Source organism: Mytilus edulis, chromosome 9 (assembly GCF_963676685.1).
Source record: "Mytilus edulis chromosome 9, xbMytEdul2.2, whole genome shotgun sequence".
Lineage (NCBI taxonomy): Eukaryota > Metazoa > Mollusca > Bivalvia > Mytilida > Mytilidae > Mytilus > Mytilus edulis.
The window spans coordinates 20601140-20745318 of record NC_092352.1 but is presented as its reverse complement, the minus strand read 5'-3'; the positions used below and the strand labels follow the sequence as shown (position 1 = coordinate 20745318).

The 144179-nt window shown below is 32.8% G+C and overlaps 11 protein-coding genes across 15 annotated transcripts in view; 6 read left to right on the top strand and 5 right to left on the bottom strand.

Moving 5' to 3' along the window:
• Nucleotides 1–14100, bottom strand: part of LOC139489648 (leucine-rich melanocyte differentiation-associated protein-like) — a 511226-nt gene extending 497126 nt beyond the window's left edge. Inside the window, exon 1 of the mRNA XM_071276281.1 lies at nt 13870–14100. The gene's annotated coding sequence lies outside the window, so the exon portion shown is untranslated. The remainder of the gene's footprint in view (nt 1–13869) is intronic.
• Nucleotides 1–21498, bottom strand: part of LOC139489652 (transducin beta-like protein 3) — a 47985-nt gene extending 26487 nt beyond the window's left edge. The window contains exons 1-12 of the mRNA XM_071276287.1: nt 21402–21498; nt 11011–11062; nt 10107–10202; nt 7835–7882; nt 6195–6272; nt 5345–5493; nt 4076–4246; nt 3664–3739; nt 3343–3439; nt 2434–2636; nt 1304–1504; nt 60–166 (exon numbers count right to left, since the gene is read on the bottom strand). Coding sequence (XP_071132388.1) covers nt 60–166; nt 1304–1504; nt 2434–2636; nt 3343–3439; nt 3664–3739; nt 4076–4246; nt 5345–5493; nt 6195–6272; nt 7835–7882; nt 10107–10202; nt 11011–11062; nt 21402–21421 — 1298 coding nt within the window. The 5' untranslated portion in view covers nt 21422–21498. The remainder of the gene's footprint in view (nt 1–59; nt 167–1303; nt 1505–2433; nt 2637–3342; nt 3440–3663; nt 3740–4075; nt 4247–5344; nt 5494–6194; nt 6273–7834; nt 7883–10106; nt 10203–11010; nt 11063–21401) is intronic.
• Nucleotides 21490–32662, top strand: LOC139489633 (dentin sialophosphoprotein-like). Its single transcript, XM_071276257.1, has 3 exons — nt 21490–21603; nt 26050–26571; nt 27566–32662. The coding sequence occupies exons 2-3, from the start codon at nt 26064–26066 to the stop codon at nt 29650–29652; spliced, it is 2595 nt and encodes an 864-aa protein (XP_071132358.1). The 5' UTR covers nt 21490–21603; nt 26050–26063; the 3' UTR covers nt 29653–32662.
• A 3895-nt stretch (nt 32663–36557) lies between these two features.
• On the top strand, nt 36558–37400 carry LOC139489856 (melanoma-associated antigen E1-like). The gene has a single exon (XM_071276703.1). It carries the CDS (start codon nt 36558–36560, stop codon nt 37398–37400), a length of 843 nt encoding a protein of 280 aa, XP_071132804.1.
• Nucleotides 37401–42077: 4677 nt separating this feature from the next.
• On the top strand, nt 42078–54182 carry LOC139489623 (ectonucleotide pyrophosphatase/phosphodiesterase family member 5-like). The gene is made up of 3 exons (XM_071276240.1): nt 42078–42357; nt 45442–46172; nt 53716–54182. Exons 1-3 carry the CDS (start codon nt 42141–42143, stop codon nt 54019–54021), a joined length of 1254 nt encoding a protein of 417 aa, XP_071132341.1. The 5' UTR covers nt 42078–42140; the 3' UTR covers nt 54022–54182.
• Nucleotides 54183–62013: 7831 nt separating this feature from the next.
• Nucleotides 62014–70298, top strand: LOC139489626 (ectonucleotide pyrophosphatase/phosphodiesterase family member 5-like). The gene is made up of 3 exons (XM_071276248.1): nt 62014–62380; nt 66890–67620; nt 68656–70298. The coding sequence occupies exons 1-3, from the start codon at nt 62128–62130 to the stop codon at nt 68821–68823; spliced, it is 1152 nt and encodes a 383-aa protein (XP_071132349.1). The 5' UTR covers nt 62014–62127; the 3' UTR covers nt 68824–70298.
• Nucleotides 69516–79042, bottom strand: LOC139489630 (uncharacterized). The gene is made up of 3 exons (XM_071276252.1): nt 78855–79042; nt 70907–71041; nt 69516–69769 (listed from the first exon to the last, which is right to left on the bottom strand). The coding sequence occupies exons 1-3, from the start codon at nt 78972–78974 to the stop codon at nt 69635–69637; spliced, it is 390 nt and encodes a 129-aa protein (XP_071132353.1). The 5' UTR covers nt 78975–79042; the 3' UTR covers nt 69516–69634.
• Nucleotides 79043–88487: 9445 nt separating this feature from the next.
• On the bottom strand, nt 88488–98593 carry LOC139489622 (uncharacterized). 3 transcript variants are annotated; one of them, XM_071276239.1, is made up of 5 exons: nt 98535–98588; nt 96376–96408; nt 94354–95809; nt 92720–92900; nt 88488–92198 (listed from the first exon to the last, which is right to left on the bottom strand). In XM_071276239.1, exons 3-5 carry the CDS (start codon nt 95536–95538, stop codon nt 92068–92070), a joined length of 1497 nt encoding a protein of 498 aa, XP_071132340.1. In that variant the 5' UTR covers nt 95539–95809; nt 96376–96408; nt 98535–98588; the 3' UTR covers nt 88488–92067. The 3 variants fall into 3 exon arrangements, with proteins under 3 accessions (XP_071132340.1, XP_071132339.1, XP_071132338.1); XM_071276238.1 differs by lacking the exon at nt 96376–96408 and having other exon boundaries at nt 98535–98593; XM_071276237.1 differs by lacking the exon at nt 96376–96408 and having other exon boundaries at nt 98493–98582.
• Nucleotides 98573–108213, top strand: LOC139489629 (D-erythrulose reductase-like). The gene is made up of 7 exons (XM_071276251.1): nt 98573–98703; nt 100316–100413; nt 102054–102208; nt 102662–102704; nt 104697–104861; nt 105588–105705; nt 107664–108213. Exons 1-7 carry the CDS (start codon nt 98652–98654, stop codon nt 107765–107767), a joined length of 735 nt encoding a protein of 244 aa, XP_071132352.1. The 5' UTR covers nt 98573–98651; the 3' UTR covers nt 107768–108213.
• Nucleotides 108214–122721: 14508 nt separating this feature from the next.
• LOC139489624 (AP-4 complex accessory subunit Tepsin-like) lies at nt 122722–138089 on the bottom strand. 3 transcript variants are annotated; one of them, XM_071276242.1, is made up of 13 exons: nt 138037–138089; nt 132982–133091; nt 132217–132289; nt 131476–131567; nt 130964–131057; nt 130440–130507; nt 129743–129833; nt 127382–127453; nt 126823–127014; nt 125963–126080; nt 125118–125307; nt 123914–124048; nt 122722–122883 (listed from the first exon to the last, which is right to left on the bottom strand). In XM_071276242.1, exons 2-13 carry the CDS (start codon nt 133006–133008, stop codon nt 122803–122805), a joined length of 1233 nt encoding a protein of 410 aa, XP_071132343.1. In that variant the 5' UTR covers nt 133009–133091; nt 138037–138089; the 3' UTR covers nt 122722–122802. The 3 variants fall into 3 exon arrangements, with proteins under 3 accessions (XP_071132343.1, XP_071132342.1, XP_071132344.1); XM_071276241.1 differs by lacking the exon at nt 138037–138089 and adding an exon at nt 137925–137985; XM_071276243.1 differs by lacking the exon at nt 138037–138089 and adding an exon at nt 137928–137950.
• Nucleotides 138090–141931: 3842 nt separating this feature from the next.
• On the top strand, nt 141932–143006 carry LOC139490271 (cholecystokinin receptor type A-like). Its single transcript, XM_071277119.1, has one exon. It carries the CDS (start codon nt 141932–141934, stop codon nt 142964–142966), a length of 1035 nt encoding a protein of 344 aa, XP_071133220.1. The 3' UTR covers nt 142967–143006.
• Nucleotides 143007–144179: the final 1173 nt, after the last annotated feature.

The window sequence follows — 144179 nt, the reverse complement described above, 5'->3', positions numbered from 1 at the left end:
TTTCTCCTTCTCTAACATGTCTAATGTATGTAACAGTCTTACTCATCTTTTAAACTCACCTAGAAAAGATTATAGACCCTACAGAACTTGTGTGACCTTGACCTTCACCACAACAGTGAACCATCCCTGTTTCTGGGTCAAGGTTCCACATCCTTATGCTGTTATCCTGGAATGATATAATTTAATTTAAAAATATGCAACTGAAAACTTATAATATTGAAATGTCTTCTCAACTTAGACCATATTTAGAAAGTTTTTTTTTTAATGACAATATTTCTGTTTAATGTACATTTAAAGGGGAAACACTAATTTTACAATGGAACAGGATTACTAAAAGACAAAATATTTACAGATGTGTTTTCTATGAAAACTGCTTATATCTGCCAATAAAATATTTATTCAGATGAAAGCATTCAGTTACAACAATATATCTTATAAACCATAACACCTTATAATTTAACATAAGAACAATGATTATATAGAGATTAATACATGGCCTTTTCCATATCAGCCTGGGTATCATCTTGAGACCCCCATATCAGCCCGAGATGGAGTCGAGGTGCTGATATGGGTCGAGGAATGATACCCAGGCTGATATGGAAAAGGCCATGTATTAATCGCTTTATCATATACTTCCGACAATAGTTTTATGTAAATAAACTCATTATAGATACCAGGACTAAATAAGGCAAATAAACAAATGCAATAACTAAAACAGTCAAAAACTTTATAAAGAAGTTAAATTATGAATCAAATATACTATAATTGTCCAACAACAGCATCACTACATCTATGTATGGTAACATTTGCTATAGAGGCATTTTGAAACATTGAAAATTTGGAAGAGTTTTATGATCATTATTACTCCATGTTTGTTGTACTATAAAATGATTCTAAATTGTCAAGGGCATTTGTTAGCAAGTACTAAACTGGGGACAAAAGTTCCCGTAAATTTTGACGTCGTCATAAAAAATATCTGACGTCACAATGGAAAAGTCAACAATCGATACCAGAAACACCGGAAGTAACTTGCACGAAAAGCACTGTTATGGGTTTTTGCACGAGACGCCCCTGATATGGGTTATCAGCCCGGGCTAATATGGGTTATCAGACCGGGTGGGAAATTATGGCTTGTGTACATCCGCTCATTACACATATGCAAAAGCTATCATATCAATGCTAAGTATATGATAAATCTAATTAATTCTATAAAGATCTCTTGATTACATGAAGATAAAACATACTTGTCCTCTTTTTTTAACATTAACACTAACGATTAAAGGTGAGCTAATTAAGTACTTACCTTAGATGCAGTAGCTATCATATTTGTATCTTTGTGGACAGCTACACTCAGTACAATATCTGTATGACCATGTAATATTTGACAACTCCAAGTTTTCACATTGTAAACTTTCAAATTTTCTGAATTTGTGCAAACAACTAGGTGAGAGTCATCTTTACCAATAAACTGCAAATCTAATATCTCATCTGTATAGCCACAAAACTGAAAGGAAAATGGGATATTTGTGTTAAGTTCATCCACAAATTGTCTAGACTCATAACAGTTTAGAGCTAGAAAGGCAAATGATACCAGAGGTACATTCAAACTCCATAGTCCAAAATAAGCTTTAAATAAAAAACTGAAGAAGGCCAATGGCCGAAACGTCTCCAAAAATTGGTTTATTGATACAATTATACAAAAATAAACTGTCAACACCATGATTAAATTCAACATTCTGTTTGTAACATTGTTTGAATCTGTTATTGGATACATAAACATAATAAAGGTAATGGTATTTTAATATTATGAATAGAGGAAGATATTTGTCAATACAAACCAACCATTTTTTTTATCAAGATTTATGAATACTTAGAGCAAAACTGATTAAAGATCTTGTTCTGTTATTTTATTTTATTATATCAGCATTGGGAAAATCTGAGCCTTCAGTACCATTTTTTCATGTAAATAACAAAAGCGTAGTTTGTTCATAAGACATGGACTTCAAACAACATAACAAATTATCATTTGTGAGAAAATATAATATTGATTGAGCTGAACAACAATATAAGTGTATGGTATTCAAGAACCATTCTGTAATTATTTTTATTGAATGCTCTGCAGAGTAGATGAAGAATGTTCACTTATCCAATTGACTATATGATATTTTCTTTTATTCTGTCAGAATGAATAACTGATATAATTTATTCTTTTGCATAAAAGGTCTGTTACATCGTTATATAATAACGGGAAATTCTGTATTTCTTTCTTGTATTTATGGACAATGTGAAATTAAATGAAAATATGGGTTATTATCAAACAACTTTTGTCCACAATTATAAATATTTAAAATTCCTAGTAATATTCCTACTGATATTTGTAATTTGATATTCCCAATTCCTATATACATGGTTTAATGTGTTTATTATATTCACCTGTTTTTGTATTTCAATATTTTCTATATTATACATTGATATAGTATGGTCAGCCACTACAACTGTCAAGTTTTGTTCTGATTCAGTAAACCAGGCTTGTGTTATAGTTTGGCTTCCAGTTTCTGTCTCAGACTTTAATCCAAGTCCCATAAATTTGGAAAATACACATTTTGATTTTTTAACATTCCATATTTTCATAGACCCTGAAAAAAATTATTAATTAAATTAATTAGAGAAAAATTATGGACAAATCAGCATGTTAAAGTGACCAGTTACAGTCAAATACAGTAAATCACTACTATCGGTCAAAATGCTATTTGATGTCCAAATATGAAATACAGACCGACAGGTAGTTGGACAAAAATCAGATGGACTACCCTGTCACTGCACTTTACAGCAATTTCAGAAAAGATGAGGGGGGGGGGGGGGGGTACAATAAAGTATTTCATTTGATGGTTTGTTAGGATTTTTAATTAGTAAGTAAGTAAGATGTATAAATTTATTGAAAGCCATAAAACAAAAAGAAACTATAAACTAGCTCAAACAATCAGCAGTCATCTATTGATAATGGAAGTTTCTGTAAAATCTGATTATTTTTAAATTTAGAATAAGAAATCATGCCAGTAGTTATCCCTGAGCAAAAATAAATCCAAATCTCACATTAGACAATATTGTTAGCAGTTTAGAAGGGGGTCAGACCTTTATAGGGACTCTGGGATCAGGTGTTTTTAAGCTTGGGATTTCGGGATTGATCTTTTCGGGAATTCGAGAATTCTTTTTTCGAGTTTTGGGATGCTGAGATTTAAATTTCTTTAAATTTGGAACTCAGGATTTCATGTTTTTAAGCCCGGGATTTCAGGATCAGGACCCCTCCGACCCCCCCCCCCCCCCCTCAGTTTACTATCTTACCTTTACTTCCAAAAGTAATAACATGATTTCCATCTTCTGTTACATTTAAATTTGGGTATTCTGAATTCTCTGGCAGTAGTACCACTGATTCTACATTCTATAAAATAGTAAAGTATAGTCTCCATATTAATTCAGCTGTATCTAAAAGCGCTTTCAAATACAAGATCTTAAAAAATAAGCATGATATATGTATGAATTGTTTCTGTCGAAAATTGATCGAATTTAAGTGTATTAATATCTAAATAATGCCTGAAAGATATTTTTATCACAAAACACATAAAATAAATGAATTTCTACCATTAGCATGAAAGTAAAAATTACCTCTAAAATAGGAATAGTTTTGATAACTTGTAATTTTTCTACATCCCATACAGCCAGTATATTGTCTCTTCCACCACTGAAAATATATTAAACATGTGTTAGAAATTCTCAGTAATATTAGTTCAATAAACAGGTGTTATCATAATACTTCTATGATGTTCTAGTTTTGGGTTATTTCTTAGATTTTAAAGTATGAATATCAGGATTAAGAAAGACCTTCAAGGATCTAAAGTAACATCATAAACTAAAAATTATAAAGATTTTTCCTTCTAGTATTTGAAAGTCATCACCTTTCAACATATTTCTTTTGTGCTTTTTATGAAAATGCTGTTTTTTTCCCCTACAACTGACCTACTTATATTCAAACATATAGCATTAAAATTTTCTAATAAGACAACAGTGTTGTACATACCTGTATAATGTCTTCCCATCAATAGAGAAACAAAGGGAGGTAACAACACTGAAATGAGCCTCTATTTCAGCTATACAGGTACTTTTCACTAGATCCCAGACCCTTACTTTGTTATCATTGGCTGAAGAAAATAACTGGAGCTTCTCTTGAATTGGATGGAATTCTACAACGCTGTAAACATAATTTAAGATTTACCTGTTGTTGTTAACAAACATAGCTTTTCCACTTGATTTATGTCACAATTAAATTTGTAGTTTGAACATACTAGAGATCAAAATGAATTTATATGTGGGAGTTGCTCACTACGAAATAATTTATAGACTTTTAAAGTCATGCTCAGTGATTCCCTATATAACAACCAAAATTTTTCCCACAAAAGGGGGGGGCCTGGACCCCTGAACCCTTGGATTCCGCCTATGAATCTTTCTGTATTTGCTCACTTTAACTCATGAATAACTAGTTTATAGAAAAAAAAATCTTCAGTCTTTCAATTCCATTCTCTTTTCTTCATCTAAGCTGTATTTTTAGTAGTGTTTTTAAACCTGGTGATATCTTGCTTTGAAAAAAAAAATATAATTTCAGGAATAAAATATGTAGTCAGATGGGATCCATTAGTAGTTTCCATGTGGGAAACTATCAGACTAATCTATTTGATGTCTGAGGGTTTTAGCTGTTCCCCTAGTGGATCGGTAGTTTCTTTCCGAGATCCTTTATCATAGGATTTTCGGCTTTCCTCTACCAGGAATACAGCAGGGCATTTAGCGGTATCGGTTTGGATTCCAAGTATGTCCTCTCCGGTTTCCCGTTCGTTGTCTAGGCATTTGTGCGGCATCCAGGGTGACCTTATCCTTTATTTTGTATATAATGTTTTTCTTATATTATGCAATTTTTTTTATATTTTTGAGGATGAGCGAGTCAGGTGAGTGGGTGTGTTCGTATGCTTTATTACATTATACTTATTGTTTTAGGGAAGGTTAACTTTCTGGTAGTAAGACCCGTCACGGCCAGGCTGGGAAACTGGATAGGCAAATGTTCACATTAAATCTGTATCGATACAGTGTGTTAAATGTCTTCCTTTTTACACCATAACCCATGGTGGTGCTCCTACTAAAGGAGGGAGATACGGAACATACATACATTCCAAAACTTTTCCTAGAACAATAAGTAACATATGGAGGGATTACAGATAATTCTAAAGTATATATGTATCATTGTAGATTACAATGTATGAATGAAATATTACATCCAAAATATTCTATCTATAAATACCTGACAACCCCTTGGTGACCTCTAAGATTATGTGTACAGTATTGTCTTTCTATATCCCATAATTTAATTGATGAATCAGAACTTCCAGTGGCTAATAATGTAGACGTCTTATCAAAAGTCATTGCTGTCACTGCAGAGTTATGTATTGCCTACAAAAAAGCATGTTTTATATAAAAGTTAAAAACTATAATCTCATGCATTTTTTTTTAATAAACCAGCAACTCTTGGATTCTTTAAAAAAAAAAAAGTATTTGTAATTTAGGTCCAATCATAAGCCCGAGAGACCTGCAGTATTCTAGAATTATTATTTATCTTTTAAATCACAAAGAAAAAGGCTTTAAAACAACAACTTGTTGAACCTGCTGGGTTTCCTTTTATAGTACATTTTGTGTAACATGTCTATTCCTAAACACCCTTCATCTCTCAATTCAAAGGCTCTTAGCAAAGATTAATCATCTTAAAACAAATATCTCATATCAATATGAATGCTTTGCAAATATAACATGATATTACTGGAATACATTACCGGTAAAGCCATTTTTAAGAGCAATCTTGGAGCAATGCCACACATATCTTTGAAATTTCATTGTACTTTGTCAAAAAAAAAAAAAAAAAAAAATCTATTAAAATGCTTTCCTAACTTCATAGTTATGATAGTAATTGGTAACAATAAAGCTAAAAAATAATTTGAGCAGGAAATTCAATATATATACCTAAATGTGTTTTATTTGATTAAACAGTGTTTTCTTAATTTGTAAGAAGCACTGTTTTTCTGATTTCTATAAAAACAAGGAGATTTTTGTTTGCACAAACAAGGATTCTGACAAACTAATGAACTTATATATCTTACTTTCCATGTTCTTGTTATAGATTTCTCCTTCCATAACCATTGTCTAAGAACTAAATGTCTTGTAGCAACAATCAAATACTGAAAAAAAGACAAATACAATTTATAGCTCTGATCATATGAATCTAAGTTTCAACTTCACTTAATTCTGTTAAATGTTCTGTGCACAACTGTTCAAAATTTATAGTTCAAGTTATCCAGGAAAGGCCAAAACTTCACTTCAAAACTCTGTATAAATTGATAAGCTAAGATAACCAATACTAAAGATAAGATAAAGATATTTTATTTCCTAATCAAAATATCAAAAATCCTAATCTGATTAAGGATGATTAATTTAACAGTACAACATGTAAATGAGAAATAAAATACAGACACAAATGTATTTTTATTTTTTTTATGAGAAGAGTCAGTTGCCTACATTGTAATTAGACTATTTACCGGATTTGTTATCACATAAGCAACACGACGGATGCCACATGTGGAGCAGGATATGCTTACCCTTCCGGAGCACCTGAGATCACCCCATGTTTTTTGGGGGGTTCGTGTTGTTTATTCTTTAGTTTTCTATGTTGTGTCATGTGTGCTGTTTTTTGTTTGTCTTTTTCATTTTTAGCCATGGCATTGTCAGTTTGTTTTAGATTTGAGTTTGACTGTCCCTTTGGTATCTTTCGTCCCTCTTTTGTATATGTGGAACGAAGGATAACTAACTCTTACTGCCCAAAAATGAAAAAGGAAAAACAATTCAAGTATAATGTGACAACAAGCATTAGCCTTTCAAAAAGGGCTAGTCTACTCTTAGCTGATGAAAATGGAAAGTGCTCTCGCTTTGTATATTAATTTATTTACAAGAATAGCCACATGCATCAATCAACAAATTTTACCACACACGTGAGGTCACACGTTATGAAGTAGTATATATCGTTTAACGTTGTTGTTTACGAAACTCCAGAAGATTCGACTATATATAGATAAAAGTTACCTGTGTACCAATATCATGAATATGCATGATTAATGACCAGGCAAAATCTAATTGCTAAAATAGAGAGGACAAATCCAATACTCTACGGGATTGAAGGACATTTACTAGGTTTGGATTGTCCTAACCAATCAACAAACTTTGATTATTCACGTCTCGTAATATCTTCCAATCAGGTAGCAAGAAAAATTCACGCACTGACTGTCCATCGTTCAATTTTTAATATCGACTCCTCGGAGTTGATAATGAACTGGTGAAGACTATTATAAGTTTTATAAGTTTCAGTTAAACAAATATTTAGTTTCTCAATTTGTAAAATGAGGATAGCAATTCACATAATTAAATTTAGAGTTAAAATAAAGGCATTACTAAGCTTGAAGTACTAAATTACAATTCATCAATATATATATATATAGGAATATGTTCACTGCTTGAATTTTAAATTCTATAAACCAAAAAAATCTGTCGTCATTGATTGTTGTATTTCTAGTTTGTTGGACAAACTTATTTTATGGATATGAAGCCTATCAATCAATTTTCTGTCACATTGAAATCATATGGAAATAAATGTTGAGGTATTTGTGTTTTAAAAAAGAAAATATATTCTGGCTAATGTTCTGAAAACATTGCCCAGTGAATCTCATTTGAAATTTAATAAAATATTTACCTTGTCATCAGGTGTGATACAATAACAGGTGATTTCTTCATCTTCCTCCTAAAACATGAAAACATATAATTTATCTTCCTCCCAAAACATGTAAAATATATAATTTATCTTACTCTGTAAACATGTATAACTGTTAAAAGAGGGGCATAAAAGGGGGGGGATATCTGCACAGAAGAACACGAAATAAAATTGCCATTTTAAGATGAACGAGAAATTAAAAAATTCTTGCATGTTGATCTCTTTACCAATTTCATGAACCAAGGTGAATAAGGAACCTTTTTCACGGCTGCACATAAAAATGGCAAAACACACTGCACGAAATAAACCCTTTACCACCCTCTTAAAATAGAGAAACACAAATGTATGTTACCTCATACCTGTTCAGTCAATGGGCATTTTGATGGGTTATTTTTGTTACTTATTCCTTCAAGTTACATTTAGGGATTTAACCAATGGCCGGCTAAAATTTGAACATTCTTTGAGTCATTGAACGATTAGTTATCAAATTGAAACAGTTGTCATGTTAGAGGTTTTAAGATTTTATGTTTGTTTGGTTATAATTAGTTGGGGTTGTTTTCTTATTCAGTGGGTTTTGATGATGTACTGGGATCAAATGGATAATGATGTAGTCATTCAAGGGACAATACAAAGACAAACTACATTGTTTTGTAAGGGTTTTTTTCTTCATGCTATGACAATAGATCACATTACCTTTTTCCAGATGAGCTAAAAACTGAAGGTAATTTTCATCATAAAAGCTAAAAATTTATTGATGGTTATTGCAGCCTTGTATATGGATGTGCACCTTGCTTTTAGAAGTAAATATAGAGAGACATACATATTCACCTCTTTTCCTTGCTAGTATTTTTGTTTTAACTGGTCGAAATTAGGAATACCCAAAAATTGAACTAATTTGGGTCAAGCAAAGCTACTCATCACGGTTATATTAATTATGTGCTACAATTAAAAGGCAGGTAAAGGCCAGATAAGGTCAGTTGTACTCTTAATTTGTTGTACATTACAAAAACAAATGTATGTATATTTTTAATGCTATACTCTGTATATTATATGAATTATTATTGTTTGCCTCTTGTTACATTTTATACTGTCTGGGAGAGTAAATAAAATAAATCTTTTAGCACACCGTTTTAACCAGGTAGAAATCAATTTCATTATTTGATTTCTATACACATATAATTTAGACAAATAAGGTCATTAGGAGCTTATGGGGTGACATAAACAGAAACATTCATAAAATAACATTTTATTCTTTTCAGGAATATAACTGACACTTTCACTTCTATTCAAACCAAAAAGGTGTAATGTTTTATAATGGAAATTTTGAACCAACATGTTCTGATATGCCTGTAATTTTCCCTGTGTTTTCGTTCAGAATATATGTGTTTGTATTTTTCATTACGACCAAGATCTCTCCTGTTGTAACATCCAAGAACTAAATATTGTACCAACCTGCTCTAATGTTTCTGTTACTTTCCCAGTTGTAACATCCAAGAACTATATATTGTACCAACCTGCTCTAATGTTTCTGTGACTTTCCCAGTTGTAACATCCAAGAACTATATATTGTACCAACCTGCTCTAATGTTTCTGTGACTTTCCCAGTTGTTACATCCAAGAACTACATATTGTACCAACCTGCTCTAATGTTTCTGTGACTTTCCCAGTTGTAACATCCAAGAACTATATATTGTACCAACCTGCTCTAATGTTTCTGTGACTTTCCCAGTTGTAACATCCAAGAACTATATATTGTACCAACCTGCTCTAATGTTTCTGTGACTTTCCCAGTTGTAACATCCAAGAACTATATATTATACCAACCTGCTCTAATGTTTCTGTTACTTTCCCAGTTGTAACATCCAAGAGCTATTGTACCAACCTGCTCTAATGTTTCTGTTACTTTCCCAGTGGTAACATCCAATAACTATATATTGTACCAACCTGCTCTAATGTTTCTGTGACTTTCCCAGTTGTAACATCCAAGAACTTTATATTGTACCAACCTGCTCTAATGTTTCTGTTACTTTCCCAGTTGTAACATCCAAGAACTATATATTGTACCAACCTGCTCTAATGTTTCTGTTACTTTCCCAGTTGTAACATCCAAGAACTATATATTATACCAACCTGCTCTAATGTTTCTGTTACTTTCCCAGTTGTAACATCCGAGAACTATATATTGTACTAACCTGCTCTAATGTTTCTGTGACTTTCCCAGTTGTTACATCCAATAACTATATATTGTACCAACCTGCTCTAATGTTTCTGTTACTTTCCCAGTTGTTACATCGAGGACATTCACTTTGTTGCCACACCCACAAAATAAAAGTTCTCCATTTTGACTTCTCTGAAGAAAAAAAATATTATCCATTACTAACATATTCATTCTATTACCTTTCGCAAATTCTATCATATCCAGCATTTCTATACGATTTTAAAGGTCTATGGTTCCTACTATTCTAGTAACAAAAAAATATTCAAGGATTTTTCAAAATTATTAATTTATTTTCAAAGAAGACATAGGTGAAGAATCCATAAGATACTTTTGACTTTCAGACAATCTGGATAAGCCTCCCTGTCATTCCTGTACAGATGTTATTGTTTACTGGAAATAATGGGAAGTGTGCTGTAATTGATTACAGTGGTGAGAAGTTTGTAAATACCAGGGCTGAAAATTATGTGAAGTGTGCAATTTCAAAAGGATTACTTAAAATTTTACAACACACTGCTGTCAGGCTGCAGAAATTCAAGGATTTTCATTGATTTTGTAACTCAATGGCATTTCCTGGCAGGACTGACATAAAATAAAATGGGTTTTGAAGATAAGAGTGGGAACCCTTATTTTCATTGAAAATTGCAGATTTATCTGCATGCTTTTTTGTATTACAATAAAAGTTCTTAATATAGCTTTTGAATTATCCTTTTTGAAATGATCTCATAGCTTTTGAACATCTCATTAAATAGGCGTGCTCAATGCTGATTTTAGAAAAAAAAACAGATATGGGGAGTTTTTATTAATACTTTTTTTTGCAATTTCTTTATAAAACAAATTTTGAATCTATTTATATCTATAAAATCATAATACATGTATTAATAACTAGCTGATATTGCTTAAACATTGTTAAAAGGATTAAATTTCATGAGCAAAGTTTTACCTGTATTTTTCCACCCGTATAAAAAGCTTCATGCTTCTGACTCACTGCAAAACTAAAACAGAAAAAGATATATAATTATAAGAGAGTCAACTTTCAAATAGTACATATATACATAGTTGCTTAATATTAACTTCTTTGGCTGACTAAATCGTTAAAAGTATAATCATGATAATAAAATTGACAAAAAATAAGTGAAAAGTTGTCACAACATTGGGAATTTCATAAATTTTTTTAAGCATGCATAAATTACCACATCTGGATTTCTAGATTCTAGATTTTTGCTAAGAAACCATGATGATGAATTATTCACTTGCAAGTGAATAATTCGACCTAAATGAATTCCATATTCATGTGAACTTCAATATAAACCCTTATGCTTAGCTAAAGATGGATTATGCATGATTGATGTGTGTTAGGCTATCAAAAGAAAAAGAATGTCAACATTGAAAGTGAAACAAAGGTAAATTGATTGACTGATTCGACCCACAAAAAATCATTCTTATACAGGTAAAATTGAAAATTAACTGATTTCTTTAACCATGTTAACCTTAAAATTGAAATCAAACAACATAGAAAAAAACATTTGCACGAGGCCAATACATCTATTTATGTTTATGATTTGAATTGTATCCTGTTAACGTGACTATCGGTGAACATGAATTTGACAGCTAGTGTCCTACAGATGTATATCACAAACAAATGGGGGTCCATTTCCCAAATCATCTTTGATATTTTTCCTTTACTCTCAAACAACCTTTTTTGCAAAGTAATTTTATGTTTCATTTGTATTATATCCCATAATTTTGGGAGACGATTCACAACATTATACATAGTAATGTCTGTGCCCAACGGGTTTACGATTTGTCTGACCAAAAAAGAAATTGTACATTTTCTGCTATATGTTCTACTTCTTCTGCTTCTACTTTATAATGACCGCCTTCAACACGTTGAAGTTTACGTCACTTGTACTTCGCATTGCTTTGTGAAGACATATATACAGTGAAATATAACAAATTTGTGATAATAAACAAAAAACAAAAAAAATTTTACATAGTGGTAGTGCATATTTTTAATTTATTATTTTTAAACATGATGAATTTACTGACTGTAGGTGTAGGTGGAGACGGCTACTTTGAAGGACTCTATAGAGTCGCTCATCACAATACTCAGAGTAAGGTTGTTCTAGATTTTAATTGTGCGTGGAAAAAATGATTGTTGTCTTATTTGTGTTCTGCAGGATGGAATTTGGTATGAGAGTGTGTGCATGTTCCTGGACTGTCTGAGCGGTTGAATTAGTCTGTCTGTTTTTGTGATTGCAATGAGATGATATGTGATTTTAAAGAACATGACCAGGCGTGCATCTGTTCTTCTGTGTGTGAGGTCTCTCCATTTTAAATGATCTATCATGTCACTAACGTTTTTCTGTGTTGGTTAGTGACATATCTAGCAGCCCTTCTTTGTACTTTTTCTATTTTGTTAATATCCTCAGTAAAATAAGGATCCCAAACTGAACAGGCATATTCTAGTGATGGTCTGATTAAGGATTTATATAGATATAGGAAGATGTGGTGTGAGTGCCAATGAGACAACTCTTCATCCAAACAACAATCCAAAAAAGCAAACCATTATAGGTCAATGTACGGCCTTCAACATGGAGCCTTGGCTCACACCGAACAACAAGCTGTGTATAAAGGGCCCCAAAATTACTAGTGTAAAACCATTCAAACAGGCCTAGAAAACCAACGGTCTAATCTATATAAAAAATTTTTTTTTTTAAAAATGCCTGTTCCTTTACTGAGGTGGAACTGATGTTAAGATTCCTCATGTTCCTTCGAAGAAAACCTAGTGTGCTGTTTGCTTTATTGCAGATGTTGTTAATGTGACTGTGCCATTTTAAATCTGATTGAATTGTCACACCTAGGTATTTTGCCTTATCAACATGTTCAAGAATGTGGCCATGTAAAGTGTAATTATATATATATGAACAGATTTTTATTTCGGCTGATAGACATGACATTACACTTGTCAGGATGGAAAGTCATTTTCCATGTATTTTCCTAAATGCCTAGTGTGTTGAGGTCTTTTTGAAGGGTTTCACAATCACTGTTTGATTTTATTACCAGATATGCAATGGTGTTGTCTGCAAATAGGCGTATGGTGGAATTTAGCCCAACTGGTATGTAGTTAATGTAAAATAAAAACAGACTTGGGCCCAGAACAGATCCTTGAGGCACTCCAGACTTTACAGGGACATAGCCTGAAGTCTCACCCTCTAGGATAACTGCTTGGGTACAACATGATAAGAAGCCCTGTATCCATGCATTTGTTTTCCCCTGTATCCCATAGTAATTTAATTTGTGTGTTAACAAGTTATGGCTTACTTTATCAAAAGCTTTGAAGAAGTCCATTATAAGTACATCTGTTTGTTTTGAGTTTTCCATATATTTAGTGACATCATCTACAAATTCCAAAAGTTGAGTTTCACAAGATCTGTTTTTTTCGAAAGCCGTGTTGTAGGGGATACAGAATGTTATGTTTGTCTGTGTGTGTCATGATTGCGCTAACTACAACATGTTCCATAATTTTACAACATATGCATGTCAAAGAAATAAGTCTATAAATTAATTCTCTGGATTATATTTGGAATCTTTCTTGTAGATGGGTGAAACATGTGCAGTACGCCAGTCAGTAGGGACTTCGCCAGTGTCCAAGGATTTTTGGTATATAAGGCATAGTATTGGTGAAATTTCATGTGCTAACTCCCTAAGGAGACGTGGCTTAAGTTCGTCTGGTCCACTTGCAGGACTTGCCTTGGATGGATTTCAAATTTAGAAGTAGTTTTGGGGTAACACGAATGACCGAATAACACTGTTATTATCCGAATAATACATGTAATGACCAAATAACACTTCAAATATCAATATTAACACTTTAGAGTGACTTTTAAACGTATATTATTGAATAAAATTATAATAGAAGTGTATTTTATAACCTAAAAATGATTTACAAGTTGCAGGTAAGTTAATATTGATTATTATAAATTTATGGATATCGGTGTGTACTTCCAAGATGGTGACCAAGGAAATCGTATGGAATGAATAAAAGAAAGATTGCATACAATCCCTCAACGTGTTCATCTTAGACCACTAAAGTGGAGCCCATCACGCCACGTCAAGGCAATGAACAATGTGAGGGTGGGCCTTTTTTAAATAATATATGGAATAGTAAACTGTTTAAATTAGTTTTTGTTTTAATTTTAGTAAGTTATTAAAAAGAATATTATCTTTATCATATTATTATATTTCTAATTTAGAAATGGATGTTAACCAAGCCCCTTTAAAACTCTAAAATTACAACTACTAAGATATCCTGCACAAGGCACAGGCTTATCTGTCGTAGTCTGCAAAATTACTTTATTTAGAATTTATTGTAAAAAATTTATAACTACTAAGATATCCTGCACAAGGCACGGGCTTATCTGTCATAGTCCGCGAAAATACTTTATTTAGAATTTATTGTAAAAAAATTATAACTACTAAGATATCCTGCAAAAGGCACAGGCTTATCTGTCTGTCATAGTCCGCGAAAATACTTTATTTAGAATTTATTGTAAAAAAATTATAACTACTATATATATAAGATATCCTGCACAAGGCACGGGCTTATCTGTCTGTCATAGTCCGCGAAAATACTTTATTTAGAATCTGAATAAAGTATCAGGCACGGTGTCTTCCCTTTTTCTCTTATTATGGATCGGACATTGGTCTCCTTATCACCGGCGAGCATCTTGTCAATCTCGTTAATGTGGTGAGTAACTTGTTATATACGTTCAGCGGTCGGTCTTTACAGAGCATATCGGACATCTCGGTCATCACGCTTGCGGGTGTTCTGAAATATTCTTCGCCAGACTTTGAATTTCCGTGAGGTGCTAAGCCTGGAAACTGTCCTAAATATTCGGCAACAGCTACACTTTCCTTTGCGCCTTGTGCTAACCAAGAGGGTTACCGTGCCTTCTTAGTAGCTTTGAGGAAGTGGGTCAGTTGGTTTATTAACAAAGTTAGCAAATGAACTGAAATATTCTCTCAATGACTCCACGTGAAATGTATTTTGTTTAAGAAGAAGAAATGAATGACTAAAATAATCCAAAAGTTCTTACATATTTTTAATCTTAAATTATAATTTGCCAGAAGAAAGCTTTTTCATTATTATAATTATTGGTGTTGGTAATGCAGCCTTGGTATACCAAGACAGTCACAAGCCTGTTTAATGCAGAGTGTCCATACCGTAATATAATTTCATTATCTCTTAATGATTAATTATGTAATGGGCACGTGTCAGTAAACAACAACCGAATTAACAATATAACAGAAGTGTGAGGTAATGATTATTTTGTTTATTGGAACATATTAACTCATTATCACTATTAAATTATATAATTGGTACTGAACATTTCACTATTAAAACTTATTTAATGTATGAAAATAAAGGAAAGCAGCAATAAAAAAAACGTAAATACTAATTTTAGAAGAATATTAATTGAGTTTCCTTTTATTACTTTTATTTCTGATTTTTTAGTAACTTAAATTAAGTAAATTTAATACATTTTAAATGAAATAAGAAATCAAATTAAATTTGAATTGAATATGTGAAAATTCTTAATTACATTTTATTTAATGTTGAGTAAATTGTTATGAAAAGTAATTAGTGATTGGAGTAATTGCATTGCTTTGATGTACTGGTTAAATTTTCAAATCCTTTCTGAAAAACAATTATTAGACAATTCTCTGTATATACAGTAAATTATTTAATACTATATTTTCATAGCGTTATTCTTGGAAGGCATATGCAATCTTTCTTTTATTCATTCCATACGATTTCCTTGGTCGCCATCTTGGAAGTACACACCAATATCCATAAATTTATAATGATCAATATTAACTTACCTGCAACTTGTAAATCATTTTTAGGTTATAAAATACACTTCTATTATAATTTTATTCAATAATATATGTCTAAAGGCACTGGCTACGGTTACATGGAAATGTAACAATAATAAAAATATTATTGTTACATTGGAGACTAATTGCCGGAATGCAAAGTTGGGTAAGGAACCGACTAATTACGAATGTAACAATAATTATTGAGGCTACGGTTACATTGTGTTATTGTTACACGAAAAACAGCAATGAACGCTAGATTTGTTAAACTTAAATCTTCTATATTGTTTTGTTCCTTAATTCATTCATGTCTACTAAATAATACTTGTTATAATACATGTAATAAATAATAAATATTATTATTCCACAAATGGTGTTTAAATAGTTTTAGTTATTAATGGATTTGATGTTCTTAAAGATACTACTTCAAATTAGTAGTGCCAAAGGCGAAAAATATAGTTCAATGGTTTGTTGTTGAAAAAACTAAGAGAAAACTGTTCACTTTTAAGTATTTAACTGCACACCTACTCGTATTACTGTCATTATACTTTGAACAAAAGATGAAGAGATTCCTAATACCAATTTTGTTTGGGTGAAAAATTTAAAACTTGCATGGGATGCGTTTGAAACGAAACTGAAACAATATCAAGACACAAATTTCATACAGCTATACAAACGCACTTACCAAAAATTGATACATCAAAAGCAAAGTTTGCTAACTGTGAACTAACACTCAGGGCTCACACTACTTCAGAATTATAGGGAGAAGTGACTTCTCTTTTTGAAACTGATAGGGAGAAGTGGTGAGATTTGAAAGAGAAGTGCTCATTCGCACGGTGCGATACAATGTTTGGATTTTACAATAGTATAAAGGGCCATATGTAAATAATGTTCTTTTTATATTGTTCAATTCATAACTGAGTAAAAAAATTACAATTAAAGTAACATTTGAAATTAAAAGTTGTTTAAGCTTGTGAGAAACTACCAACTAAATATCTAGCACTAAAAAAAAAAAAAAATTTTTAAAAATGTAAAAAAAAATATATTAATTACAATTTAATTAAAAATTATCTTGTGTATGACATTCAGTGTTTCTCATAAAAAAATATATAAGTTATTAAGCTCGGTCATAATATATTGATATATAGTATAATAGTCTCAGAGTTAAGCAACTTTAATCAATAGTTTGAAACAATCCATAAAAAATAAAAAAAAATATAGGGAATTATATACACCAATCAATAAGATGTAACCAAAAGAATGCGTAATTTTTCCCTTTGGGATCAATATTCTTCTGTCAGCTGATCCATCCGTGCGTCCGTAGCCATTATTGTAAAAGTACGGATTTCGGTCATAACGCAACTAAGAATACATACAACAAGATATATGTGAAACTACAAAAGTGATCCTGTATATAGCGGTGGGGGATGGAATTATTCAAATTATAGTGTAAATATATTCCTACTTGTATGGTGGTGGGTTTTGTTTTACATGCCTTAACGGTGTGGTTGTCCTACAAAGGATGTGAAGATTTGGAAGAAGAAGAAGAAGGTCATAGCTGGTCCGGTTCAGATCCGGAGTTTAGAAATCAGTCAATGGCGGACGAATGCAAGAAAATTTACAAAAAAAAACGATGTTTGACAAGTTTTTTGGAAAGGAACATGACGTTTTTAATGCAATAAATGGATTAAAAATTTACTGGAGGCAACTTTTATCACGCTTAAATGAAGTAACAAACTTATTTTGCCGCCGAAATTGAGGTTGGTGTACGTTTTCGAGTAACAAGCAGCGGAAATGCACGAAGTGATAAAAAGTTGTATTTTTATCAAATAACCTGCTACACACTGTGAAGACAATGCTTTAACCTCTTTTCTAAAGATAATGAATCGTTTATGTCTGAATTTCTTTAATTATCAATAAAAAAATTGATGTTTCATCAACTTGGTAAACATTGAAAATGTCCGATGACGGAAGCGACTGAAAGCGACTATCGTCAAGAACAGGGCGACTTGTTTTCGCTTTTGGGGGTCGGGGAAAGCGAAGTGACGGTCGGGAAGGCGACTTCTTCGCCCAAGTCGCCTGGTAGCGTGAGCCCTGAACACTGTGAACTTCTGTGTACATGTATAACATTGAGAATGGAAATGGGGAATGTGTCAAAGCGACAACAACCCGAACATAGAGCAGACAACAGCCGAAGGTCAGCAATGGGTCTTCAATGTAGCGAGAAACTCCCGCACCCTTCGAAGGCGTCCTTCAGCTGGCCCCATAACAAATTATGTATACTAGTTCAGTGATAATGGACGTCATACTAAACTCCGAATTATACGCAAGAAACTAACATTAAACCAGGTGCTCCGCAGGGCGCAGCTTTATACGACCGCAGAGGTCGAACCCTGAACAGTTGGGGCAAGTATGGACAAAACATTCAAGCATGATACAGCTCTGAATTTGGATTGTGATCAAATTTTTGACATTACATGGTTTTTTTTTACACAAAACAAATGCCAAGATTTTACAAATCAATTAAAGATTTCTTCTTCAAACTTTTTAAATCTAAAATTAAATAGTTGACACAGCATAGGTTTCTGACACAGAATGAATGTGGTCTAATGAACTTAAAAGGTTTTTTTTGCCTTTGAGCAAATCACTATGCTGTTGAATATTAATCCTCTCAAAAAAATGTTTGAAGAAATTTTCTTTTTATTTATGAAATCTGAAATGAGAAAAATTTAACCCCCCCCCCCCCTTTTTTTTCACATCCCCGTTTCCCTTTTTCAAAACTGATATCAATTCAAATTTCTAATGGAGTTTGCAACAATAACTACTCATTTAAATACATCATAAAATATTAAGATGTAAAAAAACTGCTTGTTATCACTGAATGGTAAAGATTATTTAAATTTATCAGTTGGTAGTAAAAAGTGTATATACATTGTATATTGTATATAACAAAGATTTAAGTTGATTCTGGACAAAGAAAGATAACTCCAATTAAAAAAAATTCTTGCTATTGCACAAATAGGATATTTCTTGCTTACTATTCTGGACAAAGAAAGATAACTCTAATTAAAAAAAAATTTGCTATTTCACAATATTGTGCAATTAGATATTTCTTGCCATTGCACAATACTGTGCAATTGAAAAGACTTGCTATTGCACAATACTTAATATAATAATTTTAGATCCTGATTTGGACCAACTTGAAAACTGGGCCCATAATCAAAAATCTAAGTACATGTTTAGATTCAGCATATCAAAGAGGCCCAAGAATTCAATTTTTGTTAAAATCAAACTTAGTTTAATTTTGGACCCTTTGGACTTTAATGTAGAATTTGAAATTTGAAAACAGGACCAAAAATGAAGAATCTACATACACAGTTAGATTTGGCATATCAAAGAACCCCAAGGATTCAATTTTTGATGAAATCAAACAAAGTTTAATTTTGGACCCTTTGGACCTTAATGTAGACCAATTTGAAAACTGGACCAAAAAAACTTCAATAATCAAGAATCTAAGTACATTTTTAGATTCAACATATCAAAGAACCCAACCGATTCATTTTTGTCAAAATCAAACTAAGTTTAATTTTGGACCCTTTGGACCTTAATGTAGACCAATTTGAAAACGGGACCAAAATTTGAGAATCTACATATACAGTTAGATTCGGCATATCAAAGAACCCCAATTATTCAATTTTGATGAAATCAAACAAAGTTTAATTTTGGACCCTTTGGGCCCCTTTTTCCTAAACTGTTGGGACCAAAACTCCCAAAATCAATACCAACCTTCCTTTTATGGTCATAAGCCTTGTGTTTAAATTTCATAGATTTGTATTTACTTATACTAACATTATAGTGCGAAAACCAAGAAAAATGCTTATTTGGGTCCCTTTTTGGCCCCTAATTCCTAATCTGTTGGGTCCTAAACTCCCAAAATAAATACCAACCTTCCTTTTGTGGTCATAAACATTGTGTTTAAATTTCATAGATTTCCATTTACTTAACCTAAGGTTATTGTGCAAAAACCAAGAAAAATGCTTATTTGGGCCCTTTATTGGCCCCTTATTCCTAAACTATTGAAACCAAAACTCCCAAAATCAATCCCAATCTTTCTTTTGTGGTCATAAACCTTGTGTCAAAATTTCATAGATTTCTATTAACTTAAACTAAAGTTATGGTGCGAAAACCAAGAAAATGCTTATTTGGGCCCTTTTTGGCCCCTTATTCCTAAAATGTTGGGACCAAAACTCCCAAAATCAATACCAACCTTCCTTTTATGGTCATAAACCTTGTGTTAAAATTTCATAGATTTCTATTCACTTTTACTAAAGTTAGAGTGCGAAAACTAAAAGTATTCGGACGCCGGACGACGACGACGACGACGACGCAGACGCCAACGTGATAGCAATATACGACGAAAATTTTTTCAAAATTTGCGGTCGTATAAAAATCATACAAGACTAACAAAGGCCATGCCAAGGCTCCTGATTTGAGAAAGGCGCAAAATTGCGGCGGGGTTAAACATGTTTATGAGATCTCAACCCTCCCCTATACCTCTAGCCAGTGTAGAAAAAAACAAACGCACAACACTACGCATAGTAAAACTCAGTTTAAGAGATGTCTGAGTTCGATTTCAGAATCCATGGAGGACATACTATAAAAAAATCAAAAAATGTATGTTATACTTGTATGTATTTTAAACATAAGATGTCTTCAACTTTTATTATTTAGTACATATTACTAGTCCCATCGAACATTGCTGTTTTTCATGTAACAATAACGCAATGTAACCGTAGCCTCAATAATTATTGTTACATTCGTAATTAATCGGTTCCTTGTCCAAACATGCATTCTGGCATTTAGTCCCCAATGTAACAATAATATTTTTATTATTGTTACATTTCCATGTAACCGTAGCCAGTTCCATGTTTAAAAGTCACTCAAATGTGTTAATATTGATATTTGAAGTGTTATTCGGTCATTACATGTGTTATTCGGATAATAACAGTGTTATTAGGTCATTCGAGGTACCGGTAGTTTTGAGATACCTTGGATGGTTATATTTATGTCGGGCATGGTAGGGTTAGCTGTTTTCTGTTGCATGTATTGATTGTTTTCAAATTCAGTAGCAGTGATTTTGTTTGGTTCTGAGAAAACTGATTGAAACTGCCTGTTGAGTGCGTCAGATTTTTGTTTGGTGTCAGTTATAAGTTTCCCATCATGTTCAACAGAAAAATCTAAAAATTTCTGTCTGACCGAATGATTTTTTGTCTGACAGACAAAACAGACAGACAGAGTTTGGGATACACTGAGAATTATTAGAAACAAGTGCCTGTGACTAAAAATCAGGAAAGGCAGGTGCCCTGAAACAGTATTTATATCCTGCTCCACATGTGCCTCCCATCATGTTGCTCATGGTAAGTACAAATTAGGCAATGCTACTGTGATCTTTACCTTGTTTTTAAGGCTGACATATCATTTACCAGTCAATGTTTATGATCCACACGTGTAGGAAATAAACTGAAGGGCGACAACTTTGCTTGAACTGGTTCCCTGTCAAAGTATGGGTGATCAAACCAGATGAAGACTGACGGATGAAAAGCAAAACCTTCCAGCATCTGCTATGAAATAAATATAATCACTATTATTCTACCATGTAAGATCCTCAAATTAATGAAGTTTAAGAATAAGCTTGATAATTTGTCACTGTGAAAACTGATTAAACTCCCTTGCTTGTGTATTTTCGTCTCTTTGTAAAGTTTATGACATTTTCTTTAAATCTGAAGTTTGGGATAATTTATTGCTCTCTTGCTACAACAAATGCGTATCTCACCTTGATTTTTTTTTATTATACATCAGTTTCTTACCTATTATCAGTAAAATTAAATCACATCAAATATTTAATTGGAACATAATATGAGGCAGACATTACCTGTAAATGGGGACGAAGTCTGTATGAATTATTTTTTTGTAACTTAAATATTTGTTTAAAAAAAAAGAAACGAAAATACAGTAACGTTTCCGATTTTGGTTCTGTTGTTAGGGATTTAGTTGTGACGTTATTTAAATTATGACGTCATATGCAATGTAAACAAAGAAACGCTATCATCAGGTAACGTTTTTTCATATCAAGGAATTATTAAAAATGAAATTGGTATTGCGCGTTCCTTCCTATTTTACACTAGACTGATAAATATATATTTTACTCAAAGTTTCATACAAACGAGACCGGAAAAAGGAAGTACATTGTACATTTCTGCGCTGGTCCGGGATTTCAAAACACGACAAAAAAAATTTGAACGATTTTGAGTTCATTAGTACAATGTAAAATTTCGGCTTCCTCCACCATAATAACAGACTTCCCGGTGTCCTGCAGGCTCCCTTGGGCGGTGTTGGGTGGGGATTGTTCTGGTGGTGGGATAATATTGTAAAGGACACATCTCCATTAATCCTTAGGGAGTGTACATGGATCCGCTGTACCCTTGCAGTCAATCAAGGGGTGCATCTTAATTGGCGGAATCTCAGTACATACATACATACAATAATTATGACATTGCACAATCCTAGGATTAAGTCACTTACTGTGTACAACAGTCAACATACTGTAATGGTGGTCACTTTTTACTTATTAATTATTCTTTTTGTTTGGGGAAATTTCTTAATGTTAGTTATAGCTCCGTAACTCTTTCTCCTGAGACGGGCCATGTAATTATTCTTGTGGGGACTTCCTCTTTCTTGCACATTCCTGACATCCGGCCTGGCCAGGCTCGTCGTCCCTAGGAACTATAAGTATGACGTTGCAGGGCAGTCTGTAGCCTAGGATTTGAAATGAGCAGACGCTCATACTTTGGCTTGCAAATATTCAACCTTTATTAAAACAACAAGTGAAGTATCCACCACCATATTTAATTATTTCTAATATGTATTTTATATTCAGCCATATGTCTTTTCAATAAACATCTTGTTTATATTTATGTATTTGCTTAGTTTGTCAAAACTCTGATCTGTATAGGGTAAATCCCTCTGGGTTGGATATACCTCTTAAAAATGACTTTTTGAAGTTTTCATAAGATCTTAACATGAAAATGTGACAAGAAGATCTGTGCCTATCAGGATTCTGTGTTAAGTTCTTGAGATAAAAAAAGGCTGATTCTTATTTTAAAATTTTGCAAGCCAGAAAATTTGGTACATATGTCATGTATGTTTTGACCTCACAAAACTTATAAAAATTAAAAGTGTTTTACAAAAAATTACCTGTATTTACATGTAAGTTAATTTTTCGTGAAGGTAACATGGAGATATATAATTAAATATTACAAATTTACCTACATGTTAAAGTTCATTCAGTTACAAGTAAATACTTCTATCATGTCTATGTCTATGTTATTTGGTCTCTGGTTGAGATGTCTCTAAGGCAATCATATCGCTACCACATCTTCTTATTTTCATATGAATTGTATAAGTATTATGTTAATTACAAAATATACAATGTACTAATTGAAATTGCACTGGAATACAAATTTGCAGATATATTATTATATTATTATGCACAAGCCAAAAATATTCTTATAGAGGAATTTAATTTAACTTATTTCTAATGGAAAAATTGAAATAGAAATCTGCATTCAGTAATATGTAAATATATAAATATATCACCCATGGGTCACAATGGAAACAAAACGGCTCATTAGAAAAAGAGATAGACTTTATAAAAAATCAAAAAAATCTGGGAATGCATCACTTGCTAAAAAATACAAAGAGGTTAAACACCAGGTGCAGAAAAGTATACGAAAATCATACTGGGAATACATTGAAAGCATCATATTACCACCACAAGATGAAACAAATTTTGGCACTATGAAAAGATTTTGGACCTACATTAAAGTTTGATTAAACATAAAAAAAACCTGATTATAGTGGAATTACTGAAATTAAACAAGATGGCAAACTCCTAACTGATCCACTACAAAAAGCTGTGGCACTTAACGCACAATTCCAGTCTGTATTCACACCAGCATCTAATATTTCCAATACAGAATTTGCCAAACAGTGTAACATGCCACAGAATACTCCTTTTCCACCCATATCAAAATTAATAATAAAAAAAGAAGGTATACAAAAACTTTTACATAATTTAAATCCGAACAAAGCAACAGGACCAGATGAAATTAAACCAAGATTTTTAAAAGAACTTTCACATGAAATTGCACCCATACTTACCATTATCTTTGAGAAGTCAATTAAAACAGGTGTTGTTCCAGATGACTGGAAAACTGCCCATGTCTCTCCTGTATACAAAAAAGGCCAAAAATATAACCCTGAAAACTACCGTCCTATATCACTCCCATGTATTTGTTGCAAACTTTTAGAACACATCGTAGTTAAACACATCATGAAACATGCAGATAATCACAACATTTTATATCCCCTACAGCATGGATTTCGCAGAGGTTGATCCTGCGAAACACAACTACTAGAATTTATAGACGATGTCTCACTTAACATGGAAAACGGTAAACAAACAGATATTTTGGTCATGGATTTTTCTAAAGCATTCAATAAAGTTTCACATTCTTTTCTAACTAATAAGCTTCATCACGGGATACAGGGGGGAATTAAATTACTGGATACAAAATTTTTCTTAGCAATCGCAAACAGGCGTTCTAGAGGGGAAAAAATCTGAGTATGTTGCAGTTGAGTCAGGGGTTCTACAGGGGTCAGTTCTTGGACCAAGTCTCTTCTTGTACTATATTAATGACATTCCAACTGGTTTAACATCTACAGTACGTTCATTTGCAGATGACACAATAGTTTATTTGGCAATAAAATCAAATTCCGATGCATCAACATTAAAAAAAGATCTTGACAAACTGGCATCGTGGGAAACTACTTGGAAAATGGCATTCCACCCAGATAAGTGTAATGTAATTTCAGTCACCAGAAATAAAAAAACCAATCACATTTAACTACACATTACACAATTATTCATTAGAACATGTAACAACAGCAAAATATCTGGGGGTCACCATCAGTTCCAACCTTAAATGGGATGTGCATATTAACAACATATGCAAGAAAGCTAATAGCACACTAGGCTTTCTTAGGAGGAACCTGAACATAAGTTCAACATCCATTAGAGAGCAAGCATATAAGTCCCTAGTAAGACCATCACTAGAGTATGCTTGCTCTGTTTGGGATCCATACTTACAACAAGACATAGATAGCATTGAAAAAGTTCAAAGGAGGGCTGCACATTTTGTTACCAACAAAGACAGAAACACCTCAAGCGTTGGTAACATGTTCCAACATCTTGAATGGCGCAGTCTCTCTGACAGAAGAAAAGACTCCAGATTGGTTATGCTTTACAAAATTGAACACGAAAAGATTGCAATTCCTAAAAATAATAAATTAATTCCACAAAAAAGACAAAAAAGACATTCTAATTCGAACAGCTTCCAAATTCCATCCTGCAAAACACAGTACAGAAAAGAATCCTATTTTCCAAGAACTATTACCGATTGGAACAAACTATCAGATAACATTGTAAATTGCACTTCAGTAGACTCTTTCAAATCTTCAATTTCAAAGCATCAATATTAACTCAATTACAACATCTTACTTTATTATAAAAAAAACATTTTTTTTTTTTAATTCTTCGTATTTTTTTAAAATTGTACATTTTTCAATCTATGTCTTGTTGTAAGTTTCCTCCTATGACATAATCTTCAATTTGTTGAAGGCGGTCACTATATGGTTGAATAGAATAGAATATCTAGGAGTCCAAATGAGAGAGGGGAGTCCTGCACACTGATTAAACAGCTCTCTTTTCATTCAAATAAAGCTGAAATATTATACATAGTAAATGTTTTTGTTCTATTGTAGATGAACCATTAAAGATGTCCCAGTATTATTCATAGTAAATGTTGTTGTTCTATTGTAGATGAACCATTAAAGATGTCCCAGTATAATACATGATTTTGTTCTATTTATAGAGGAACCATTAAAGATGTCCCAGTATTATTCATAGTAAATATTGTTGTTCTATTGTAGATGAACCATTAAAGATGTCTCAGTATAATACATGATTTTGTTCTATTTATAGATGAACCATTAAAGATGTCCCAGTATGATACAGAAAAGTTTTGTCAGCCACCTGACCCAGATTTAATATGTTGTATATGTCAGTGTGTCCTTCAGTCTCCTGTGGAGAGCCCCTGTCGTCATGTCTTCTGTAATGTATGTATAACAACGTGGCTGAACAATCATCGTAACTGTCCAACCTGTCGTAGGAGAGTCAAGAAAAGACAACTCAAACCAGTCCTTCCAATAGTACAAAACATGATAAATCGTTTGCTAATGTTCTGTGATTTTAAAGATAATGGTTGTGCAGAAACAGTAATGTTAGAAATTTATGTTAACCATGTTGAGGGTTGTGGATACAGGAAGCTAAAGTGTCGATTTAATCGCTGTGATAAAATGATACTTAAAAAAGACAAAGACCAACATGAGAACCAAGTCTGTGAATTCAGGGAGAAGTTATGTATTGGTCGTTGTGGACTAATGATTCCTGTTTGTGTGTATGACACACATGATTGCTATGAAGAATTACAAAAGTTCAATCGAGGTATGTTTTTAATTTAAAGTTAAATAATATATATATAGTTATAGGTAATATGGAAGATTTTAATGAAAAGAAAGAAATGTAATTAACAATTTATAAACAATGTACCGGTATGTTTGAAGTACACAGGAACACTCAAATAAAAAAAAGTGAAATCTCAGGCTGTATACATTTGTACATATGAAAGTCCTTGAATATGTGAAGATCGCATATCATATGGATTTCTTGGACCTATAAAAAATATATAGCTAAATCAAAAAGATAAAAAGAGAGAGCCAATCATTAGTTCACTTGACAGTTTAGTTTTTGACTATTGCCACAATAACTTCACTGGCAAAGTAAATGTGTATGCACCACTAAATGAGAACAAAAAAAAGTCTTGAAAAATAAAAACTCAAAAGACAATTTTTTAATCTTACCTGCTTACCAATCCACTTAATTTGCAATTGGTCCTCACTAATTTAGGAATCCACAATATTGTATAGTCTCATTTCACTTTTTGAAGATTCTTTATTTATACATGTATACATTTGTACATGTATATGCATAGCTGGGTTGCTGTCTCAATGACAAATACTAAACATAACCTTTAACTTATACAGTGATATGATTACTAAGTCCCTTTGATTGCAGTTGAACTTATTACAAAAAAAATATGCATGCAGTTATTATTTCAATTGCTGTTCAATGGACAGAAATGTGATTTCAAGAAATGCTGAAGACAAATAAAATAATGCTATCAAACATTAAAATCAACTTTTTTTGGCAAAAACCTGTCCCAATCAATTTTTGCAATAATAAAAACATTAGCACACTTTTCTGAATAGATATGAAAATAAGAAGATGTGGTATGATTGCCAATGAGACAACTATCAACCAAAGTTCAAATGAAGTAGATGAGAAAAAAAAAATCCCAAAAGGTGTTAAGGTTAATAACATAGTAAAACAAGAATTTTTTATGTCATTATTGTAAATATTCTTATGCTTAATTTTGCAGAGAAAAGTGAATTAGTAGACAAACTACAGGAAAAAGTTAAAGAACTAAATGCTTTGACACAAAAACTACAGAAAGAAGTTGATAGATTAAAGCAACAGTTAGCTCGTAACAGATGGAATCTTCCAGATGCTTGGGGAACCAGTTGGGATCCCTCTGATAGTGATTACAATGATTCTATGTATAATTACCTGTCAGGAAGTTCTTACAGTGACGATCAAGATAGTCATTTCTCCCAGCCTGATTTAGTACTGACAGCAACTAGTCATCCTACTGCTACAAATACTACTACCACTACAACAACATCATCAAGTGCAGACAATGGAGGATTTAGAGAATATGTTATTTATCCTAGTCGTAGACCGACAACACCTGTCATTCAAGCTCCATGGCCACGTTATGAAACAAGATCATCAAGATATGTGTATGATATACGCTCACCAAGTCCTACCCGTAATCATGGTAATGTTACAGATGCTAATTCAGGTACTGATCAAGCATTAGATTTGAGCCACCACACACACCAAGAACATTTACCAATGGGAGAGGGAATATTCCATCGTTTATCTGCTGGAATTTCAGACACTGCTCCTAGTACAAATATAAATTTAAACAATATCATGGAATACATTCCAACTCCAATCAACAATAACCAAATTAACACAGGAAGTAGCACTGCTACGGATAGTAATACTAGCCTAAATCTTAATGAGGGCGATCATGAGAGCCAAGACGAAAGTCACAATAATGATGATTTAAGTCACCATAGTGATCACACTGTTTACAGTCTCTCTGACAGTGATTCAGATCATACACCAACTCGCTGGTGGAGATCAAGTCGATCAAGCATGTCACATCATTCTGATCATCAGTCAGATATACAGAGGTCTAGCAGGTCTCGTTCACATTCATTTGACTCAAATAGATCTGGATCACATGGTTCGCACAGAAGTAGATCATTGTCATATGACTCAGATGAAAGCCGTTTTTGGTCACGCTATGATTCACACAATAGATCACGATCTGTCCTGTCAGAAAGAAGTGGATCATATGACTTTCACAGAAGGTCAAGGTCTTACAATTATTCAAGAAGTAGGTCAAGATCATTTGATTCATATAGGAGTAGATCAAGATCATATGATAATTTACGTAGACCACATGTAAGAAGGAGGTGGGCATCTTCAAGATCTTCACAGTCAGGTGTACATTACAGAACTTGGTCAAGAAGAAGGTCAATGTCAATAGACAGACTATCAAGAAGTAGATCAATGTCAATAGACATACTATCAAGAAGTAGGTCAAGGTCAATAGACAGAATATCAAGAAGTAGATCAAGATCAAGAAGTAGGTCAAGGTCAATAGAGAGACTATCAAGAAGTAGGTCAAGGTCATTAGATCATATAAGGAGTATATCACATTCAGATGAATCCCTCTCAAGTAGTTCTACATTGCGTTCATATATGAGTAGATCCGGTTCAAGAAGCAGCAGATCCTGTACACCAGATTCTGACAGGAGTGAAACACCTGTAGATGAAACACATGATGATGGGCATATATCAGAATCCAGTCCAACGCATGAAAATGACCATGAAAATCTAAACCAATTAAATGAAAATGAAACAGCTGGAAATTCTAGACATTTAAATATTACAACAGATATTGATAGTACAGAAACAGATAGTGATGCAGGGTACAATTTCAAGAGAAGAAGGTCGAAAAACAGTAACTATAGTGATAGTGGAATAGGGACTGAATCATCTAATACAGATCTATCTAAAAACCAAAATTCTGATACTAGAGACAGTAATTTAAATAATGGTGCAAGTTCTGATGATAGGAAGCGTAAAACTAGTGTTATTGACTGTGATATTGATTCAAAGAAGATGCGTAACCAGGATAATAACAACGGAGAACTATCTGATTCAGATACATCATGGGTGCCTTCAGCTAATGACAGACAGACAGATGACACTATATCAGATGAAGCCAGCAGTGGAAGCAGCTATGAAGTAGAAGTTCCTAAAACTGTATTAGAACTAATTGATGAAGTTGATTCTGAAGGAACAGACGACACTTGGTCTCCTAATTAGAAAGTTTTTACTATTGGTACAAGTTTAGCTTTTATTATATTGATGATTGATGTACGTGTTTGCCTAATAAGAAGGAGTAGGACATTAGAAATGAAATTTTTTTTTTTTTTAAATTATTTTTGAAAAGTTCAGTTATTTACTTAAACAATGTTAAAAATGCACAACATAGCTATTTTACAACCTTTTTGAGTTGGATGTTCATACTTTTTCATCTTATTGCCCCTACTCATTTCTTCTATTGTTTTAGAAGCATAATTAGTTTTGACTTTTTCGTGGTATTAAGTCTACTTTTGTTATTGTAGAGAGATTCTAAATGTGTGTATGATAGATATATCCAACATTTATCACCACATGACTAGATTGTGACATGTAAAGAAGTTCAAAGGGGTAATTTCTTTTGGATACATTTCAATTCAGGAACATTTTTATGAAAATCATTTTAATTGTTATTATAATTCACAGTATCAAGTTAATTCATGTATGTACTTTTAGTTTAAAACAGTTATATTGTGAATGAGCAAGTCACAAATTTAAAAAAATTACTCAAAAATGCAATTTTGATTGATAATTATCTTTTTAAACATGTTAAATATTAAATTGAAAAAATAGAAAAAAAATAAGGAGGCAATCTATATATACTAAAGCTAATTATTTAATGGAAGTCTTTTCATTTCTGTCACTGATGTCCTATTTATAACTTTCTTCAAAATGTCTCTATTAAGACTAAATTCTAGTGCTAAATATTGTTTTGACATGTTAGTCATGTTAGTTAAATTATTGAAAATCTTTTGAATTCATCCAAATAAGAAATTTTAAAAAGTAAGGTCACACAGTCACATATATTACTGTTTTATGCTGTAATGTGGTACCTACTGATTTGGTTTTCAAATAAAGAATAAGAGAGGATCCTTGTATATTGTACTGTGTGCAGTACTTAGTATAAATTATTCATTTACTATTTTTGTTATTTTTTGTTGGATAGTAAAAGAAATTTAAAATTATAAAAAAACACCTTCTAACATGTCTAACTGAATAAAAATCTTAAAAGATAGAATAACAGATTGTGTGACAAGAAAATGCACATGATGCAGTATCTGGTGGTTAGAATACCCATGGAGTATAAGTTGTTCTTGTTCATGTTTGTTTTATATTCTGTAAGTTGAAACCAAACTTTGAAAGTAAAATCTTTTCGCTAGGAAAACTTTATGAATGAATTGATCTTCTTATACGCTTTCAACAAGGGAAATGAAATGGGTTGATATATCGTGTAAAAGTAGCCAAATAACTGTTTTTAATTGTCTTTCCCAGAATTTTTCAGATTTCTTTGACTCATAATAAATAATTCTGTATCCTATATATTTAGAAATGTTTCCGATATGTATCCTTTATATGAGGGTTGTGATTTTTTAAATTTTTCTTCTCAGTTTTATATTTTAGATTATAAAGTAGGATAATATGAAAGCTTTCTTTTATTTATGAGTATTATGAATATCAAGGTCTGGTCATTAAATTTAAGCGTGCTTTGCTTTCAATTTAAATGTATTAAAATTGTGATTTAAAATGCTTTGTCACACTCTTTATTAGATTCTTTAAGTTGTCAGTCAAGATATTAAAAAAATGTTTTAATTAGCATACTTTATGTAGTCAACTTCATGTGTATTCGAGAAATAAGTGGCCAATGAATTTAAATTATATGCTTTCAGTAAAAGTGTCACATTTCAATTTTGCCAATAAAGACATGTTTTTCTTTATCATTTCACTGATAGTAAAAGGTCTCATTCTTGAGAAGTCATAAGCCTCAGGGGCGGATCCAGCCATTTAGAAAAGGAGGGGGGGTCCAACCCCCGGAGTCCTCCACCTGAATATGCTGCTGAAACCTGAGTTCAGTGAAAAACTACCACTGTTGATATGTGAATGTTAAAAAACAGGTTCAAGAAATAAAGCATGTGTTTGTTATTTATCATGTATTATGAAAATTGTTTCTGCAAGGTATAATAGAATAATAAATTAATTTCTTTGAAATGATATTTTTTTACATAAGGTCTATAGATCTGGTTACAATTTTTTTTTATTATTACCGTAGAAGCTACATGTATGTCATATCATAATTTTCGACTGAAGTCAGCCAAATTCTTAGGAATGATATAGGGGTCACTGGGCTAAAGGGTAATATACTGGTAGTTTTATGATTATAAAGATTTTATTATCAGCTCCCTTAAATAAGAATAACATTAATGAAACTGACTGTTACAAAGCCATTACTAAGATAAGGTGTCATTCAATCGACATTCTTTTCTACAATGCAATTTAATTTTAAGTTGTAAAATCAAATTTTAAACCTGCCTTCCCTAAATTTGCACCAGGTCATTTATTGACTGTTAATTGCTTTTCTGTCCATAAATGAAAGACACTGGCAGGGGCGGATCCAGCCATTTTAAAAAGGGGGCTTCCCAACCCAGAACAAAGGGGAGGGGGGTTTAACTATATGTCCACATTCAAATGCATTGATCGTCAAAAAATAGTGGGGTTCTGACCCCTGGACCCCCCTGGATCCGCCACTGACTGGGCATCATTTTATTCTGCCTATTATATATCAAGATCATGATTGAATGGATGAATTAGTTTGCAACAGAATAATATTGATTACCGGGTATGTGGGACATAGTAAATTGCAGCCATTTCATATCATAAAAAAATTCATTGTTCAGCCAGATTACAAACACAAATAGTGGTATATTACCACAGCCAAATAAAATTAATAAAGAAAAATTAACTTAGTATATATAGTTGAAGTTTGAATTTACAAACATTTGCCAAAACTGAAAAAAGGAATTTTAATTTATTGAGGAAAGTTGTAACTGTTAAAAAAGAAGTTTTCCTTTTAAATTTTATTAAACAAAATATGATTTCAAGAACTTTTTCAATTGAATACATTTGAATAATTAGAGTTTATCAATGTAATATATTATTGTTATTATTATTCATTGAAATATTAAAATCATCTTGATTACACTGTATTTTTATGAATTTCTGTTGTAAACCTGCATTACTACTGTGACCTTTAGTTGCTTACATGCCAGTTATTCTGACCCTGTTGGAAATTATCTCCTTATTGTCTTGCATTGAGTCATTGACGGCTTCAAAAAGCTAGACATAGGTATGCTGTGTCTGGCGTTGGCGGCTGATCAAAAATGTATTAGTTTTTGATTAGGTCTCGTTAATGGTGAACCACTATAGGTAGGTTAGTGATATTTGGTTTGCAGTTTTATAAGAATTGGCACATCTCATTTCCATGAAGATTATTTAGCCCCTCCCCCTCAATCATGGTCTATTGACTTTGAAACTTTTGCTTAGTTTACATGTATTAGTTTGTGGTTATGTCAGTTTAAGGGGAATCACCAGTGGTTGTCAATCATTTTTGGTATACTATTGTATAAGCTTTGGCAGATCTCATTTCCTTGGATATTATTTGTCCCTTCCCCATCCCTCAGGGGTACCTTCAGTCATGTTTCATTGAATTTGAATATTTGCATTATCAAAAATAAAAAAGAAGAGTTAATATTTGTGACACCATGATAACCCTGACAGCACCTTAATAGGAAAGAATGGGCCTATCTTTATAGAAAAGAAAGGTCCATCAAGTGCTGAGCCTTTATTTGAAAGAAATTGCCTTTCAAGCACTGTACCTTTATGGGAAAGAATAGGCCTATTTTAAAAGTACTGTACCTTCATTGGAATTAACGAGGCCATCAAGCACTGTACAATTTTTGGAAAGAACGAGCCAATCAATCACTGTACTTTTATAGGAAAAACATGTGACAATCAATAGATACAGGTATTAGAAGATGTGGGATGAGTGCCAATGAGACAACTCTCCATCCACGTCACAATCTATAAAAGTAAACTATTAAGTCATCAAGCACTGTACCTTTTAGGAAAGAATAGGCCCATCAAGCACTGTACTTTTATTGGTATGGATGGTCCAACCAAGCGTCATACATTTGTAGGAAATAATGGGCCCATCAAACACTTTACCTGTATTTGACAAAATTGGCCCATCAAGTACTGTACCTGTTATTTGAAAGAATGGTCCATCAAACACTTTATTTTTATTGGAAAGAATGGGCCCATCTAGCACTGTACCTTTATTTGAAATAATTGGCCCATCAAGCACTGAACCTTTATAGGAAAGAATAGGCCCATCAAGTACTGCACTTTTATTTGAAAGAATTGGCCCATCAAACACTGTACCATGTGAAAGAATAGGCTCTTGAAACACCAAACCTTTATAGGGAAGAATCAAGCATTGTGCCATTATTTAAAAGAAATTGTCCTTCAAGCACTGAATCTTAAAAAAAAGAATGGGCCCATCAAGCACTGTACCTTTATAAGAAAGAATAGGCCAATCAAGCACTGTATCTTTATCGGAAAGAATGGGTACCTTTATTGGAAACAATGGGTCCATCAAGCACTGACCCTTTATTGGAAACAATAGGTCCATCAAGCACTGTATATTTATCGGAAAGAATGGGCCCTTTAATCAGGGTACCTTTATTCGAAACAATGGGTCCATCAAGCACTGTACCTTTATTGGAAAGAATTGGCCCATCAAGCACTGTGCCTTTATAGGAAAGACTCAACTCATCAAGCACTGTGCCTTTATAGGAACGACTGAACTCATCAAGCATTTTATCTTTCATTGGTAAGAATGGACCCATCAAACACTTTACCTGTATTTGACAAAATTGACCCATCAAGTACTGTACCTGTTATTTGAAAGAACGGCCCATCAAGCACTGTGCCTTTATAGGAAAGACTCAACTCATCAAGCACTGTGCCTTTATAGGAACGACTGAACTCATCAAGCATTTTATCTTTCATTGGTAAGAATGGACCCATCAAACACTTTACCTGTATTTGACAAAATTGACCCATCAAGTACTGTACCTGTTATTTGAAAGAACGGGCCATCAAACACTGTATTTTTGTCGAGCCTTCGACTTTAGTCGAAAAAGCGAGACTAAGCGATCCTACATTCCGTCGTCGTCGGCGGCGTCCACAAATATTCACTCTGTGGTTAAAGTTTTTAAAATTTTAATAACTTTCTTAAACTATACTGGATTTCTACCAAGCTTGGAAAGAAGCTTGTTTATGATCATAAGATAGTATCCAGAAGTAAATTTTGTAAAAATAAAATTCCATTTTTTCCGTATTTTACTTATAAATGGACTTAGTTTTTCTGCAGGGAAACATTACATTCACTCTGTGGTTAAAGTTTTTAAAATTTTAATAACTTTCTTAAACTATCCTGAGTTTGTACCAAACTTAGACAGAAGCTTGTTTACGATCATAAGATAGTATCCAGAAGTAAATTTTGTAAAAAAATAAATCCATTTTTTCCGTATTTTACTTTTTAATGGACTTAGTTTTTCTGCGGGGAAACATTACATTCACTCTGTGGTTTAAAGTTTTTAAAATCTTAATAACTATCTTAAACTATCCTTGGTTTGTACCAAACTTGGACAGAAGCTTGTTTATGATCATAAGATAGTATCCAGAAGTAAATTTTGTAAAAAAATAAATCCATTTTTTCCGTATTTTACTTATAAATGGACTTAGATTTTCTTCCAGTTAACATTACATACAGTCTGCAGTTTAAGTTTTTAAAACATTTCTTAGATTCAAAAACTATCCTGGATTTTTACCAAACTTGGACAGAAGGTTATTACAATTAAAAGATAGTATCAAGAGGAATATTTTTATTGATTTTTTTCCTCACTTTTGTTGAGCCTGCGATTTACAGCATAAGTAGGCGAGACACTGGGTTCCGTGGAACCCTTACAAATGTTTAATGGAAGGAATGGGTCCATCAAGCACTGAACCTTTATAAGAAAGAATAGGCCCATCAAGCACTGAACCTTTATTGGAAAGAATAGGTCCATCAAGCACTGAACCTTTATAAGAAAGAATTGGCCCATCAAACACTGAACCTTTATAAAAAAGAATAGGTCCATCAAGCACAGATCCTTTTTTGGAAAGAAATTGTCCTTTAAGCACTGAACCTTTAAAGGAAATGATAGGCCCATTAATCACTGTACCTTTATAGGAAAGAATAGGCCCATCAAGCACTGTATCTTAATTTGAAAGAATTGGCCCATCAAGCACTGAACCTTTATAGGAGAGAATAGGCCCATCAAGCACTGAACCTTTATAAGAAAGAATTGGCCCGTCAAACACTGAACCTTTATAAGAAAGAATTGGCCCATCAAGTACTGTACCTATTATTTGAAAGAACGGGCCATCGACCACTGTATTTTTAATGGAAGAAATGGGCCCATGAAGCACTGTACCTTTATTTGAAAGAATTGGCCCATCAATCACTGAACCTTTATAAGAAAGAATAGGCCCATCAAGCTCTGAACCTTTATTGGAAAGAATAGGCCCATCAAGCACTGCACCTTTATAAGAAAGAATTAGCCCATCAAGCACTGAACCTTTATAAGAAAGAATTAGCCCATCAATCACTGAACCTTTATAAGAAAGAATAGGCCCATCAAGCACTGAACCTTTATTGGAAAGAATAGGCCCATCAAACACTGCACCTTTATAAGAAAGAATTAGCCCATCAAGCACTGAACCTTTATAAGAAAGAATAGGTCCATCAAGCACTGATCCTTTATTGGAAAGAAATTGTCCTTCAAGCACTGAACCTTTAAAGGAAATGATAGGCCTATCAATCACTGTACCTTTATAGGAAATGATAGGCCCATCCAGCACTGTATCTTAATTGGAAAAATGGGCCCATCAAGTACTGTACCTTTATTGGAAAATATCGGCCCATCAAGTACTGTACCTTTATTGGAAAGAATGGGCCCATCAAGTACTGTACCTTAGTTGTAAAAAAAATGGACCTATCAAGTACTGTAGCTTTATTGGAAAATATCGGCCCATCAAGTATTGAACATTTATTGGAAAGAATGGACCCTTCAAGTACTGAACCTTTATTGGAAAGAATGGACCCATCAAGCACTGTGCCTTTTTTGGAAAGAATGGGCCCATCAAGCACTGTACCTTTATTGGAAAGAATGAGCCCATCAAGTACTGAACCTTTATTGGAAAGAATGGGCCCATCAAGTACTGTACCTTTATTGGAAAGAATGGACCCATCAAGTACAGAACCTTCATTGGAAAGAATGGGCCCATCAAGTACTGTACCTTTATTGGAAAGAATAGGCCCATCAAGTACTGTACCTTTATTGGAAAGAATGGGCCCATCAAGTACTGATCCTTTATTGGAAAGAATGGGTCCATCAAATACTGAAACTTTATTGGAAATAATGGGCCCATCAAGTACTGTACCTTTATTGGAAAGAATGGGCCCATCAAGTACTGTACCTTTATTGGAAAGAATGTGCACACCAAGTACTGTACCTTTATTGGAAAGAATGGGCTCATCAAGTACTGTACCTTTATTGGAAAGAATAGGCCCATCAAATACTGTACCTTTATTGGAAAGAATGGGCCCATTAATCACTGGACCTTTATTGGACAGAATAGGTCCATCAAGTACTGTACCTTTATTGGAAAGAATGGGCCCATCAAAAACTGTACCTTTATTGGATATTTATAATGTGGTGATTTTAAATAAATTTATTGAGGTTTTTGACAATTATCTCAAAAACTTTGAAAGATATGCACAAACTATAATCAGCAAACATTTCGATGGGCTAGTACACGTTACAATTTAGAGGTCAGATGAAGCTCACCTTTGGGTGCGGGATTTTCTTGCTGCTTTTAAGACCAATTGGTGGCTCTCGGCTGAATTCAGCTCTTTGGTCGGACTGTTGTCACCGACTCATTCCGATTTCCACTCTCAATTCTATTTGAAAAGAAATGAAAACATCAGATGACTCTCATATAGTCTACAATAGAGAAATATCCCTTTAATTGCTATTTTGACTATTTTTTGCATAAATAGATAGGCAAACACGCATTTGCATGATCATTTTTGTTGACAATGTTTAGAAAACAATAGCTTATTAATTATTATGTCACTGAAACTATCAGGAGTTATTATTGGCAATTTTTGAAAACTTTTCCTGTTTTTAGTTCACCTGGCCCAAAGGGCCAAGTGAGCTTTTCTCATCACTTGGCGTCCGTCGTCCGTCGTCTGTCGTCTGTCGTCTGTCGTCCGTCGTCCGTCGTCCGTCGTCCGTCGTCCGTAAACTTTTACAAAGATCTTCTCCTCTGAAACTAGTGGGCCAAATATAACCAAACTTAGCCACAATCATCCTTGGGGTATCTAGTTTAAAAAATGTGTCCGACGATCTGGCCATCCAACCAAGATGGCCTCCATGGCTAAAAATAGAACATAGGGGGTAAAATGTAGATTTTGGCTTATATCTCTGAAACCAAAGCATTTAGAGCAAATCTGACTGGGTTAAATTGTTTATTAGGTCAAGATCTATCTGCCCTGAAATTTTCAACAAATCAGACAACCCGTTGTTGGGTTGCTGCCCCCGAATTAATAATTTTAAGAAAATTTTGCAGTATTTGGTTATTATCTTAAATTTTATAAAAGATAGAGATAAACTGTAAACAGCAATGATGTTTAGCAAAGTAAGATCTACAAATAAGTCATGATGATCAAAATTGTCAGTTGACCCATTAAGGAGTTATTGCCCTTTGTAGTCTATTTTTAACCATTTTTCTAAAATTTTAGTAATCTTTTTAAAAAATCTTAGTCTCTGAAACTACTTAGACAAATTTAACCAAACTTGGCAACCATCATCTTAAGGATATGCAGTTTCAATAATAAACCCAATGACCTCGTCCACGAACCAAGATGGCTGACATGGCTAAAAATAGTACATAAGGGTAAAATGCAATTTTTGGCTAATATCTCTGAATTCAAAGCATTTAGAGCAAATCTCAATCATTTAAATATGTTCATTAAGTCAAGATCTAACTGCCCTGCAATTTTTTGAAAAATCAGGCAACCCGTTGTTGGGTTCCTGCCCCTGAATTGGTAATTTTAAGAAAATTTTGCAGTTTTTGGTAATTATCTTCAATATTTTCTTAGATAAAGATAAACTGTATACAACAAATATTTATAGCAAAGTAAGATCTACAAATAAGTCAACTTGACCAAAACAGTACCGAGCCAAGTTCATTATAGATAGAAAAAATTGTAAACAGCAAGAATGTTCAGTAAAGTAAGATTGACAAACACATCATCATCCCCAATTTGGAAACATGATTTTCTCATGAATTCTATTCTCATCTATTATGTATGTCCTTTTTTAGTATGATCATAGACCAAGGTGAGCGATACAGGCTCTTTAGAGCCTCTAGTTTGTTCTTCTAGTATCTTTAAAACTTTCTAAGATAGACAGAAACTGTAGCCATGAAAATAGATGAACAATATCAAGATCTACATAATAACTAATATATTGCCCTTAAATGACGATTTCCACCATCAGTCATGGCCTAGACTACTGGCACAATTTCTTGCAAAGTTTACAAAATACGAGGGGGTGTTTAACGACCTTGATTACCTATGAAGGTCTCGCACGGTCTGAATAGTTAACACGTTAAAGTAGATAAGGTTACTTTAAGATAAAGCACTAATGGTAAGTCAATGACATTTGGTATTCAGTTGTATTACCATTAGTACATATCATGATATCTACTTGTAGATTATACAACCCTGTCCTCTTAGTATTGATGCATTAGCTTCGGAACTTTTACATACCGGTAGTTTACATGTTTGTGATTCTGTCAGTTTAGGGGGACCCCACCTTTGATGTCATTATATTTGGTGTATCTGCATTGACTTCTCATTTCAGAGAGATTATTTAAATTTAGAATAATTTGCATGGTTTCATTTTAAAATATTGCAATTTAACCGATTGCATTTTACTATCAAAATTACATACATACGAGGCAAATGTCTATGTCAACAGTTAATTGGCTAAATTAAATTCTCTTGGTTTTTGCATTAAATCTCGTGTACTGTCATAGATAGGAAATAGTGGTAAACAGCATCATGATAACCTCTACAGGTAAAGTGTCCTGGAAGGGCAAACAGTTCCTGCTCCACTAGGAGATTACTTCATGTTGGTCATTACATACTAAAATATTGTTATATCGATGTACGAACAAACTAAAAAATAATTGGAATGGGCTTCACTCGTCTTTTAGACGTCGTCACTCGTCATCTAGAAATTGACAATGAGGGTCGGTTGAAAACAAAGCTTTACGACAATTGAGATGATTTTAGCTTTCCGATTGTGAACTTTCCATTTCTAAGTAGCAACATTCCAGCAGCACCTGCAACGGGGTACATATCTCCCAATTGATACAATATTCCCGTGCTTGCATTTCCTATCATGATTTTTTTGATAGAGGGTTGCTGCTCACAAGGAAGCTATTAAACCAAGAGTTCCAAATGGTGAAGTTGAAATCATCCCTTCATTAATTTTACGGACGCCATCACCAGTTGGTTGACCGTTATGGAATAACCGTTTCACAAATGATATCGGATATGTTCCTTACGTCGTAACTACAATCCCTTTCCCTTTCATGAATGTGACCTACCGAGTTGGACTATTTACCGGATTTGTTATCACATAAGCAACACGACGGGTGACACATGCGGAGCAGGATCTGCTTACTCTTCCGGAGCACCTGAGATCAACCCTAGTTTTTGGTGGGGTTCGTGTTGCTTATTCTTTAGTTTTCTATGTTGTGTCATGTGTTCTATTGTTTGTCTGTTTGTCTTCTTTTATTTTTAGCCAGGCGTTGTCAGTTTATTTTCGACATATGAGTTTGACTGTCCCTTTGGTATCTTTCGTCCCTCTTTTAGACACACGCACAAACACAAATAATAAAATATAGTAAAATATGATAAAAGACACAAACTACTGACCAAAGGGTACTAGCAGTTGGTAGTTAAAAGCCAATTACAACCTTTAAATTACCCACTCGGATATCAACAGTACAAGTGTATCAGACTGTTTCTGTTGTAAAGACAGAGGAAAGCATGGCTTTGTGCATGCCAAAACATAAGTATCACCAGTAGGTATAACCATCAGTGTGTATAACTGTAAAGCAATACATATTTTGTGTTGCTTTAATTATCATAATCAATTTTATAGTACCGTTTATTCAAAGGATCAAGAACGTCATCGTCGTAGAAGTTTTAGATTTATTTTCCTATTTCGGTGTGGCATCAGCTACGAAGATATCATAAGCTTTAATAACAGTGATTTATGCCAGCTATTTCATTGTAATAATTATCTCTGTGTCTATATGGATTTTACAGAATTTTACAATCTTATCTTATTTAAGGCTTCCGATTGAAAGGTACAGACAGCTTAACTTCTATGACACATATTTGTTCTTTTGAAAGAATTAGGTAAAGAAATTTGTGGTAACCGGAAATACCCGACTTAACATTTGTTTCCGTCTCTAGCTGTACTGAATAAGAACCATATAGGAATCTAAACTTTAAACTTAGATTTACTGTATGACTTCTAATGTAACTGGTGTGTACTTAAAAATCAAAATCTGCTGGTTATTTTTATGCCCCACCTACGATAGTAGAGGGGCATTATGTTTTCTGGTCTGTGCCTCCGTTCGTCCGTCCGTTCGTTCGTTCGTTCGTTCGTCCGTTCGTCCGTTCGTTCGTTTGTCCGTCCGTGAGTCCGTTCACTCCACTTCAGGTTAAAGTTTTTGGTCAAGGTAGTTTTTGATGAAGCTGAAGTCCAATCAACTTGAAACTTAGTACACTTGTTGCTTATGATATGATCTTTCTAATTTTAAAGCCAAATTAGACTTTTGACCCCAATTTCACGGTCCACTGAACATGGAAAATGAAAGTGGGAGTTTCAGGTTAAAGTTTTTGGTCAAGGTAGTTTTTGATGAAGTTGAAGACCAAACAACTTGAAACTTAGTACACATGTTTCCTATATGGTATGATCTTTCTAATTTTAATGCCAAATTAGATTTTTTACCCAATTTCACGGTCCATTGAACATGGAAAATGATAGGCGAGTGGGGCATCCGTGTACTTAGGACACATTCTTGTTATAAATAATATGCTCGGATGTTATCAAACAAGGAAGGTATAAAGTTTAAGTCATTAAACAAACTAGATAACATGACAAACCAAAACTCAGATTATGTAATTTGCTTTCAGTGCATTTTATATTTTTTCTTTAGTTATTTTTGTCGGTTATCAATTCATGTTATCAGTTTTCTGAATTAAAAAGAAATTGCATTTTTTATTAGGAAAATAAATGTTTAATCAGCTTAAAGTCGTTACCAGGCACTAGAAATATTAAGACCGATAAGGTGCATCACATTTTGACTAATTAGGTTACTATGATTTGTACATCTTATCCTTCCTGTATCTATCAAACAGTTCAATCTAAATTTAGTTTATCTGTATATGTAATGATTGAACAATTAAGGTTGAAACAAAGATGGACGGACGTGTATTTGTAGTCTTCACATTCATGTTTGTTAGTGTTTATAGTAATCAAGTGTTGTTAGTATCTATGGATGGCTTTAGATGGGACTATTTGACGAAAGTTTCCACACCAAACTTTGATCGCCTTGCGCAAAATGGGACTAAAGCCAGTTACATTAACAACACCTTTATAACGAAGACATTCCCCTGCCATTATACTATTGTCACTGGTAAGTAGTATTGAGAAAAACCTTTGCTTTCGACAGGGTTATATAAGAAATATTAAGTGTAGAGTGTAATGACATATTGCTTATAAATTTGCATGTTATTTTATTACAAGTTTTAATAGGAAATTGAAAAAAAAATCTATCTTTTTTTTTAATATACTGATTTCGAAACAAATATTGGTAATTCAAATGTATAAGAAATAAAAGAATGTTAAAAAAAACCTATGTCCTGAGCCAAAAAAAATGTAGGTCGGGTCTGGTTTGTGGTCAAGATTGAGGTAGTCATCTTATTGTTATTTATTTTTAACTAAGCCTAGAGTCCTATAAAACTTCAAATTAAAAATAAGGTTAAATGTGTTTGAAAGTACTACTAAACAAATGAACGTGAACTTACATGTAAAAGTAAATTCTTTTAGAATATCAAAATCTTCATAAGTGTAAGCGATTGCATTATTGTGTGACCGTACACTAATTCGACGATATCTTCCGGTATGCAGTGATCTTAACTACAAAACCTTTCGTTAGAATTTCGACCACCACACAAAGCAAGGAAAACACAGACGGGAAAACAGAGTTGAAAGAATGTAAACACACATGCACTAGCTGGAAAGAAAACAGTAAAGAACAAATTCAATAACCAAATCATATAACAATTGTTTAAGGGAACTTTTAATGAAAAAAATTGGAATGCATGGAAAATTAAAAAAATATAAATCATAGTTCTCCGACTTAATTCACTTATTTTTGCGTGCTCTGTGTTGATTGTTTATTAATGTCAAGACTCGGTTAACTTCGTCAGCAAACTCGAAAGTTAAGTAGCCTGCGATAGATTCGAAATTATTGTAAAAAAGATAAAAAAAAAAAAAAAAAACCTGCATGCAGTACTTATTTTTATGTAGATGCATGCATTGTAACAGTTATGAATTCAAGAATCTCGTTTCAAATTCAAATTTATTCTAAATGTGCCCTTTCTGTCATTATAGAATTTGACACGATCATTCACACTTTCATATCATTCAACCATTCCAATTCCGCTTAAGCACAACACATTAGAACTTGTAATATAAATAGGTCCAATTCGTGAATAAAGAGAGATAACTCTTAAGTTTTATAAATTCTTACAAACCTTTTAATTCTTACCAAATAGATATAATCATTATAATTCAGTACATTAATGCTGTTTTCTTTAAGCAAAATTAAGCTTCAAATATTCACGCATTAAAGATAGAAAGATGTTGTCTTCATTACGCATTATTCATATAAACGACCTACTTGTACTTATATACTTTATATTAAGGAATTGATTTGAGATAACATAGTTTTTCTCCAATGGTTATATATTGGACATTGAAGCAAAACAAGTACCTTGTCCTGTACTTGGTTTAGATCATAGAACTACGAAAGTCTTTCACATCTTGGTGATGGCTATGATTTTCCAAAAGAGTAGTATCTCTTCTCACGTCTTCAAGTTTCTTCCCTAAGAAATTGATTACTTTCTTCCGAATTTAGAGAGCATTGTTCGATTAAATTTATGTTTTATGTTTTATTTCTATTTTTTTTCCGAACTGGAATGTAGACTTAAATTTAAAGTAATTGTATAATTTGCCTTTGTTATTAGGTGAAGAATCTTTTATACTTTACCAGAATTTTAGAAGATCATCTTTTAGTCGTTTTTTCATCAGTACTTAGGTTTCATAAGATTTTTGTTACGTTTAATTTTTTGTTGAATAATTTATTATAAGGGAACCATGAGTTGTCTTGCGATCCCCATTCAAATACTCATTAAATGCAACATTTGATAAGTCATTCGGTGAGTGTTCTTGTATTAACCAGTGCAAGGACATATAAGGGAACCAGGAGTGGTCTCTGCGATCCCCATTCATATATTCATTATAGGCAACATGTTTTTAAGTCATTTAGTGAGTGTTCTTGTATCAACCACTGCAAGGACACATGTGTTATGTCCAAGTTCTGAGACAATTCATATATTAAAGCTATGCACACAAGTCATGTTGTACTATAGATAGGTTCAATTCGTGAATAAAGAGAGATAACTCCAAAGTTTTATAATTTCTTACATTTTATTTTGTTCCAAGTAGATATCATTATAATTCAGTACATTTATGCTGTTTTCTTTCACATTTATATACACCATGTTTCCAGTCTTTGAGAATTTCATTCATTAAGTGAAATATTTTCCATTTTTTTTCGTTATAATTATTACCCCCCAATTTTAACACCCATATAGTAACATAGGTTTTATAGTAACGTCAAATATATGAAGAAAAGTACAAACCGATTGTAATGATTTTAGATCTCTGGAGCAATCTTTTAGTCCCTTTTCATAAACATCTTTCCTGGATTCATATGATTGCAATGCCTATGAAGGACAAAACATTAAATAACACTGAACGTCGAGAAAAGTGCAGAAAATCACAACCTTTTAGAATGAATGCGAATATAAGTCGTATCATTTCTAACAAGCCTTTTCAATACGTAATAAACAATAACAAAAAGGCTTGGTTGCAAATGGGATTCAAATCATACTTCCAGAACATATTCTTAAATTTGTGATAAAATTCAGAAAAATGATGGATGAACATATCAATTTTATCAAAAGATGAATTATGATTTCAAATATGTGCATATAAAACCGCATAAGAAACATTTACTGCATAACAGATATCGTTTGAACTATTCAGATTTACTTTACCGAGACCTTTATTTCCGCATATATTGAAGGAAGTATTTTGTCGGTAGTTGAAGATATAGTCGTACCGATATTCATTCTCTTGTCTTATAGTCTATATTAAATCTAAGCTTGTTTCTGTCGTAGTTGATGTGATTCATAAGCGTTTCTCGGGTTTTTTTTATAGATAAGATCGTTAGTTTTCCCGTTAGATGGTTTTACTGTTCGGTGTGAGCCAATGCTTCGTGTTGAATACCGTACGTTGACCTATAATTGTTTACTTTTACAAATTATGACTTGGATGAAGAGTTGTCTCATTGACACTCTTACCACATCTTCCTATATCCATTTGCACCCTTTCTTGTGATTGATAAAAAATATTTATGGTTGAATTGTAGGTCTATATGAAGAAAGCCATGGCATTATTGGGAATAAAATGTATGATCCAGTATTCAACAGCACTTTTAACATGCAAAATTACGAAACGAGATGGTGGAATGGTGGAGAACCTATATGGGTAACTGCTCGTAGACAAAACCTGAAAAGTGCTACGTATTTCTGGCCAGGAAGTGAAGCCGAAATCAGGGGTTACAGGCCAAACATCTGGAAACATTATAACCAATCAGTGCCTTTCAAAAATCGTATTGATACGGTGATAACATGGTTGACAGATGAACACATAGATCTTGTAAATCTGTATTTCCATGAACCAGACGCCACTGGACATGCCTTTGGTCCAGATTCGCCTCAGATTATTGAAAAAGTTCAAGCTATGGATAAGATTTTAGGATATCTTTTGGATAAATTTGACTCGCATAATCTCACGAACAAGGTGAATTTGATATTGACCAGCGATCATGGAATGACAACTATAGATACTGCTAACAAAGTAGTTGACATTACAGATCATGTGAATATGAGCAAAATACAGTTTCCTGTGGATAACGGACCAATCATGCAGATCCAACCTTCTTTGGGACTGATAGATGATGTTGTCCAGAGTCTCCAGAACGTTTCACATATTTCAGTTTTCAAGAAGGAAGATATACCCGATCACTGGCACTACAGAAACAATAGACGCATCATGCCAGTATTTCTGCTTGCCGATGAAGGCTGGTCTATTACAACAGTAAGTGAAACTATTTTGTTTTATGAAACCCGGATTTATTTGCTCTTAATCGATTTATGACTTTTGAACAGCGGTATAATACTGTTGCCTTTATTTATGAGCTATACGTGATAGTTAAAATGCAATTCAAAGTTAATATCCGAAAAAAGAGTAGTTGTGCCTGTACTGCATCCTGGGCCACTCGTTTATGCACTAATACCAATTGAGAATACACTGTATGTAGTTAGCAGATAGATGTTCTGTCAAGAAAAGTTGAAGATCGATCACATATCTATCAATCAATTGCTAACGAATGAAACTTGTTCAATTTTGGCAAATGATCTGCAATTGACATCATCAAGATGCTTAATTCTTTATTGACAACATATTTGCTACGGCTTTTTTTCAACAAACAATCGGCACTCTCATGGGAAACAGCTGTGCTTCTCTTCTTGCCGACTTGTATTTTTTATTCATATGAGACTTACTTCACACAGAATTTTCTTAAGAAGCAAAGAAAATAGCAATATCCTTTAACTTCACTTTCTGCTATAAGGATGATGACCTCTCAGTATATAATTCAAAGTTTGGTGACTTACAATAAAGGATACACAGTCTATGGAAGAAGCGTATCGATAAAAACTTTTCTTAAATCACATAGCGATATTGTCTAATATCAATTGTAAATATGCAGACATTCCATGTGGAAAATGTTGTTTTCGGCAACGAAAAATTAAGAAAATACTAATTTTAAAACTTATTGTTCAAATATAAACAACAATTGAGTCTAAATATACATGCAGAAGTTAGTTAGAAGCTTACGTTTATGTCAGTGTAAAATTTGAAGTGCTGTGTTTTTCTTATATACATAAATAAACAATGCGGAGTTCAGTATTTTTTTTAATTTTACTTCTTAGTAGTATTGTATGTAAATAAGCAGTTTTAAGACCATTGCTTAAATTCAAATTGTTTTTGGTATTATCTTACAAATTTCTCAATTGGTTTTGGAAGCAAATCTAATCAAATAAGAGTTTAATAAACAATGCCGTAATCAAATAATCAAATAGCTAAGTATCAAAATGATTGACCTGTACTTTTGAATCTTCTTTTTTTTTTTTTTTTTTTTTAAATTAGACCGTTGGTTTTCCTGTTTGAATGGTATAACACTAGCAATGTTCTTGTTCCTATATAGCGTGGTGTTCGCTGTGAGCCAAGGCTCCGTGTTTAAGGACTTACTTTGATCTATAATGGTTTACTTTAAACAAATTATTACTTTGATGGAAAGTTGTCTCATTCGAACTCATGCACCATCTTCTTAAATCTATAAATCTTAAAATTTCCCCTTATAAATAACTGCTTTCCAGTCCTCCAATTGAACAATCTAAATTTATGAATATAGAAAAGATATATAGATATAGGAAGATGTGGTGTGAGTGCCAATGAGACAACTCTCCATCCAAATAACAAATTAAAAAAAAGTAAACCATGATTATAGGTCAATGTACGGCCTTCAACACGGAGCCTTGGCTCACACCGAACAAGCTATAAAGGGCCCCAAAATTACTAGTGTAAAACCATTCATACGGGTCAAGCAACATTTTCGGAATGATAAGTTCATGTAAGCGTTAATTGTGTTACAGTTACGAAATTTTAGTGATGTTGATCCTAAAACGTTGAACTGGTCATGATCTAAGTTTGTGAATTATGTTTGCAGTTTTCTTGACATGCATTGTGAAGTGTCAACGTATTAATTCTATATTAGAAAACTAAAGCAGTTATATTAGAAAAGTATCGCATTCATAAATTTTTGATATTAAAAAAATCATCGCTATGATATAAGACAAATATAGCATTGATATTTTAAAATATAGCAGTATCGTTGACTTATAGGTGATTTTGACGTGGCAAACAGTTGAATTCATCTCAATTGCATTCCACTGAATTTGCTACATGATATTTATAGAATGTGTACATCTACAAATGATAAATCGTGCATTTATTTTTCATTTATTCAATAATTCAATTTTCTCGTTTAAATACACCTTGCTTGTTATTACATAAAATAACTCATGAAAATTATACACCTGACGTATGTCATGTTAAATGTCACCCTGTTTTAAGAAAAGAGTCATTACTTTATACCGAGAAATCTGCCTTTCTTCGTACAAATGCTAACATTCGTCTGAAATTTCCCACAATGCAACTCGTTGATATAAGACAATATCGCTCGTTGATATAAGAAAAGCTTTTATCGAATCGCTTCTTCCATAGACTGATACAACAGGTACAGGTATGTCTGTCTCATTTCTTATCTTACATTTATTGACAATAGATCAATTGACAATGAGGGTCGGTTGAGAAAAAAACTTTACGACTAAAAAGATGATTTCTGCTTTCTAATTGTAAATTTTCCATTTCTATGTAGCAACACTCCAGCAGTGCCTGCATATGGAGTTTTACCTTGATATAGGATTGCTGCTCACAAAGATGCTATTAATCTAAGAGTTCCAAGTGATGAAGTTAAAATCAACCTCTCGAATATTTTACGGACGCCATCACGAGTTGGTTGACCGTTACGGAATACGTGTTTCACATATACGACGGACATGTTCCAATTTCGTAACCACAATCATATCCTCTCTTAGTGTGTACCAAGTTCTACTCATAACTGAGTTTTTACTAAAATGAGCAAACGTTCAGAAGGATCTGTTTACCCTACTGTAGCACCTGGGTTTTGGCGGGGTTTGCGTTGCTCGGTATTTAGTATTTAGTTATTATTTGTATGGTGTTGTTTGTTCTTTAGTCTTTTACCATGGTGTTGTCATTTAATGACGGCTTATGAGTTTGAATGGCCCTTCGGTATCTTTCACCTCTACTTTGAAAGAAATAGTTATACACAAACCTGCTCATTGCACATGATAATGTCTTAATGTGCTAGGTCATCGTACATTGCTTTATACTAGCTAATTAGCAAACATTTAGATACATACAACTTTCTTAAATGTAGTAGCTCTATGCATTACTCAACGCGATATTGGTTGTTTTTGTTATCAATTCTTCCGTTATTATAGACTTATGTGCTTTTCCTGTTGTGCATTTGAATGTTAGTTTTGTTTGCTTATTTCATAATTACTCGTATCGAGAATAAAAGGGGCGGATTGAGATGAAAGGCACTTGTTTCATAATTTATTTTCTATATACAAGAGGGGCGAAAGATACCAAAGGGACAGTCGTACTCATATGTTGAAAATAAACTGACAACGCAATGGCTAAAAAGAAAAAGACAAACAGACAAATAATAGAACACAGCACACAACATAGAAAACTAAAGACTGAGCAACACGAACCCCACAAAAACTGGGGGTGATCTCAGGTGCTCCGGAAGGGTAAGCAGTTCCTGCTCCACGAGTGACACCCGTCGTGTTGCTCATGCTATTACAAACCCGGTAAATAGTCAAATTCGGTAGGTCATATTCATGAAAAGGGAAGGGGATTTTAGTTACGACATAATGAACATAGCTGATATCTGTGAAACGGTGATTCTTATTATAAATTAAGAAATGTATCTCCCTCATGCAAAGCTCTGATTCGTTTCACGGATTTGGCTATACCTTTTTTGACCTTTTAGATTATAGCTCTTCATCTTTTATATAAGCTTTGGATTTCAAATATTTTGGCCACGAGCATCACTGAAGAGACATGTATTGTCGAAATGCGCATCTGGTGCAAGAAAATTGGTACCGTTAATTTTATTATTCCATAACGTTCAATCAACTCGTGATAGTGTCCGTAATTCACGAAGGGATGATTTCAACTTCACCATTTGGAACTCTTGGTTTAATAGCTTCCTTGTGAGCAGCAACCCTCTATCACGGAAATTATGATAGGACATACAAGCGCAGGAATATCGTATCAATTGGGAGATATATACTTCGCATGCAGGCGCTGCTTGAATGGAAAGTTCACAATTGGGAAGCTGGAATCATCTCTTTTGTCGTAAAGTTTTGTTTTCAACCGACTCTCATTGTCTATTTCTAGATGTAAGTCAAAATATGAGACATACTTAACTGTATCTATAGTATCCTTATCTCTAGTTCGATTGGATAGATTCGTTCAATAGTTATCAAAGGTACCAGGATTATAATTTTATACGCCAGACGCGCGTTTCGTCTACATAAGACTCATCAGTGACGCTCAGATCAAAACAGTTAAAAAGCCAAACAAATTCAATTTTGAAGAGCATTGAGGACCCAAAATTCCAAAAAGTGGTGCCAAATACGGCTAAGGTAATCTACTCCTCGGGTAGGAAAATCCTTAGTTATTCGAAAAATTCAAAAGTTTTGTAAACAGGAAATTTATAAAAATGACCATATAATTGATATTCACCGATATTCTTCTATATAGCGGAACGTAAAGTTAAAGGATGTTGCTAACTTCTTATCTTTCTTCCTAAGAAGTTCCTGTATGAAGCCAGCCTCATAATAACAAAGAAACAAGTCGGCTAGAAGAGAAGCACATTGGAATGCCGACAGTCTGTTGAAAAACACGTCCTCCAAACGTACCAAATATGTTTTCAATCAAGAAATCAAGCATCTACTTCTTTACAAGCAGAACCAAATACAATGAAAGTCCCAACTATGTACTGGCTTCCAAAGTTACACAAAAAACCTTACAAATATAGATTTATTTCATCTTCAAGCCATTGTCCACTACTAAATTGTCTATTCTACTTACTAGTACACTTGGTACAATAAAAAAAACCTGATAATAAATTGTTCAAATAAGGCCTTTGAAAATATTGGAATTAATTACTTTTGGAGTGTCAAAAACTCGTTGGAAGTACTTGATAAATCAATCTAATTAACATTAAATCTCTCACTTGCTCATTTTTTAATGCTTGGTCGCTCCCATGCAGCGACCAAGCATTAAAAAATGAGCGAGTGAGAGATTTGATTTTAATTAGGTTGTTGATAAATTGCATGCATATATTGGTGATTTTGAATCAGTTCAAAGTTTTGATATTTTTTACCCTATATACAACTTTGCCTCATATTCTTATTAAGAAAAAATTCACATCCCTAATTAACTGGGCATTTAAAAATTAAAAAAAGTCAGAATGCGAGTACATATGTTCAAACTCTTTTAGGTCATTTTTTTAGTAGCAATAAACAAAAGAACTATGTCAATTGGACATGCTTTGATACTATATATGCGCTTGAATTTTTACTTGATAACATCTTTGTTCGCTTTGGAGATTCCGTATATCGTCAAGTTATTGGAATTCCAATGGGACTAACTGTGCACTACTTATTGCGGACCTGTTTTTGTATTGTTATGAGTTACAATTTATGACTAAAATTAGTAAAGACCCATCGAAACAACATTTGATACAAAAATTTAACAATACTTTTAGATATTTGGATGATATATTGGCTCTCAATAATGACGACTTCAGTATGTATACTAAAGAAATTTATCCTGTTGAACTTGCTTTAAATAAAGCTAATACTAACAATGACCACTGCCCTTTCCTCGATCTTGATATCTATATCATTAACGGGAATCATAATACAAAAATTTATGATCAAAGAGATGATTTTTCATTTCCTATCGTTAATTATCCATTTTTAGATGGTGACGTTCCCTTGTCACCATCTTATGGTGTTTATATATCTCAACTTGTACGATTCGCTCGTGTATGTAACAACGTATTATAATTTAGCTAGAGAAATTTATGTATTACTGAAAAATTATTACACCAGGGTTTTCGATCACAAACTAGTCAAAACATTTACTTAATTTTATCATCGGTATAAGGAAATAATTCGTAAATATAACTCAACATGCAGACATCTTATACGTTCAGGTATTTCACATCCAATCTTTTATGGTAATATTCTTTACAAAGCACTAAAATGTCAGTATTCACCTCAAAAGCTTACAAAACCTATAAACAGACTTATTAAGAAGGGATATAGTTACGATACTGTTGTCAGGTCATTAAAGATTGCATATTTTGGCTTAAATATTGATTCACTTATAGGGTCTTTGCATCGGAACTAAACACATTTATTTAAAAAAAAAAACCACTTGTTGGCATGACACGGGTTATGTTCTTCTCATATATTTTATGATAGTATGATACTAAACCACTAATGGGAGGGATTGTGCCTGATATTCATATGATGAAGACATAATCTTTCAATCAGTTTAATTGAGGTCTGGAGCTGGCATGTCAGTTAACTGCTAGTAGTCTGTTGTTATTTATGTCTTATTGTCATTTTATTTATTTTCTTTTGTTACATCTTCTGACATCGGACTCGGACTTCTCTTGAACTGAATTTTAATGTGCGTATTGTTATGCGTTTACTTTTCTACATTGGATAGAGGTATAGGGGGAGGGTTGAGATCTCATAAACATGTTTAACCCCGCCGCAATTTTGCGCCTGTCCCAAGTCAGGAGCCTCTGGCCTTTTTTAGTCTTGTATTATTTTTAATTTTAGTTTCTTGTTTATAATTCGGAGTTTAGTATGACGTCCATTATCACTGTACTAGTATACATATTTTTAAGGGGCCAGCTGAAGGACGCCTACGGGTGCGGGAGTTTCTCGCTACATTGAAGACCCATTGGCGGCCTTTGGCTGTTGTCTGCTCTATGGTCGGGTTGTTGTCGCTTTGACACATTCCCCATTTCCTTTCTCAATTTTATCTTGATAATGTCAGTTTCAGATAATTTTTTGTTTGAATCAGAGTGGTTCCTTACAAAGTAGGATTTATCCCTCCCTATGACAAGATACTCGTTGACCATTCTTTTTTTTTAGAAAACAAAGCAATACCTACTCTTTCGATTTGTCTTTTAGTTTGGAATGAGGAATAACAACATTGTATCAATTTATAAAGGGGGTTATTTTTCTGAGACAAGTGCATGTGATAGAGATAGTAAGAATATAGATTTCAATCCACCACATAAAAGTATATCAGTCCAAAGTCAGAAACCTCGTTTTTAGTATTTTGTCATATGTAAAAAAAAAATTGTTCCGTTTGGGGATTTTTTACTTGACAATTTATACCGTTAAGTTTCTCGTAAAATGTTTCAATATGAGAGGCAATTAAGAGCTTGTGATGTCTAAATACAAGTATATAGCAATTTGTGTGCAATCTCATTTATATTAACATCAAAAGCTTTTTGTCTTACGAATTCCATTTGAAGACAACAATTGGAGATTTCCTTAATTAGATTATCATCATTTCACAACGAAGTAGCCTGTTTATTTTTATGCTTTTGTCTTGAAATCACAATATGTCAAACCTACATCCTTGGTGACTGTTTACAAACACTTTTAAACGGTTTCACACACAAAAATGAAAGAAAGAAAGAAATAATTGCATCCAATACAATACATGAAATTATAAAACATAGATTTTAAACATTATTTGAATACAGATTGACACGTATGGTAGACAGCTGACAAACGCTGTCTGTATTTTTCGCTGTTATTTGTCTGTACTACAACACAAGGTTTTACAGGAATGAAAGTCACTTGCTTTTTTTTCTTCATTTCAGAACAAACGAAAAGCAGCATCGTATCATGGGAAAGGCGCACATGGTTATGACAACCGTCTAAATAGTATGAAACCAATATTTCTGGCTAGAGGTCCAAATATCAAAGAAAATTATACAACCAACACATTTAGGAGTATTGATATCTATCCCATGATCTGTAATATACTGGGAATACAACCTGCACCAAACAACGGCAGTCTAACAGCTACTTCAAGTTTTCTTATAACGAGTGGTACTAATGACGCGTCAGCAAAAATTGTTTCATTCTGGACATTTATTCTATGTACACTACTAGTAATAATGTAAAACACATTAAGTATCTTTACACAAATGATAAGAACATAACTATTATTTCCACAATTTACAATTGTAATATTAATTTTCATCTGAATGCAAGTGCTTACGATAACCATGGATAACATATTTACAGAGAGCAATGCTAAATCAATAAAGGCACATCATATGAACCAGGTTCATTTAAAATAATTGATGCATTGTGAGAAAGCTAGCTAACATCAAAGCAGTATTGAATTCCATGCAATATGTAAACTATGGAAAACGTATAACAAAAATACTGAACTCTAAGTCAGATTAAAAAGGAGAAGTTCATAAAAACTAAAAAAAATAAAACGCTATCAAACTTTAAAACAAGGAAGTGAAAAACAACTTCCATATACCTAACTTGTTACAGGCGTTTTCCGAAGAAAAAGGTGAATAAATCCTGGTTTTATAGCTAGCTAAATCTTAGCCTTATATTTTATAAGCTTTAAGATCAGAAGCATTTTGACTGTCGCATTGCTAAGCAGATTGACAGTGTCAGTTGTGTATACATGTTTTTCATCATACAGTACATTGGTTGAACTAAGGCGTTGGTAGATTAGTTGTTGTGTTTTATTTCTTGTGTAGTTTTGCCGAATGTGCTGGCTATCAAATAAAGACACAAAGTATTCTTCTGCTTGACATACTCTAATTTTAGTCCTATCAAAATTTACACAACGTCCTCCAATCAATTGCGTTCAGTTCTGGGGAAAAGAAAAATCTACTTACACGCGCACACACACACACACACACACGACATTAAACCTTGTCTGTCTCATTTAAGGTAGGGCCCTTTATCCAGAGGTTGTAGTAGTTTTCTGTCTGCCTTTTTTTTCGTTCATTGTAGTAGCAATTATGTATTCGTTTGTCCTCTCTTGTAACTTGTTCTTCATTATTTCTTATCAGGACCTTTTACGTTGTAAATGTTTAGCTTATTGTCGAGGGCCACACGGCCCTGTAGCAAATCAAATGGGATATAAGCAACTTAATTAAGATAGTTTTTTTTTAAATCTATAATTTTCTTTGTTTAAAACATCAACGACTGATTGAGAGTCTTACTGTTTTCACCTTACTTAAACAATATTTTTTATCAGGTTTTAAACAGAAATTCAAACTGGTGTATAATCAGATGAAGATTTCCAGGCTTTATTTTAAGTGCTTTGTGAACCGGATTTGTTTTTTTCTCAATCGAATTACTACTAATATGACTTTTGAACACCGGTTTACTGCTATAGCGTTCATTTATTCATCGTCTTATTACATGTGACCACATATCCAAGTAAGATTGCAATCATATATAATGCATCCTAAACCCAGTTTTCCCGTATATTTCGGTATTTTTGTAGAACCTTTGACCATAACCTTGCACATAGGAAATGGAACTTTCTCTAATAAAAAAATCACAATGTTTACAATCAGGAATGCAATTTCGTGTCTATTTCATTACTAAGCATACGGAAACTAGTTTTGGTTAAAAAAAAATCCGTCTATTTTCAGTAACAATGAACTTAATCTTTAAGTTATTTGTTGTTATCAAAGGTACCAGGATTATAATTTAATACGCTAGACGCGCGTTTCATCTGCATAAGACTCATCAGTGACGCTGAGATCAAAAAAGTTATAAAGCCAAACTAGTTCGAAGTTGAAGAGCATTGAGTACCCAAAATTCCAAAAAGCGGTGCCAAATATGGCTAAGGTAATCTATTCCTGGGATAAGAAAATCCTTAGTTTTTCGACAAAATCAAAGTTTTGTAACAGGAAATTTATAAAAATGACCATATAATTGATATTCATGTCAACACCAAAGTTCTGACTACTGGGCTGGTGATACCTTCATACCTGTCAACCTGTGACGATGAAAATGCAGGTCATGACCTGCATTGAAGAATCAAATCTCAGGTCATAACGCGTACGAACTTTTTCGAGCTGAATTTCAGTATTTATGGTACATTTTCTTATAATGTATATCAAAGAAACCTAAACATCAATGCATGTTCACTTGGTTAAGTCATTTTAAATCTTATTTATTATTATTTCATTACACTTTTAAAGATTTTTATAAACTTGAGTATCACAGTCTTATGTCCTTTACTATTTGTCATCATCTAATATTTATTTTTTAAATGAAATTTTAAAATGATACTATTGACAAGGAAATTAGACTATGATAAAATATAGTAATACAGTTAAAGGAAGTATAAATGTAAAAAATAATTTTCAACTTTTTTTAAAAAATTGTATAAAGGTATAAAAATAATGAAAAGTTATTTTTCAATATGTATTTGAATTTTATATTATTATGATTTAATCTTTTTCACCCATAAAACGTAAATATAAGGAATAATTTTGAATGGTGACAAATAAGGGGAAGTAACTCTTAGTTGAAATATCTTTGTAAAACAACAGGGCAATTTATTTACGACCTAAAGCTAAGGTAATTGGTGTTAATCAACAGTGTGTTTGATACCAAAGCTGTCAAGTGAAGCCATGCACTTAATGGGTCACTTAATTTGACAGTTTACATAGCTAGATGAACTGCATGTTAATGGAAGAATTACGAATTTGCCGGTATTTCAAAGGAATATTACTTATGAAAATCAATCTCAAGGCTAAGAAATACGGGTGGAATCGGGTCATTTTCGGAATTTCCGTGTTATTTCAATGACCCGCCGGGTGATCCGGGTGATCCCTCAGAATTGTGAAAATCTCGGGTCACACCCGCAGAATCCGGGTCAGTTGACAGGTATGTACCTTCGGGGATGAAAGTCCACCAGCAGTGGCATCGACCTATTGGTGTAAATTGCTATCAAAGGTACCAGGATTATAATTTAATCCGCCAGAGGATCGTTTCGTCTACATAAGACTCATCAGTGACGCTCAGATCAAAATAGTTATAAAGCCAAGTTTGAGTTATTGACTGCAAAATTGATGTTCCTTTCATTATAAGTCACAATTAGGTTTGCAATTATATATGTAGTGTTTGGTTAAGCGTCCGCAAAGCTCTTATTTGCACATATTTCGATCTCTCTTTAGTAAGTAAGACCTTTACAAATTATATGGTCACCTCAACAACAATATCATTATACATGCGTATATCACTATATATCCAAATGAAGTTACAATCCAATAAAACTTTGAAGTATTCTAGTCTAAAATAATTTATCTATAAACCTTCAAGTTAATAAACAAGTGCCTTCGAAGATGAATATAACGAGCTTACGCAACAAAGCAATAAGTCTACATTGATCGTATCTTTAGATCACCCCTAATTTTTGGTGGGGTTCGTGTTGTTTATTCTTTAGTTTTCTATGTTGTGTCATGTTTACTATTGTTTTTCTATTTGTCTTTTTCATTTTTAGCCATGGCGTTGTCAGTTTGTTTTAGATTTATGAGTTTGACTGTCCCTTTGGTATCTTTCGTCCCTCTTTTAAATGTACGAGGTCTATAAACAACATCAACATAAACATAAGAACGTGGTATCCCGTTTGTAAATTAATAAGGATTCTATAAGGACAACCTTACAGGAAAATTTACAAGTTTAAAATCCTTTTGTCTTCAACGATTTCAAGGTATCTGTAATAACATCACCATAAGGATCCTTACAACATTGATTGTAACACTAACTCGTGGTGAAGGAACATTTTTTTCTTACTGACAATTGATGTAACTGACGTACGATTAAGAATGAAAATTCTGATGAATATTATATTCATGTACAAAAAATTAATTTGCTTAATGTTATTTAAATTAATGGGGTAACAATTTTAGCATGGTATAGATTAACACATGTGCAGTCTTCTGAATCCTCATTGTACTATAAAAGTTCAGACAAGTTTGTTTATCTTTATTTTATTCGGCCCTGTACTGTTCAACTTTCAGATATTTTAGAGTTAATGACAACCACCAATATTGCTCTATTTCCAAATGTAACCGTAAAAATTGTAAAACTTGTGATATACTAATATCTGATACCCACTTTCAAAGTAATTTAACCACCAAAAGTTACAATGCACACAGTCATGATGATTTGAATTGCACTGCTTCCAATATTGTGTACGGTATTGAATGTACTCTTTGTGGATTGATCTACGTCGGGGAAACTCGACAAAGACTCAATTTTAAAATAAATGATCATCGATCTAATGTAAATGATCCTAATAACAACAATTTTCTCTATAAACATTTCAATCAGCCTGACCATTCTATTGTTTCAATGAAAGTCCGGATTATAGAGAAAATATATCATTCAACAAATGACCCCATATTGAGTACACCATATCGTTTACAAAGAGAAAACTTTTGGATAAGAGAGTTGGAAACAGCCATTCCCTATGGATGCAATGACAAAATTGATGGTGCAGATATTTTGTCTATTCCCAGGTGTAGTACTGTCCATACATTACAATTATTTAATACTTATGCTCGACGGAATAGAAGTCATGGTCACAGAAAATATATACCACCTACTATGCACACCGTGACAATTGATAGTCTGTTAACATATGTTCAAAAACCTTAAGGAATTCATATCAGAACTAAATTATACTCCATTCCATTGTCAAAACTTTTTTTACTATTTCAAGAGGCCCAAAATACTTCTGTTACTGATTCTTGTTCTGTTTTGTATAGATTAGTTGCAATAATCATGGATATTGCTAACCATAGACTATTCAAACCAGTATCGACTACATCCAAAAATGAGGAGAAACGTATTTTTTTTAAGTTAGAATTTGCCAATAAAGGTTTAGATGCTGTAAATATTAGCAATATTTCCCATCATAAATCTGTACAAAAAACTATACCTGATACTTAAAAAATAAAGCTACACCTGTTATTTCTTATACTTACACCAAGTCTATTGCATCCAAGATTTTCAACCACAAGAGGGTTTTAGAGGTCTTTGCCCTCAAAGATGTGAAATTCAAGCCTCCGGATTGCTCATGTGCATCATCCCAATACAATTATAGTCCAGCTGGTCATGTTATTAGTGGTGACATTGGCATCGTCCCAATGAACAACTAAGAGAATTGTTAGCCAAGAGACAAAAATATAGAATTCCCCAGCCCATCAACTGGAAAAAGAACTTCAAGTTACTGATGGATGCAGTTGACGACTATGCAAAAAATTTGGTAAAGCGCGAACCCTTTCAAGAATCCGAATGTTTTGGATGCTTTATCCTCTTTGCATGACAAACATGTCGTTGTTCCAGCAGATAAAGCCTCTAATAATATTGTCTTCATATGTAAAAACCATTATTTGCAATGTGTCACAACACAGCTTAGAATAAATAGAACAACTGGTAACCTTACATATTCTCTAACATCATTTACCAAGGACGAAATTTTACAAAATCACAAATCTGTCCTTCTTTCTTTTGGTATCAACATCAAAGAAAACGAAGAAAATTTACCATCATTATACTGGATACCAAAACTACACAAAACACCATATAAAGAACGATACATAGCTGGATCATCAAAATGTTCGACTAAACATCTTTCTAAAGTACTGACTACTATTCTTTCTACAGTTAAAGATGGGCTTCAAAAATATTGTGATGAGATATATTCTACCAGTGGTGTTAACCAGATGTGGATTCTCAAAAATTCGAAAGATCTTCTGCTTAATCTTCGATCACAATCTTTGCAATTTTGCAGCAACATTAAGACTTTTGATTTTTCTACGCTTTACACTACTATTCCCCATGCTCATGTGAAAGATTGATTTCACCATCTCATTAAACAGAGCTTTTTTCTATAAAAATGGGAACCGTAGATACAAATTTCTTGTTTTGGGTTACAATAATTCATATTTTGTGAAGAACCACACTGAATCAACCTGAAAATATACTGAAGATGATATTATCAAAATGCTGGACTTTTTGATCGACAATATATTTGTTGAGTTTGAAGGATTCATATTTCAACAGACAGTCGGTATTCCAATGGGTACTTATTGTGCACCCCTACTAGCCGATTTGTTTTTGTACTCGTATGAAGCAGAGTTCATTCAAAACCTTCTAAAAAACAAACAGAAAAAGCACCTTGCGAAATTCTTTGATTTAACTTTCCGATATATTGATGATGTCCTATCATTGAATAACCCATATTTCAGCCAATACTTGCATCTCATATATCCCAGTGAACTTGAAATTAAAGATACTACTGATACTAGAAGGACTGCTTCATACCTTGATCTTTTCCTCAATGTTGACACAAATGGACGACTTCACACGAAAATCTATGATAAACGGGACGATTTCAACTTCCCAATTATCAATTTCCCATTTCTCAGCAGTAACATACCCTCTGCCCCTTCGTATGGTGTTTACATGTCTCAATTGATACGTTATTCTCGTGCATGTTCACGCTATACGGACTTCATATACAGGAGTGTGCTCCTAACGCAGAAACTGCTCCAACAAAGTTATGAGGAGGACAAATTAAAAATGACACTCCGCAAATTTTACGGACACCATCACGAATTGGTTGATCCATACAATGTATCTTTGTCCAAACTAACTATGGACATTTTTACTACATGTTAGATTGCGGTTTGTCATTACGTCGTCTGATCTTTTTATTACCGAACGTGACTTATTCCCGATTTTGACTGTTTTGCTGAGTGTGAATTCGCATTGCTATAAGACGTGTCACGGTACTTTTTCATCCCAAATTCATTTATTTAGTTTTGATTTTATATTTGATATTGTCATCGGATTTTGTCAAATGTCTTAACGTTTGCAGTTATACATTTTATTTTTTCTGTTGTATTCGTGTGTTATGGTAAAGACAATTGATCATCCAGTTTATTTATTAGATTTTAGTTTGGATCAACGTAATTTACACTATATATTTGGTTTACAGTTTGATTCAGAAGAACACCGACATAGCTAAATAATACAATTAATTATCTATTTACACTACAATTTGATATTAATTATTATTGTAATTTTCACTGTTTATAACAAACGTAAGAGAAGTCATACAAATCTAATCTTGAATTTCATCCAAATTCTTTCTTAATTTTGGGAACTCATTTTAGAAATTCAAATGTGACGTCATTTTGAGCGTAACACTGGTTATGGCTAACAAGGCTGTGAATTTTTGTAATTTATCCGTTTTTGTTCTGTAGCTAGTCACCACTTCTGTTTAATCATGTATATCTATTATATAGTCTTTTTATAAAATTTACTGTTTGCAAAAGTATGTATCATTCTAAATAATAAAGATGTTCTTGTCCCAGATGGATAAACCTGGCCGTATTGGTCACAACTTTTTGGAGCTTTTGGTCCTCAGTACTTTTCAGCTTTGCACTTGTTTTGGCTTTCAAACTTTTTTCATCTGGGCGTCGCTGGTTAGTCTTGTGTGGACGTGGCGCGCGTCTGGCGTATTACGTTTTTAACCAGGCACCTGTTGTTGGCTATTAATCGTTTGTTTCTCTGTCCTATATTTTCTCCCATTTATTTGTATTGTAGTCTTGTAATGTAATATTGTCATTTTAATGTTATAATTAACATTGCCATTAAAGCTGGAGGTTTGGCATGCCACAAAACCAGGTTCAACCCACCATTTTTATCTTAAAATGCCCTGTACCAAGTCAGGGAAATGGCCATTGTTATATTATAGTTCGTTTCTGTGTGTGTTACATTTTAATGTTGTGTTTCTGTTGTGTCGTAGTTCTCTTATAATTGATGTGTTTCCCTCAGTTTTAGTTTGTAACTCGGATTTTTTTTTCTCTATAGATTTATGAATTTCGAACAGCGGTATACTACTGTTGCCTTTATTTAGTGTATTATATTTCTAGTGTATTTTACTTCATTTTAGCAGGTTAACGATTTTTCTTTTTTAAATTGCCTTCTTGTATTAATAAATGCACATGTTTAATAAGTTAAAAGATTTTTCCCGGCACTAGAAACACTTAGTCATGTAAGGCGCATCACATTTCTACTTTGCATAATTATGCAAAAGAGGCGAAAACTACAAGAGAAGATATCCTTCCTGTATGTATAATATGTATGGCACCGAACAGTTTAATCTGAATTAAGTGTATATGTTTATAGGATATGTAATGATTGTTTATAGTATGTAATGAATGTACAAGGTAACGTGTATACTAGAAACAAAGATGGACAAATTTGTGCTTTTAGTCCTTGCGTCCATGTTCGTCATTAATATTAACTGTATTCAAGTGTTGTTAGTTTCTATGGATGGCTTCAGATGGGACTATTTGACGAAAGTTTCCACTCCAAACTTTGATCGTCTTGCTCGACATGGAACTAAAGCCATATACATTAATAACACCTTTATAACGAAGACATTCCCCAGCCATTATTCTATAGTTACAGGTAAGTTATATTGAGAACAATCTTTGCTTTTACAAAGAGTTATTTTGGAAACATTGGGCTAGAAGGTAAGTCATCGAACTTTCATCAATTGTGTACATGTGGTTTTTTTTTGTAAATTGAATTATTTAATCCTTAATCAATCAAAAAGAGTTTCAGAAGGAAAATGTGTAAAATTTGTGTTTGTGTGGATTATATTCGAGAGAACTAAAACAACACCAATACTATTCAAAGACGTGTTTTTTGAATTTTATTTAAAAGAATAGTTTGTTTTTCTAATTAGGTTGATATTTGTTTAGAAGACTTTTAAAGATAAAAGATCGCATGAGGTTGTTGGGAGATCGACTTCATTTTTTTCCATTTTTTAAATTTTTAATTTATGTTTCAGTCCTTCTATAATTCTAGACATATAAGCATACACGCCATGCAGGATATAAGCTAACTACATGATGAAAACATAAAATGTATACGCATCAACATGTTCTAGGATACGCTCTTAAGCTGTAAAAACAATTTTCTGCCAATAAAAAATGTCCATCTGCATATATTTCTATTTCTTTGGCTACTGCCTTTACAGCTGTTATGGTGATTTCTACTTCTACTTCTACTTCTACCACTAAGTGACCACCGTCATTAGGTTGGCTATCCTGTCACTGTTTGGTGTGTGCTTGCAAACTTAATAAGTTAAAAAATAATTTAAACAAAAAATCTTATTGTACGTGGATAGAAGGACTCTTTCCTGATGCTGGACTTGCATGCTGATATTTGGAAAGAGTGAACATTCATGTCTTGATAATCTGTCTGGTGGTATTAGTTTGTCGCCAGCATCAACCTTTACTTCCTCATTTGAGATTTTATATAAGAGGGTTAGTCTAGCATTCTTTCTTCTCTCTTCTAGTGTTGGCCATTTTAGTTTGTGTAGCATGGATTCAATTGATGATGTGTTGAAGTACCTGTTTGTTACATACCTTGCTGATCTTCGCTGAATCATGTATAGTTTATGCTTGTCTTTTTGAAGGTGAGAATCCCAAACTGAAATCGCATATTTAATTGTTGGTCTTACTAAAGCTGTATATGCATTTTCCTTGATCTCACTGCTAGCTATATTTAAGTTTCTTTTAAGGAATCCTATTGTCCTATTCGCTTTCTGAGAAATGTTATGTATATGAAAACCCCACCTTAGATCAGATGTTATGGTGACTCCTAGATATTTGGCTGATGATACATGTTCTAAGTTGTGGCCGTAGAGAATGTAATTATTATGTAAAGGGTCCTTCTTTTTGGTTATTGGCAGAACAACACATTTGTCAGGATGGAACTGCATCATCCATTGATCTTCCAATGTGGCTAGCTTATTTAGGTCTTCTTGTAGGATGTTGCTTTCTGATGATACAGTGAAGTACGCAATGGTGTCATCTACAAATAGCCTCACTGTTGATGAAACGTTTTCCGGTATGTCATTGATGTAGAAGAGGCAGAGGCTTGGTCCTAGTACAGATCCCTGTGAGACTCCGGACTCTACATTTATGGAGTCAGACTTCTCCCTTTCTATGACAACGCACTGTGTTCTATCAGAGAATAAGCCTTTTATTGAAGTATTTGTTTTTCCTCTAATTCCATAATGGTCAAGTTTATGGATCAGGAGGCTGTGGCTTACTTTGTCGATTGCCTTCGAGAAATCTATGATGAGGTAGTCTGTTATCAAGGTTCCTCGTTATGTCGTCAATGAACTCCACTAGTTGGTTTCCGCATGACAATTGTTTTCTATATCGTGCTGCATCTTGTATAGGATGTTATATCTATCATGATTCATTATGTGGCTGGTGACAATATGCTCCATAATTTTGCAGCAGATTGAGGTAAGAGATACAGGTCTATAATTGATGGCTTCAAATATTTTTCTTTTTTTAAAAATTGGACATACATTGCTGTTTTCCATATCGTTGGTATACCATTTTTTATATAATCTTCGATATATCATTGTTACGATTGGGGTTACTTAGTATACGTAAAGCCATCTCTTTAAGTACTCTAGCTGTCAAGATATCTTGGCTTGCTGCTTTAAGCGGGTGAGTGCTAACAGTAGCTGTTTTATTCCATTTTCTGTTATGTTTATGTCTGCTGCTGTTTCAAAGTTCCCAGTCATTTTGCATCTCTGTTTGTATTCTGAGCTGGTAAATTCTGATTACTGGAAACTGCATCTTTGAACTGCTGGTTTAATATATTGGCTTTTCAGATGAATCTTTGTGAAGCAGGCCATCTGATTTTAGTGGTGGTATGTTACTTCCATCAGATTTTTTATGTTTTATATATGACCAGAAGCGCTTCATACAATTTGGTTTTTCATTACTTTCACTGCTTGGTGTGACTATGTCTTCAATATATCTCCAGTATGCCTTGCGTATTTGTTTCTGTACCTCACGTTTCAGTTCTGTGTACTTAGAGTTGATACTGTGACAAGACTTATATATTCAAAATAACAGTATTGACATTTGTGGAGTGTTAAACAAAAGCGTCGTAAGTTTTGAACGAGAGTTACTTTGTTTCTATTGAACATTATTATATATGTATCACCTATACATACTAAACTATCACAAACACTCCTTGTTAAATAATAATAATTGATTGATAATTCGATTGTTCGATAAGTTTGGACGTGACTTCATCTGTTGTACTCCTTATAACTCCTTGAAAGTAATTGACTTACAAAATAAACTAATTGGACATATCTCAAGTCAAACATCTGTAATGCAGTGATTGTCGATGCATGGTTTCTGTCTGCTATACTTGTAGTGATTTTCGCCTTTTTATTCAAGCAGAAACGGTGCCGTTGATTTTTTCGTGTGAATTATTTCACATTGTGTCACGCCGGTGCCATTTAAAGCTATACTTTACGTTTTATTTTGCTTACGGTGACCTAGTATTGCTCATATCCCAATTCTATAATAAAAATAATACTAGACTAGACTATAATGGTTTACTTTTATATATTGTGACTAAGATGGAGATTTGTCCCATTGGCACTCATGCCACATCTTCCTATATCTATAACTGCTTCGGCTTTCTATCGAGATTTTTTTAATCTTATTCTGATTATCGCAAGTCAGCATATGTAAAGAAACATCACCGAATAGATATTTACCACAGAGGAAATTACTGTTGATTAACAGTCCAGCTGTTTCTTTGTATACAAAAATGATTTAATATCCGCCTCAACCTACTTTTACTTGATCCGATGTTGATAGTTAAGATCGACGTGTTTATATATACGTGGGGTTGAAATGACGTTCCAGGTTGCAATTAACGCAATATTTACATAACTGAAAATTGTTTGTAGCAGGGATATTTTAACTATTTTCCTGTTCCCATCCATTTAGAAAAAAATATAAAAACTTGAAAAGGAGCTCAATAACCTATCAATATTTTTGTAGCTTATTTGGTTCCGCAACTAATGCTCTTCCAATTTCGAGTATCAATTTTTAATTCGTTATTTTTTTTTATTTCATCGTACGCCCTTAATTACTACTTTAAAAGCGATATTCAATAGGATTAATTTTGATAAAAGAATCAAGTTTAAGGCAAAGTAAAACAAACAAATAATTTATGCGGAAAATAACGACCACAGTTCACTTCGAAAGCTGATGTCACGAAACAGTTAAGCGCAAACTGGTACTAATTCATTTTTGAAACTTTCACTAGTCTACATGCAAGAGCGGCTAGTTAAATGTAAGGCTGAAGAGTCATTTGAAGTTAAATAGCAAAAAACAAGATACGGATCCGAATGATGCAATAGTTCTTTGGCGGCAAAATAACGCAATTAATCAAGGCTCTTTCATTAAATTGGTTTATCTTTTAAATGAGATAAACCGTATTAAATGTGAACTTTTATTCACAAGCACTTGTCTCAATTGTTTTCTTTTTATATACCTTTATATTATGTTAAGGTATATATGATATTTTTTCTGAGACAAGTGTCTGTGCTTTTAATAAATGAATGAAGAAACACCTTTAAAATTGTTATATATTGCAACAAAATTGGCATGAAAGTATTACTCTTATTAAAAAATAAATAGATTGCAAACACATGCATATCATACCAATCAAAGAATGCAAACTAAATAAAAAGTCTGTTGAATTTTCCTAGTGAAGCTTAGCGCGAACACTTTAATCTGTAGAGTATAGGTCTTTGTGGGTTGTTGGAATTATAATGGTTATCTGTAGTTGTACTGATATTCATGTATTTTAGACGTTGCTAAATGTTTGAAAAAAAGTAAAATAACAAAATAACCGCACTCCGAGAAAAACTGAAATTAAAATGAACGTCCGTAATCAAATGACAAAATCATAAGCTCAAACACATCAAACGAATGGATAACATCTGTCATATTCCTGACTTGGTATAGGCATTTTTTGGTAACAAATGGCTGGTTTTATAGCTAGTTAAACTTCTCACTCGTTGACAGACTTTGAGCAAAGTTCTGTCTTTGAAACAATGATATTGTTAAATTGTAGGTCTATATGAAGAGAGCCATGGGATCATTGGGAATAAAATGTATGATCCAGTTTTCAACAGCACTTTCAACTTGAGAAATCACGAAACGAGATGGTGGAATGGTGGAGAACCACTATGGGTAACTGCACGTCGTCAAAACCTGACAAGTGCCACGTATTTCTGGGCAGGAAGTGAGGCCGAAATCAGGGGTTACAGACCAAACATTTGGAAGCCGTATAAAAAATCAGTGCCTTTCAAAAATCGTATTGATACTGCTATAAAATGGTTGACAGATAAACAAATAGATCTTGTACTTCTGTATTTCCATGAACCGGATGCCACTGGACATGCCTATGGTCCAGATTCGCCTCAGATTATTGACAAGGTTAAAGCTATGGATAAGATTTTAGGATATCTTTTGGATAAATTTGACTCGCATACTCTCACGAACAAGGTGAATTTGATATTGACCAGCGATCATGGAATGACAACTATAGATACTGCTAACAAAGTAGTGGACATTACAGATCATGTGGATATGAGCAAAATACAGTTTACTGTGGATAACGGTCCAATAATGCAAGTCCAACCTATTTTAGGACAGATAGATAATGTTGTCCGCAGTCTTCGGAAGGTTTCACATCTTTCAGTTTTCAAGAAGGAAGAAATACCCTATCACTGGCACTACAGAAATAACAGACGCATTATGCCAGTATTTCTGCTTGCCGAAGAAGGATGGTCAATCACAAAAGTAAGTAAAACTATTTTATGATGGTACATATGGCATTTAGAAAAGAGCAATTAAAAGTTAATTTCCTTTAAAAAATAGGGACTGTCTGTACTGCTTCTACTCGGTCTCACAATGAGTTTAATATAGTATCAACTGGTAAAGAGACAAATATCCACCTTAGTGGTGTAAAAGTCTATGTTTCCATTTTTTCATATGTGCTGTACCAAGTCAGTGAATTACAATTGTTATCTTATAGTTCGTTTCTGTGTGTGTAAATAAATTCATCATAGATACCAGGATCAAATTTTGTATTTACGCTAGACGCGCGTTTCGTCTACAAAAGACTCACCAATGACACTCGAATCCAAAAAGTTAAAAAGGCCAAATAAAGTACGAAGTTGAAGAGCATTGAGGACCAAAATTCCTAAAAGTTTTGCAAAATACAGCTAAGGTAATGTTGCATTGTCGTTTGATTTTTGTTGCACTTCATTGTTTCTCAGTTTTTCATTGTTTTCCTTTTATAGTTGATGTGTTTCCCTCGGTTTACGTTTTTAACCCGGATTTGTTTTCTCTCAATTAATTTTTTACATTCGAACAGCGGTATACTACTGTTGCCTTTATTTACCAAAAAATTATTAAGACAATGCTAGAGTATTTCCTCGAGTGTATCTTAGATATGGCTTATTCTCTTACAGCGAATAAATTATATTTATCATGACCAACTTACTACTAGGAACATTAACGGCTTTGTTTACTGAAAATAAAGTTGAAATTAATTGTCCTGCATTTATGAAATCAAGCTTTCATACAATATTTGATTTAAATTTGAAACGTATAGAAGACACCACGTTTATATACAGTTCATTAAAACATATTTATTTTATTGCCTATAACAAATAGGATCAGACACAAATTATCACAACTTAGATAGAGTCCTTTCCTAAATTAAAGTTATAATAATATGAATACAGAAGACTATCTATAGTCCTGGCTTGTTCCGGTACTGCAATCCCAGATAATATGATAATGAATGTTGCATGTTGTTTCCTATTTCAGAACAAAACATTAGCATCATTGTATCGTGGGAGAGGCGCTCATGGTTATGATAACCGTCTAAATAGTATGAAACCAATATTTCTTGCTAGAGGTCCAAATATCAAAGAAAATTATATAACAGACACATTCAGAAGTATCGATATCTATTCAACGATCTGTCATTTGTAAGTTATAAAACCAGCACCAAACAATGGCAGTCTAACAGTAACTTCAAGTTTTCTTGTAGCGACTAAAGGCAGTAATGCTGCGAATGCGAACATTGTTTCATTCTTGACATTCGTTTTGTGTACACTACTAAAAATATTAGCTGTTTGTTGTTAGACAATGATAAGGAATAACCTGTTGTTTCCATATTTTACAGTAATTTTTTTTTATTGTTATCTGAATTGCTAGACAGAATCAGTGCTTGCATAACTTACTTTATAAATAGAAGCGTAGAAATCAAGTATAATTCGGAGTTTAGTATGACGTCCATTATCACTGTACTAGTATACATATTTTTAAGGAGTCAGTTGAAGGACACCTACGGGTGCGGGAGTTTCTCGCTACATTGCAGACCCATTGGTGACCTTCGGGTGTTGTCTGCTCTATGGTCGGGTTGTTGTCGCTTTGACACATTCCACATTTCCTTTCTCAATTTTATTTACAAAATATATCTACACGATTCCTTGAATTTAATTCATAATTTCTATGAAAGTCTACAAATCCATGTTTATTTTTTGAAAGACATAGCCTTTAATTTTGTAAGGTTATTCATCAGAAGCATATTGATTGTGTGGTGTAAAACTCTATTTAATTCAAAATTGAAAAGTATATTTTTTGAAACGTATATGAGTTTATAGTGTTAGTTAAATTCAATATCGTTTGTATAAACATTTAATATATTTGAAGTGAAACGATGACTACATAAAGATAGATTGTTAACAAATTTCACATTGTCAGTTGTGTATATTTCTATATATACAGTAAACTGATTGATTTAAGGTCTTGGTGGGTCAGTGCTTGTGTTGACTTGTCTCCCGCACTGGGTATTTAACAAAGGTCCCGAGTATGCTCCGGCTTGACATATTCTATAATTTGTTCTTCCAAAATTTACACAGCGTCCTCCAATTCTCTAAAAAAAACAACGATACAATAAATCCAAAACAGAATTAAGACTTCAAGACAGAAACTTGTAATCCAGACGTTGTCGTTGATTGTTGTATACATATTTGATTTTTGTTTATTGTTGTAATGTTCGTCTGATCGTTGGTTTTCTTTTTTGAATTGTTTCACATACTGCCATACCTGATATTATAGCTTAATAATTAAATTTTGGATGTAACGTGTCTTCTGATTGGCTGACGCAGTTTTGTTTATCAGCCCATAGACATAATTTTGTCATGTGACCGTGAAGTCATCAACGTTTTTTTCATGATTTACTCCGGTTTAAAATGGATTTATGTGTAAACGTGCATTATTCAGTGTGCACCACATTTTTTATGTTATTTCTTCATAGAAATCTTCTTGAAATCTGTACGTGACTATATGTTGTTTTCATATTTGTCCTTTTTGTCTATGAATACACGTCTCAATTGCAATCATGTTGCATCTCCTTATTTTTATATTTGCAATACATGTTGTTATAATATAAATAGAGTGCATTTTAGTTACATTTTTAAATTTGACAGAAATAACGTTCATAGAACCGGTTTTAATCAGAGCAGCATTCTCTCTTTTGTACCTCAACAGAAGTTATTAGATATGTTACTGACGTTTTTTCATATACATTTAAGGTGTTGTCTATGCTATGATAATCATTCACTGATTGGTTGTTTCATATGTAATTCTTGTAAAAGAACCATAACTATTTTCATTTTGTGATTGTAAATTCCAGCAATTTATCATGTACATTCGAGACAATGCATCGGGGTTTGCGATGGTCTAGTTTCATATCAAATAATTCATTCAAAGACGTTTTTGTTGGTATCGACAATTAAGCAGCCCCTCCTAAAAGCAAAACAACGAAAAATATATAAAAAAAAAACACGGGAAAAAACGCCAGAAAAAACAAAAAAAATATGACAGAAGATTTCTGTTTGATTAATTCTAAGATTCATTAGTCTTTGTAATTTTATATTTTGTTTTGTGTGCTGTTGTTTGTCTGTTGGTCTTTTTATTTTTTAGTCATGGCGTTGTCATTTTTTTTTCGATTTGAATTTTAAGTGTCCCTTAATAAAATGTATCCTTCGTCTCTCTTTTGTAAACGTACCCTTTCAACTTCTACATAACATTCCACGTCATTAGGAGATGGTGTGTCGGGTGCAAATCTCTCAATCTCATCTCTAGTGAGGAAACCATCTCTCGCCGCTTCTAGTAAACCTTGATAATTTGGATTTGATAATGTCTGTAAATATTTAACGTATAAAAACGTATTTTGGGGGGTAAATATTGGTATCGTTTACACATAAAGATAATTTATTTTCATAGGAATAATCTGTCAAATTAATGGCAGAGGAATTGGAATTTGGGAAAACCATACTTTTGTTTGTTTATTAAAAACACTGAATTGAGAGTTTTATTGTTTACACATTACTTAAAATGATTATTTTCACGGTGGGTATGGTTGTCCTGCGAGAGAACGTTCTGTGCTGGTGATTTGGTCCTGTCAGGTGCTGGTGGTCCTGATTCTGTGCTGGTGGGTTTGTTTACATTGTATCAGAACGGCAATAAAACGACTGTTTTGTTGCTTAATTTTTCTCTGATGCGTCATAAGTACCATGCAAAGTATATTACAACAATATTATATTGCAAAAGTCGTGCAAGTTCGTTAAACGGAATTGTCCTGACGCTGTGCTGGTGATAAGAAAAACGGTCCTGGTTCTGTGCTCCTATGTCCTGGTTCTGTGCCTTTATATTTTAGTTAAAAGTGGCATATATTCAAGATCATTGATGCTGTACTGTTATTGGCTAATTAACTGTTGTCTGCTTTCTTGAAATTGACATTGTTGTGAATCTGTTTACTGTTATTATGAGACAAAAAATACCCCTATATATATTTTTTTTTAATTAACTGTAATCTTATTTATTGGCCTGTTTATGGAACCCTTCTTGCACCCTTTTAAGATAAGAAAATATGTTTACGATTTTCGGGATTACGATCATTTTGCAAGATCACCAAAATACTTTGTAAATTATACAATACTTATATAAAGTAGATGATGTGGTATGTTTGTTGTCAATGGACAAATTTCCATAAGAAACCAAAGGAAGTATGTGTTAACAACCATACGTCATCGTACGACCTTCAACAATAACCCATAGAATAAAAATGTAAAAGGTTTTGCATAAAAATGGAGAGCAAAAATATATATCAATTCAATTCAATTCAAAGTTTTATTGCCATATAAACTATACAGTTTGTGACATATTAAACAACAACAAAAACAAATAAAGACAATAACTAAGTAACTCAATATATATACACAAATTCAGGTAAATATTAAAGGGTCCCCTGTCCTCATTATATATAGAACAAAGGACTTTCTGAGGGTTTGAATCATATGTCTTTAGCTGCTTAAAACACATTTGTTTGTGAACAATTTAGTTCTGACTATAAGAATGACAATAGTATTGCGGGTTTGTTTGTTTGGTTTTTTTTTAATTTTTTTTTTTTTGGGGGGGGGGGGGGGGATAAGTTAGAGCGAGATTACAGTGAAAGTTTTAAGCTTGGTATAGTTTCTCGTAAGATTTAAAAGTTGTATTTTAAAAGAAAAATGTATCTTATAGCTATTAAGAATCACTTGCTGTATCTGTAAGATTTTTTCAACATAATTTTTTTGTCTGAACGGTTATCAGGTACATTTTTTCGAAAGTTCGATAGAACACTAAAAAAAATCACTATTTTATGAAAGGGCAGACTAGAATATGTCAGAGAATGAAGACGAGATAACCTTTGTACAGAGATTTTTGTTATGTTTAGCATGGGATCAACACAAGGGTACATTATCCTCAAAGATCTATTTAAAAGTATTTGAAACTGCCGTTTGCTTTGTTAATTGTGCCTTCAATTTCAAAAATTAAAAAATGAGTATAAAACAAGTATATAAGTTTAAAAAAGAAATTCTTAGATTAAACACCTACATTTAACTTTAAAAGGTCATAACAGTTTAAAACAATACAAATCTACACACAAATAACTGGCTTAATTTCAACTGGTTATCAACCCGAATCGCTATAAGATCATATATAAGCTCACCTATGTCGAGTGGTCGAGTGAGGTTCATGTATTGTCTTGGCGTCCGCAATTACAAAAAGATGTTTTCTGAAATTACTTGACTAAATGTTACCAAATGATTTTTCAAGAGTGAATCTAGGAAAAACAATATTCATCAACAAACATGACCACTGTCTGTTAAAATGTATTCGAGTTTTTAGTTACAGCCGATTCCATTGAGTATGTAGGCAAAGGTAATATCTTTGGTTAGCTTGCTTGTTAGCTAAACCGTGAAGTCATTGTTAGGTAAGGTATACTACCCTCCTTTAGAAGTAGCCTGGTCCTACAGACAGAAAGATGTGTCATTTGTCGGACTAGTCTACTCTTAAAGTAGGGTAGTTTACATAACCTAACAATGACTTTTCTGTTCAGCAAGCAAGATAACCAAAGATATTCCCTTTGTCTACACACTCATTGAAATCGGCTTTAATATTGCAAAAGTTCAAGCAATTAGGGCAAAACTTACTGAGTAAAAAAAATCAAAAGGCCAATGTATATCTACCTTGCACATTTCAGAAAATTCAGATCAGATAACGAAACTGGGTCGAGCAACATTTATAAGCAATTTAAGATTTTGACCCTCTCAGTTTCCATTCACCACTAGTTTCCATTCACCACAAATATTCTCGTTACAGCGAATCATTTTAAATACAAAAATACCAGTTGCAGCCTTTTGTTTATCTATTAATATATGTATACGGATAAAGTTATGAAAGGCAGCAGGGTCACCAGGGTGAGGAGTCCATGTCATCTGAAATAAATGCTAAGCATAGATCTATAGAAAGCGACAGATAATCATGACATTAAAAAAAACTCTCTTCTTTTCGACTTTTTTCGAACAAATTGACACATAAAATGAATTATATAGTATTGTGGAGTTTTTAACTTGTGTTCAATTCATTGGTTACACCTTTTACTAGGATAACAATCCTGTCAAGTATGAGCTGGGAAAAATATGTCAGAAAAGAAGATGGAAATGTGAAAGTTTCCGTGCGTCAGGTGCAACAGCATACGGACAGCTAACATGCCTGGTCAGGGTGGAAGCTAAAAAGTCCACGAAAATTTGATTTAAAAACCTTTATTCGTTCCAACAAAGTTATTGAGATTTTGTTGAGGATTAACCATCTACGACAACAAGAATTTTTTTTTAGAATTTACAGCTCTTCTATAAATATATGCAAAGCAAACCATTGATCAAATTGCTTGCTATGATTGTTTGGATGTTTGTAAACGACAGGTAAGTAGTCTGTTTACTATATACTAGAATTTGTTTGGACAATAAACATTAACTATAATTCCTGTCAGTTTGTATTTGTCCAATCAAATCCCAGTATGTATTGAAACTCCGCCTACCTCAAAACATCCAAGCAAACATAGCAAGCAAGTCAATCAAAGTTTTTTTTGCATGCTTTTATAGAAGAGCTGTACTATATAATGCAAAGAAGCGTTTAAGTCTTTCGCCAAAAAATTACCATCAATTTCTTTTTGTCCTATGTAAACTACCGTACCATTTCCTTACATTCATGATCATTAAATTGAACTGTAAAATATTTCTTGGTACCTTCTTAATTCTTTAAGTCTTATGTATAGTATACATAATTATGACAATAACTGTTGTGAGCACAAGATTTACTGCACACTTTTAAAGTTCATCAAACATTAAAATGTGAACTTAAGTTTTGAGACTTTTTTAATCGACACGATTGGAATTTTTGTATATGAGAACATGGTTTATATATTAGTTGAAAATGCGGCTTTGAACTAGCTTTCAGTACCTGCGAGCATTCGTTGTTCAATAATGTGTGTCTTTGTGTTATTATTTTATGTGATAAATTGTTGTGTTGGTACACCACTGTAACAATGAAGGAGGAAATGAGGAGGGTTGGTTGGGTGGAAGTGGGGAGGGGTATGCGGAGCGCTAACAAACATGTCTATGCGGCATGGGCTTTGATCATTGTTGAAGCATCAATGTAAGGGGCATTTAATATCTTAATAAAACTATTCTTATTTTAGATACTACTAGAACACACCCGTGATATCGCGGGTCCATGACTGAATTAAAGTATATAACTATGCGTATGCCTTATTTTAGTATTGGTATTGTCATCTGATAAAGTCGTCTGCTTTCAAAATCTTACTGTTTGAACCCGTCGACCTGGAACCTATCAATTATTGGTAATATTAATAATTTGGAAAACAAAAGGGCCTGGAATGGAGTATTTTTTACTCAACAGTATACAGCAAAATTATAAATCCACCGTTTGGAGGTGCGCCTGGTCCATGACTGAATTAAAGTATATAACTATGCGTATGCCTTATTTTAGTATTGGTATTGTCATCTGATAAAGTCATGCCGATTATAAAATGCACAATTTTCATCATTTTCTTTCAAAATCTTATTGTTTGAACCCGTCGACCTGGAACCTATCAATTATTGGTAATATTAATAATTTGGAAAACAAAAGGGCCTGGAATGGAGTATTTTTTACTCAACCGTATACAGCAAAATTCTAAATACACCGTTTGGTGGTGCGCCTGTCAGATGCGGAACGTACAGATAAGGTAATAGGTAACAGGTGAATATACTATTGGTATCGGTGTCGGACTCGATCCGGAACTTCTTAATTATTGGCAATATTAATTACGTGGAAAACAAATAGGCCTGGAGTGGTGTAATTTTTATAATCAACACCATTGTACTATATTAATTATATATAAAAGTGAATTCTTTGATTCATCGTTTTTACGTGATGACGGCTGACAAATTGGACCTCGTAATTTTAGTATTATAGATATATTGTTATCTGATATTGGACGAAAGATGTTGCCCTTTTATGTAATTATGTAATACAAGTTACGATCATTTGAAAACACATATTAAACAGCCAAATGGATGCACAAGAGCTAAAATAGGAGTCATAGATCCTATTGACAACAATTATCTGCCCAATTTTATTGATTTTGTAACATTTGTTAGGGAGCTACCATTTGATTTTTATGGGGGGGGGGGGGGGGGGGGGGGGGGGGCTAGGATGAAAAATTTTGTCCTGCATTTTTTTTTAGCTGTAATCTCTGTCCTGCCTTTTAATTTTCACTCTGTTTGGTCCTGCTTTTTTTTTTTTTTAGTTTATCCTGACTTTTTTTTACCTAAATTGTCGTCCTGACTTTTTTTTTTGGCAATTGTCTCATCCTGACTTTCTTTTTTACTCAAAACTCCTGTCCTGCCTATTTTTTTCAAATTTCATCCTAGCCCCCCATAAAAATCAAATGGTAGCTCCCTTACAAATATGACAAACTTCTTATCCAAAATCACCAGCACCGTATCAGGACCCACCAGCACAATGACAGGACCCACCAGCACAGTATCAGGACATGAATAAATTGAGAAAATACTAAATTTTAATAAATTGCAATGTTTTTTTCACAAAAAAGTTTTGCCGTGTGGATTGCGGTATGGAAAGCGGACTCTATGAACATTTTTGTTTTATTTTTTTCAGTTCTAGATTTTCTGAAAATGAGCACTTTTGTGTTACGCTTACTGAAACAGTTTAGAGGGTCAACTTTTTATTGGTTTACATATGAACCCATAAGAAACAAAATTGAAAAATCTTAACTGTTTTCTTCCATTTTTTATGAGTGAAAACGTCAAAAATCATCATTTTCGTCTTTATTTACATTTTTTTCATTGATCACCAGCACCCGTCAGGACCGAATCACCAGCACAGAACGTTCTCTCGCAGGACAACCATACCCACCGTGATTTTTCTAATTTCAATTACAGTTTATTCGCATAAAGATAATCAGTCTTTAATTCTAAATACACACAGAACATATGTATCTTATGTTAAGTCATGGAAGTATAATTTTGATATAATACTTCCATGGAAAAACTGAACTACATCTTTTATAACTATGCCATCTACTTCTCAACGTCTAAGGCAGTGAATAAGATAAAAGTTAACGTTATTGTTACCACTGCATGGGTGGATACTAGTACCTCTGCTGGTAGACTTTTAAATGGATACTGTTTTATTAAAATTTGGGTTTATACAATTTTAGCAAAACATTTTTAAAATTAAGCCAGGGAATGGACCTCCCTCGTTAATAGCTATGAATCCTTGGCAATTTGGTTTTGGTCTATTTTTGTTTTATCACTACTTCAACGTTTGAAATAAATTTGTGTTAATATTTTGAGCTGAGCATCACCGAAGAAACATTAAATGTCGAAATGAGCATCTGGTGCAGTGAAATAAAATTGATATACTGTTGACGTTAGTATAGACCTAGTTAAAATTGATTTAAGCCAACCAAGCCATAAATATCATTCCGCAGTGCATAAATCATCAGTGGAATTGTAGTAAATGCTGACTCTTTCCCTTTAACTTGTTTCAAAAAATATTGCAAGACATTGCCAATGTGAAAAATGCAATCGTATTTGAAAAATTTGTTGTTGGTAAGATGGTCATCTAAAATCGTTGCTGTAGTAACTATAAGTGTTAGGAAAAAATAGGATTCAGGAAAACATTAAATGTTCTTGTTATACTTTGATTATCATTTCTTTCAGCTTTTTTTAATTTCAAGATAAATTTGCAAGAAAAAAATAAATAAAAAACCGATTCCAAGGAAAATTCAAAACAGAAAGCCCTTTATCAAATGCCAAAATAAAAAGCTCAAATAGTTATCAAAGGTACCAGGTTAATAACTTAATACGCCAGACGCGTTTTTTTGGCTACATAAGACTCATCAGCGAGGCTCAGATCAAAATAGATATAAAGCCAAACATGTACAAGTTGAAGAGTGTTGAGGACCCAAAATTAAAAAAAAATGTGGAAAATACGGCTAATATATATAAAAGAAAAAAGAAGATGTGGTATGATTGCCAATGAGACAACTATCCACAAAAGACCAAAATGACAAAGACATTAACAACTATAGGTCACCGTACGGGCTTCAACAATGAGCAAAGCTTATACCGCATAGTCAGCTATAAAAGGCCCCGATAAGACAATGTAAAACAATTCAAAAGGTAATCCATGCTTTGGATAAGAAAATCCTTAGCATTTTGAAAAATTCACACTTCTTTAAACAGGAAGTTTTTAAAAATGACCTTATAATTGATATTCATGTCAACACTGAAGTGCTGACTACTGGTGATACACTCGGGGACAAATAGTCCACCAGCAGTGGCAACGACCCAGTGGTGTAAATATATAGTTAATCCTAAACAGTTTTTCAATGACTTTGATAATGGAAAAAAAAACGCTAAATGTTATTCAAAGTCTCATGATTTTTATATTTATTTCAAAAACTTAACCCATGAAACAAGTCGTAATACGACAGATGAGTTTGAATTTGGTAATCAAGAGTGTTTGTTATTTTCTGTAATGCGGAAAACGGAAAATCCCTTATCAAATGGCAAAATAAAAAGCTCAAACAGAACAAACGAATGGATAAAAACTGTTATATTCCTGACTTGGTACAGGCATTTTCTTATGTAGAAAATGGTGGATGAAACCTGATGTTATAGCTAGCTAGTATATTTATGATGATTGTAACTCACAAATAAGCTATCATAGAGATTCATTTTATAATTAAATGAGTTGCTTCAACGAAGTATGAGTTTACCCAAAAATTACAAGCCAGATGATTGCATACCTTGCATTAACTTTTTAAACTTTGCTACTATTTAAGAACATGTATTTTCCTGTTTTCAGTATAAGCCTTTTTTTAATACAAAATGTATATCTGAGCGCTAACTCGTCGAGTAAAAATTGTTTATATGTGAACCAACTTAAATATCACCAACCAAATTTTGTAACCAATCGACAGAAATAATCACAGATCAAAATCGTTTTCTTGCTTTTTTCACAATGAAGCAGAATTTTACAAGATATCAAAAACAAATTTTCTTATAAAGAAGACAAATCGAGCATAAACAACTTACCTGACTGTTGCGCATCTGTGAAGCAGCAACCATTCGTTTACCCGATACCCTTATTCCCTCACGACAGAGATAACCAAAAACTAAACTCAAAATAACGGATAGCCGAAACATGTATTCCATATTTCTGAGGGCGACAAGTTGAGCAAAATGTGTTTCTTTTTTCAATCGGACACAAAAATATTTATATAAACGATCCCTACTACCACGCATTATTGTCTGAGAATAATTTATAATTGTCAAGCACCCTTGATATAGCATAATTTGATGTACCAACTGATATGGGCCCTAATGTCATTCAACATTTCTTTGATAATTAGTAAATTGCGGAACAGATCAAGGCGATATACAAAAAATACGGCAATTACATCCCAATTGACAAAACAAAAACCAATTCACGATTATAAACAGGAAACATCGGCACCAGCAGTTCTTTTACGGAAATTTAACTGCAGAAAAATGCAGCTAAAAGTAAACGTGATTCGATACAGATAATCAAGTTGTTCGAAGTACCACCCTAAGCTGTCTCTTTTTAATAAAATACGCAAAATCAAATTGACTGAATATCGATAATTACTTTAACCTTTCAGGACGATCAGTATCAGGCAAACATATTATAAAACTTCAAATTGAGTGTTGTTTAAAATTTGTATCACAGGCAATTGTCTCTGGGATTAAAAAATAAGTGTCTGTCATTTGTATGAAGTTGTCTAAAAATGTTGAAAAGAAGAGCACATGGTCGTAGAAAAAAGTGTTTTTTTTATATTTTCATTAAAAAAGTACCAATTATTCATATTTGTGTGGAAATTTCTGTTCCTTCTCTAGAATTATCCTTTGTTCATTAAAGAACAGAATGCCTGGAAAAGTCTCCCGCTATGACCACAGGTCCCAAGTCAGAAGCCTGTAATCCAGAGTATTTCGTTAATTGTTGTTGTGTTAATATTTTTGTTTTTCGTTCATTATTTAGTACATAAAAAGTAAAATTACAAACTCCGAGGATAATTCAAAACGGAAAGACCAACATCAAATGGCAAAATCAAATAATAAAACACATCAAACGAATGGACAACAACTGTCATATTTCTGACTTGGTACAGGCATTTTCAAATGTGGAAAATGGTGGATTAAACCCTGGTTTTGAAGCGCTAAACCTCTTACTTGTATGACAGTTGCATCAAATTCCATTATATTGACCTTTATGTGTGAACAAAACAACCAGACATAATAGGTAAAAATGTCACAAATAGGGGAACAACAGCAACACGAACCTCACTAAATACTGGGAGGGGGTTGATCTCGAAGCCCTGGAAGGGTAAGCATATCCTGCTCAACACGCGACAGCCGTCGGGATGCTCATGTTTTTACAAACTCGGTAAATAGTCTAACTCGGTAGGTCACATTCGTGAAAAGGGAACGGGATTGTAGATACGACAGCTAGAACATATCCGATATCATCTGTGAAATGGATATTCCACAACGGTCAACCAGCCCGTGATGGCGTCCGTAAAATTTACTTAAGAATTGAATGCTTCTTTTTGTAACTTCATTGGAGTGTAAAAGAGTTAACCGAAGTACATTTTGTATGAAGCGCGAAAGCGCCTCATTCTAAAAATGTGTGCACGGTCAACGTTATTACAACCCTATAATGAAGTTACAAAAAGAAGCATTCAATACTTATAATTACATTTTTTATATGATCATGAAAACACGAATTTTATCATTTCTTTTTTATTTAATTCAACTGTGCACTTTATTGTCGGACCTCGTCTTATCATGAATGATAAGTTTTATTATGTAATGCAATTAATTAAGGAATAACACGTGATGTTTAGTTAGCCAATCATAATAACGTATTATAATGAAACATACATCTAATGTAATAATAAAGTGATGATTGCAACTTCACTATTTGGAACTCTTGGACTAAAAAATGAAAATAACTAGATATAAGTCCTAATCAAAAGCTAAAACAAATCTGACGAATGGATAACTGTTATATTCCTGACTTGGTACATGCATTTTCATATGTAGAAAATGGTGGATTGAACCTGGTTTTATATCGCAAAACATCTCACTTGTATGACAGTCGCATCAAATTTCATTATATTTACAACGATGCGTGAACAAAACAGACATAATAGTTGTCAAAATAGGGTACAGCCGTCATCACAACTGTCATATTCCTGACTTGGTACAGATATATTCTCTTCTTTTTTTCAAACTTCAGATACTTTATTTCACTAATAGTTTTTAACAAAGCCTCTTAATGGTAAAAAATGGCACTAAGGTTCTGCCTAGTATTGGTAATAACCAATAAAACCAATGGGATTTCATTGGCAAACTTTTTATAATCTACATAATATTACGTGTTATTTACAATTTACAGAGTGATAGCTGTCTACTGGCATGTATACATTAATTTATTACACACATGCAGAAAATGTAGGATTAAACCTGGTTTTATAGCTAGATAAACACACATGTATGAAAGTCGCATCAACTTCCATTATATTGACAACCATGTGTGAACAAAATAAACAGATATAATAGGTAAATATTTTAAATAAGACCTTTTGTTTCTCGTTTGAATTTGTTTACATTTTATGTCACATCTAGAGAAATACACATGAAAGATAAAAAAACCAAATTACAAAAAAATAAGTATTACTGGACTTAACAGCAACATAAAAAATCCGAGGTTATGACTTTTAGCATCCTAGAGACTCTTTAAGTGGGACAAATTCGGAATGCACTTCCGAGCCAGTAAAAAATCACCAATACTACATTTTGTAAGCCATTTCATATATATGGAACTCTAATAACATCAGCAAGAACCCCAAAATAATGATATATAATGGCTGTTTACTATAAGTGCTGTTGTATAGGGAAGAATGATGAAGAATGACTGTTAAGACATCAACATGCTTAACCAGTTTTCTCAACAGCTGCTTAAAAGATATTAAGGATATTCTGCCCACGTAAGACCAACAAAACAAAACCAGCCTAGAACAGAGATGCGTTGAACGATCTAGCCGTTGCCCTAAATGTCTCGGGATATAACAAGGACTAGGTAGGCTGGTAACTGCTTATTTTGATTACACGTTCTATATATGTATCTGTTTCCATTCAATGATCTATTATTTATATTTATAGATTATCGTTGATCGGTACGGCGAAGGCGAGAAAAGCAATTGAGTTGAGATGATCAATGATAATCTGCTTATCGATATTTTACCTATGACGACGTTGTCAATTTCATCTCAATTTCATTAGCAACGACACGTGCCTCCTTAGTTTCTAGCGATAATTTTCCATCTTAAGCGAGTTGCATGATATGAAAAATTATCACAAAAAAGATCAAAGGAAAAATGCACAAAAAGCGATATTATTTATCAGTCGATTACAGAGCTCTTTAAATGCTCGGATTGTATTCTAATTTGTTTATACTACTCAACAAAAGTGTAGCAAACACAACATCTGACAGAAAACAAAATAAAACAGAACCTCAATTTATCTTTAAAAGTTTGTGTTTTCTTAATCTTCAATCATTTATTTTGACTACAGTTGTGCTGGCCAAACTTCAGACAGCTACACTCTTCGCAAATTTTGACGAAGTGGTCGAAATTGAAAGTTTCAATTTCAACGAAATAAATACATACAACGAGCAAAATTGACGAAATTGGTGAATAAAAAAGTGACCTAACAAAAATACAAAACTCAAAGGAAAATTTAAAACAGAAAGTCTCTTATCAAATGGCTAAATCAAAACATCACACACACACATCAAACGAACGGAATATGATGTCATGATCGATCATATATGACAAGAAACTAACATTTCCCTCGTCCAAAAATTGTGTGTAGTTTACTTTTATAATTTATTCAACATCCAAAAAAAAAAGGAATGCTATTAATTTCAGATCATTGTCTTCAAAGATATGAGGTCTCAAAGTTTGACCCCCGGTAATCTCAATTATCAAATCAAAAATATGACAGTTGTTCTCAGTCGTTTGATGTGTTTTGTCGTTTGATTTTGACATTTGATTAGGGACTTTTCGTTTTGAATTTCCTCGGAGTTCAGTATTTTTGTGATTTTACTTTTTAAAGTCTTGCAAAACGTTATTTGCGAAGTATAGATTGCAGCCCGTTTTTGAATAAAGATAACTTATCTTTACTTCACTACTGTAAGAATAGTAAGGTTGAAGTCGGGTCGTGTGTGTTGGACAGACATGTACATAACAATGATTCTAAAGATTATATAAGGTTGAACTAAATCAACTGATTATAAAACTTTTGAATTTTGAAAAACTAAGGCTTTCCTACCTCAGGAGTAGATAACCTTAGCTGTATTTGGCAAAATTTTTAGGAATTTTGGTCCTCAATTCTCTTCGACTTCGTACTTTGGACTTATTATTTTTTTTATTCGAGCGTCACTTATGAGTATTTTGTAGACGAAACGCGCGTCTGGCGTAAATATAAAATTTAATCTGATGCCTCGTTCACACGTACCTTTAATTCGAAATGAATTCGAATCGAATGTGAATCGAATTCGCAAATCATGTTCACACACTCTTCTTTTCTAATTCGAATTGATTCGAATAAGCTAATTCGAATTAACTAATTCGCCATAGAAATACGTTTTTGTTAATCCGAATTAAAAGTTAACGTCGTTAGTACAGTAAAGCGAATTTGACGCGCATTCCAATTCGAATTAGAATTGACGTTAGGACGTTAAACGTTTCGAATGCGAATTAAACTAATTCGAATTATTTAATGCGATTCGAATTAGAATTACGTGCGAACTCAGCACTAGTATCTATGATGAGTTTATAATCATGAAAACATACTGTTTATCAATGACCATAAAGTAAGGTCATGGTCAGTTGAACCATGTCAAAGAGATATATGATCTGCTAACCACATCTTTTTTTTTTTATATAAAGCAGATATATAATTAACCAGATGCTCCGCAGGGCGCAGCTTTATACGACCGCAGAGGTTGAACCCTGAACGGTTGGGGCAAGTATGGACACAACATTTAAGCTGGATTCAGCTCTAAATTTGGATTGTGATTAAATAGTTGACACAGCATAGGTTTCTGACACAGAATGAATGTGGTCTAATGAAGTTAATTTTTTTTTAGCCTTTGAGCAATTCAACGTCTGTCACAATGCTGTTGAATATTAATCCTCTCAAAAAAATGTTTGAAGAAATTTTCTTTTGATTTAAGAAATCTGAAATGAGAAAAATGGACCCCCCCCCAATTTTTTTTCCTCACTTCCCCCTTTCCCTTATTCCAAAACTGATCTCAATTCAAATTTCTAATGGAGTTTGCAACAATAACTACTCAATTAAATACATCATAAAATACTAAAATGTAAAAAAATGCTTGTTATCACTGAATGGTAAAGATTGTTTTAATTTATCAGTTGGTAGTAAAAGTGAATATGCATTATATATTGTGTAAAACAATGATTTAAGTACTATTCTGGACAAAGAAAGATAACTCCAATTGAAAATTTCTTGCTATTACGCAATATTATGCAATTAGATATTTCTTGCTATTGCGCAATACTGTGCAATTGAAAATACTTGCTATTGCACATTACTGTGCAATTGAAGATTTTTTGCTATTGCGCAATACTGTGCAATTGAAAATGTCTTGCTATTGCACAATACTGTGCAATTGAAGATTTCTTGCTATTGCTGAATACTGTGCAATTGAAAATTTCTTGCTATTTACACAATACTTAATATAATAATTTTGGATCCTAATTTGGACCAACTTGAAAACTGGGCCCATAATCAAAAATCTAAGTACATGTTTAGATTCAGCATATCAAAGAAGCCCAAGAATTCAATTTTTGTAAAAATCAAACTTAGTTTAATTTTGGACCCTTTGGACTTTAATGTAGACCAATTTGAAAACGGGACCAAAAATTAAGAATCTACATACACAGTTAGATTTGGCATATCAAAGAACCCCAATTATTCAATTTTTGATGAAATCAAACAAGTTTAATTTTGGACCCTGATTTGGACCAACTTGAAAGGTGGGCCAATAATAAAAAAATTAAGTATAATTTTAGATTCAGCAGATCAAAGAACCACAAGGATTTAACTTTTGTTAAAATCAAACTAAGTTTAATTTTGTTAAACATCTAGTGTGGACCCTTTGGACCTTAATGTAGACCAATTTAAAAACCGGACCAAAAATTAAGAATCTACATACACAGTTAGATTCGGCATATCAAAGAACCCCAATTATTCAATGTTTGATGAAATCAAAGAGTAAAATTTTTGGACCCTTTGGGCCCCTTATTCCTAAACTGTTGGGACCAAAATTCCCAACCTTCCTTTTATGGTCATAAACCTTGTGTTTAAATTTCATAGATTTCTATTTACTTGTACTTAAGTTATGGTGCGAAAACCAAGAAAAGTGTTTATTTGGATCCCTTTTTGGCCCCTAATTCCTAAACTGTTGGGACCTCAACTCCCAAAATCAATCCCGACCTTCCTTTTGTGGTCATAATCCTTGTGTCAAAATATCATTGATTTCTATTTACTTAAACTAAAGTTATAGTGCGAAAACCTAGAAAATGCTTATTTGGGCCCTTTTTGGCCCCTAATTCCTAAACTGTTGGGATCAAAACTTCCAAAATCAATCCCAACCTTCCTTTCATGGTCATAAACCTTTTGTTTAAATTTCATACATTTCTATTTACTTAAACTAAAGTTATAGTGTGAAAACCAAAAGTATTCGGACGACGACGACGCTGACGGCAACGTGATACCAATATACGACCAAAAAATTTTCAATTTTTGCGGTCGTATAAAAATAACTGAGAAACCAACATTATCATTTAGTTAAGGTAACGATTGAATCGTCAAGATAAAGTCAAGGATACCTGAAATATGCAAACTTTAGTATGCAGGTTTTCGTTAACTATAAGATCGGAGGATTTTGTGTTTAGGTCCAAATGAGGACATTTTAATTGGTAACGGGAAAGATGTATTTGTAAATCATGTCTCATTTATAATGAGGTTTATCTTTAATGGAAAATCATGGTCGTTGTATTTTTTTGTGTGTAGATTTAAAAAAAACGCAGTTGGAATTTTACAAATCAAATTGTCAAGTCTAAATTTTGTCCCAATGAAAGCAACATCATAAATTATGAAACGAAGGTACGAATTATCTTTCTTTATCTGAAAAAGGAATTTGTATATGGCTCGCATGTCAATTCACAGAATGTGACTACAAGACAAAGATACAAAACAATCAACAAAAATATATATTTCAATTTCGAGATAAAGATAATTATCTGTGAAATGGAGGTTATGACATACGACCAATATACTACTTACTATATTGTTCTAGTTAGAAGATTATAAAACAAAACTTCTAGACATTACCACAAATGATTTTTGAGCAAGGAGAAATCTGCAATCATTTCCAATTTTGATTGAAGACTAAGAATACCATAACCCATTGAATCAAATTTTTATCAACTACTTTTAAAAATGGTTGATGGGATTATTTGATTAGAGCTAAATAAAGCTGATGTGAGAGCTTACTGATTCAACAAATAAATTCTAGTTTGATCAACCGAATATAAACACTATTGAAAATACTTTTTGGTAATTTACAATAACTGTGAAATGTTGCTGAGCCAGCCAGAACATTTAAATATATTCACTTCAAATGGAAGCTGGAGTAAGTGGTACAAGATAAAGGTAGTACAAAGAATTGAACCCGCCATCAATTGCATAAGCATTACAGTGATCCAGGTATGAAACTGAAGCAGGGTTGGCAAAGTATTAGCCGTCCGTGAATTCTCGGGTGTAAAAACCCGGGTTTTCCCGGGCTGGGCAATACTCCCAGAAATGGGTAATACTCCAGGGGCATTAGTGGGCAATATGATTTTTTAAGCTCATTTTAACACAAAGTAGTTAAGACTTGGTGTAGTTTCATAGTATTACAGCTAAATATATACTTTTTATACAGATAACCATTGAGTCCTTTCTAGAAGAATGAAAAATTCAATTTCATTTAGTTCTTCATTTATTCTATATGTAAGCAGAATGCAAGATTTGCACATTTAAGGATACCGTGTTAATTACCAAGCATTGTTTTGATAATCAAATCTTTGATAAAAATGCATTTTTTTAAGTAAATTGTTATTTTAATTGTTATACATTCATATTGCTAAATAAACAACCTAAGGGTCATGCCATTAAAATTTATGGAATTGAAAGGGCTGATTATTGTTACATAAACAAATCTGTGTTGTAATCTGAATAATTACTTATTAATTAGTGACAGTACATATACATAAATCTAAATGTATTTTTTTCTTACTTCTTAATATGAGTTGTACTTATTTGAAAAAAAATGATTTTTTTGCTTTATATTTACAGTCTGACCAATATAGAAAACTAAAACAAGTGATATATATCTTAAATGTATTACATTTGTGTTTGATCACTGAATCCTCTATGAAATTTAGACCAGTATTTTATATTACCCAGTATTGCCCAGTATTACCCACTAAAACCCAGTAAAACCTGGGTTTTCCAAGTATTTCCCACTGGGCTGGGCAATACTCATAAAACCCGGGGTTTTGCCAACCCTGAATTGAAGGGGTCAATCCTTATTCATATATTGACTCTGCCACTGTAATCACAGACATGCACATTGGACACTTGGATACTTGAATTTACAATGATTGTATGAAGTAGCACTAAGACTCTTAAAGATAGTACACAACAAGAATGTGTACATAGTACACAGATGTCCCACTTGCACTATCATTTTCTATGTTCAGTAGACCATGAAATTTGGGTCATCAAAAAATCTATCTTGGCATTAAAATTTGAAAGATAAAAGCATAGAGAACATATGTACTAAGTTTCAACTTGATTGGACTTGAACTTCTTTAGAAACTACCCCGACCAAAAACTTTAACAGGAAGCAGGACAGATCGACTTACGGATGGATGAACGAACTGACAAACAGACCAAATAAAAATAATGTGGGACATAAAAATTCTAGTTTGAATTATATAATTAAATTCATCAAGGGATTAAGAACTTGGAACTTAATTTCATAGTATGCATGAAATTCTAATATGTTTTGACTCAATACTCTTGTTATAGTTGTGAGCATAGTACAAACAGATAATATTTAATTCAATTGTTGCATTCAGTGAGCAGGAGCATTTTTTGATATGGTTAAGCGCTGTATTGCTTTTCTTGTGGTCTATTATGCCTGTATAAGAGAAAAGTGTTTTTTTTTCTCTTGTTCATTATGTAATCTTTTGTATTCCACTTTTAATGGTAAGTAAGCAAGTAATAAATTAAATGAAGACCTGAAAAGTAGATACAATTTTCAATATTTTGATGCTGATATTGATTAGAGTAAAGGTTCTGACATACTTTTGATCATAACACTTGAATGAAACATGCCTTTCATTTTTTCAGGCCAATTGAAATGGATACGACAAAGTTCATAATTGTTGAGAAAGCATTAACGCTTCAAAGACTATCGAGAATAATATTTGTTAATGGACAGATTTTTAATATGCAGTTAAAATATTTTGGCTTCATTACAATGCAAGTAAAACCTAAAACAAAAAATAAATTAAAATAAATAATTTATTAAATATTCAATCACAGATCTCACCATTCGTAGACAATCAACACACTGTGTATTTACAAAAAAAGACCAATGTGCTACAAGTGGAGATTAAGAAAAATAACATTCATCTTCATTCATAAATTGTCTTGTATGATAGAAGGCTCATCAATGACACATATTAAATATTAATAGGTTTTGAACTATCATTGATATCTTGAGTTTAAGAAATTCTGTCATTCCTAGACAGAGTGCACCAGTACAATCTCACCAAACATCAAATTCGTAACATGAGTATAACACATCCCTATGAATGGATGAATGTATGTAAATAAATATACCGTACCAGGGTATTATTCATCTTCCAAATAAGTCAATTTTAGCATTTCTTCAACCCACACCTAAGAAAATAGCCTCATCCAGAATTTTGCCCCTTCCCCGAAACCCTTTTTCTGTCAAATTGCTTAATTGATTCATATTTGTTTCCAGGTGCAAAATGTAAATGCCATTTGTATTCACCCATATATATTTAGGTAAAATTCAATATGTATAACCATATAATGCCCCCTAAAAATTAAATGATTGGCATGGGTTGGCCACATTATTAGCTCTAACCACTAAGTGGTGATCCTTAAAAAATCACTTTACGCGTAAAAAGATTCTTTTTAAAAACATAAATGAACTCTGTAAATGTGATCCCAATATATATAGATAGCACTTACCCTTAGAATGAGGTATAAAAATTCTATTAAATTGGGTAAAAAATAATTTTGTTTTATGCCATTTAAAATTTAAATCCTTGAAACTGAGAGAACCTTCAATGAAATCAAATCTAATTAAACCATATCTATATTTGCATCATGGTTCACACGTGGGAAACCATAAATGTTAGATTCAGTATTGACCTAGTACCATTGGTTCCCTTTAACCAGACCTAATCATAAACTCTAATATGTAAAATGTAAACTAACGAAAGTTTTAATCAGTTGCATGAGTACAGTGCCAGAAAAAAAATATATAAAATGAGATGTGCCAAATCTTATACATCCTTGAAATTAGATTATCACAAACCTAACAATTTGTCGGCACTGCCAAAAAAAACCAAAAGCTTCCATGACTTTTTCAAGGCGAGACAAAATCCATTCCCAATATAATTAATCAATAGTAAGGTGAGTATGTCAAAAAAAATGTAATGCTTTATACACAAACAAATAACAGAACACACTATGAAGAATAAACTAGTGATGTTAAAACAATTCATAGCACCAAAACAATGCAGCTATTTTCAAAATAAGAATATTATATATCTACTTCAAGCAAAATTTCTTATTGGAGCAAGCAAGCAAGCAAGCAAGCAATTGGTAAATTAAGTTATATGACACGTAAAGAATAATCAATCTTAATCACCTTTTTCGATTGAAAAATTATGGTTTCATCAGTTTCAAAAACTAGAGGCTCTAAAGAGCCTGTGTCACTCACCTTGGTCAACAAAGGACACAGATGGATTCATGACAAAATTGTGATTTGGTGATGGTGATGTGTTTTTAGATCTTACTTTACTTAACATTCTTGCTGCTTACAATTAACTCTATCTATAATGAATTTGGCCCAGTAGTTTCAGTGGAAAATGTTAGTGAAAATCTACAAATTTTATGAAAATTGTTAAAAATTTACTATGAAGGGCAATAACTCCTTAGGGGGTCAATTGACCAATTTGGTCGTGTTGACTTATTTTTAGGTCTTACTTTGCTGTACATTATTGCTGTTTACAGTTTATCTCTATCTATTATAGTATTCAAGGTAATAACCAAAAACAGCAAAATTTCCTTAAAATTACCAATTCAGGGGCAGCAACCTAACAATTGGTTATCTGATTCATCTGAAAATTCCAGGGCAGATTGATCTTTACCTGATAAACAATTTCACTCCCTATCAGATTTGCTCTAAATGCTTTGGTTTTTGAGTTATAAGCCAAAAACTGCATTTTACCCCTATGTTCTTTTTTTAGCCATGGTGGCAATCTTGGTTGGTTGGCAGAGTTACCAGACACATTTTCTAAACTAGATACTCCAATGATGATTATGGCCAAGTTTGGTTTAATTTGGCCCAGTAGTTTCAGAGGAGAAGATTTTTCTAAAAGATTACTAAGCTTTACGAAAAATGATTAAAAATTGACTATAAAGGGCAATAACTCCTAAAGGGGTCAAATTACCATTTTGGTCATGTTGACTTATTTGTAAATCTTACTTTGCTGAACATTATTGCTGTTTACAGTTTATCTCTATCTATAATAATATTCAAGATAATAACCGAAAACAGACAAAATTTCCTTAAAATTACCAATTCAGGGGCAGCAACCCAACAACCCATTGTCTGATTCATCTGAAAATTTGAGGGCAGATAGATCTTGACCTAATAAACAATTTAACTCCAGACAGATTTGCTCTAAATGCTGTGGTTTCAGAGTTATAAGCCAACATCTACATTTTACCCCTATGTTCTATTTTTAGCCATGGCGGCCATCTTGATTATTTTGGCGGGTCGCCGCACACAATTTTTAAACTAGATACCCCAATGATGATTGTGGCCAAGTTTGGTTAAATTTTGCCCAGTAGTTTCAGAGGATAAGATTTTTGTAAAAGTTTACGGACGACGGACGCAAAGTGATGAGAAAAGCTCACTTGGCCCTTTGGGCCAGGTGAGCTAAAAATGGCATTTATTCACCAAAAGAAGATAACTTGGAGCTTTTCCAATGATATAAACATTTTAAAGTCATCTGGGGCCAAAACGAGTAGATTTTTTTGGTTGATTTTTGTACCTTATCTCAAAGTAACAACTAGTTAGTGTTATAAATAAAATTTGTATTGAAAAAAGAAATGTTTTATTTTTTGCAGAATTTTTGTACCCTTGAGTCATCTTAAGCACAATTGAGTACAATACCAAGTCTGACCTTGTTGGCCTTGGTTCATACATTCAACAATGCTGCTAAACGTGATAGATGAACACATATAAAGCAATAATTAAAATTCACATAAATCTTGCTATAAATGTAGCAGTATACTTCAAATTAACAGCTTTTGCATCAAATTCCTATACTGCCAGTTGTCCAATATTTTTTATAAAATAAATGCATGCATAAAAACCTGAAATACAGTAAACTATTAAACTTATTATCCACTAATTCTTTTTCCTAAGATAATAGACATTTTCTTAAGCTTAAATCTGTTTAACAACTAATCTTGAAAAAGCTTCCTGTAGAAATAAATTGTTATGTAAGTCCTTAAAACTTAGGTGTTAATGGATTTATTACTTTTCTGGATGAAATGCTCATGTCTATAGCGCAAACATTAATTTCCATTAAGATAGTCTCATCAGAGGTTAGATTTTCTAATGATTCAAATACAGTGTGTTTTTGGATGGATTATATTTTCAATATCCTAAGGGATACCATTAGCATTAGTACTGCCTGAGACCAATCAGTAACTTTGTAATAACTGATTATAGTTTCAGCATTAATATCACATCTGTAACAATTCAAATTGACCAGTGTGACCTGTTTCTGGTTTTATCACATTAGAATGGTCAGGTTTGAAACAATTCCAGTAATTCACTATGTCCAAAATCTCTAGCTATATCCACAGGGGTAAGGTCTCCCATCTTCAAACTGAGGTCTGCATTTGCCAGAATTAATAGCTTAACCACATCCTTATGACCTGAAATGTAAAAAGGTTAATTTTGAAAGAAGATCAATGAAAACATGTTTCATATACAATGTTAATATGTCTACATTGTTTTATAAAGTAATACATTTGTAAAAAGATTCATTATTAGCACTCTTCAATTCAAACTACTTACAATCACACAGTTATTTACAAGTTTGAATGACTAAATGATCATTAATGTGAAGTTAAAATATATATAATAAGTCTATGAATAACAGAAACAAAGACTTATAGTACTTCATGGACAAATAATGGTCATGCATACATGTACATTTACTTAACACTTTTTCATTCAGTATTTGTAATTTGTAAAAAAATAAACCCTGAAATTTATCTCAGCTACAGATATCATTATATAAATCAAGGTTTCATAAAGGTTCATCCATTTGTGAAAAGATTCAAGATAGATTAACAAAGTGAACAAATTAAAGTGAACATTGAATATAGTATCCAAAACTGTACATTTTAGTACATGTAGACACTCTTTATCAGAAACACAATAATAAACAAACCATGCATAACAGCCAGATGTATTGCAGTAGCATTTTCACACTGTGGGTTTGTGATGTTGACATTTATATCAGGACTTTTAACCAATATAGTGACCATTTCTGTGTTGCCATTGTTAGCTGCTGCATGGAGTGGACTGTTTCCTGTATCTGCTGCTTGGTTCACATTGATTTTGGGGTTCACCTGAAAACAAGAATGTGTCCTAAGTACAAGGATGCCCCACTCGCACTATCAATTTCCATGTCCAATGGACCGTGAAATTGGATAAAAAATCTAAATTTGCAATAAATTTAGAAAGATCATACCATATGGAACATGTGTACTAAGTTTCAAGTTGTTTGGACTACAACTTCATCAAAAACTACCTTGACCAAAAACTTTAACCTGAAACTCCCACTTTCATTTCTATGTTCAGTGGACCATGAAATTGGGGTCAAAAGTCTAATTTGGCTTTAAAATTAGAAAGAACATATCATAAGCAACAAGTGAACTAAGTTTCAAGTTGATTGGACTTCAGCTTCATCAAAAACTACCTTGACCAAAAACTTTAACCTGAAACTCGCACTTTCATTTCTATGTTCAGTGGACCATGAAATTGGGGTCAAAAGTCTAATTTGGCATTAAAATTAGAAAGATCATATTATAAGCAACAAGTGTACTAAGTTTCAAGTTGATTGGACTTCAGATTCATCAAAAACTACCTTGACCAAAAACTTTAACCTGAAACTCGCACTTTCATTTCTATGTTCAGTGGACCGTGAAATTGGGGTCAAGTCTAATTTGGCTTTAAAATTAGAAAGAACATATCATAAGCAACAAGTGTACTAAGTTTCAAGTTGATTGGACTTCAGCTTCATCAAAAACTACCTTGACCAAAAACTTTAACCTGAAACTTGCACTTTCATTTCTATGTTCAGTGGACCATGAAATTGGGGTCAAAAGTCTAATTTGGCTTTAAAATTAGAAAGATCATATCATAAGCAACCAGTGTACTAAGTTTCAAGTTGATTGGACTTCAGCTTCATCAAAAACTACCTTGACCAAAAACTTTAACCTGAAGCGGGACGAACGAACGAACAAACGAACGGAGGCACAGACCAGAAAACATAATGCCCCTCTACTATCATAGGTGGGGCATAAAAAAGAATCAAAAGATAATAATTTTTATTTCATGTGGGAACTTTTAGCTCTTAAAATGCATTCATCAATTTTTCAAAATATATATCATACATGTACATACACAACAATGACATATACAAGAGTAAAAACTTGAGAAACTATATTGACAAGTTTGAAACAATTCCAGTAATTCACTACATGTATGACCAAAGTCTCTAGCTATATCTACAGCTGTAATTTATGAAAAAAAGGTTATTTACCGTATGAATATACATGTGTATATATATGCATATATTGACTTTGTTGTTTTTAGTCTTTTTTTCAAATAAAATTACCAATAAAAATTTTGATATTAAATAAACTTGTATTGCAATGTATTGACAACAAATGGAAGTTTTTAACGACCTTGACTAGCTATACAGCCCTTGCACAGTCGGTTATTGATTTGACATCATGTACAGTACACTGTTACCCTATCAGAAATTACCATACATACATTAAATATATATACACTTACTCTGTTTATAAGATATTGCAGAACATCAGGTTGATTGTGCATTACAGCAGTAAAGATTGTTGTCCTGTCATGAGAATCTATGCTCTTTAGAGAAACATGGCCACTGACATTATAATAATGTACAACATCAACATATCCTAATCTAATAGCCTGAGAAAGTCTCATATGATGAATGTCTTCATTGTCCTGGTTACTGCTGTGTGATATCGGATTGCTGTGGTGTAGTCGATCTATTAAATTACGGTAGAAGTTTACAATAGCTGACCAACAGCTTACAATAGCAAATGAGCGAATGGCTAGTAGCCACTGTGCATACTGTTTATTTCTGGTTGAACACTTTACATCAGACAACATTTTCTTATATTCTTCTTTTTTACCAGAAGTAAGAACTCCGAGGTAGTCTAGAAATATATGAGATCCCTTTGAACTGAGCAGCCTACCTGGGTACTCCCTGAACACAGCTTTAGATAAATCAAGTACGTCTCTATAATTTATCTTTCTTTGCTCACGTCCGACAGTAAAAGCAAAAGAAAGTTCTTCTGTAAGAATTCCATTTTCTAATTCAAATATCTCCTGTTTCTCAACACCTGGGAAATCAGACAACCAAAAATGAGCAAAGCGAACAAAATTATCACTAATGTTGCAGAAATTTGAAAGTTTTTCCACACTTTCATTGGCACGGGTTAACCATGCTGAAACCACTGTTGCATCCATATAACACATCATGTTATCAAAGTTTGTTTGCTGAGGAGATTGTGAGACACCGATTGGTTGAGATGATGAATCTACATCAAAACTGGAGGATGGTCGCAAAGGTGGTAGTGGCATATGTTTTTGTGGCAAATCATGTCTATATGGAACAGTATGTAAAGTTTTTTGCTTTTTCTTTCTTTTACGTTTCGGTTTTGAGTCATTTACTGACAAATCTAATGAAGTAGATATTGGTAGTTCTAATGAATTGGACACTTCAGGTGGTGTTTCTCCATTAGTAACGCAACCAGAATCAGGAGAAAAACGTTTTCCTGATTCATTACGGCTATCACATGAATCAGTACTACCTAAGGACAGACGATCAAAATCATTGGTCACGTTATCGTCATCTGATATAAATTCTTCATCACTATCTCTGACTGTCAAACGAGACACACAAATTAAGTCACGTAAGTCCCGTACACCACGACTCATTGTTATTTATCACAGATATTAGCTAACACTGGTAATTATTTGGAACCTACATTTTCAAGCAAAATCAATTTCTGCTTGGATTCTCATATCTGTGGCTAGTTGGAAACTTACAATCAAAACTGGTAAACGAACTCTTGACTGCCAAGCTAGGTTGAAGAAAAATAGTAGAACTGATGACAATTTACAGGAAAAAACTGAGTAACGTCCAAACAGGTACCGAATTATTTCACACATTAGTCACATGTCTTCATGTATCCATTTTCTTCAAAATCTGAATGAGAATAAAGATTTAACATTATCAACAGCCGACTTAAATGTTCAGCTACAAGCCATCTAACATACAATAGGACATTAAAAACAGTTTTTTATAAAACAAAATTAACATGGTTAAGTTGTGAGAAAAGTTGTATTACCGGTACAATTAGGTATAAATGTGTAGTTAAGTATGCAAGGCTTAAGGATGTGGTTTACAACTGGCTGCTTTTTCCAGTAAAATAAGTTAGGTACAGGTAATTAAAATACTATATATAGTTTGTATAAAAGGACACTGTGAAATAGATTGGAAGGCTGAAATGTGTTCTAAAACTTTTACTTACAATCAAGTTTTGTGCACTTTTGTTTAAATTTGAAAGGATATATTTATAAAACACTACAGCTTATATATGAAAGATATTAAAATTTTGAAAACTTTAACCTAAGTGGGAATGCATTGGTTCCTGGCATAAAAAGTCCATATTTATAAGTTAATTAGGCAGACTGGCCTAATGTATACAAGTTTCTTCTATATCAGTTGAATATTGCAGTTGTAATTTTATTAGTCTTGATACAGTTACATACTTTTTGCCCATCTCTGTAAATGTCTATAGGTCCCTGTCAGAAAGGAAGCTTGGTGAAACAATGACAAACGAAACAAAACAAATAAAATTGAGAATGGAAATGGGGAAATTATGTGTCAGAGAGACAACAACAAAACCAAAGAGCGATAAAATCCTGTACATTGTACCTGAAGGTGTTTCAACTGGCTCTTAAACAAGAATGTGTATTAGTTCAGTGATATGGATGCCATGTTTAGTAACCTAACTACAAAATGTACATGTAAGATGCACAAAAAGTATCAAAATTGCATTTAAAGTTTCTGAATCACCTATTAATTTCATAGGATACTAAAAATGTTCGATATAGACATGATGGAGGAGGTTTCTGGTTTTTTAACAATTAATGGTTCTGGTTACCGTAAAGTCCAAATAATTATGACATCTTGAAAGGCTCTACTTTTTTTCAGTGACGCCTTACATGTATATCCATGTGCTGTATGGATGCAGTAGAATACACCTTATCGCTATTTGTCTCCCATTACTGGACATCTCACAGGTTCCTGTACAATTTTGACGACTTAATACAAAATATCTGACGCCAAAATGGAAAAGTGATTGTTGTATTATGTCAATTGTTCAAACGCAGTGGCGTAGCTATGTCATTTTTAAGTGTACGCCCGAACCTTGGCCAGAAGTCTGAAGGCTACGAGCAGGTCAAGGTCAAAGCACCAGCTGGCAGTGGGTTCGGGGGGTGAAGCCCCGGAAGTTAATGAGTTAACGAGAATGTAAAAAAAAAAAAATTCATCAGTAGCAACTTACTTTAGAATATAAATGGTTTATTTTTTATGTTAAATTATTCATTTTGTTAATTTAAAATCAAATGGTCATTCAACATTCAAACCAGTACCTCAAAAATATTGTTAACAGGAGCCGTGGGGTTAAGCCCTCAATCAACAACAACATTTTTTTTAATGTCCAAACTCCGTAAATGAACATAAAATAATTAATTTTCAGAGATGTTCAGGTGCAATATTAAAATTCGTAAAGGGGTCTGTGTAACCCTGGTTCTCGCCTTGGATTTCTTCCCGCAAAAAGCTATACGATTAATCCATTTATGAAATTGATACCCACGAAAATAAATGAATCCACAGTATTAGTCCATTACAGGATTTTCAAAAATCAAACATTTTCTTTAGCAATTTTTTCTTGATTTGAACAAGATAATTTTGGCCTGAGTTTCATGACAATCTATGAAGGTTTATCATTCCAAAAAAAAATCCCAGATCGTTTGTCATTTATTTTGCTTCAGACATAAATCATAAAAAAAAAAGCATCGATTCTGCTCAAGTTTCATTAAATTGGAAGGTTTGACAATTAAAGTAATTGTTATTAAACAAAACACTCTTCACTACATATTGAACCTTAATGTTGATGCGGCCGACGAAATCTAGAGTCGTTATGTCTCCCTTTTTTCGACATATAGAACTCACAGTAGATTCAGACTTTGACAGAATATGAACAAATTATAATATGATAAAAGTTGGTTAAAAATTTAATTTCGTTATACTTTTATTCGCAATTACGAGCCATTGAAGGAAGAATTGTAAAGCTGGTATGCTCTTCACCATACCTTTTTATTTTCTTTAGATTAAAATATTTTTTTTATCAATATTTAACTAAGTGTACGCCCGGGCGTTTTGACGTAAACGTAGCTACGCGCCTGAAACGGGACAGATTCCCTGGTCAGCCTGGAATAGCGATAAGATGTATGTGTTCCTGTGATTGTAGTGTATGGCAATGCCATTATATTTTTACAGTTAGAGTGTTTTGCTTGTGAGAGAGACGTCATACTATTTGGACTAATAAACAACCCTGAATGCATTCAATATTTCAGAAAAGTTGTAAACTTGTAGCCTTGCATGTTATCATTTGTATTCTCGTAATAAAATTTGTTAGCATAGTGATTTCATATCTATTTGCTGTGGAAAAAAGTGTAATTTGTACACACTTCCCCCCCCCCCCTTTCTTTCGATTGCAAATAGAGCAATTTTATTGTTTACATTGTTGGGGTTTGGCACTTTAGATAGACATTTTTGATTGGTAAAAAAGACCATCATTTTAAAAATGCTTCATCATTACCTTCAAAAGAATCTTCACGCATATTTTGCTCGATTTACTAACTTTGGTTGTCATTCGTTAGACTGCAGTTTGTTATTTCTTCGGTGTCACAAAGACGCATTATATAGATAACCTACTTTTCGTTGTCCAGATCACGAAAACGTTTTACAAAGTGGGAGGATGGAAATAAAATTTGATGGAAAGAAAGCTTTAGTGACAGGGGCCGGGAAAGGTATTAATGTATAAACATTTCACATAGGTCTAGAACACATTTTACGATATCTTTTCTCGTTGTTTGATGATGTTGCAAATGCGGTTTTAAAAATCAGATAATGATATATCTAAATACCTCAAAAGACCTGCATGAAAACAATGACTATGGGTATCCCTAATTAAATCTTAATACCCTTTAGGCAGCAACCATTTGATTTTCTGGGGGGGGCTATGGTTTTTTTTGGAAAAAAAAGTTTGTTTCCAGTTTTTGGAGAAAAAAATAATTTGTTTTTGATTCTGAGAAAAAAAAATTGTTTGTTTCATCCTCAGCTGCCACCATATGTAATGCTAAAATTGAAAGAAAAAAATTGTTTTCGAGTTGTCGCGAAAAAAATAGATTGTTTTTCGCCACAAAATAATTTGTCCAGAAAAAAAAACCATAGCCCCCCCCAGAAAATCAAATGGTTGCTGCCTTACTGTACAGTGGCGGATCCAGAAATTTTCATAAGTGGGGGCCCACTGACTGACCTAAGAGGGGGCCGCTCCAGTCATGCTTCAATGATTTCCTATATAAGCAACCAATTTTTTTCCCAAAAAGGAGGGGCCCCTGCCCCCCCTAAATCCGCCTCTGCTGAACATAGGCGGATCCAAAGAAAGGGGGGTGGGGGTAGCCTCCCACTTTTCATAGAAAAAATTTGGCTGATTATATAGGGAATCACTGAATCATGACTTGAGCTGGCCCTCCTTAGATCAGTCAGCCGGTTCCCCCTTATGAAAAATTCTGGATCCGCCACTGCTGTCAGGCGTCTTAAGGTCATTTTCGGCCACTGTTAGCATCAAATTGGTTAAAATTTAACCAGTATTCAACAAAAATCCTTATCATTATTCGTCAGAGGTGTCAAATAATTATCATTAACATTATTATTGGGTCTTTAAGGTGCATAGTGTTTCATGCATATGACGTCTTGACAAAAAAACAGTAAAAGTTCTTGCCAAATGAAGTTAACAATACTCTTAGGGGTATATTGATAAAATGTACAATTTCTGTTAGACAAAAAAAAAATCATCCGTGTTTGTTTGCATAATTTCTTAAAATGTTGATATAATCATCAATGAAGTGCTTCGCTGAGTGCAGCCTGATACGACCGCAGTGGTTGAACCCTGAACAGTTTGGGCAAAATTAGACGCCATATTCAAGATTGATACTCTCTGAATTTGGATTGTGATAAAATTTTCACATAATTTAGGTTTCTGACACAAAGCAAATGTCAAGATCTTAAAAATCTATTGTGCAATACTGTGCAATTAAAAGATTTCTTCTTGAAATTTAAAAAAATTGAAATTTTGAAACATGTAAAAAAATTGAACCCTTTAAAAAAATTGGACCCCCCCAAACTTTTTGAATCCCCCTTGGAGCAATTTCCCCTATACTGTATCCTACCCTTTCTTTTGTAGTATGGAACCTTGTACTACAATTTCAGGGAGATCCTTACAGTTAAACAATAGTTATTGTCTGGAAACGATAATTCTTGCTTTCTAAGTACATGTAACAGTAATTCCCCTGACTAATAAAGTGAAATAATTTATTGATCACTGACTGATACAATGTGTCTTTGTACATCTGTTTTCAGGGATTGGTCGTGCCATTGCTAAGAAACTGGTAGAATGTGGTGCTGAGACTTATGCTCTTAGTCGAACACAGTCTGATCTTGACATTTTAAAAAAAGAGGTAATTTTCATACAATAATTTATTTCCTATTTAAGAGAGAGTTGTATTGTTTTAATCTGTTTGTCTGTCACATTCCGTAGCTTGAAGTGAAAGTTTGTTTCAGCTTTAAACAAGGAATTATTTAAATTTTGGAAAGTTGATAAGAAATTAGATCACTACAGTCCAGTGGTTTCACCATTTGTTGGAAGTAAATATATATTTTCAGAGTAAAAATATTGGTTATGTTGGGACTTTTTTTGTGTTGGTACATGTATTTGTATGTAACAAATAATTGATACATTTCAAAATCAGGGATTTATGATAATGAAGGGAGGGGCTATTGGACTGTGTCCTGTCCTCAAGCATCTATGCATTAAGCTTTTTATTGTACTCTAATCTTACATTTCCAACCTTGAATTTTCAAGTTACAAATGAAACTAGACCACATTGAGTACTCCCTAATTCTTTAAAAAAATCTATAAAACAGTAGATGGTTTTAAAATCATTATATAATACATACCAATTCCCAGTTAGATAACTTGATTGCTAAGAATACCCATATTTAAGTTATGTATACAAAAAAATGTTGCAGGTACTATCTGTTCCCTTCATACAAAATGTATAAATATATGATATAAAGAGAAAAATTTCATGTCCTTTATCACGTTTATAGATGATAGTAATACAAGATTAGACTTCATACTTCTGAGTAAATCAGCGTAAATAGTTATATCATTATAGTGTACCAGGGATTGAGTTACACTGATAAAATGTATTTCCTTTAGCTATATCATGATCAATAACATGTGCTGTTTTCTGTACAAATTATCTCCCCTTTTTATTTCCCTACTGAATTCTTTTTTTTGTAGGTTTATTGATGTGTTTAACTACAGATCATTTATAGGCAAACTTTGTTCTAGCTATGATTTTTAAAATGTGTGACACATTATATGCTTTCATGTGTCAATATAACTGCAAAAGTAATCATTGATTTCTCAAATAGTAATTTTTTTTTATTTTAATACCTTAATCCAAGGGAAATTCAAAACAGAAAAAAACTTTACAAATGGCAAAATCTTTAGCTCAAATACAACTTTGTATGGAAAACAACTGTCATATTCCTGACTTGGTACAGGCATTTCCTGCAGGTGGATTTATAGCTAGCTAAACCGCTCACTAGTATGAAAGTCACATTGAATTCGGTTATATTGACACACTGTGTGAGCAAAACAAGAAGATACATGTATTATAGGTAAAAATGTTAAAAAAATGAGAAATAACAGATATTAAAGCAAGGTTAATCTTTCTATCTTATGAATAATAGGTGGTCCACAATGACATTTTTATCACATGGGGATTTGCATATTTATTTCATATGTAAATCTGTCTAATAATTATGAATTTGTCGGTGAAACTTTAACTCATAAAACTATTGACCAATCAGAATGTTAGAATTTATTATGTTATGTTATTAGCGGTATTGGTTTTACTCATTGTTGAATTTTATCAATTTCTGTGTTATTTGGTGTCTTGTGGTGTGTTGTCTCATTGGTAATCATACCACATCTTCTTATATTTATATCATGATATTAATATAGGGTATACTCTAAAAATATCAAATAATCTCACACTTCACCAACAGCTACTTGTATCTTTTACAGGTACCCTCAATCAATGTTGTCCAAATTGACTTACAACAATGGGATAAAACAAGGGAGACAATTTCCAAGATAGGACCAATTGATTTACTAATCAATAATGCTGGTGTAGCAAAATTGGCAAAGTTTACAGAAATGAAAAAAGAAGATTTGGATTAGTAGGCATTTTTAATTGTTTTGGACTACAAGTATGAAATCTGTTTTACAACTATGGAAAAACAAGATGGGGAAATTCAAATAAAAAGAGGAAAGAAGATACAATGGGACAAACAATTAACAGCTATTTAAAAAAGACCAAAATCAGTATTTCTTAGAGAAAATAAAAGAAGACAACATTATGTCACATAGAAACAATAGTCCACAAACCACTGCACAACAGAAAGTAAAATAGAACAACATGTACTCCACCAAAAACTCAAGACTAGATCATTTCCTGTCCACCAGTGGCAGCCATGTGTTTCTCAATGACATGGCAAGTGAAAATGTAGTGAACAGTTGTTACTCATTTAATAGTACATTGTTTTAAGGATTTTTAATCTGATTTCATACCTATTATTACTAATAAAAAGATTGAAAACTGTACTATTTAACTATTCTGTCATATTTTACAGTGTGATGGATGTCAATTTCAATGCTGTTTTCAATGTATCACAGGTAAGTGTTTTAAGGACTTTTTGTATTCATTATCAAGGATTTGTAGTCTATATGAATCCTTTGGATTATGGATAAACCTAAGCTTAAATGATTTATTGGTTGTCAGAATTAGAACACTTGAAAACAAGGAAGTGTAATCCTGGCTGGTTAATGAATGATTTCTAGGAAATTTTCACTTGTTAACAGTTTGCTGCCTAATTTGGTCTTCTAAACAGTTACAACAGACATTATTATTATAATAAAAAAAAATATAAAGCTGGTCTGTCTGAAGATTTTTATGATATATTGCCAAAAAACCTACTCTGTTCAATATTTTTTTGTTTAAAGTTGTTACAGATTATTATCCCTTGGATTAGGAAAATCTATAAAAATAAATAAATTTATATCCGTTGCAATCCTTGCATTCAGTTCATTGGTTAATACAATTCAGGACACCCATTGCAAGTTCAGTTGTTAACAAAAATGTATGAATCAGTTATTTTTGTCTTATTTTGCTTAAAATTATTTGAGAGAACTCTGAATCCTTGATTCATTTTTATTAATAATATATAAGTATCTAGTAAACAAAAAATTGATTAGCATTGGATGTGCTTGAAAAAGCAGACTCACAGGAAGCTTGCTACAAAATTCAAGAAGATCTGAGTAAGTAGTTTATGCGAAAAATGAGACAGACTGACAGGGGTTAACCAAAATAACCTGGAGCATGGATATGATGGAGTATAAAAACCGTTTCTATGGTTTTAGCTTTATGTCTACAGTAAAGGGAGTAATCATGAAGTACTGCATATTATTATTCCTTAATTTACTTATGACTTTTCTTAATTCAGATTTGAAAAATAATCTCTATAGTATCACAAATTGTCTGTCCTTACGACCAAGGTATCATTTTATTGTCGAGCCTGCAACTTTTGTTGCAGAAAGCTCGACATAGGGATAGTGATCCGGCGGCGGCTACGGCGGCGGCGTTAGCTCACTTCTTAAAAGCTTTATATTTTAGAAGTTGGAAGACCTGGATGCTTCATACTTTGTATATAGATGCTTCATGTTACGAAGTTTCCGTCAGTCACATGTCCAATGTCCTTGACCTCATTTTCATGGTTCAGTGACCACTTGAAAAAAAAGTTCAAATTTTTTGTAATGTTGAATTCTCTCTTATTATAAGTAATAGGATAACTATATTTGATGTGTGCGTACCTTGCAAGGTCCTCATGCCTGTCAGACAGTTTTCACTTGACCTCGACCTCATTTCATGGATCAGTGAACAAGGTTAAGTTTTGGTGGTCAAGTCCATATCTCAGATACTATAAGCAATAGGGCTAGTATATTCGGTGTATGGAAGGACTGTAAGGTGTACATGTCCAACTGGCAGGTGTCATCTGACCTTGACCTCATTTTCATGGTTCAGTGGTTATAGTTAAATTTTTGTGTTTTGGTCTGTTTTTCTCATACCATATGCAATAGGTCTACTATATTTGTTGTATGGAATGATTGTTAAGTGTACATGTCTAGAGGGCAGATGTCATGTGACCTTGACCTCATTTTCATGGTTCAGTGGTCAAAGTTAAGTTTTTGAGTTTTGGTCTTTTTATCTAATGCTATATGCCATAGGTCAACTATATTTGGTGTATGGAAATATTTTATGATCTTTATGTCAGTCGAGCAGGTTTTATTTAACCGTGACCTCATTTTCACGGTTCATTGCACAGTGTTAAGTTTTTGTGTTTTGGTCTATTTTTCTTAAACCATAAGTAATGTGTCAACTATATATGTTGTATAGAAGCATTGTTAGCTGTACCTGTCTGCCTGGCATGGTTCATCTGACCTGGACCTCTTTTTCAAGGTTCATTGGTCTTTGTTTAGTTATCTTGGTTAATGTAAAGTTTATGTGACAGTTGTAATAAAGCTTAGATTTATACTTAAGACTATCAACATAATATCAATGATTAGTATAGAAGGCGAGACATTTCAGCGTGTGCACTCTTGTTTTTGTAGGTAGTAGCCAAAGCAATGGTTGAGAGAGGAGAAGGAGGAAGCATAGTTAACATATCAAGTGCTGCCTCGCAAGATGCTTTGATGGATCATGCAGCATACTGTCCAAGTAAAGCGGCTGTTGATATGCTTACCAAATGTCTGGCCCTGGAACTTGGGCCTCATAAAGTAATCTTTATTATGTGTTGATAAATTTTATTATTACTGGATGACGTTAATCTGTGCAGTTATTGATTGTTTAGTTCCTGATCATGTTTACCGATCATCTTATGGTCAGATTCCTACCTGTTTTTTCTATGGTGTTATTTTCAAAATTGTAATATGTAACAATATTTGGTGTCATACTTGTCAAAAAGTCCTAATGATAAGTTGTACAGTTGTGATGTTTCATTTCTTAGTAGACTATATTTTTTATATCACTCTAAAGTAAACTATTGCATTATTAAGTGTTTATGAGTTAATTTTTATTAAGGTTTTTTCTTCATCTGTGAAGTTAAGATTCAATCCTGTTACGATTATAGGTAGACACTGCTTTTGTCATTTCTCAAAAGTCTATGAAAGTCCAAGATGTTCTGAAATATCTATTATTACTGTGGATTCATTTATTTTCGTGGGTATCAATTTTCGTGGATTGAGAAAACTTTCATTTTCGTAGATATTTGAATTCGTGGTTTGCCAATTTATGTGTACAAAGCCTATAGAAAATTTGTAATTCGTTGAACATATAAATTCGTGGTTCACCTGTACCCACGAAACCCACGAAAATTGGTATCCAACGAATAATAATGAATCCACAGTAATATCAATTGATTTTGAATCCACCTTTACTAATTGATGAAATAGAAATATAAACAAAGACAGTAGATGACTTTTACTTTGTTACTTTCTTTATAGATAAGAGTCAACAGTGTAAACCCAACAGTAACATGGACAGATATGGCCAAAATGAACTGGAGTGATCCTGCAAAAAGTGAGCCAATGTTGGCTAGGATACCTTTAGGCAAATTTATAGGTAAAAATTGATCTATTAACGTTTTTTTGGAAACTCAATACACTTGATTCATATCATCTCCATAACTAGAAAACCTCTTCAAACTATAAACTTATATAAATATATGATTTTAACCTAATTTATGTGTTATGCGCAAAACTGGATCCCAGCACTATTGAACTTATAAAGTGATTGTGACTTGAGATTGTACAAGGTGTAGTACCACCATTGATTTCCCCTATTAGTCTTTGTTAAATTAGCACTTTTCAAAAAATTGTGCAGAATTTAGATTTGTTTTAAATAAAGAAATACTTGGCATAAGTAAAGTTTTATCCTGTCCAGGACAATAGAAAAAAAATCACATAACATTTCATTGCATATAAGAAAATAACCGTCACTGGAAGATGTACCAATCAAATTTTCACCTCTTTTTAATCTGTGTTCAAACTTTAGTAACCATGTAACCTCAATTTTCCAAAACATTCTATAGAAACCCCAAATAAAAATAATGGTGCTTTGAAATACCCAAGATATATGTTTATGACCCAGACATTTTTAACTGCAATATGATAAGTAACCTACAATTTTCAAATTAAAGGGAAATTTTTTTTAAACCTATTTTCTTATGGAATGAAAATGTTGTAATTTGACAATTCATATATATATATAACTCGTCTAAACATCAACCCAACAATGTTAGATCTGTAAATTTGCTTTCGCAAATTTTTAGTTTTTTTCCTCGCCGGGATTCCAACCCATGCTACTGTGATATCGTGACACCAAATCGCCTGCACTGCAGCCGTCCCGCTAGACCACACGACCACCTGGGCTCTCTAAAAAAGAGCTTTCGCTGGCTGTGTGTTACCTTTCCTCGTCAGTTTTAATCTAGCGGCGTACTACAGTACATGATATATAAGGCATGAAGATGTTATTGTTACAGATCAGCTAAATTATCTATAGTAAAGGATCCTACAAATTAATGTAATATACAGTCACAGAAAATAATTATATTTATAAGTACGTCTGAGTCAGTGACAACTCTACAACAGATGTATCCATCGGATCGCCATCAATGATGGTGATACATGGCTGTGTACATAATGAATCCCGGCGAGGGAAGAATAAAAAATTTGCGAAAGCAAATTTACAGATCTAACATTGTTGGGTTGATGTTTAGAAGAGTTGTATATACATTATGTACACAGCCATGTATCACCATCATTGATGGCGATCCGATGGATACATCTGTTGTAGAGTTGTCACTGACTCAGACGTATATATATATATATATATAAACAAATGCACTTGATGGAAATTAAAAGATTGAATCTTATATAAGTAAATCTGAAGTACAGACTTCAATGAAACTTTGATATTGCCCAAAGTGATAACCTATGCACAACTTTGTCAAATTCAGGGGAGATAATTGACCTTGGTACTTTTAAAACTCAATCAGTTGTAAATATGAAACAACTATCCAGTCAGTTTATACAATATATTCTTTTTTCTCCAAGCATAAATCAACATTTTAAACTTTCATTAAATAATTTGCCTCATTTATCAATTGATATTTTTGCCCTTTATAATATAAGCAAAATGATAAAGTGTGTGAAAGTTATATATTTCAATATTTTTACATTCAGTTAAATTTTGTCTGGAAATTTTTTGAAAAATGTGTTTTATAAATATTAAGCTTGATTTATGTGGTATTGGTTTATGTTTTATATCTGACATACATTTTAAAAGTTATATCATTGAAATGTGCACAAAACAAAAGTATAAGAACAAAGTCACACAACGATAAGTCAAAAGGGTTGTCCCAAAAAGTTTAAGTAAGATGAACCTTTGATTGTAGAGTTCTTTCCTGTGTCTGTAAATATGGGAATGTAACAATGTTTGTCAGCATTTTATGTATGACAGCTATTCAAATCATTGTTTTTTTTCTCAACTTTTGTAAAATTTGAATTTCTTTTTTTCAGAGGTTGAAGATGTAGTAAACAGTGTAATATTCCTTCTAAGTGATAAGAGTGCTATGACAACTGGGGAATGTGTCAGAATAGATGGAGGCTTAGGAGTACACTGAAATTAAGGACTTGGATAAATGCAAACATTATCAAGACCATTATAAATGCAAACATTATCAAGACCATTATATTCCAGATATAAATATTAATTATGACATTGATCCAGTGGTGGAGGATTACCATGTATACAGTTATGAATGATTAAGAAAGATTAGTCCATCGACAAAGACAAATGTGGAATGTTAAATGCTTGAATTTTTCAAGATTTTGATTTGGTGTTTTAAGGTTTAATTCTTTTTGATTTTATGGTAATCAATAATTTAATTGACAATTTCTCTAATCCTGTAGTTCTTAGTTATTGGAGAACAAGTCGATAAAGTAAACATGTCTCATCAAGTTAATATTTGAAGCAATTTTATCGTGTACATGTATTTATCTGACAAAAGGGAACAATTGTTGTGCAGGAACATGACAAGAAAAATAATAAAGAATGACATAACTTTGATATTCCTCTTTTTTTAAGTTATGTGCACAAAAACTAATCATGTTTTTTTATGTGGTATGCAAATATTCTACTTCTCTGCAAGTGCTGAAAGTCTGTGAACAGAAACTCAAACAAGAAGAAATTTGGCACTGCCAATGTATGCTCCTAAAACCACACAATTTTGGTCCTCAGTGATCTTCAACCTCATACATTATTTAGCTTTTTTTTTAAATTTTTTTTAATTCAAGCTTCACTGATGAGTTTTTTGTAGACCAAAAGTGTGTCTGGCAACCACAATTTTATTCTTGTTATCTATGATAATCTTTTTATAAATGGTTCAAAGAGGAGGCATCCTTCAGCTGGCCCCTGAACAAATATATACCAGTTCAGTGATAAAGGATGTTTTATTTCAAGAAATTTTATCTAGAAACTAAGATTTTGATGAAATTTCAATCGATGTTTACCATAATTGTTATGTGTAAAATGTTTGCTCAAGAGCCTTCAATAGTAATGACACTGGTGTTTGTCCATAATTCAGATATTTGTAACTTCATAATTTAGTGTTTTGTATAAAACATCTAAAAGTACTGGTATTTGAATGATGGAATCTTCAATTAAAATGACACAATTACCTTTTTCATCTAGTGTTCTCTAGGTACAATATGACTTGAATATATATCCAGAGGAAGATAATTATTGCATTGGAGTACTTTCAACAATAATATTGAAGATAAAACTTCAAAACTATAAAAACAACATCAATCATGGCCTGGTTGAAAATATTAGTAGGACAGAACATCTTGGATAGGTATCATTTGTTGTTTCCAATATTCAATCCTTTTAACTTCATACTAAAAGTCTTTGTTTGACCTTTTCACCTTTATTGTTTTGAGCGTCACTGATAAGTCATCTTGGACATATTACTGGTTATTAAATTTGATTTCCATAAAACAATGTATTGCTCAATTAATGGGAATGACAGGGCGACCTTTGTTGACTTTTGTCTTTACACTGTTATTTTTAAATATTTGTTTATGGCTAAGTAGATTAGTGTTTTCTGATCTTTTCTGATGTTTTAAAACAAATAGATATACATAACAAGCATTCCTCCTTTTGTATTTTATAGACAGAAACATTGCATAAGGTTGGTTTTTGAAGGAAAAATGGTGATGAAAAATTGCTTGTTTGTGAAAAGATTGAAACTTGTTCTAAATCTTTCCTACGGCGCTGTCTTCCCCAAAGACAAGTAGCTTTTGTAAATATGTTAACTGAAGAGGAGTGCTCTTTCTTATACTTTTTAATTTTAATAGTATTTGCATTGCTGCAGAAATGCCTGGAAAATGAGCAGAAATTAAAGATTAACATAATTATTTAGTTCAAAATCAATCCCTACTAACTTATCTTCTTCATCCCCAGTGGGACATTAGGCGACTATAAACTGCATTCACTTCTTCTCTATCCTTAGACATGTACTGAGCTAGGCCCCATGTGTAACCCATTGCTTCAAATTCAGTTGTTTTCCTCTCTAGGTGATTTGAGGTCTCCCTGTTTCCCTTTTTTAGCTCACCTGGCCCGAAGGGCCAAGTGAGCTTTTCTCATCACTTGGCGTCCGTCGTCCGTCGTCGTCCGTCGTCGTCGCCGTCCGTCGTCGTTAACTTTTACAAAAATCTTCTCCTCTGAAACTACTGGGCCAAATCAAACCAAACTTGGCCACAATCATCATTGGGGTATCTAGTTTAAAAAATGTGTGGCGTGACCCGGTCAACCAACCAAGATGGCCGCCACGGCTAAAAATAGAACACAGGGGTAAAATGCAGTTTTTGGCTTATAACTCAAAAACCAAAGCATTTAGAGCAAATCTGACATGGGGTAAAAATGTTTATCAGGTCAAGATCTATCTGCCCTGAAATTTTCAGATGAATCGGTCAATCGGTTGTTGGGTTGCTGCCCCTGAATTGGTAATTTTGAGGAAATTTTGCTGTTTTTGGTTATTATCTTGAATATTATTATAGATAGAGATAAACTGTAAACAGCAATAATGTTCAGCAAAGTAAGATCTACAAATAAGTCAACATGACCAAAATGGTCAGTTGACCCGTTTAGGAGTTATTGCCCTTTATAGTCAATTTTTAACCATTTTTCGTTAATTAAAGTAATCTTTTACAAAAATCTTCTCCTCTGAAACTACTGGGCCAAATTAATCCAAACTTTGCCACAATCATCTTTGGGGTATCTAGTTTAAAAAATGTGTGGCGTGACCTGGTCAACCAACCAAGATGGCCGCCACGGCTAAAAATAGAACAAAGGGGTAAAATGCAGTTTTTGGCTTATAACTCAAAAACCAAAGCATTTTGAGGAAATCTGACGGGATAAAAATGTTTATCAGGTCAAGATCTATCTGCCCTGAAATTTTCAGATGAATCAGTCAATCGGTTGTTGGGTTGCTGCCCCTGAATTGGTAATTTTGAGGAAATTTTGCTGTTTTTGGTTATTATCTTGAATATTATTATAGATAGAGATAAACTTTAAACAGCAATAATGTTCAGCAAAGTAAGATCTACAAATAAGTCAACATGACCAAAATGGTCAGTTGACCCGTTTAGGAGTTATTGCCCTTTATAGTCAATTTTAACCATTTTTCATAAATTAAATTAATCTTTTACAAAAATCTTCTCCTCTGAAACTACTGGGCCAAATTAATCCAAACTTGGCCACAATCATCTTTGGGGTATCTAGTTTAAAAAATGTGTGGCGTGACCTGGTCAACCAACCAAGATGGCCGCCACGGCTAAAAATAGAACATAGGGGTAAAATGCAGTTTTTGGCTTATAACTCAAAAACCAAAGCATTTTGAGGAAATCTGACATGGGGATAAAAATGTTTATCAGGTCAAGATCTATCTGCCCTGAAATTTTCAGATGAATCGGTCAATCGGTTGTTGGGTTGCTGCCCCTGAATTGGTAATTTTGAGGAAATTTTGCTGTTTTTGGTTATTATCTTGAATATTATTATAGATAGAGATAAATTGTAAACAGCAATAATGTTCAGCAAAGTAAGATCTACAAATAAGTCAACATGACCAAAATGGTCAGTTGACCCCTTTAGAAGTTATTGCCCTTTATAGTCAATCTTTAACCATTTTTCATAAATCTAAGTAATCTTTTACAAAATCTCCACTGAAACTACTAGGCCACAATCATCTTTGGGGTATCTAGTTTGAAAAATGTGTCCGATGACCTGGCCATTCAACCAAGATGGCCGCCACGGCTAAAAATAGAACATAGGGGTAAAATGCAGTTTTTGGCTTATAACTATGAATTCAAAGCATCTAGAGCAAATCTGACAAGAAGTTAAATTGTTAATCAAGTCAATATCTATCTGCCCTGAATTTTTCAGATGAATTGGACAACTGGTTGTTGGGTTGCTGCCCTCCAATTGGTAATTTTTAAAGAAATTTTGCCGTTTTTGGTTATCTTGAATACTATTATAGATAGCGATAAACTGTAAACAGCAATAATGTTCAGCAAAGTAAGATCTACAAATAAGTCAACATGACCTAAATGGTCAATTGACCCCTTAAGGAGTTATTGCCCTTTATAGTCAATTTTTAACAATTTTCATTAATTTGGTAAATATATGTAAATTTTTACCAAATATAGTTCTCTGTTACTAATGGGCAAAGTTCATTATAGATATAATTGTAAGAAGCAAAATCGTTCAGTAAAGTAAGAACTTCAAACACATCACCATCACCAAAATACAATTTTGTCATGAATCCATTTGTGTCCTTTGTTTGATATGCACATAGACCAAGGTGAGCGACACAGGCTCTTTAGAGCCTCTAGTTTCTGGTGGTGCCCAATATATAGCTGTTTTAGATGTGCAGTGTTGTGGTATTTTCAGTACATGACCTAACCATCTTTATCTTCGTTGTTTGATTTCTGCTGTTATACTCTTAGCATTTCATTTTTTTCCAAAATACTTTTGTTTATGCTCTTATTTGGCCAGAATATTATATTGATCTTTCTTAGGCAGCTAGTATGGAATGCATCTACTTTTTAAAGGTCACTAACTAAAACAACTGTACTATACAGTAGGACAGATTTTACATTGCTGTTGTTGATTCGCAGTTTGGTCCTTAAATTGTACTGGATGGACTTCCAGATTGTAAGAACTTTTTTTATATTGCAAATGTTGCACGTGTCTCAGATAGTCTTTTCCTTTATATCCTTTCCTGTCCCATTATATTTACTTAGGATGCTTCCAAGGTAAGTGAAATCTTCAACACTGTCCACTGGCAAATCATCGATAGTGATTGGTGTTGTATTTCTTCTGTTTATTGAAATTACCTTTAATTATTCTTCTTGGCATTAACGTTCAGACAAATCTGCTGTGCATTGTTGTTAAGTATGTTGGTTTTTTTTTGGAAGTGTTCGTTCGTTGTTGATAATTTGGCAATGTCATCAGCAAATTCAAGTTCTTTTTGCTGGTTAAACTGAAACATGATCCACTGGATACCCCTTTTCTTGTTTGATGTTGTATGCCTATGAATTCAGTCAATAGCCTATAAAATAGGATTGGTGACATACCGGTTATACCAGATTTAATTTCAAATGAGTCTGAGATAGAGCTAAGAAGGATAACACCGCATTCAAAACTGTTATACAAGGCTTTTATAATTGTGAAAATTTTAGGTGGAATTCCTATGATTTAACAATTTTTCAACGAGTTTCTCTATATATACTATCAAAAGCCATTTAAAAGTCGATGAAATTGATGAAAAATGGTGTTTTCCATTCTATGCATTGCGCAAATATGTTTCTGAGCGTGAAAATGAGGTCGTTGCACCTTCTACCTCTTCTAAAGCCTGCTTGTTTTCGAAGCTTTTCGTCCACAATATTATCAATTCTTTTTAGAAGAATTTTGCAATTTACTTTAGTTTTCACAGTTGCATAGATTTTCTTCCTTTGGTAATTTTGCCTTTGCTCCAGTATAATGGAAAGTCCTCTTATTTTCATATGACCAGGACAAGATTTTGGAGTACTTTGGATGTATCTAAGTCTGTCTTTAACATCTCTGTGTGGATTGAATCAATGCCTGGTGCCTTGCTTGTTTTCAATGATTTGATGACATTTCTTATTCCTTCTATAGTTTGTGGTTCTGTTTTGATCTTTTAATCATCTTCTGATGGTTCAGGGTTAGCTATGATATTAGCTAGGTTCTTGACAGTTTAATACCCTTGACATTTTGGACCCATCTTTCTGCTGCTTCCGTTTCGGATTTACCGTTTTTATCGTTTACATGTGCTGTTCCACTAAGTTGTTTGGTGATTTTGTAAACTACTCAACTCTCCAAAAATGGCTGCATCTTCTGCTTCTTTTGCTAGGTCCTCCAGACATTGTGTTCTATCATTTCTTAGCACTTCTTTTAACGTCTTTGTCTTTTGCTCTTTATGTTACTTGTAGTTAATCTTGAAACCTTTTGGATTTTGCATTTACTGTTTTCTGTTTTATAGGATTTCTTTCTTCAATGTTTGCCAGGTTTCCGATGATGGCCATTCTTTGCTTTTTTTGTCTTGTGACCAACTCTCTTTTCTGCCGTCTTTACATAAATATCGTTGATGTTATCTAAAATAAGAAACTCCAAGGAAAATTCAATAGGATTATTCCCTCAAAAGCCCAAACACATCAAACGAATGGAAAACGACTATCATTTTGCTGTAAGCAAAATTTAATATGACAGACACGAACCAATGACAAAAAGTAAAATCACAAAAATAATGAATTCAGAGGAAAATTCAAAACGGAAAGTCCCTAATCAAATGTCAAAATCAAAAGCTCAAACACTTTAAACGAATGGACAACAACTGTCATATTTCTGACTTGGTACAGACATTTACGTAAGTAGAAAATCGTGGATAAAACCGGATTTTATAGATAGTTAAACCTCTCACTTGTATGACAACTCCTGAACTGCAGGTTCCTGACTGGAAAAATGTGACGGGGTTTAATATTTTTGTAAGCGCCAACCCCTTCTAATATGGGACAGTGGTGCAACAGTATAACATTATAACAAACTATCAACCTTGAAAAGTGTTTATTCATCTGATTGATACAAAGCAAAAAAAAAAGTCATCTAACAAAATCACAAACCGGACGTGGCAAGGAGTTTACAAAAAAAAGACATAATACAGATCCGAGATAACTCGCAGTTACTGAATAAACTCATCATAGATACCAAACTAAATTTTGTATATACTCCAGAAGCGCGTTTCGTCTACAAAAGACTCATCAGTGACACTCGAATCCAAAAAAGTTAAAAAGGCCAAATAAAGGACTAAGTTGAAGAGCATTGAAGACAATGATTGACCCAACTCTGCGCATACCGCTAGCTGCTTCGTCTATGATTTTTTTTTGTATGTAACGTGTTTTTAATGTGTTTTCCAAGCTTTGATATCTCCAAATATTAAAAGGATATGTCCACAAAGCTCATTCACTGATTCATTATTTTAGCATTGGTTGAGAAATTTTTTTTCCTTCCTAGTCGGGTAGGAAGTGTTACTAGCAATTGAAAATATATCAAGTCAATACCAAAACAAATATACCATAGGGTCTGAATGTACCAAACAAAAACGATGAAACAATACTAATAAAAACTTAATCATAGCTCTATAAATGCATTAGCTAAAGCTTTGGTCACACCTTAACGGATAACTCGAATGGATGCCTAACGGATAACTTTTTTTCAATCCATTCATGTTAGACGTTCGTCCATATCCGTTGCATGTCCGTTTAGTGTACGTTTTATCCGTCGACGTCCGTTTTGTCCGATGGAAAATTTTGAGCATGTTCAAAACTTTAAACGGACGTCCAACGGATGAAGTGTCCGTGGAACGTTCGGTAGACGTCCGTTTTGTACGGTACCCGTCCGTTTCGATTCCGTTTTGTATCTGTTACTTGTCCGTTATGCAGCCGTTGGAGGTCTGGTAAGCAAATTCTCCAACGGACTTCTACCGGATGTTGAACGAAAGTGAAAAGGACTTCTACCGGACGTATAACGGATAAAAGGATGATGAACAGATCTAAAACGGATAAATGGCAATTGAATATTTCGCATCAGAAATGTCAATTATTGGTATGTCAGATTTCTCGAGTGTCATGAATTCTTATTATTCATAATCGATCTTAGAGTAAGGGCACGTCTTCACAATCAAGCAGCTCTTATTCAGGCCAGACACTGCCCTTTCGTGGCATTTTGAAGAACAAACCGAAACCAGTTACACAGAAATTTTTTGAATATTTATGTGATTTACATGTATTATTATTGTCGCCTTTAATTTTTCCGTATACCTTTTTCCGGTACGCTTGATCATTCCGTTAGGTGTCCGTTTTATGCGGTACTCGTCCGTTGGATGTAGGTTCGACAGCCGTTCTGTCCGGTACGTTGCCGTTTATCGTACGTTGTATATCCGGTGTGTGTCCGTTATGCATTCGTTTCGCGTCCGTTTTATTTGGTCAGTACATCAACGAAATCCAAACGGATAACAATTTTGTCAATGGACAACTTTTATTTTCACACGTTAGGCGTCCGTTCGTGCTATCCGGTAAGGTGTGACCGAGGCTTTAAACTGAAAAGTCATTCAGTACACATTTAAAAATCCAATGGATTTAGCGCAAATCAGTACATATCTACAAGTCCAATGGATTGAGTGCAAAGCACTGAGTACACATCTAAAAATCCAATGGATTTATTTTAAATCAGTGCACATCTAAAAATCCAATGGATATAGTGTAAATCAGTACACCTCTAAAATTCCAATGGATTTAGACTATTGTAAAATCAATACACATCTAAAATCCAATGGATTAAGTGTAAAGGCATATGAAAGCCTAACCAATTTCACCAACTTTTTTTAAACAGATTTCTTCAGCTATCGAACAAGAATAAAATTCTTTTAGATGATTTGTGCAAACTTAATCTCCTTCCCTTATAAGTCTGATACATAATTTATAGTATTCAAATTAAGTGCTTGAAAGACAAAAATAACAAACTACGCAGACGAAAGTAATACTGGTTAATGACGTGAAGTGTAACACAGTGTTGGCAAGAACGTGACTAAAAGTGACCCATATATATATATAGTGCATTAAGGGATTATTTTTTATTGTGTTGATTAACTGAAAGATGGAAATAAAGTTTGTAGGAAAGAAGCTTTAGTGACGGACGCAGGGAAAGGAAAATATAGCTCCTTATAAACAGTTTCTTAAGATATCTTTCATCTACTGCTTAAATAACTTAAAAATCAAAATTGACAAAAACAATGATGGTATAAAAACTATTCAACAGTTGTTTATTTACAATTGGATGGATATATTTTATATGATGATACTTCTTTGATTATTTAAAAAAAAAATTGGGGGGGGGGGGCGAATTTTCTTACCTTGTAAACTTACGTGGACTAAGTTTGCTTGAATAAAGTAAGTTTAGCTCATGCATGCATGGACTAAGTCTGTTGTGTTTGTCAATGCAAGCATGGACTTAGTTAACGTTAGTTGCCTTCGTCCATACATGCATGGAATAAGCTTAGTTCCAAAGTTTTCATGTATACATAACATGAAAAGGTTTAGTCTTAGCCGTATTTGGCACAACAATTTGGAATTTTGGATCCTCAATGCTCTTCAACTTTGTACTTGTTTGGCTTTATAAATATTTTGATATGAGCGTCACTGATGAGTCTAGACGAAACGAGCGTCTGGCGTAATAAATTATAATCCTGGTACCAATCTATTTCTTAAGGTAAGTTATAAAAAGAACAAGAGTGCACACACTGAAATGTCTCGCCTTCTTTACTAATCATTGATATTATGTTGATACTCCTAAATATAAAGCTTTGTTACGACTGTCACATAAAACTTAATATGAACCATGAAATTGAGGTCAGGGTCAGTTGAACCATATGCCAGGCAGACATGTACAGCTAACAATGCTTCCATACAACAAATATAGTTGACCTATTGCTTATAGTTTAAGAAAATAGACCAAAACACAAAAACTTAACACTGTGCAATGAACCATGAAAACCAGGTCAAGGTCAAATAAAACCTGCACGACTGACATATAGATCATAAAATATTTCCATACATCAAATATAGTTCACCTATGACATATAGTATTAAATAAAAAGACCAAAACTCAAAAACTTAACTTTGACCACTGAACCATGAAAATGAGGTCAAGGTCAGATGACATCTGCCCGCTAGACATGTACACCTTACAATCATTCCATACAACAAATATAGTAAACCTATTGCATAAAGTATGAGAAAAACAGACCAAAACACAAAAACTTAACTATAACCACTGAACCATGAAAATGAGGTCAAGGTCAGATGACATCTGCCCGCTAGACATGTACACCTTACAATCATTCCATACAGCAAATATAGTAAACCTATTGCATAAAGTATGAGAAAAACAGACCAAAACACAAAAACTTAACTATAACCACTGAACCATGAAAATGAGGTCAAGGTCAGATGACACCTGCCAGTTGGACATGTACACCTTACAGTCTTTCCATACACCGAATATAATAGACCTATTGCTTATAGTATCTGAGGTATGGACTTGACCACCAAAACTTAACCTTGTTCACTGATCCATGAAATGAGGTCGAGGTCAAGTGAAAACTGTCTGACGGGCATGAGGACCTTGCAAGGTACGCACATACAAAATATAGTTATCCTATTACTTACAGTAAGAGAGAATTAACATTACAAAAAATCTGAACTTTTTTTGTGGTCACTGAACCATGAAAATGAGAGCAAGGACAATGGACATGTGACTGACGGAAACTTCGTAACATGAGGCATCTATATACAAAATATGAAGCATCCAGGTCTTCCACCTTCTAAAATATATAGCTTTTAAGAAGTGAGCTAACACCGCCGCCGCCGCCGCCGCCGGATCACTATCCCTATGTCGAGCTTTCTGCAACAAAAGTTGCAGGCTCGACAAAAAAATGATAGTTACATCAAATCAAAATAATCTAACTAACATGATGAAATTAAGCGATAAGAAGAAATGGAGGTTTTCTAAACTTGATGTTGATTTCCAGTTTTATTTATACCTTGTTTACATGTGATTCTTCCGTAATTTTGATTTGAGTAAAAAAAATCTGAATTTAGGCATAAGATATTGATATCTTGTTTCCTCTACTTTAGATCAGAGTTAACAGCATACTCCCAAAAATTGTATTCACAGGATTTGGTAAAAGGGCATGGAGTGATTCTGCTGGGCCGATGTTAGCTAGGATATCATTAGGCAGATTTGCAGGTAATTTTTTGGGTATCCAAAGTTTTGAATTCATGTTTACCTCAGTACTTCTGGTAGTAAAAAAAGGCAACGGTAGTATACCGCTGTTCGAAAGTCATAAATCGATTGAGAGAAAACAAATCCGGGTTACAAACTAAAACTGAGGAGAACACATCAAATATAAGAGGAAAACATCGAAACAACAGAAACACTAAAGTGCAACAAAAAACCAATTCACATAGAAGTAACTATAAGATAACAATTGCCATTTTCTTAACTTGGTACAGAACATTTTACGAGAAATAATAGCTTTGATATCTGAAAGCATAAGTTCTAAAATTACTCTCAGCTTATCCAACATAAGTAAATAGTTATCAAAGTACCAGGATTATAATTTTGTACGCCAGACGCGCGTTTCGTCTACATAAGACTCATCTGTGACGCTCATATCAAAATATTTGATAAAGCCAAACAAGTACAAAGTTGAAGAGGAAGAAGAGCATTTAGGATCCAAAATTCCAAAAAGTTGTGCCAAATACGGCTAAGGTAATCTATTCCTGGGATAAGAAAATTCTTTGTTTTTCGAAAAATTCAGTTTTGTAAACGGGAAATTTATAAAAATGACCACAATATTGATATTCATGTCAACACCGAAGTGTTGACTACTGGGCTGGTGATACCCTCGGGGACGAAACGTCCACCAGCAGTGGCATCGACCCAGTGGTGTAAATAGTTATCAAGGTACCGGCCAAACAAGTACAAAGTTGAAGAGCATTTAGGATCCAAAATTCCAAAAAGTTGTGCCAAATACGGCTAAGGTAATCTATTCCTGGGATAAGAAGTAAGGAATTTGATTTGTTTAATTCTAAAAAAAATACATAGACTATTGACTGCAGGTTGGGACAATATTGTCTGGGTTTCCCTCTCAATATTGAGTAGGACTCATCTAAATCAAAAGCATTACTCAAATTGTCTTGAGTTCCCAATTGAAGCAGAATTTATACAGCAATACCTTAAATTCTTGAACAGAGATGTCTTTCAAGTAGATTAGAATACACAGTTAATGGCATTAAGATACTCATTAGATATGCCTTTCTATGCATCATTTCCACCAGTTAACAAGCTGTACTTTAAAATTTGTTAAAAGTGACTATAATAAAATATACCAGGATTCAATTTAGTAATCCAGATGCACATATCAATCAAAAAGATAAAAAGGCCAAATAAATTAAAAATAATGTTGAAGAGCATAGAAGTCCAAAATTCCTACAGGTTTTGCCAAATGCAGCTGCTGGGGTAGAACATCGTGAGATTAGTGATTTGTTTTGACAAATTTGCATTTCAGCTCAACAACCAACTTAATTAAATGACTATGAGTAGCATTTATTTTGTTTATTTTTCCAGAGGTTGACGATGTAGTTAACACTGTAATTTTCACTCTAAGTGATAAAAGTGCAATGACTAATGGTGAATGGATCAGGATAGATGGAGGATTCAGGGTACAATAAAACAGTTTATAACTTAGGGAGGAGAAATAAAGGACAGCATACATTGAGCAGTTAACCATTATCGGTACATCACTTATCAGACAGAAGTTCTTTAGTGGTGTCAAAGGCATGATCAACATGTGGAAAAAAGACATCAAAAAAGCACATTCAAAAAACAATATTTTGTGTGTTATTGTACAAATATGAAAATACATGTAGTTGGTAACAAGAGTGCACACACAGAAATGTCTCGCCTTTTTTACTAATCATTGATATTATGTTGATACTCCTAAATCTAAAGCTTTATCACGACTGTCACATAGACTTAACATGAATCATGAAAATGAGGTCAAGGTCAGTTGAACCATATGCCAGGCAGACATGTACAGCTAACAATGCTTCCATACAACAAATATAGTTGACCTATTGCTTATAGTTTAAGAAAATAGACCAAAACACAAAAACTTAACACTGAGCAAGAAACCTTGAAAACCAGGTCAAGGTCAAATAAAACCTGCACGATAAAATATTTCCATACACAAAATATAGTTGACCTATGACATATAGTATTAGATAAAAAGACCAAAACTCAAAAACTTAACTTTGACCACTGAAACATGAAAATGAGGTCAAGGTCAGATGACATCTGCCCACTAGACATGTACACCTTACAATCATTCCATACAACAAATATAGTAAACCTATTGCATAAAGTATGAGAAAAACAGACCAAACCACAAAAACTTAACTGTAACAACTGAACCATGAAAATGAAGTCAAGGTCAGATGACATCTGCCCGCTAGACATGTACATCTTAGAGGCCCCTCATGGGGGGGGTCCTAGTAATCACATAATCACAATTTTTTTGCCAATATAATCACATAATCATTAAATATTTGCTTATCTTTAGTAATCAAATAATCATAAACTAAAAATACAGTCCTAGGTAATCAAATAATCATGAAATATTTGGCTTAATAATCAAATAATCATTAAAAAAACGGCTAAGTAATCACATAATCAAAAACCCCATGAGGGCCCTCATCTTACAATCATTCCATACAACAAATATAGTAGACCTATTGCATAAAGTATGAGAGAAACAGACCAAAACACAAAAACTTAACTATAACCACTGAACCATGAAAATGAGTTCAAGGTCAGATGACACCTGCCAGTTGGACATGTACACCTTACAGTCCTTCCATACACCGAATATACTAGACCTATTGCTTATAGTATCTGAGATATGGACTTGACCACCAAAACTTAACCTTGTTCACTGATCCATAAAATGAGGTTGAGGTCAAGTGAAAACTGTCTGACGGGCATGAGGACCTTGCAAGGTATGCACATACTAAATATAGTTATCCTATTACTTACAGTAAGAGAGAATTTAACATTGCAAAAAATCTGAACTTTTTTTTCAAGTGGTCACTGAACCATGAAAATGAGGTCAAGGACAATGGACATGTGACTGACGGAAACTTCGTAACATGAGGCATCTATATACAAAATATGAAGCATCCAGGTCTTCCACCTTCTAAAATATACAGCTTTTAAGAAGTGAGCTAACACCGCCGCCGGATCACTATCCTTATGTCGAGCTTTCTGCAACAAAAGTTGCAGGCTCGACAAAAATCATAAACAATGTACTTGTCAGGAGCCTCTGGCCTTTGTTAGTCTTGTATTATTTTAATTTTAGTTTCTTGTGTACAATTTGGAAATTAGTATGGCGTTCATTATCACTGATCTAGTATATATTTGTTTAGGGGCCAGTTGAAGGACGCCTCCGGGTGCGGGAATTTCTCACTACATTGAAGACCTGTTGGTGACCTTCTGCTGTTGTTTTTTTCTATGGTCGGGTTGTTTTCTCTTTGGCACATTCCCCATTTCCATTTTCAATTTAACTTGGAACAGTTGTGAGTGGCATAGCTTCCATTGAGGCAGTGAGGCAACTACCTCGCCAGATTTTTTACCTTACAAATGATGAATGCTTTCTCCTTATGCAAAATAAAATATTTCAACTCCTCTTTTTTTTTACAAAGCATCATTTCTACCCTTGTCTTTTGTGCTTTATTGCGATTGCTAAAAACTCTTTTGCACTGATTTGACAAGAAGTTGCATTTTGATGGACAAACTAATATATACAAGACCTAAAACAATGAGCAAAACACATACGGCATACAGTATCATACTTCAAACTCCCAATCTTAAAACCATGATTAGGCCTTCAAGGCAGCATCAAGCCTCAAATCTTTATTAGTATCACTAGGAATAAGGTTTAAGCTATGCCACTGTCTTCCAGTGTAAAAGTTTAATGTGTCTTGCCAAAACCTTATTCATTGATCATTCAAATATGAAACAAATATTTTTTTTTTAAGAAAGCGCAATGTTTGGCTAGTCACAGAACCAGGTTCAACCCAATATTTTTTCTTAAAATGTCCTGTACCAAGTCAGGAAAATGGCAATTGTTATCTTATAGTTCGTTTCTGTGTGTGTTGTATTGTCGGTTTTTTTTTTTTTTGCACTTGAGTGTTTTTGTTGTTTTGTTGTTTTCCTCTTATAGTTGATGTGTTTCCTTCAGTTTTAGTCTGTAACCTGGATTTGTTTTCTCTCAATCAATTTATGACTTTCAAACAGCGATATACTACTGTTGCCTTTATTTAAGCAATGGGTAAATAAATATGGAATGTATTCATACTACAGGACTAGTTCTTAAAAACATGATATATTATAAGTTTAATAATTTATGATGCAGATAGAATGAACAAGTGAAATATGATTTAACAATATAGTTTTGACATGCTAGTCTTCCATTAACATTAGATGCATATCATCCTTGGGAAGTAATCTTATATTCAACAGCTTTTCAAAACACAATAAAATCTGAAAGACAAAGAAAGCAAGTAACTTCAGGCTAAGAGCATCATACATCTTGTTCAATATTTAGTTTTTTGAAGAACGTATATATAAGAGAGAAACATTTTTATAAAAACTTAAAACAACCTCAGATCTCAGAATGAATAATCGAGTTAATATATATTCTTTGTATGTTTATAATCTTGTATGAATATTGTTAGTGCTTCATAAGCCTCTAAAGGCTGGCTGATATGGTATACTATTGCTAATGTATTGAAATGTAATTGTAATTTCATGTATATTGTATCAGGTTGCACTTTAAATAAAATAAAATCTAAAGCTAAATCTATACTGATATTAAACACAAATATCAAGTTTTAAAAACAAACTTTAACCACTTTATCCTGTCCCATTTCCAAAGAAAAAAGCAGCAATTACCAAAATATTCTTTGACTGGCACAAAATTTCTAGGCATATTAATTGAGTTGGATTTATTCAAATCCGTTAAATATAGAGAAATTGTAAAGTCCAAGTTGTGCTATTGTTTACTAGGTTAATTATCTGATAATAAATATAGAGATGCTCAACATATATGATGTGAAGTAAGTTTTTTTGTCATTCTTCTTCTGGTGTCAGTAAACTGTAGACAGCCTCACATGTCATAGAGTTTTGACCTTTGTTTTTTGTCTGTCATTATAAAGTTCTGTAAGTTGACTTCTAATTTCTTCTTGGAGTTGATGTCTTATTGATGTTTACACCACTTAAAAATGACCTTGTTAGAGAGTGTGTACTATCAATTATGTGTATTTGATGTATCCACACTTAGATATAATTGTATGATATGTTTTGCTATTTACCAGCTTTTATATATTTAAAAAATATTCTACATTAAACAGGTTAAAATTGCTACATTATTTACTGTCAGATTCTATAACTAATGGTTCTAGGATAGAAAATTTGTAAGGTTCTATATTTAAAATTGTAACTTTCACTGCAGGCAATTAGATATATAATCAGTATCCCTCCCTTTCCTTATACTATATATCTATGATCATACCTTGTTAGCTTTGGTAGAGGATACTGATGATTCTTCTGTAGAAAGCTGTAGTAATTGGTTCTGACAGGTTTTACAAATGAAATCACAATTAACTAAACCAGTATTGACTAGATACTCTATCAATAAGAGTGATTTCTGAAAAACAAATAAAAAATGGTGGAACAATTTTGAGAAAAACAGACATGTTTCTGTTATTTATTCAATGTTAATTGTGGTCTATGAAATAAAAAACAGAGACATGTGATCATCTCCATTGTTTTAAAATAACAGAAAACTGGTTAAAGTCCCATAATTCTAGAACAACAAATTCAAAATGGAAAAGATAGTTACTACTTTTAGAAAAGCTTAAAAACTCACTTTTTATCAGATTTAATTTTTAGGCATAATATGTTTCTAAGTGATCACAATATAAATCATGAAGCAATGTATCTAAGTATATAACTTATTTTTTTGATGAGACAGTTATACACAAAAATATACATAACAGATCTAACAAGTGAATCTGTGAGCTTCTGCTCGCTAATGATACCCCCACCCACAAAAAGTACAAGATAAACAGGAAGTTGTAGAGTGGTGTATCTGAAAACACATCACATGGTATAACTAACTCATATAATCCCTTAAATCAAAAATCCTTCTTATGTACTTCCTGAGAAAGATGCGATGAAAAATATTCTTTGGATGGATGGACAGACTGACAGAGGCAAAAACAGTGTACCTCTACTTTTTTAAAGCAGGGTCTAATAAATTTACAAAAATATGTCAAAAAATAATTGAATTAGACCATGCAAATCCCATCATCTCTGGTAGAATGCATGGTTAATGAAGATAACTTATCTTTGTTATTATACTTTAATATCATAACAAATTGCATACTTTCTAATTTTGCATTAAAAATCAACAAATAGGGGGTGGGTCCATTCATTGTGACTTTATTTATCACAACAACACATTAAGTTGAGGATGATCTACTCTGTAATTGCCAGAAGATAACAGTACTGCCAAGTTTACATGAAGTAAATGTGTAAGATATGGGCAAAATAGTAAAGAACAAAGAGAAAAAACAATAGATCAAAGAAAATTGCCACAAAATAAACATGAACATGTGCGAGTCTCCCTCTAATTACTAATAAAGTGAGACTTGGCATCCATGAGATGACCCATAAGTAACAGATTAGTAAGGGGACTGTCAGATTTTACTTACCAGAACCACACATTGAGTAGTAGATTTCAGTTGTGTATTTAACAATTCTATAACTTTTTCACAGTTAAGGTTCTGACAAGATGATATAAACTGTTTAATTTCTCCTACTGTCAGTAATGTATCATCACTACTAGCTAGTGTTTGTTCTACTAAGTTCTCTTCTTCACACCAACTGTCTGCATGATCAGTTCTGTAATAAAATACAAGATATAGTAAAAGAATTTTGTAAAGTGAAAGTGCATTACAAAGCTTGACTTTAAAAAGGTTTATTTTCACATTTCTTGGACCCAAGATATTTGTTTTTTTTTATTTTTTGTTCCTATTCCTCTTGATTTTAATTTTCTCTGAAGATAGAATAAACCACACAGGATATTTTGCAATTTAGTTTTCATTGCAAAATTAATCAACTGATAGAAAAAAAATCTTGTGGATATGCACAATTTCTTTTTATGCCCTTATTATCTACAAAGTTTAAAAAAAAAACTGTTGAGGTAGTTTATTTAGGTTTTAATTCTAGGTTCAAAGGGGCATTACTACTAGAAAATTTGAATCATGATTTCTCATTTTCTGTTGAAATGCACATCGTCCTTGTATGTACTTAATTTGTACAAAGTTTCATGAAACTCTGTTGTGTGGTGACAGGAGCGTTTAAAAGAACAGGACTGGACAGACGAACAGACTGACCAAAAACATTATACCCTTTGAACTTTTTTCATGGGGTATAATAAAGTATGGATACTATGTTATTTATTGTAGCTAACCAGAACTACATAATTTACTAAGATCATCAAATGTATCAAAACATAATTCATTCATGCCAATTTTTGTTAAAATTGTAAGAATACCCATCAAAAACTGTATCTCCATCTTGACTAGAAACACTGGTTGTCTGGTTACCAGTTTCTTCATCCTCATCATCCCAGCCACCACCAACCTTTCCTGGGATATGCTGGATTGGTTTGACTGGAAAATTTATGATAAGTTATCATTTATTAACATAAAATGCAGACAGTTTTCTTCAAAGTGGTGGAATTGTTTGGATTAATTTTGATTTAGATGATACTTATTACTGAGAAAACTGACTGTTATAGTGTTTTTAAATAACAAAACAACAACTAATGTTTTCTTTCAAATCAAGAAATCTATTTAGCACAAGCAAACGTTTTTTTTTAACACATTGAAAATTTCTTCATGTAGGACATTACAGTTTTTTACCATACATTTCTGCGAGCTTAATTTAGTGAGAGAAAATACCAAATCAGGACATATTTATAATTGGCAAGTGTACATCTCCTAATCAAATTCATTTCAATATATATAAATCAAGTGTGCTTCATTGTAAATATTCAATAAATTATACTTTAAAATCAAGTGTGTTAAACTGCAAATATTTTTAACTTTTCACTGTATAAAAGGTCTTCATCAAATCTGTTGGATGCCTTCATAACCTCAACAAACTAACATACAAGAAAAAATATGACTTGATGCTTTACATACTGTTGTGCTGGTTGTCCTGACATGATATGAATTGATAAGCTATGATAGCTTGGAATATCACCATAGATCCTTGTTAGGCAGAAAACAATCTGACCTGGAATCATATCGGTAAACCTTTTTCCCTAATACCTGATATGGTATATATACCTAATAGCACCATACAAAGACTAACCTTCTGAGATATGAATTTGAAAGAAGACAAACTGACCTTGTTTCTCAACTTGATGTTTAATTTCTTTTTCTTCTTGCTGTGGTGCTGCCATTTCATTATACACAACAGGAAGTGGTGGTGGTTTGTAATCCCCATATGATTCAATAGAAGATAAAATGGCTGCTTGTTGCTCTTTGGTTCTGTCTTGAAATCCAGTGGCAAATTTAGTTAATTTGTCCATAAAACTGCCTGCAGTTTCAGTGTGAATATATATGTATACGTATATCTAGTGTATATAAATAGTTTGGAATGGTGAACAGAGGTAAGAACTGTTCTATAGAAAATGTGTTGCTTTTTTTAAGGCAATATCCTCTAAGCCAAATCATTGTTTATTCAATTTTAAAATAAATATTCTAAATTGCTACACAAACAACAAAAAAATCAAATGCCTTCAAAATCACTCTAGAATTCAAATTTTTTTTAACAACTAATTGTGATACTCTGTGATTATTAATATTGTATCAAAAGTTTATCTTAGTTCATTATAATCTATTTTAAATAAACAACAAAATATTTTTTTCTTATTTATAAAGATTGTACAACTTTCTTTACTTACTTTTTGTTTTGGTTGGGGAGTTTCCAAATCCTTGCATGCTTCCTTTTGGACTTACATTAGCATTACCAAGACCTGAAAGTTTTTGTCACAAAATATATTCTTAGTACAAACATACATCATCATGATAAGTTTATGTATAAGTGATCATTACCTTTGTAATAATATAGTAAAAATGTATCACTTAATTTTGCTTGCTTAAAAATTAATTAAGGAATGACTGTAATATTTTTTCTGTCGTAGCGAGCGAGTTATTTAACAGTGTGCACCACATTTTTTATGTTTTTTCGAATAGACAGAAAAAATATTACAGTCATTTCTTATAATCTAATTCTAAATTCCATTTTAAACCGGAGAAAACCATGAAAAAATGTTATTGACGTCACATGACTAAATTATGTCTATGGGCTGATAAACAAAACAATGTCAGCCAATCAGAAGACGTGTTACATCCAAAATTAAATTATTAGAATATAGTCTAAGATGCATATTTTTTTTTGTTAGTTGTTATTGGATTACAACTAGATACCAGTAACTGCAAAAACTCTCAGATCTGTACTTAGTGTCTTTTTGTTTTTGGGATGTATAAGTAGTCTGCCACTTCCACTCTGTGTTTCTGTTATATGTATTTCTATTTGTATCCATCTGATGAGTTAAGTTGTTTTAAATGATTTTTATACGACCGCAAAAATTGAAAATTTTTTGGTCGTATATTGGTATCACGTTGGCGTCTTCGTCGTCATCATCCATGACATTTGGTTTTCGCACTCTAACTTTAGTAAAAGTAAATAGAAATCTATGAAATTTAAAAACAAAGTTTATGACCATAAAAGGAAGGTTGGGATTGATTTTGGGTGTTTTGGTCCCAATAGTTTAGGAGCCAAAAAGGGCCCAAATAAGCATTTTTCTTGGTTTTCGCACAATAACTTTAGTATAAGTTAACAGAAATCTATGAAATTTTAACATAAGGTCTAAGACCACAAAAGGAAGGTATGGATTGCTTTTGGAAGTCTTAGTCCCAACAGTTTAGGAATTAGGGGCCAAACACAGGTCCCAAATAAGCATTTTTCTTGGTTTTTGCACAATAACTTTAGTATAAGTTAATAGAAATCTATGAAATTTTAACACAAGGTTTATGACCACAAAAGGAAGGTTTGGATTGATTTTGGGAGTTTTGGTCCCAACGAATTAGGGGCCAAAAAGGTCCAAAATTAAACTTTGTTTGATTTCATCAAAAAATGAATTATTGGGGTTCTTTGATATGCCAAATCTAACCGTGTATTCAGATTCTTAATTTTTGGTCCTGTTTTCAAATTGGTCTACATTAAGGTCCAAAGGGTCCAAAATTAAACTTGATTTAACAAAAATTGAATTCTAGGGGTTCTTTGATATACTGAATCTAAACATGTAGTTAGATTTTTAATATTTGGGCCCGGTTATCAAATTGGTCCACATTGAGGTCTAAAGGGTCTAAAATTGAACAATATTTGATTTCATCAAAAATTGAATTCTTGGGGTTCTATGATTTGCTGAATCTAACCATGTATTTAGATTTTGGATATTGGACCATAATAGGTAAATGTCCAATTTAAAATTTTTAAGTTTTTAAGTTTAAGTTCTTAGACCACATTCATTCTGTGTCAGAAACCTATGTTGTGTCAACTATTTAATCACAATCCAAATTCAGAGCTGTATCAAGTTTAAATGTTGTGTCCATACTTGCCCCAACTGTTCAGGGTTCTACCTCTGCGGTCGTATAAAGATGTGCCCTGCGGAGCATCCAGTTATAGTTTATTCTAATGTTGTACTGTTACATCACCGTCCTAGGTTAGGAGGAGGGTTTGGATCCTGCTTATATGTTTAACACAGCCACATTCTGTATTATTGTGCCTGTAATTCAGTGGTTGTCGTTTGTAACTGTGTTACATATTTGTTTTTCTTTCATTTTGTTGTACATAAACCAGGACGCTAGTTTTCTCGTTAGAATTGTTTTACACTTGTCATTTCAGGGCCTTTTACAGCCGACTATGGTGTATGGGCTTTGGTCATTGTCGAAGGCTGTAAGGTGACCTATAGTTGTTAATTTCTTTGTCATTTGGTCTCTTGAAAAGAATTGTCTCATTGGTAATTATACATGTATCTTTTTCCTTTTTTATATTTGTAACTAAGAATAATGTAGATGTATAGGGTATACATCAATGAGAAATCATTTCATGTCACACATAAACAAAAATAAGACATGTAACAAAAGACATTTACAACAAAAGATATTGTATGACTTATTTTTCATGTTAATCTTTAATAACTTTTTTCTCTTGAGGAACTGAATAGAGAGAATTGTTGTAATTAGTTTAAATTTGATACCTGTGATTCTGGACTTGTCTTGTGCTGACCTTTCTTGTTGCATTCCTGGGCTTTGTTTTAATTCTGTGTCAAATAACAACTGTGATAACTCCTAAAGATAGAAGGCATGTCATAAGTGATGAATCATGGGTTCTTTAAATCAATTATAACATTTTACAACATAAACCTGTAATAGATTCATTATGTTTGTAAAATTATTCTTTCATTTTCATGAGAGCAATTTTTGTGGGCCCATACATCCCCAAAAAATATTTTTATATTCTTTATATTGCAACAAAAAATATTGAAATCTTGAATTCATTCTGCATTTTTTGCAAACACCAAATGAACTTAGTTTGTCTCCAACTAAATACTATGATGTTTATATATTAACTTTATGGATACTAATTTTTCATAATTTCCTCAGGATGAAAATATATCAAAATCTTCAATAGAAACTCTTCAGTGATCATCATCCCTTGACAAAGACCTTTTTGGTGAAAATTATCTGCTGCCAATTTCTGTCTATAAACTTTTTTGGTCTTGTTTGTGTGTTTTTTTAATTTTTAAAGATTTCTTACTTTTACCTTTTAAATCTATGGGACATAATACATTCTTGTTCTATTTATTCAACCAATGCTTTACTACCTTCTTAAGAGCAATCTGTCTAACACATGTTACAGTAACTATGTTAAATGTGTAAACAATCTTGTAGTACCTGTGCTATCTGTCTAACAGCTTTATTGGGTACATTGCCATGTAGTGGATCTTCTGGACTACTATATTCTGTAAATTAAAAATTAAACAATTCTTAATAATCACATGCATCTGTGCTAGCTGCTATTATTCTAAATAAACCAATGATACATATATAATTTTATAAAGTAGGGCTGCCAATATTATAGTGTAGAGTAATATAATTCATTTCAGCAATATTTTGAGCTTGCTTTAAGCATGTTAAGTAATTACAAGCATTGTTTGGTACACTAATTATAAAAAAGAAGATGTGGTATGATTGCCAATGAGACAATTCTCCACAAGAAACCAAATGACACAGAAATTAACAGCTATAGGTCATTGTATGTCCTTCAACAATGAACAAAGCATTCTTCATTTGAACTTGTGCTGTTGTTTCTTTGGTATCCATCACACTTTTAATCAGATGAGAGCTAGACAAACAGTCACTGCTATGGGGCATCTTCATCCCTAAATCATCAAAATCTCAATATGATCTTTACTTACTTGTAGCTTCTCTGATGCCATGAGAATTCTTCATCAATCCAAGTCTAAATTCTGATGGTCCATTCTCTACTATGAACTTAAGCAATTTCAGCACCTAAACATAAATAAACTAAGTATCGGAGGATGTTTGCTGTAGAAGCCTCTAAAAGGAAGTATATATTTTCCAAAAATTATTTCATGTACATGATACATTATAGTTAAACAGCCAAATATAAATGGAGAATAATTTTTTTTTTATATTGTAAATGCAGAAATCATTGTGAGGTTTTTATTCATGTGAATAATGCAAAATGAATGAGTATACCGAAATAATAAAAGCTAACAATCTGATATTGGGTACATATACCTGTAGACTGCTTTTCCTGAAATAGCAATAAATAATTTTCCATTTTTGTCCATTCTTCATAAATTTGCAAAAACAAATGTATGCAATAATTTCGCAAATTACAAAACTAATTTTTAAGTTTGATCTAAAATTGTATTGAAGACTGGACTACTTCCCTTGATCTTACCTTAAATTTAACATGACAAGATTGTTTGTTAAGTCTGTCTACCAGAAACTCTAGAGTGCTCTCTCGGTACCCATCAGATTCAAATGTAATCTCTGTTTGTGATGTTAAAGAAAACAATGATAACACTGTTTGTTAAATTGATACATAAACGAACAACATACAAGAACAGTTATTTTGTTTTTGCATAATTATAACAAAAATATTGGAATATTTTATGTTATGATATGTTATGTATTCTATGTAAAAAAAAATAAAAGTATTTAAAGAAATTTAGTTCCCTTAATTAGATAAATTTGCCTGTCTTTGTTGATGCTGCAACTGTATTACCTGAGTCAGCCATATTCCTGACAACCACCACTTTGTTACTGGTGTGATTAAAATTGTTTATTTCAATTATCATTTTTTAATATACAATTTTTTAATATATTAATAACTTAATTGCACTTAAAATAAGATTGAAAGTTCCAGTTACAAAATGGTTATAGACCATTTAGGCTTCTCTGTTTTAATAAGTCCTATTGAGGATGTGTAACTATTGTAGCAATTTTTTGTTATTTGTCTACCGCTAAAACTTCTAGATTAATCATTAATGGATGAAGATTATTCCATAAACATACATATTATTACCTAATAGTCAGTAATCTAACATTTTAAAACCAAAATATGTTTAAATCATTAAAATATAAATATATCTGCATTCAGTAATTTTGGGATAACTTTTATTCACAATATGAAGGATACTATTGACTTCCTGATATAGATAACCTTGTATAGGGTTGGCATCATCTGAGGTAGCTTTCATCAATACACTTATCTGAAAGCAGTACTCAACTATTAGGTGTGGATATACATTGTATGTATAAAGCATTTATAAGCAATTTATTCTAAAAATATTATTTTAGTTTATATTTAATTTTAGAACACTTTTCATCATCTTTTTGGTTCATTTATATACAAATGTAAATCTTTTCAAAGGATTGTGTTCCATGATTTTTCAAATATGTTTATGTTGAATCAAGCATTAATGTATGTAATTTTTTCCTGACAATTTGTACATGTGATAGCATTCATTTTAAAGTGTTCACTATAGTCTGTACAAATATTTTTTAACAAAGGTGTCACTTCTCAGAATAGACAAGACAGTTTAACATTTGTACAAATATGTCATTTCAATACAGTTAACTGTCACTTTATAGGAGTAGAGATTATTGACAAATACGTTTTTTTAAATGACAATAATTCAATTAAGTAAATAGATTAAATTCTGTAAATTGTAGACATTTTGAAAAAAAAGTTTTAATTTCGGGCAACTTTGTCTCTAATCAAGGGGAGACAAATGTACAGCAACTTATAAATTTTCTCTAGACCTTCTCTTATGTGCCATAAAATACCCTTTTTTCGTATGTCATACACCATGTACACAGATACATCTGTGTCAAGCACTTAAAAATGTACCACAATATATATTACCTCTTTAACTTAAATTAATGAAAGATGTACATGTACCTTATTAACAAATGAAACTTTGTCCATGATATTGGCACCACTGTCACATTACAGAACTGAAGTTTTGTAGAATATTTCATATCTTCTCCATTTCCAAACAATATGAAGATCTGAAATTATAAGATTTAATGAAATTATCAATATACATATTATTTTCATTATTATTGGTACATGAATTTTAAAAGTATGTACCACAAATTTTGTCTATCTAAGGTACAAGGGTAATATCTATTAAATAAAGCACTTTTTACTTTTTTTTTTTTTTTTTTAAACTTTTCATAAATATCTTAGAGAAATGAAGGCTTTAGAGCAAATGCAATGTGATTTCCATTACAATAAATAGTGGCAACACTCATAAAAACATTTGATCATCTCTTATTTTTGAAAGTGTCCACGACATTGCTGCAGGCATGATCAATATAAACCTATAAGTTTCATAAAATTCTGTTAATGCAATTTTACATAAAATCAGCAATAATTCAAAGGGCATTATATATTTGATTATATATATTTCATAAAAATCTACCAAGAATTATATCCATTACGGTGCTTGTAAGGTAAATTTCCACATTATTGAAAATTCCAAGGAGCATAACTCCTTTCAAAAATTTTGATGAGAGCGCTAACAAGACCCACAGGCACTAAAATTGGCAGCGATAAGACCTCGTGGACAGACACCCTGTATTTCTATTTCCCCCAACTATTAAGTGTTGTTCAGGGGACAATATATTATAATTATAACGTCTTGTAAGGCTATATTTCAATTTTTTGCCTTTCAACTCCAAGACATCATAGTGGGTCTCATTGGGGTCTAAGCGTGACGTGGGATTGCTGATTTTTTGTAAGTGTGACACGTGAAAGTAATTATTGTGACGTGAAAACGTGAAATGAAGTCTAGAAGGATGCGGGAAATTAGAAAAAAATGAGAATTGCTTACGTACATAGTGTGTAAGTGGGATACGGGAATCTGACAAAACAATAAGTGGGATCCGGGATCAGAACACCCCATGATCTAGTCCAAATAATTATTTGGACTAGACCATGATCAGCTTATCCTCATGTCCTTCCCAAACAGACCACCCCACATTTTGGTAGGACATTTGTTGTAAATATCTTTGAATGTGCAATTTTGATATTTAGTAATGTTATAATTTGACCTAGTAGTAGCTTGATTAAGCAAAAGATTTTGATTTATGGCAGAAAATCCCTGCTTTCATGATATTCATGTATTCATGAATAAAGTAGAATATTCATGAATATTCATGAATATTCCACTTCCATTCATGGTTACTATTCCAGTGTCAAAATTATTCATGAATATGAAACATGAATTAAGTGGAATATACATGAATTCTTAATAACTGTTTGGAGACAACAAATAAATGTTCTTAAAATGCTAGTCACTACCTATATCATAGTATAATCAAGTTTCCTTCATTCAAAATTGTTTTTTTGTGGTAATAAAACCCTTTTTGTCAATATGAATAAACATGAATAAGAATGAATGTTTGGACTTAGAATTTTTTTGCATACATTTCATGAATAAGAATGAATAATGAGGAATAAATTTTGGACTTAGAATATTTTTCCATTGTGTGACAAACATGAATAAGCATGAATAAAGCTGCATGATAATGACTCAGAATTATTTGTGGCAAACGGCATAAAAATTGATAATGAAATTTGTTCTAGGACTTTTGTATGTATATTTTTACTTGATTGTTGATGCTGAATAACATACATGTACATGTACATGTATGTATTCCACAGTTATATATGATATATAACTCGATGAAATACTTTGGAAAACCAAGTGCACATGACAAAAAACTCATGAGTAGTTTGATCATTTAGTGATGAAAAACTGTGAACAAACACTTGTGCACTTTAAAACATTGTTTTTGAAAATTAAAGCAATAATAAGATACTGATGCATGGGCAGTAATTTTGGTAGAAAAAGTACTCATATTAAATTCTAACAGCTATTATCAGTACAATTCATTTGTACCCTGTCCATATAATTTCAACGTTTTGAAGGCTATGTAATATTAGCTTGGATCGTCTGTAAGTCAGGTCACCTGTAAACTGTTTAAGTACTGTTCATCTTGTCAATTTAGTGTCATTATGATCTCTAAATTCTAAAGTAGTGATTTACCGCGAAATGCAATGGCTGAGCATTGAATAGAACATTTCACCTAATTATTAGGGGAAAATCATTAAAGTATGGTATTTTTTATTTTTTATTCCTGCAAAATAAAATTAAAAAAATAAGATGAAATACTAGTTGCAGCTGAATTTTACGATAGATTTCATTCACAATACTAAAATTTACAAAGAAAAACGTATATTTGAGTTAGAACAAATACATTTTAAAATATTTCTAAAACACCCATATTAAGGGGAAGTTACTCTTCGTGATTTTAAATTTCAACTAACCAAACCCTGCAAATCGGCCGTAATTGCGTGACCTGACTGGCGGCCTGTTTTGAGAAGTTTCACTGAAACGCCGTTACGGGGACGAATCAACTTCGGGCCGATAATATATGGGGCGAGATTGACACATTGACGGAAACGGACTGGCATACGTCATCAAAATACGCTGGATAAACAAAATGGAGAATCACAACGCAAATGTTTTCAGATAAGTATTTTAATTTAACCTATAATAATTATAATAATTATAAAATGCAATTTGTTTAGGCACTATTATAATACATTTAGGATTAAAATCTCAGAAAACACCAGAGAGTTTTGACAGACAATTAATGTAAGGGAGCTACCATTTGATTTTTATGGGGGGGCTAGGATGAAAAATTGTGTCCTGCATTTTTTTTTAGTTGTAATCTCTGTCCTGCCTTTTTATTTTTCACTCTTTTCGGTCCTGCCTTTTTTTTTTTTTAGTTTATCCTGACTTTTTTTTACCTAAATTGTCATCCTGACTTTTTTTTTTTGCAAGTGTCTCATCCTGCCTTTTTTTTTACTCAAAATTCCTGTCCTGCCTATTTTTTTCAAATTTCATCCTAGCCCCCCCATAAAAATCAAATGGTAGCTCCCTAATGAATGTATGTGGTGTTGTCACATTCATGTACAAAGAGAAACTGTAGGTTAATAATGTGGAGTCAATAACTTTAAAAAAATGCACTACCACATTCTACTTTATAATGTAGAAATTAAATTAGGTGAACAAACTTGGTGAAAACTATAATCTTCAAGGGATAAAAAAGGGGGGGGGTCTTAATTTGCGTTTAGGCTTCCAATGTAAGATACAATACATCTGCAAAATCAATAATGTTTCTATTGAATTTATTGCTTCATAACCTCTTGAACAATTGATTCTTTGTGGATATTTTTGTACTTTTAGGGGATTAAATATGAGCTGCCAGCAATTATATGAAACAGATTTTATGCAGACAACATTTTAACACCTGTATTCAGCAATTCTAGTTGGAAGTATAGAGACAGCAAGTTTTAAATTACAGAAAGGAAGAGAAGTTTATATCTGACACATTAGTTTTAATATTATAGTTATTAAATCAGTTTTTGAGTGAGGTTTTATTAAGCTGACCATAGTCAATGTTTTTATTCTTAGGTTTTATTCCGTCATCATAACCATGCAGGCCATATTTTTTTCATGGATAGGATGTTAATATTATTATTTATTTAAATATTTGAATATGATCAGATAAACGATTAATGTGTTTAATCCATAATGCATGGCAATTAAAGCACCAATATTGAAAAAAAACAAAATATACTAATATTTGCATTGATTTTTTTAATGACATTCTGATAAGAATGATCTCATTTGTTTTTTCCCCACAGATCTTTGATATAAGTTAGCTCATTATCATGTCAAATGTACAATGTATGCTTATCATTAACTTTTAACATGTTTGAATTACCCACCTGGCCATTAAAGTCTACATTTAAGGTTTCAATTTGTGTTAAAATCATGAATTTTTATAATTTTATCTGTAAAGTCACTTTTATTGATCTACATGAATTTTAGATCCAATAGCCACCCATTTATAGTATGGATCCCAATTCCAACCTTATCAAGCAATACGGGATGCATGGTTGCATGGGTGTTTTACTATTTCAAAAAAATGTGATACATACATGTACTACAAACGGGTGGATATTGGATCAATACAGTGGCGGATCCAGAACTTTTCATAAGGAGGGGGCACTCCAGTCATGCTTCAGTGATTCCCTATATGATCAACCAAATTTTTCCAACGAATTCATATTTCACAGCTATCATGATTTAAAAATATTTTAAACTTAAATGTCTGTATTTGCTTTTGGTTTTCAAAAAACCTCTCAAGGACACTTATTTCAATATTCATGGTTAATCTCCAATATTCAACCATTCAATATTCATGGTTATTCTAGATTATTCAACCATTCAAATGACAATATTCAAGGTTATTCTAGAATATTCATCCATTCAATATTCATGGTTATTCTAGAACATTCAACCATTCAATATTCATGAAATATTCACATTCAAGGTTATTCTAGAGTATGTATTTAGCATTCAATATTGGGATAGATATATATTTTTCATTCATGGTGATTCTAGAATATTCTATCATGCATTATTCAAAGACATCCTATTTCATATTCATGAATATTCTATAGATAATTATTCATGTTAATTCTTGGTTATTCAGTTCATACAATATTCATGTATATTCAAGCTTATTCAGTTCAAACAATATTCATGTATATTCAAGGTGCCATTTAACATTCATGAATATTCATGAATATTCATGAACTGTTACCTTGAATATTCATGAACATTCATGAATATTATTCATGAATATTCATGAATTGTTCATGAATATTCATGAATTATTCAAGGTCAGGAAAGCAGGGATAGACTCTAATTTGAGAATAAAGGTATTATCTGTCACTAAAAAGAGAAAGCATTTTTATACTACTGGTGCAATGTTTTATGTTGATATTTGTTCAAATAAAATCCTATAATGGTCTGATGACCAGAACCAAGGGTATTGAAATTATGATTTCCAACAAATAATATTTATTTACCTTTTCTTTTTGGTTTTTGGTCATATTAAATCTTTATCAAACAACCGCTTGTTTTAATGGTTTATTCAAAAACCATAACAAATTTATAAGAATGCAAAGCTCTACTATTATCCTATTTCGCGTTTTTTTACTTTCAATCCTAAATTTTTTTTTAATCGGATAAGCTTTAAGTTTTGTGTTAACCAGTAAAATCAAAATGTTTAAAGGGTCCGATGTGTAATGTTAGCTTTTTAATAGTATGTTTTCATACAGATGATTCAAAAAAGTGTACTGAAAGTATATACTACCAGAGTCTCTGATACTACCGGGGCTCACCGTTTTGTTTTGGTGTGCAAAGTAACATAAAATGCAGGGAAAAACCGAATACTTATCTGTAGTATGATTAATCAGGGATAATGAGAGCATATACAAAGTAGAGGCTCCAAGAAGCCTGATTAGCTCACCTGTCAAATTTGCATCAAATTGATAAAATGCTTATCAAAAATAAGGAGAGATGTGAAAGGATTTCCGTTGATAAAGCTATTCACAAGAGTTCCAGTCATGGATAAAGGCGATGCACAAAAATACTAAAAATGAGTACACATCATCAAGCAAGGACAATAACTCCTTTAAAAAAATCAGCTAACAATTCTGGTCAATTTTGCAGTTTCTTTCAATTCTACTAATTAAAGTTTCGGTTAAAATTTAAAAAAAGGTTAAAAATTTGCTTTTAAGCGAAATATATAACCTCTCCTGGGGGTCAAATGACGATTTTGGCCATGCAAATATCATTTTTATGCCTGATTACAATTTCCCCTTTATTTGTTATCGTTTTGAAGATACTAGTCAAACTCGAAATAAAAAAGAAGGTGAAAATGGTCATTTCAGCGCAATAATGCCTTATCAAATGTTGTCTTGACAGTTTGGTCTAAATGAATGTTATACCGATCTTGACATTCTGAACATGCGTGTCCTGTATGCCGAGGATTTATTTTCTTAAGCGATATTAGTTTACAAGATAACTTATAGACAATACATCAATTATATCCTATCTCCCTTTATAACCTTGGCAGGTTGTCGTGAATCATTAGACACATTTTTAAAGAGAAATATCATAAGGATGATTGTGGTCAAGTTTGTTCAATCTTGCTCAGTAGTTTCAGATGTGATGGGGAAAAGCTTGCAAATATCAATTTGGCAAGTTGAGCTTACAAGAGAAGGACGAACTAGAAAGAAAGAAAGAAAGAAAGAAAGAAAGAAAGAAAGAAAGAAAAAAAGAAAGAAAGAAAGAAAGAAAGAAAGGAAGAAAGGCAGCAATATTTATCAACAATGACTACAATCAAGTGATGCGGATGCAAAAAAATGAAAGATCTGATGATAAACACTAAAAGACAGACGGAAACAACAGAGAGTAACATTTTCTACAGATTATTTGAGGTTCAATAACCAGTGATGTCACCTTCAAAACCAACAAGCCAAATAAACCAAAAAAGATAACAAACCCAAAATCCAGCATCCATGCACCGACCAATAAAGAAAACCCCATTTTAAATCAGTTACTCAGTTAATCAGACCCGCTGTAGACTGAACATTCTTTTATAGTTGAATATAACATATGAGTTTTTTTTATTGTTGCATGCCGTATGGTTCTCACACGAAACCCATACAGATGCAGATACAGAGGCGGGGTTAGGGGCAAAGGGGACCCTCTTTTGTGGAAAAGTTTTTAAAAGTGTTTTTTTCTTAAGTCTAAGAATTCAATAAGATATATTGCAACTTAAAGCGAAATAACTCCCTTTTATGTGAATTTCATACCTTTATGTCTTGATTTCATGATTATAATTTATTCATAGAAGTATAAATTCTACATATACATTTACCCTAATGCACATGTACTTTCGATGTGCTTACACAATTACAATGCCTTCTAAATCCCGAATTCCACAAGGTTTAGTTTTGTGTATGTCGTAGGACAAGTCAGCAAACTGTTCCTCATCCCCTAAAAACCAGGTTCAATAATATAGTAGTAATAAGAAGCGACAAACAGTTGAACAAACAGCTATAGTGGTTTAAAAACATTGTATTATAAAAATATAAAGTATAAACAACTTATGACTGGAGGGAAATGATGAAGACGTTTACTGCATGGACAATCACATGGTGAATTAATTCAATTTCTGATAAAAGATGTATACACACTTGGTATTCAATAGCTCCAGGCCCGTGTCTTATACAAATTAATAAAATATTTCATTCTGATGTCCAGTCCTATAAAGTGTAAAGACTCTTTCATTTCGATCATTAAAATAAATGCGCCATCAAAAAAGTTAAAGTCTGTTCTAATTTCTAATTAAAATATATACTTAGTAAAGAATTGAAGTATATATATATTTCTGAAAAAAATTATAAAAAGTGCTCTAAATGGTACGTGTTGATTTAAATATTTATTTATTATAATATTTTGATTGTTGTATGCTGAACAGTCAGTGGCCCAGAAATAAATACAGGGCGAGAACAAAAAATATCAAACAAGAACAATACCGTGTTTGTGCCTGTTTTGAATCGGGGTTCTTGGAAGAACATATTCCTGTGCCAAAAAATCCTACGTGGACAAATTTATTCTTTGTTATAGTTGTAACCAATCAAAATGCATAAATATATAAAAATAAGAAGATGTGGTATGATTGCCAATGTGACAACTCACCTTGAACGGAGCCCGTACCGCATGGTAAAAAATGGAAAACAAGACGTTTAATAGTTTCATGCGTCCGAAAATGATAGAGGGACGTGACTGACTATTTAACTATAGAAGGGATTTCACTCTCTTTTTTTTCCTTGTCACTTTTTAGAAGTTTGCCTGTTCCACTTTTCAGAGCGCTCCTTCATTACGTATGTACATTTTCAATCTATGTGGAACGATCAATCACTGTGCACAGTTTGAATAATGTTGATGACAATTCGTGAAGATGGAGGTGAAACACTTGGAACCCTCTATAATACCCATAACAACAATGATTAAGTTCTATACAAGGCAAACACAAAAATCTGCCAAAGATTTGATATCCACTACTGACGGACTGAATTGAGTCAAAGTTTAATTAAGCATGTTTTCACATCTGATGGCCAAGGTTACAATAAATACAATGAAGTATAAAGATAAGAAGATGTGGTTTAATTGACAATAAGACAACTCCTTCACCAGAGACAGAATTGTCACCATACTGCCTTCAAAATTGAACAAAACCCATACCGCATAGGTTCTGATTCGTTTCTGTCCCGATACTTTTTCTAAAGATGCACTTTGGTTCCAATTTAACATTGCTGTAAATTATTTCCTGTTTACTAATAGACAGTAGCAATAGTTATCTTAATTTACCAAAATGTCAAGAGGACATACTTTTCCTGTTTAATCTACCATCTCTATTTAACCTAATCAGGGTAGAAAAATATATAGGATTAATAAATCTCATAAATATATGTAATAATTTCATTATGAGGGATTTCCATGTCAGGTCAATTTGTGATAGCCAGTTCATTCTGCTTAACTATTAATACAAATTACTACAAAATGACCTATCTGCGCTTATTAACCTAGAAAGGACTATGAGAATATTATGTTATTTTGTCGAGTAATGATATTTAATGCTCTTTAATCACAGCAGTAGCTGGTTATAATCACCCTAAGGTTTCTTTAATTTTACGCTACATGGTCAAGATTTAACAATTTAGACGAAAAGTATTTAAATTCACATTTTATACATACTCAATACTTATAAATACTACCTACATTTCAATTCCAACGTCAGATGACCAAGTTTATACAACATTATTTTATATGAAATGAGGCATTTCCTTCCTTTCTGTCTGAGTGGTATTTTATAACATTTTGTGGATTTTTCTTTGGAATATTCTGAACATGGATTCTAATTATAATCTAACTCTACAGTGGAATCAAGATTATTACGACAAACTACTTCCGAGTGTTTTTCTTCAAGGTGTAATTTTTCTGCTTGGATTTATTGGAAACATAATTGTTCTCATGGTATATTTCTTTCGAATGAAAGCAAATCGAGACGACCGCTATTTCATTCCGATCTTGGCAGTTTTTGATCTAATATCCGGCACAGTTGCATCTGTGTTTTATGTATTGGAATCTATATATTTTGTGGATTTTCCATCCACAGGACTCTGTAAAGGTCTTCTTTTTGCAATGACAAGCACTTCCAGTTTATCGGCATTGCTTCTTATAGCCATTGCTGTTCAAAGATATTTGAAAATATGTAAGCCGCTAGGAGAACAAATGGACGAAGCAAAACGAAAAATATGTCTGGCTGTTATCGTTATATTTTCTATTGTTAATTCGTGTCCTGTTTTACTCTTTTCTGGAAACAAATATATCGAAGGAGAATTCAATGGCTTGAACGTTACCGGATGGACGTGTTTTACTGGCTCTGGGCAATACCCAGACTATGAAGCAATTTATTATTACATTATATTCTTTTTAATGGTTGCAAACATACTTACTATTTCATTTCTCTATATCCCTATTGGACTTCAGCTATATCGACATATAAAACTAAAGGATTTACGACGACCAAGCATGGACATTGCTTCTACACAATTTGAATCTATATCGGAAACCAAACCAAGCGATGGAAGCACAGGCGAAATAACTCGCAAGAAAACTATGCACGCAAGCAAAATCAATTTCAACAGCATGTTTTTGACTATTATTATATTTTATCTCGTTTCTTACACACCAACTTGTGTTTTTCTAATCATAAGTAAATTAAACCACAAACTTTGGTACAATATTTCTACAACAGAGATGATAATCTACTTTATTTTACAAAGATTTTATGTGATAAATCACGTGGTTAATCCGTTGATATACGGATATTATGACTTGAAATTTCGCAAAGAGGTTGTCAGTCTTTTTCGTTGCTCATGATTCTTTGTGCATACCGTCTTTTTTTTTTTGTATATTTGTGTATTCTCAGGCTTAGAAAACATTATTACAGTTAGTTTGTAACGAGAAATTATTCATTTGTTCAATATGAAAATAGAAATTAGCGATGAAAAATTAAAAAAAAATACTTCTTACTGATCTTCCAGTAAAGAAGCAATGAATGGGAAAGAGAGCAAGTTTAATAAGATCAACTGGGACTTTACATTTTACCAAAGAATACTTTCTAATTTAAAGAAAACAAATTAACAATGTGAAAGGAGATATTATCGACAATTTTACGTCCCTTTTTGTGGCGTTGATATATATTTTTGTGACGCACAGTTCATAATTCTGTGTGCTGTATTTGTATACTATCGTAAATTAATTTTATGTGATGGTTGTTATACTGTAGTTAAACGTTGAAATGTACTATCATTTTGTTTATTTGTGTATATTTCTGTTCTGAATTTCCTCCCATTTATTTGTACTGTATTCCTGTCATGCAATGTTGTCATTTTAATAGCGGTATTTTGACACTGCCATATAAGCGGGAGGTTTCACTAGCCATAAAACTATGTTTAACCCACATTTTTCCTTTAAATTTCCTGTACCAAGTCAAGAATATGGCAGTTATTATAAAAAAATCCGCTTCTATGTAGGTTGGCTTTTATTTTTGTAGCAGTTCAGTGTTTCTGTTGTTCCGTTGATTTCCTCTTATAGTTGATTTGTTTCCCTAGCTCTGTTTTTGTTTGTGCCCCGGATTTGTTTCAGTTAATTCGATTTATGCCAATAGAACAGCAGTATACTACTATTGCCTTGATTTAAAATAAGATAAAAGATGTGGTACTCACGTAGGATCGCCAATTCGACAACTATCTAAATGACATAGGTGTTAGAAACACTGAATTGGTTAACATATGGCCTACAATAATAAACAAAACCCATACGGCATAACAAGCTAAATAAAAGGCGTCGGTACTTTTTATAATGTAAAACAATTCACACGAGATCTAGAAAACCAACTGTTTTACAAGAGTCCTAAAATTAAGTTATCTTACCAAATAAATACTAGCTTTAGAAATTAATCAGCTGCCCATCTGCATTATTGAAAGTATAATAAAATTAAAGCTTGGGATCACATACTGTTTTTTTGGTATATCTGCAGATGCTTATATGTCAACGTATATAATCGATAAGATATCCATTGTGTCTAAAA

Coding starts and splice junctions, on each gene's coding strand:
- LOC139489633 (XM_071276257.1), top strand. CDS start 26,064: ATGTCCCAGTATGATACAGAAAAGTTTTGTCAGCCACCTGACCCAGAT. Junction 26,572..27,565: donor ATTACAAAAGTTCAATCGAG/GTATGTTTTTAA, acceptor TTAATTTTGCAG/AGAAAAGTGAATTAGTAGAC.
- LOC139489856 (XM_071276703.1), top strand. CDS start 36,558: ATGGACCTATCAAGTACTGTAGCTTTATTGGAAAATATCGGCCCATCA.
- LOC139489623 (XM_071276240.1), top strand. CDS start 42,141: ATGGACGGACGTGTATTTGTAGTCTTCACATTCATGTTTGTTAGTGTT. Junction 42,358..45,441: donor CCATTATACTATTGTCACTG/GTAAGTAGTATT, acceptor GTTGAATTGTAG/GTCTATATGAAGAAAGCCAT. Junction 46,173..53,715: donor AAGGCTGGTCTATTACAACA/GTAAGTGAAACT, acceptor TCTTCATTTCAG/AACAAACGAAAAGCAGCATC.
- LOC139489626 (XM_071276248.1), top strand. CDS start 62,128: ATGTACAAGGTAACGTGTATACTAGAAACAAAGATGGACAAATTTGTG. Junction 62,381..66,889: donor CCATTATTCTATAGTTACAG/GTAAGTTATATT, acceptor GTTAAATTGTAG/GTCTATATGAAGAGAGCCAT. Junction 67,621..68,655: donor AAGGATGGTCAATCACAAAA/GTAAGTAAAACT, acceptor TTCCTATTTCAG/AACAAAACATTAGCATCATT.
- LOC139489630 (XM_071276252.1), bottom strand. CDS start 78,974: ATGGAATACATGTTTCGGCTATCCGTTATTTTGAGTTTAGTTTTTGGT. Junction 71,042..78,854: donor CACAGATGCGCAACAGTCAG/GTAAGTTGTTTA, acceptor AAATATTTACAG/ACATTATCAAATCCAAATTA. Junction 69,770..70,906: donor GTTATGTAGAAGTTGAAAGG/GTACGTTTACAA, acceptor TGTTTTTTTTAG/AGAATTGGAGGACGCTGTGT.
- LOC139489622 (XM_071276238.1), bottom strand. CDS start 95,538: ATGAGTCGTGGTGTACGGGACTTACGTGACTTAATTTGTGTGTCTCGT. Junction 92,901..94,353: donor TGCAATATCTTATAAACAGA/GTAAGTGTATAT, acceptor TCTTGTTTTCAG/GTGAACCCCAAAATCAATGT. Junction 92,199..92,719: donor ACATCTGGCTGTTATGCATG/GTTTGTTTATTA, acceptor TTTACATTTCAG/GTCATAAGGATGTGGTTAAG.
- LOC139489629 (XM_071276251.1), top strand. CDS start 98,652: ATGGAAATAAAATTTGATGGAAAGAAAGCTTTAGTGACAGGGGCCGGG. Junction 100,414..102,053: donor TTGACATTTTAAAAAAAGAG/GTAATTTTCATA, acceptor TATCTTTTACAG/GTACCCTCAATCAATGTTGT. Junction 104,862..105,587: donor TGGAACTTGGGCCTCATAAA/GTAATCTTTATT, acceptor CTTTCTTTATAG/ATAAGAGTCAACAGTGTAAA.
- LOC139489624 (XM_071276242.1), bottom strand. CDS start 133,008: ATGGACAAAGTTTCATTTGTTAATAAG. Junction 130,508..130,963: donor TGGCATCAGAGAAGCTACAA/GTAAGTAAAGAT, acceptor TTTAATTTACAG/AATATAGTAGTCCAGAAGAT. Junction 122,884..123,913: donor CCTCTACCAAAGCTAACAAG/GTATGATCATAG, acceptor TTTGTCTTTCAG/ATTTTATTGTGTTTTGAAAA.
- LOC139490271 (XM_071277119.1), top strand. CDS start 141,932: ATGGATTCTAATTATAATCTAACTCTACAGTGGAATCAAGATTATTAC.